This window comes from Tubulanus polymorphus, chromosome 7 (assembly GCF_964204645.1).
Source record: "Tubulanus polymorphus chromosome 7, tnTubPoly1.2, whole genome shotgun sequence".
Classification (NCBI taxonomy): domain Eukaryota; kingdom Metazoa; phylum Nemertea; class Palaeonemertea; order Tubulaniformes; family Tubulanidae; genus Tubulanus; species Tubulanus polymorphus.
Genome location: NC_134031.1, coordinates 904,765 through 1,013,043, shown reverse-complemented (window position 1 = coordinate 1,013,043; position 108,279 = coordinate 904,765). Strand labels below are relative to the sequence as shown.

General features: G+C 39.0%; 9 protein-coding genes, 1 long non-coding RNA gene, 2 other non-coding genes and 1 pseudogene across 14 annotated transcripts; 6 read left to right on the top strand and 7 right to left on the bottom strand.

Moving 5' to 3' along the window:
• The first annotated feature begins 18,702 nt into the window (after nucleotides 1-18,702).
• Nucleotides 18,703-18,774, top strand: Trnad-guc (transfer RNA aspartic acid (anticodon GUC)). Its single transcript has one exon. It is a non-coding gene; the product is annotated as a tRNA-Asp (tRNA).
• Nucleotides 18,775-33,672: 14,898 nt separating this feature from the next.
• LOC141908500 (target of rapamycin complex 2 subunit MAPKAP1-like) lies at nucleotides 33,673-39,801 on the bottom strand. Its single transcript, XM_074798586.1, has 10 exons — nucleotides 39,269-39,801; nucleotides 38,760-38,873; nucleotides 38,397-38,560; nucleotides 36,829-37,007; nucleotides 36,152-36,325; nucleotides 35,893-35,999; nucleotides 35,593-35,706; nucleotides 34,983-35,120; nucleotides 34,671-34,799; nucleotides 33,673-34,320 (listed from the first exon to the last, which is right to left on the bottom strand). Exons 1-10 carry the CDS (start codon nucleotides 39,501-39,503, stop codon nucleotides 34,127-34,129), a joined length of 1,548 nt encoding a protein of 515 aa, XP_074654687.1. The 5' UTR covers nucleotides 39,504-39,801; the 3' UTR covers nucleotides 33,673-34,126.
• On the top strand, nucleotides 37,058-37,596 carry LOC141908362 (uncharacterized; annotated as a pseudogene).
• Nucleotides 39,802-43,760: 3,959 nt separating the features above from the next.
• On the bottom strand, nucleotides 43,761-46,316 carry LOC141908977 (uncharacterized). Of its 2 annotated transcripts, none has more exons than XR_012619652.1 (4): nucleotides 46,215-46,316; nucleotides 45,953-46,058; nucleotides 44,011-44,084; nucleotides 43,761-43,945 (listed from the first exon to the last, which is right to left on the bottom strand). It is a non-coding gene; the product is annotated as an uncharacterized LOC141908977 (long non-coding RNA). The 2 variants fall into 2 exon arrangements; XR_012619653.1 differs by having other exon boundaries at nucleotides 45,953-46,074; nucleotides 46,215-46,308.
• A 6,594-nt stretch (nucleotides 46,317-52,910) lies between these two features.
• LOC141909111 (tubulin alpha-2/alpha-4 chain) lies at nucleotides 52,911-54,895 on the bottom strand. The gene is made up of 4 exons (XM_074799481.1): nucleotides 54,670-54,895; nucleotides 54,414-54,562; nucleotides 54,170-54,322; nucleotides 52,911-53,779 (listed from the first exon to the last, which is right to left on the bottom strand). The coding sequence occupies exons 1-4, from the start codon at nucleotides 54,788-54,790 to the stop codon at nucleotides 52,949-52,951; spliced, it is 1,254 nt and encodes a 417-aa protein (XP_074655582.1). The 5' UTR covers nucleotides 54,791-54,895; the 3' UTR covers nucleotides 52,911-52,948.
• Nucleotides 54,896-58,078: 3,183 nt separating this feature from the next.
• LOC141909118 (large ribosomal subunit protein uL29m-like) lies at nucleotides 58,079-59,745 on the bottom strand. Its single transcript, XM_074799499.1, has 5 exons — nucleotides 59,600-59,745; nucleotides 59,215-59,306; nucleotides 59,060-59,120; nucleotides 58,740-58,836; nucleotides 58,079-58,464 (listed from the first exon to the last, which is right to left on the bottom strand). Exons 1-5 carry the CDS (start codon nucleotides 59,737-59,739, stop codon nucleotides 58,132-58,134), a joined length of 723 nt encoding a protein of 240 aa, XP_074655600.1. The 5' UTR covers nucleotides 59,740-59,745; the 3' UTR covers nucleotides 58,079-58,131.
• LOC141909119 (uncharacterized) lies at nucleotides 59,693-61,178 on the top strand. Its single transcript, XM_074799500.1, has 3 exons — nucleotides 59,693-59,817; nucleotides 60,027-60,184; nucleotides 60,443-61,178. The coding sequence occupies exons 1-3, from the start codon at nucleotides 59,738-59,740 to the stop codon at nucleotides 60,709-60,711; spliced, it is 507 nt and encodes a 168-aa protein (XP_074655601.1). The 5' UTR covers nucleotides 59,693-59,737; the 3' UTR covers nucleotides 60,712-61,178.
• Nucleotides 61,179-61,949: 771 nt separating this feature from the next.
• LOC141909117 (uncharacterized) lies at nucleotides 61,950-81,606 on the bottom strand. 2 transcript variants are annotated; one of them, XM_074799496.1, is made up of 26 exons: nucleotides 81,511-81,606; nucleotides 81,190-81,400; nucleotides 80,682-80,871; nucleotides 80,411-80,534; nucleotides 79,732-79,885; nucleotides 79,004-79,345; nucleotides 78,129-78,449; nucleotides 77,626-77,745; nucleotides 76,859-77,054; nucleotides 75,670-75,784; nucleotides 75,103-75,316; nucleotides 73,652-74,692; nucleotides 72,546-73,248; nucleotides 70,818-70,930; nucleotides 69,662-70,421; nucleotides 68,994-69,120; nucleotides 68,676-68,750; nucleotides 68,391-68,547; nucleotides 67,846-67,956; nucleotides 67,492-67,623; nucleotides 66,906-67,145; nucleotides 66,726-66,827; nucleotides 66,077-66,310; nucleotides 64,813-65,102; nucleotides 64,531-64,606; nucleotides 61,950-64,197 (listed from the first exon to the last, which is right to left on the bottom strand). In XM_074799496.1, the coding sequence occupies exons 1-26, from the start codon at nucleotides 81,568-81,570 to the stop codon at nucleotides 64,058-64,060; spliced, it is 6,348 nt and encodes a 2,115-aa protein (XP_074655597.1). In that variant the 5' UTR covers nucleotides 81,571-81,606; the 3' UTR covers nucleotides 61,950-64,057. The 2 variants fall into 2 exon arrangements, with proteins under 2 accessions (XP_074655597.1, XP_074655599.1); XM_074799498.1 differs by lacking the exon at nucleotides 66,077-66,310.
• A 219-nt stretch (nucleotides 81,607-81,825) lies between these two features.
• On the bottom strand, nucleotides 81,826-90,695 carry LOC141908418 (protein crumbs-like). The gene is made up of 6 exons (XM_074798464.1): nucleotides 90,539-90,695; nucleotides 86,772-87,341; nucleotides 86,194-86,325; nucleotides 85,587-85,613; nucleotides 81,938-82,054; nucleotides 81,826-81,842 (listed from the first exon to the last, which is right to left on the bottom strand). The coding sequence occupies exons 2-6, from the start codon at nucleotides 87,334-87,336 to the stop codon at nucleotides 81,826-81,828; spliced, it is 858 nt and encodes a 285-aa protein (XP_074654565.1). The 5' UTR covers nucleotides 87,337-87,341; nucleotides 90,539-90,695.
• Nucleotides 90,696-91,360: 665 nt separating this feature from the next.
• Nucleotides 91,361-94,359, top strand: LOC141908417 (glycerophosphocholine cholinephosphodiesterase ENPP6-like). Its single transcript, XM_074798463.1, has 7 exons — nucleotides 91,361-91,802; nucleotides 92,029-92,183; nucleotides 92,421-92,604; nucleotides 92,898-93,250; nucleotides 93,345-93,518; nucleotides 93,988-94,144; nucleotides 94,220-94,359. Exons 1-7 carry the CDS (start codon nucleotides 91,550-91,552, stop codon nucleotides 94,357-94,359), a joined length of 1,416 nt encoding a protein of 471 aa, XP_074654564.1. The 5' UTR covers nucleotides 91,361-91,549.
• A 2,370-nt stretch (nucleotides 94,360-96,729) lies between these two features.
• On the top strand, nucleotides 96,730-99,421 carry LOC141908415 (uncharacterized). Its single transcript, XM_074798460.1, has 5 exons — nucleotides 96,730-96,919; nucleotides 97,246-97,479; nucleotides 97,860-98,096; nucleotides 98,598-98,840; nucleotides 99,183-99,421. The coding sequence occupies exons 1-5, from the start codon at nucleotides 96,730-96,732 to the stop codon at nucleotides 99,419-99,421; spliced, it is 1,143 nt and encodes a 380-aa protein (XP_074654561.1).
• Nucleotides 98,946-99,018, bottom strand: Trnaf-gaa (transfer RNA phenylalanine (anticodon GAA)). The gene has a single exon. It is a non-coding gene; the product is annotated as a tRNA-Phe (tRNA).
• Nucleotides 99,422-106,245: 6,824 nt separating the features above from the next.
• LOC141909010 (uncharacterized) lies at nucleotides 106,246-107,467 on the top strand. The gene is made up of 2 exons (XM_074799335.1): nucleotides 106,246-106,477; nucleotides 106,988-107,467. Exons 1-2 carry the CDS (start codon nucleotides 106,264-106,266, stop codon nucleotides 107,266-107,268), a joined length of 495 nt encoding a protein of 164 aa, XP_074655436.1. The 5' UTR covers nucleotides 106,246-106,263; the 3' UTR covers nucleotides 107,269-107,467.
• Nucleotides 107,468-108,279: the final 812 nt, after the last annotated feature.

The window sequence follows — 108,279 nt, the reverse complement described above, 5'->3', positions numbered from 1 at the left end:
GCAATTTTGAATGAAATTTCTAAAGAGCTCTAGAGAAATGGATGCTTTATATCGGAACACGACTTCGCCTCTTCCTGTACTCAATAAATACCCTCATTACGCCGCGCGACGTCTTTCAGCGCGTTTGCGCGTGAAAAGAGTGCTAAGGCCTTAGAAGATAATTCAGGGACTCGAATCCTATTCGATGCAATAACATGTCTGAGCAAACATAAAAATCTAATTTACTGATAAAAAGAGAGAGGTAGAGAGAGGTTGCGCGACAGGTGCTCGAGAAGTATCGAGCTGGATTGAGAATGATGACAGCGGTAGCGGTGGCTGCTGTTGTATTCGTCATTAGACCTGAATTCACATTATCACATTTAAAGTGATTATTGACTGCTGGGTTATGGTCAACACCAGTCTAGATATGAGTCAACTTTTTGATTTAAAACACGTCTGCGCAACTGTGGACCCGGGTATATTTGAATATTCCGAATTTATTTGAACCTATATAAATCCTTGGTTTATGAAAGAATCGGATATTACTCATAAGCATTTGAAAATGAATTGAGTTGAACCTGTCTGTAGAACTGGGTCCAGAAGCTATTGGCCTCATTCTTTATGATACCCGAAGCCAGATGCTTGTTTTCACCACGGCATTCTGTGGTCGATAATCGCGCCCTCTCTCCCTCTCTCCCCTCTCTCTCAAACATATCTGGTTGTCTAATACTACGTTGTTATCCGCGGATTTCAGATTGAACTGAACATGTTTTAAAAAGAAAAATCCGTCGATTACCGATATCTATCGAAGTGTCTGGTGCATGACCGATTGAGAAAACGATCGAATGGAAAATTAGCGGATTTATTTTGTGACCGATCTAATTTATAAGACTTACACATAATCTATATATCAGTTTTAGTAATTACACCGCGCTAACGCCCCTTGTGGATCCTCCATTGCCACAGTAACCTCTCGGTTTATTGATCTCATATCGCTGCGGGTGTGAAGCATTTACGGGAGTTCCAGAAGTCGGATTTTTTGGGAATGCAGCCGGTTGGTTAACTCTGATCTAAGGCTGGCCGGTGCAAGTGTGCAGCCCGCAGACGGCTGTTATCTCCGCTAAATACTGGCACGAGTCCAATAACACGTAAGAGAAAGTTAAGAAGGAACTTTGAATGAACATGAATATGAATGCATTAATCGAAAATAAAAATGAAAAACCAATACACAAAGAACGTGAGCTTGTCCGATTATTCAAGTTCGCTGCGTACCGGCCTCCCTACAACTGATGGATTCTGCAACAGAAGCTTAAAATGCGTCGCCAATTCGAGGTATAGACAATATTATAACTCGTTGCGAGCGTATTTGCACACGCTATAAAAAGTCGATAAGTTTGTCATTTCGTTTCTGGTTTGAAATCGAATCTAAAATCAACTTTTCGCACGAGGCTAAAATAAAAGATCATCCGTCGATCGTGTGTTGCACTGTTTTTAACCCGTGACGTCACGCCTATAAATCAATTTGTATAACGGGCGAAACACGATGCTATCGTCTGCGACATGCGATTGCGCAATCAACGACGGAAATTGTTTAATTCATCAACTGTAAAACATGCGCGAAATTCGCGAAAAAATTCGAATTTGAATTTAGAACCGGAAAAAATAACGTAATTTGAAATATCAAGATTCGTTACTAATTACTGTGACGTAAGCAATCGTTTTCGAAGCGGATTTCAATGAGATTTTCTTCAGCTGAGAATTTCAAAATTTTTGACCATTTATTAGTATTTTCAGTTACGCATTTCCTTAAATATATTTTTCATCAATATATAAACCACGCACCATGAATGAAGTTTCAGAATGTAACGCATCGACTCATGTTCGTTTGCAAAGTCACTTTCAAATTCGCGATCGTTTTTAATCTTACCTCTGAAAAGCAGGGTTTAATGCCTCTTTTGCAGAGACCTTATCATTTTAAGAAAAGATTGCTAGAATGAACCGGAACCGAAATTGCCAATCATGTACTTCGATTTGAACGAACAAATTCTGTAAATTTTACCACCGATCACACATATCTATTATTCGATTTCCGATTTCAAAATCGAACCCCCTGATCCCGGCAGGTGTGGTGGGTTTGTAAAAAGGGACACCAAATCGGAAAGAAAAATTCAAACGTAATCTACCAATCAAATGAATAACCGCATCAATCTCCATTAAAAATATTCTTCGTCAATTCAACCAGGTGACTTATTTTTATTCATACATTCATTGATACATTCATTAGATCGTGCATTAATTTCACAGATTGTAATTTCGAAGTCGATAAGTTACTCAACATTACAACACTTACGGACGAATCTTCTACGTAATTACGACGAACAAATTGAATTGAATTAATTTGAATTTATTTCGCGCTTGCCTTACCTTATATCAAACACAATAAGCCGCTAATAATGGACTTTCGACACTACGCATTTTACTGTTATCCTATAGTGGTGGTCGTATAATCCTAAAATGAGAATTGTACAGCGGTTAACACTAGAGGCTGGCAGCTTGCTGAAAGTGACAAAATCATTTTCCAATTTTGAATTTGATTGTGAATTCCATGGGCGGATATAGAAAACATGGAAGGTTGGGGTTTAACAATAACAATGATAATGATAATCTATTTTCTTATATATCAAGCACTCCTACAAATAGTAATCAGTGCACTTTACATCAGTGTAAAATAACTATGAGCTGATGAATGAAAAGGAACAACAAAGGAAGGTCAAAATCACCGGAAAACATGCAATTTTCGAGTGGAAGAGGGGGTCAAATTTGGAGGGCCCGGTTTCATAGACTTGGTATCAAGGTTACCACTGGGGGTAAACCGTCATAAAGTCACGAGCTGTTTCAACTGTCTTCTCACCAGAAACCACGATAATAACCGACAAATTTTAAAATAATCACAAAGATTATTTTTCCCTGCACACTCGTATGAAATTGAGCTCGGGTTTTGGTGGTTTCTCTATAGACACGCGGTTGAATGAGATGAAGTACACATCACACTTTCTTGTGTCTTGTATTTGCGCGGTGAAGCAAATCACATCAACTCTCGCGATATTACAAGTCTTATCATCGTCGTATCACTACCGGTAATTACCGAGTGTAATGAGCTCAAATGGCTACAAACTAAAACATGATGCGCGCAAAAGTGTTTTCTGGTGAAAATAGTTTAATGATAAGAGACTAAGTAGCGCGGTAGTCACGTGACAGCCTGTAGGCTCTTATTTTACTATCATCAACCAGATTTCTAGCACGTCATCGAAGCGAATTGAGTATTATCATGTGTATATGGGCTTCGTTCTCTCAATCTTTCTCCTTGCGAAGCACTTTGTTTAAGAGCACTCGAAGCTGATTAAGAAGCCGGTAAACATATAGAATATTACAGCCAACCCTGTTCGAATGTGTTTATGTGAACGATCGATCAAAACACGTTATAAAACGCGCTTTAACGGGTTGTAAATTCTCTCCATTCTCTTCACATTCTCTAAGCGAAAAATACACGAATCGGACTTTCACGTGTAAACAACACGCGTTCGATGTAATTCTCTGCGCAAAAAATATCCGATTGAAAATGTGTATAATAGAGGCGGCAAATTGGTGGCGGCATATTTTGCGGATAACTTGTCAAGTTCAGGTGGCAGACAGCCGCGGTCATGCTTCAAATATAATAATCCGTTCATAAGTTATTCAAATACCGATATCTGTGAACAACCGTCGCTGCCATAGGCTTAATTAAACATAGTATTACCATATCACAGAGCTGACAGCGAGGGCAAATCTGGCACCACGCGAAGACGGTAGAGAGATGTGAGAGAGATGGAGAGAAAGAGAGGAGAGAGTGAGACAGAGAGAAAATGAGGGGGGAGTGTGAGAGGGGGGAGAGGGGGAGAGAGAGCAAGAATGAATGAAGACTATGAGAGAGTAAAAATGAGGAGAGTGTGTAAGAGAGAGGGAGAGGGAGGGAGAGGGGAGGTAGTGAGAGAGGGAACGAAAGGGAAAGAGGTAAGACATGGAAGAGAGAGTGAGAGTGCAAGAGAGGGTGCGAGGGAGAATGAATGAGAGAACTGCTCGCCCTTGAGAATCAGTGGAACATGATTACATAAACCATACATTTGTCCATTAATGCAAACATAACGGAATTAACGGATGAGCTGACATGCGCATCTCCAGCACCGACTTCAAGAAGACTCTTCCATTTCTGCTGACTATATGACGATCAACGGGGCATCAATCATATTCATTCGTGAAATTCTCGAGAAAGACAATACGCTTCCTGTATCCACACAAACACAGTCGTTATTGAGGATTTTTATGACGCTGTTTGATGTCGTGTAGAAAAATATACATTTCACTATATATTTCATACGCATTCTTATCAAGTTTAGTTGAACGAACTGTAAATTATTCACATCATCAGCTGCGATCACGGGTTTAGTATAGAGTACCGGTCACTCGTTAATAACCCGGGGATCATGGCTTCAAGTCCTGGCGTAGCGCCCAGGGTTTGGAGGAACCCTGAGTAGCGCCCAGTGGGTTGGGGGAACCCTGAGCAGCACTCAACGCAGTGGGTTGGGAGGAACCCTGAGCAGCACTCAGCGCAGTGGGTTGGGGGCACCCTGAGTAGCACTCAGCGCAGTGGGTTGGGGGAACCCTGAGCCGCACTCAGCGCTGTGGGTTGGGGGAACCCTAAGTAGCACCCAGCGCAGTGGGTTGGGGGAACCCTGAGCAGCACTCAGCGCAGTGGGTTGGGGGAACCCTGAGTAGCACTCAGCGCAGTGGGTTGGGGGAACCCTGAGTAGCACTCAGCGCAGTGGGTTGGGGGATCCCTGAGCAGCACTCAGCGCTGTGGGTTGGGGGATCCCTGAGCAGCACTCAGCGCAGTGGTTTGGGGGAACCCTGAGCAGCACTCAGCGCTGTGGGCTGAACCCACTAATAGTGAAGCTCAGTTGGTTAAAAGAATAACTATATAGGAGTTTTCTGGAATTCTGCAAGGTATAAATAACTACGGATGGGACCGATACTACCAAAATCTCAACCATTTTTATCGCAGTCACCCGCGGCAGGTATGCCCTATGGGCAGGTGTTGTTTGTGCCCCGGGGTACAGGTGTTTACGTACGGCTATACCCATCGAGAGTAAGCGATCTGCCGACATTATCTACTTCCGGCAAGACCAAGGGCCACTTCCGGTAACGACGCGAACCAGAAATAATAAATCAGACGCTCGAGAGAGCTGACGACTTTTTCTTCAGCGGCTACGATAGATTATTGTTTCCTGGTATCGAGGATAAGAGGTCTATTAGCTCATCACTGTATATTGATAATTCATTAAGGACAGTGTTGGCGCCGTGTACGTCTTTAGACATCGCTGACTACGTTCAGTCCACGTACGGTAAATGATCCATGCTCTGCGCCTGTTCGATCAATCATATTCCGCAATCGCGGCCGTATATTAACAAAAACTGTTCGCTAAATAGGTTTATCATCTTTAGTTTCTATATCATCGCCGCTTTATTCGTGTAAATATAGTATCATCATTCTTACTGAGGTACGTGATGTATGCGTTCAGAACACAAGCAGGAGGACAGGAAAATTGAAATATGTATCCATTTTCTCCTGGTGCAGGGACAACTACAAGCGCGGATCAGTATTCGGCTTAAGAAAAAGGTTTAGTCGGATAAAACGCTCTAATCCGTATAAACTGTAGCCGAATGAAGAAATCCAACAACAGAATTTCACGCGATGATAGAATCTATCAAAAGAAACCACAGTTTCGACTGTTGACATCATCAGGTGGAATGATGGATTCTTTATAAAAAGAATCCCACAAAAATAACGACAATTAAAGCCCGAAAATGTTTCCTAAAGCTGCTAGTTTATCTAAGTTTCGACTATATCCTAATAGTCATCTTCAGGAATACTCTCAGTTTTTCTCATTTTCTACATTATCGCCACCTGGATTGAATGTATTCAGGCGAAAGTATTCCACCTGATGATGGCTGTTAGTCAACAGCTGAAACTTTATTCATTTTTTTCAAATTATACCCGACGCGCTCCACGAACTCCGCTTAACTCGTCCTAGCAGATATCGAAATCTATCATATCGTTCTTCCCATATCTATCGTCTCGCAATCACTGTATATGGTTCAAGGCCGTGTGGTCCAACTGAGACGCTACGATAAGTGAATTCTAATGCTCTCTGATGTAACGTATGGACGAATGACTAATCTCTAACTGCTAATGGCCGACTGGAAGCAATCTCCTCAACAACAATTAGTTCCTGTCAATCGCGCTAATCCGCGTTCGACGATCTTGGCCCCTGTCACGTGATTCGTTCTAAACGGTTTTTTTATTTTTTTTCAAACATTCCGCCATAGAAATCAACGGATATTGCGCCATACGTAAACTCTATAGTAAAAAATGGCCAAAATAGAATAAAAATGTTCATCTCGTTTGAATTGAGGTGTATTTAGTTTTCTATACATTCGATAATTATAATAATAATAAATAAATAATGATAAATCTATTTCCACAATAAAATTACAACATGTCATAAAGAGATATACAAATATGAAATGTTTTATTATAATGTGGAATAATATAACTATTATGCAATAGTTAAATCAAAAGTCCGGTCACATTGTTTAGAAAACATAAACAAAAATATGGAAAAAATAATGTCGTATATATATGCATTAGGGATCTGAAAATAAATTGCATATTAATGTAATATGTCGAGCTATTTTCCCCTGCACACCTCCCGCTGGTTATCTTGACGATATATTGAAAAAACCGTATACTGTGTAATGAATAACTGCAACGATAGGCCAATATATATCCAAAGGGCGAATGGGGTTAGCATTCGGATAGAAATATTTCATTAACTAGCAAAGCGCTCAAGGATTCGTAGACGATTTTGTGATTTTTAAGACGTGGATAAAACGTACGATATATTGATGACAAAAGCGGGGAGACGATTTGGCCGAGGTCAAATTGTGACCAGAGTCAAATTTGGTCGATGCTTGATAAGACTAGAGCGCGTTCACACGTAAACCACTTACTCGTTACTATCATGCTATGAAAACGATGCCCTGGCAAGCGAGGTGAATCGCATCCGTAACCAGCTAGCATTCTTCGGAATAGATTGACCCGCGCCAAACAGGTACGGGCCCATCTAGCACCAGTGTGAACGGTTGGGGCCTTATCTGGTACGGGTAAGATTTGGGCGGGAGTGATCGCAGCTGCTAATCTGTAGCTGCGCGACTGTTGAACAGTGTGTCTAGTGTGTTCACACTCGCAGCCGCTTCACGGGATGAAGAATTGTCATCATTTCGCTGTAAAAGTCGAATTACGAATTCTTATCTACCTATAATTATACTAATATACCCCGTAGACACAAAGAATTTATGCTAATATCATTTTCTGCTCGTAAATATGACTTTTCCTGTTCATCCGCAGGATATCGGTCTATTTACGCTATTTCCTTTGAAGACCTCGCACCGGCGGCCGGGCGACCACGATTTTCTATTATTTTCTTCAGTGCCAAGTTATTGCTTTTCTGGCCGCGGCGCCGGCGGTGCCTCGAGGAGCAACCGATTAAAAATGGCGGCGCTAGTGTTCGGACTATCGCGGTAATGATTGAGCACTAACCTAACGACGGAGCGTTTCTAAGGCATGCCAGTTAATATTAACGACGCCAGAAGAACGTGCAAAATCTGGCCGATAAAATTTGTTTTATGCGATATTTCCATTATTACGGCTTGAGAAGTCGTTTGAGAATCAATATAAATCAACATGCTTATCAATTTCACAGTCTATTAAATATGTCTATACATACAACAAACCCAGACTATCCGGATTACACACAGACTATCCGGATACCCACATGATTTGTATCTGTAGCTGTTTCTTTAGTAACGTATATGATTTTTGAATATTCAAATTAAGCACACGTTTGGGAGAAATCCATCGCGGAAAAATTAATACTAGAAATAATTGAATCGAAAGGAAATTAGAGTAAAATTCATAAATTCTAATGAACGACCAATAACGACTGGCGCATCAGTGACAGTTATTCTATTTATGTTCGCAGTTTTTACCAACGTTTGATGAATAAATAAAAACAGATTTGATTAAATAGATTTGATATTATTACTTAAATTTGTTAGACTTTTATAAGGGGCATGCATGAACGTACTAGTGTTTGAGTACGGCCTTCATGGTTCCATTCAGTTCCCTATCTCTTATATACTAATTCTATCGTGTTCTTTGCATTTCTATAATCAATTGATGATGAAATAAATATTATAATTATTATAATTATAGAAATTGAAGAGTTAATAATGGTATTCAACAGAGATATGGCATGTGAGTTTAGCTTCGAATTATGTTCGACTCAAATGTGGAAAATATCACAGGGGTCAATTCCATAGTAATTCACTGGGCTATTTCTTCTTACTAGACATTCTTGTCAATCAGTTAACTGTAGTGTGATATGTGGTGTGAAACTCTGGTGTGAAACTGTGGTGTCTCACCGCTGTCGAACTGGGTACAAATGAATATTTAGTCGTTCTTTTATTTGTTTATCGTTGTGTTCGGTCACACATAGTAATACCTTCGTACCGCATAAAACAACAACGCACTCCAGTAACCAGGTCCTAATCATCGAATATGGTATTTATCGGCGTAAAAACAGCTCGTTCATCTCTACCAGTGACATTTAAGGTGCCAGTGATAATACCTCGTCTGTAGAAAAAACTAATTGCGATAAAATTAGCCGTCATTACCGAGAATTTCTACGTGACTTCGCAGAAAATAAGACGGTTTTCGGACGGAGGCATAATCTTTGTGTTCTGGCATTTTTTCCTATGGTTGCTTGCTTAAAGACGTGGATTTGCCATTACAGCCAGCTATACTGTATGATAATACACGGGGCATGATCATCGTACATGGTTTTACTATGGTTTCGAAAAACGCGTTGATACTAATGGTATTTTCAGAGAGAGGAAGAGAGAGGGAGAGAGAGAGGGAGGGAGAGAGGTAGGGAGAGAGGAGGAGGGAGGGAGGGAGGGAGGGAGGGAGGGAGGGAGGGAGGGAGGGAGGGAGGGAGGGAGGGAGGGAGGGAGGGAGGGAGGGAGGGAGGGAGAGAGAGAGAGAGAGAGAGAGAGAGAGAGAGAGAGAGAGAGAGAGAGAGAGAGAGAGAGAGAGAGAGAGAGAGAGAGAGAGAGAGAGAGAGAGAGAGAGAGAGAGAGAGAGAGGGTGGAAGGGAGGAAGGGGGATAAAGAGCATCGCCTGGGAACAAGGCGGAAGTACTCGTCTTAAAGCGAACGGGCGTGGTTATAATCTATAGACGCGAGGGAATGCACGTGTGGTGCTCATTCAACAAATCGCTATTGCCGCTAAATTCACTCGATTTGATGCCTTCGAAGCAGCAGAATCAGCAGCAATTATTACGTGCATTATATTCAACTGTCGTATTGCCGAGCGCTAATAATCAGCTTCACTGATCGAAGACAAAAAACAATAACGCAATTTAACGCGTAGATTTAAACAACGGGTATATATATATATCATTATAAACCCATTTGTTCATCAAAGCTTTTGATTAAAATCGCTTTAAATTTCTCTGTACTCTTATTCACATCTAAAGTCAATGATTATATACCTTCGTTTGATTTTCAGCTAATCGTTTATTATCATTGTGATTATTTGAATCATTAAATGCGACAAAAACCTGTTTTAAACCTGTTACTTTTCTTATTCTATATGTATTTAGCACATGATTACTTGAGAAGAAATGGATTCGATTTTACAATATGTATACAAGCAATTATGCTTTATAAATTAATGCGACTACACGGTATCTACACATGCCTGACACATGAAAGGACATCCCCGAAACTAGCAGCAGGGGCAGATCCAGAAATTCGAGCAGAGGTGAGGGGGGGGGGAGGTAGGGGGGCAGGGGCAAGAGCAGTGTTTTCCCATGCAATTTCTATTCGATGAAAAATGCAATCATAAAAACTTGTGCATTATTTACAGTAATTTCTGACAGATGCCGAAATTGAAATGGTTAAAGATTTGAATTGTGGCTAGTTGTGATAACGCTAGCAGAAAATTTTCGAAAACGGGTTTGGTTGAGACCCCTCAAACCCCTTGGATCCGCCCAGAGAAGGCCGCACCAAAATAGGAGAAACCCCGACTGCTGAATACAACATAATTACCAAGAACCAGACGATTATCATTAGAAACCAAATGGACAATATTTACGTTGACTTTTTTCATCGTTTTCCCGCTACTTTTATACCATTTTATAGAAGGTGGACGATATCGCCTTATCGCACAAACAGTAAGCATCCAAAGCGACTACAAACATAATTGTCCGTCGCTAATTAATTGGTGGTATACAATCTGGGGATTTGTGATAGGTATTACTGTGAGCGCTGTACCGCTGGGTGTGGCTGGTCGTCGTGCTAACACGGTCATTGTGGCCGCACAAATAGTTCATTAGCGCGCGATTGTGACGATAGAATATCCTTGCAAATTCCAAGAAACGCACATTGTAACCAAATTATTTTGCCAAGTCTGTTGATTATATATCTGTATGTTGCAGTATCGCGAACTCTGAAACATCAGCGAACGCGAGTAAGGTGAATAGATATATCTACTTCAAAATGTCAACCAACGACGTTTATCTAAGCGCTCCTGACCTTCGAACTTATATTCCCAGCTCGCTGAAAAGGCGGTAAAGAGTTTTGTTTCGTGACAACCTTCATAATATACACAGAAAAAAACGACGGAACGACGTTTAAAGATATAGTATATGCAGTGTATAGGAACAAACACCCACACTCTGACATTTTGATGATTTTAGATGAATTTTCGCAAATGATATAATAGACGTCTGTCAACAATGTATACAGGATTAGCCTGGTTTCAATTACATGGTTGAGTACGAAAGGTTCAATTTTTAACGGTTAAGTTTGAATTGTTGTCGGTTAAGACCGATCTCTAAGACCGACTTAGTTCTATAGTCGTAAGGTTTAAAACTACTTTTGGTCTTAAATGTCGACTATAGAACTGGCCCCTGGACTCAGCGAAGAATTTCATAATCATGGCTTAGATTTAATATGACCAGTGTTCTATTAATTACACCAATCTAACAATCTAAAACCAGGGGCTGCAATTGGTCTAAAGTTGGTCAAAGATACCGGCTAATATATATTTCAACTATCCATTGGTTAAAACAAGCTGTCAGCCACTGGCTCTATTCTAGTATCTAGATTTAAGACCATATTTGCACTAAGGAACCGAGTTTAGGTGTGGGGAAATTAGTGTTATGTTTTTGTTACTAGAACTGACGAGATTCTTAATTAGAGAGAGAGAGAGAGAGAGAGAGAGAGAGAGAGAGAGAGAGAGGGAGAGAGGGAGAGAGGGAGAGAGGGAGAGAGGGAGAGAGGGAGAGAGGGAGAGAGGGAGAGAGGGAGAGAGGGAGAGAGGGAGAGAGGGAGAGAGGGAGAGAGGGAGAGAGGGAGAGAGGGAGAGAGGGAGAGAGGGAGAGAGGGAGAGAGGGAGAGAGGGAGAGAGGGAGAGAGGGAGAGAGGGAGAGAGGGAGAGAGGGAGAGAGGGAGAGAGGGAGAGAGGGAGAGAGGGAGAGAGGGAGAGAGGGAGAGAGGGAGAGAGGGAGAGAGGGAGAGAGGGAGAGAGGGAGAGAGGGAGAGAGGGAGAGAGGGAGAGAGGGAGAGAGGGAGAGAGGGAGAGAGGGAGAGAGGGAGAGAGAGGAGAGAGGGAGGGAGGGAGGGGAAAGAAGAAAAAGATGCACAGACATGGTTTTATCTTTATATGCCGAGTAGTGGATTATTACGATTTTATCGTTTAAACTCGTAGCGATGATGTATTTACTACCGTGTTGTAAATTGTGACGATTTATAGCCGTCTTACGAGTAATTTATAGCGTTGACGGGTCACTCCGGCGGCACTAGTCTGCGTGTACTCCGCCGAGGTACGTTTTAGTTCGTTAGTGTTTACAAACAGACAACGTACCGGCTGTCTGGCAATACGATTTAAAACCGCTATAAACACATTTAAAAGATCAATAGGAAATTAATTCGTCAGAATAAGAAAATCAAAATACACGTCGTTTCAGACCCACTCAAGAGACCATTATCATCAGGGCTGGGTCTCATAGACGTGGAAGAAAAACAGTCCCTGGGAATATTTTGAAATTCGTCAGTTATAACCATGGTTTCTCATTGTTACTATGGTGGTTGACGATTTACCCCTAGGAATAACTTTGATACTCAGTCTATGAAACCGGGCCCAGGAGTGAAGAAAATGTAGGCCTCGTTTTATCTATTTCTTCTAAACGAGGGGAAGTTTTTTGAGTAGATATCTTATTGGTTAGGTATATTAGGATAAGGTCTTGTTTCACGAGTAAATTTTCATCGACAGTAGGAAGAAACTAGCCGTGAAAATCAGCTATAAGGGATTGTCGTATTATAGATACGTATCAAAATGTTTTCCGTATTAAAAGTAAATTTGTTTAGTATATAATTTGATAAAGCCTTTTCATCGACAGGAGGATTCGACACAAACCCCTGAGCCCCGAGAATGCTGAGTATCGATCGATCTTCTGTGTTTCCGCACAATTTTCATCTTCATATCTATACAAATATATCTATATATCTATATATCTATCTATATATATATATATATATATATATATATATATATATATATATATATATATATATATATATATATATATATATATATATATATATATATATATATATATATATATATATATTCGTTTGTGAGACTGCATTTGAAAACAATTCACCGAATTCGACAACTCAATCATACCCCAACGCGCCTCGGTCATGAAATGTCAATATGCAACGCGTAAATTTCTCTGGGGTGTTGAAATTTTATCCGGTAACCGTCGCAGGCACCGTCGCCGCTTCGAGTCGCGATGGACGGACGCAGACAGAGCGACAGCAACGGGAAACAAAATGAAGAATTGATCAGCACGTATTGGACGTCATAATTTTTGAATGAAACAGCATTTACCGCGGATCGATAACGCGTAGGCGGGTTCATCATTCCGAAAAAAGAAATGCTTTAACATTTGGAATAAGAGTTCGAACGCAGAGGCGTCTGTCGTTCGTTCTCAATGGTTTCAAGCGTTTTTATAGTATTTTTTAATCATCTAATAAACAGAACATCGACGGTAACTACTAGATAAAGATAAATACAGCCCCGGGCAACACGTGACTATAGTGTCGTCTGCTTTCAGATCATTCGCTCGGTAAAGATCAATCGCAGCTTTAACGCGTATACATTTCATTTACAGCCATCAATTCCGATTACATGTTTAAAATAACAAATAATCAGACTATGTAAACTGTAAACAGGGTTCGATATAAGGGATAAAAGCCACTTGCCCGTATATCTGAAATAGCATATCTGAAATTTCGCTTGACCCCTCAGAAATCAACTTACCCTACACGGGCAGTCTGATCGGCGGCACAATCTGTCATTTATTGTATCGAATAGGAAAAAAAGCTTTGAGACATAATATTGCACTAGCCCGGTGGACGAGTGATAACGACAGCCTACTTGCCTTAATGAAAATAAACTTGTTCCGGGCGATCGGACGAGTGCTAAGATAACAACCTGTACATGACGTCACAGAACGTCATATTGGCTGTTTAAACTCTGTTAAACTCTGTAAAACTCTGTTAAACTCTGTTTCAAACCGCGCGAGGTTTCATTCTCCCCTAATCCGCGATGGTCATATCTGATCGCGCGTGCTCGAGAGAGAACACAGAGAAAAAAGAAAATAGAAAATAAAAAGTGCCATCGGTCATCGAGGTAAAAGTGCCATAACTGTTTCCTGTCAGTTTTTTCTTGCTATTTCAGCGCAGCTCGGTATTTTATAACGATAGATCCCGTGAAAACGGAAATCACTAAGTCTACCGGAACTCGCTGAAAGAATGCAACTCAGCCAGTTGCGACGCAACCGCATCAGGAGGCTTTATAAATACGGTTACTTATCGGCGAGACCACCTTAACGATATAAAGTACCGTCACCGCCATCACCGCCACATTTTCCACGAGGCCAGGGAAATTACCTTCGTGGTAAAATTGCCCCTTGAAGGTATGATAATTTGAACTGCTAATGCGAATTGAGAATTGAGAATTGAAAGAGAGTTTAATTCATCGGCGGCAGTAAAATGCGTGTATGACAAATGACGTCATAAATTCTTCGACTTGTAAAGGGAAAATTACCGCAACATCGAAACGTATTAAACAGAGTCGAAAGTTCAATTTCAAACATTCGACTCAAACGTCAGGGCGTAGTTATATGAAAACGGTTTGAGTTTGAAACGGTTAATTAAATTGTTGGTCTCATTGAAACCGGGAACTAATAAACAGTAGCTATCAAACCAAATATTTGATATTAGCTTTTTCGCGAAATTGGACACAGTTTCACAAAAAAAGGATGAACTCATAAATCGATTAAGAATTAACTGAATTGACGAAGAAATTAATTCGATTCAAATGATTCATATTGTCGAGTTTGTGAAACTGAGTCTTGCTGCCGTAATCAACATGATTTCTAAAGAGTTGCGCGTGTGTTTTACTGTCTAAAGCCGAATGAACTAATTTCGACTCCATCAAATTAAACCGCTATATCTCTAACTATCACTCTCAACAGGACACGTCGTGGTTCCATTATTATCAATACGTTCAATTCCACGTAATCCAGGTCAGACAATCGAATTCGAAATTTGATTAATCGTCTCGCGTATAGACGAACGATTCCCCGGCCTGGCGTATATAGGTTAACACTGAAGTGAGAATGAACGGAATAGAATTATCCCGTTCAGTTTTCCATTCGTTTTGTTATTAGTAAGAGAAAAATAAACCCGGTCGCTCGTCGAGCTCGAAATTGAAAACCAACGCGCGGATTGATTGATGCGACGAGTCTGTATCGATTACTCCGCCGAATCGATTAATAGACAAGTCACATGATTAAAGACACCGCACGCGCGGCGCCGTGAGCTTCGAAAAATAGTTCTATGATTCAATTTGTAGAGAATAACCGTCGCGGTGCCTATTCAACAAAACAAATTGAAAAAATGCTGCCGTGTTAATCTAACTTTTAATTTCCAGAGAGGCTGTTCGTTCCAAAGTCTACCCACTTATCATTCCGATACATGCAAATTGTAACGTCTTTTCTAAGTTATTGGTTACTAATCCTTATATTTCTTATTTTTTCATAAAATCACCTGGAATTTAGTCACATAAGGTTTATAGGCCTACTCCCACTAGAAGGTGATCACATCTTTTGTTTTAGCTGCAGTCAGTTGCTATATTGCGCGCAGTTTATCTATGACCTTGAGAAATGCTGACCTTTACCTTCGTAGTAATTCAGTCTTCAGGGCTCCGCGAAGCATAAAATCACTCAAAACCCGTTAATTTACCGATGAGAAAACAATTGAAAAAGCGATCGATTCTTCTTCGGTTCATTGTAAGTTCAATTAAAGGTTGCGCATTTTTGTCACTACAGACTGATGGGTGAAATAAAAAACAACTTCAAAGCTTGAAAAACAAATTCAACGCTATTATATTTCAGTCGCTTTTGGCTTCGTTTTCTTCAAAACGTTCGTTTTACTTTCCTTATCGTATTATGTTAGATTCGAATGTTCAAGATTTTTTCAATATTTCGACGCCGTAAGCAAAGATCATCGTACTTCCTGTTTCATCACGTGTTACTGGGAAAACACCTTGTTGACTTATCCACCGATACGCCCGGTAATAAACAGAATTTGATTGGGATGCTATGGTATCTAATTCTGGTACAATATCCAATTTCAATCTGATCTATTATTTCAGCAGTCTCCAAAATTTGGTGAGCAGTGTGACATTTTACTTTCGCTTCCGTAAATAGTCATCTTTAATAGACTCTGCGACCAGGAGATAATATGACAACAGCGGAACATTTCACACGACTGAATGCGAGGTCAAATTCTTCCAACAATCGCCGACGTTAACCGGTTGCCGAGGTTACGTGATTAATTTCATTCGAGGCGCTCAGAAACTCCTTCAATTCTGAATTGGATAATATTTCTTTCAACCTTAAACTCGGTAGATGGCATTTTAATTTCCCTCTGGCACCAAATTAAAGTTGGGTCTCGTTTGCTCAGAACTCTTTCAGTGCACTCGAGAACGCGAGTGGGGCTGAATTCTTTTTGAAATGATTTCAGAATTCACTGCTACAACGAAACCGTGCGGAGAGGGGCTGCAAAAGGCTCTTAAATTATGTGGATCAGCCGCGGTAGGAATCAGAACTCACAGCCATCCTCCCGTATAAATCATCATTATAGATCATTATTTATGATGATCCTACCTATAAATTGTCGCCAGCAATAATTGCCGATAATTTCTTATCAAGACGTTATGAAAAATAGGATTAGCGCTGATTTTATGATTTTATTATGCAGTCTCCTGTCAGCGGTAGGATCATCGAAGGCCGCGTCTACCACGAGTTAAACTACTGCAAGTCTACACCAAATAATGCGATACGCAAGCATAATCATAACCGCAAACTCCACGTGACCTTGACATTAGCGACGTATTCAAAAATGATGGATTCCGCCGACTATCATCTGGTTTTGTCGTCGAGTGACTGGCTGCAGTGTTATTCATGTTTGTCCGGTTAGTCGGAGTCTAATTGGCTAAGCATCCGGATCAACATGGTGCTGTTTACACAAGCCGTAATCAATGACGGAAAACTGAATCGTATTTGGAAGAACTGCATCTATATACCCGAGCGACAGGCGTTATTAATTAGAAATCTGGGATCCACACTTCGTTTACAAAATCACAAATTGCACTAAATAATATTCAATTAAATGAACGTGACAACTGTTTAACTTTTGAGTGACAGCAGACGACATTACTATCGATACGACCAGACCGAATAAGTCAGTTACGATGAATAATTTCACTGAGCTTGTGCACAGAGATTTGGCGTCGGAGACTGCTGAACAGCGCACCTAGCGGAACCTCGATTGCCACAGTAGTAGCGTCGACGGCTGTCGGCGGTCCGGACGGCTGAGAAAAGGCCGGAAGTGAAGGAAAAATAATGATCACATATTCCCTGCTGCTTTATACGCAGTTGATGACAATGAGAGATGACATTTAAAAATCCGCAGTCTTCCATCACATCGACTTGTGTTACCTGGTCTGCCGTATTTCCCTATAGTAACAGGCGTGCGTGCGCACTCGGGGCGATCGTAACCGATTATGGTCGACATGGCATGGGGCAGCCCGAGACTGACTCGCGGCCGCTTCGGGACTGGCTGGGGAACGACTCGGGGCTGAGTCGAAACCAAATCGGGGCCAATTCAGGACCGTAACCGACTCGGGACCGACTCGGGGCTTGGAACTGCTTCAGGCATGGCTCGGGTCCATAGACAGCCGCGTTTATTACTTGCTGAAATCTCAGGTGGATCGATACTCACACCGATCAAGTCGCACGTATACAAACCTTCTTCTTTCGTTCGTGGCTGCGCCGGATAAAAGCGATAATTGTCATTTTGCATCACTTGTACAAACGATCGGCAATTATCAGCAGCTTCACAGCGCGTGGTTTTATCATGATTCAGTGAAGTAGAGATAATCTTACACACACCAGACACATCTATACCTCCTCCCGTAATCACCTACATTCATCTAATTATCTTTATCGTTTATTAACAAACAAGATGACCATAGTTCATCAAAGGGTTAACTAATGAGCTGATATACACCTTACTACACAGGAAAAATGGCGTATATATATAGAGCTTATCTCTGTGACAGAGCCGCGGCGCTGGAACGTATTACAATAGGGGGCTTGCTGTATAATAACTTCTGATAATGTTTTGAATTATTTTCATTTTCAGTTTTTTTTTGAAAATAGATACTGCTTTTTCCTCTATTTGGCAACTACTCAATTCTATGGGAAAGACATCCGGTCTTCACCAACGCCACAACCGACTGAAAAACGAACCGATTGATGAGATGGCGCCTAGAGTTCCCGAATGCTATTTAAGATCTCTCGATTGCAAAACAACTTCAAAAATGAATCTTAATCTTGTATTCGACGAATTATTCGGAAGAAAATCGCGACCTGTCGCAGGAGATTTCTTTTAGGAACTAGCTCGTCAGAAATCCATATATACACAACACATCGAAAGGGATCTGGACCCCGTCTGAAATCGATGTTATGCAAACCCGATTCATGTGGAAAATCAAGTCATTAATCTTTACCAAAAATAGCTGCACAAATTAATCTATTTCAGATTCATCAAATGTCACCGAGAGGTTTTGACCTTGTAAAAGTCGGTGAATCGCGTAAAAATATACGTTGCGTGACGTCAACGATAGCCTACATCACATCGTGAGAACGAATGCTACGATTTACAGGAAATTCGATAACTATCAAGGCATGATATCAACATATACGATAGTAGAGATTCAAAAATAGTCGAGAATAAGACGCTGGAAGCAACGACAAGGATTTCTATTGCAGTTTAAAGCAATTTATCTAATCATGGAACAGTTTAATGGAACAGAATATTCTACATAATGTAACAATTTTGTTCTCTTCAACATGTCATCAATCCTCGGTAGTATAGTGGTGAGTATCCGCGCCTGTCACGTGCGAGACCCGGGTTCGATTCCCGGCCGGGGAGATCTTTTTTTTTGAGAACGAACTTTTTAAATTGCACGCAAAGTAAATCACATTTACGGCAACGAGTGCAACATTCTTCGATGAGAACTCACACCGGTAGAACACGCTCGTGAACCTAGTGCGACAAGTCCACATTGCTGTCGGAGTGTGCTGTACGCCTCGAGGGCACTTGGCAGTTCGATCATGTTTCAGCGTAGGAACAAAGTCGAAATGCTTATTTCAGACAAAAACAATTATTTGCTTTCGTTCGTTTAATATCCGTTCAAGCGTTGTTACGGATTGAAATTGAGGAACAGCCAGATGAACAGTCAGCACAAATCGGCAAGATTAATTTAATTGAAAGCCCGAAAGTGCGGAATTTCTCAGATCACAACACGATACATACTAAATACTACTGCTGCCGCTGCTGCTGCTGCTGTTGTTGTTACAGATGCTACTGTTGTTTCGGGAACTGCTGCTGCTGCTGTTTTTTTCTTATCTCTTGAAGAGGATAGATTGAATATTCTGCTGTGAAATAATGAACCTTTTTGATAAGGTTTAAAGTCAATGCTGTAAATATTTTATATCCCTCTAACGCAAGTTTATTTTCCGTGTGGAAAGATGCTGCCTGTATAGTTGTCGTCTATCGGGTTTGGTGGGTATCATGTCAGCGGAAGAATAAAAAGCTTAAAGTATTGAACAATCCTTAACTGTTTAGAATGCCCCTACTGATAATTCAAAACTCGTTGAAATCGTTGACGTCACGTCGCGTCTCTGCGCTCTCCCTCTCTCGGCCTCCCGTGCTCCCTCCCCGTGTAAACTTGTTTACGTCGCGCCCTTCTCCCTCTTCCACCCCTGTACTCTCCCTCCCCGCACCCCTCTACCCCCTCCCCAAGTAAACTCGCCGACATCTCAATCGCTTCTGCGTTGGTTTGACTTTGGCAAAACGCCACGAACAAGAATCTGTGAAATCAACAACAGACAAGAGAAGATATTCTACGAATATTGAAATACGATCACTATTTACTGATACGGAAATGTCGTCGCTAGTGAATAGAACTAACAAGAAAATCAGTTTGGTGCAGCCTTATTGACAGGAACCATCCCGACACTTATATATAATTCATCAACACGTTATACTATTTCACAAGAAGCGTAGGTAGACCCGTCCTCTGACAGATCTTCAGACTCCGGCTACTCTAGTTACTATTCGCTTAGCACCGTATAAACGCGGCAGAACTCCAAATATGGAATTGGATCGGTGAGAGAACGGGATTTATATTCTTCCAAGAAAACCGCTATATCTGAACCTGAAATGCATCCGTCGTAGGGAGGAAGGGGGGGGGGGGCGTTGAATAACACGCTTTACCGCGTGATTACCGAAAAAGGCTTCGCGCACCACTCGTAGAAAATTCGACAATTCTTCCTAAAAAAACCCTCAAACCCTACAAAAACCATTCATTCAGATTAACGAAACCGTACGATATCGAAGAGGAAAAAAATCGAATTGGTAGATAATTCTAGAGTTTTAAACGAGAATCAGGAACTGTCAACAGATTCAGCTCCGGGTGGCGGGGGCGGTGGATTTGGATAAACAGGAACTGATTCTGGCTTTAGTCGATAACTCTGAAACTGGGTCCTAATCTCTGCTTTCATCCATTCAGTGATGTATTATAGGTACTAGGTCTACACCTTCTAATAAAAACCTAACGATGTTCATTATTTACGATATAATATAATCTTCGTGTAGTAGAAAAAACCGCTTTGTTTCATAATGAAATTCGTCGATAGAAATGATGATGAATTTCTGATGAAAATCGCGTGTGTGTATGAAGAAGTTATGAAGTTATGAAGGTAGGAGCGAGAGAGAGAGAGAGAGCGCTCGTTGTATAGACGGCACTATTAACCATCCAGGTATAATATCCTCGCTATGGCAGACGACAGATAATCGATAGATTTTTCTGTCGGTTAAGTTAAATTAACGTTCGGAAATCGAGTGTATAAATCACGTGATTAAGCGGGCTACTGTTGAGTTCAGGTTTTTTTTTTGATGTGTCGTGGCGGCGTGTGGATGTTGGATCTAGTTAATGGCGGTCGCCGCTGTCGTGAGAAGTCACAATTCCGGCGCCACACGATAACACGCGCACTAACACACGTAACCAGATCCACATCTAAATCAAATTTTTTTCGTGTATATTTTGATATGAAAAGGAACACAAAAATTAAGCCCTAACATAGTTTTCATGTTAAGCAAATTAACAAACAATCAAACAATGTTTTTGTAGAAAATGCTCCGAAGTTCAAAGAGTAGAAGCTTCTGGAACCAGTTAATATTCACGCGTTATGATTTGGGCCTGGTCCGATATGCCCGGACCCATTTGGCACTCGTTTGAACGGGGCCTGATCTAGCACTGGCCAAATTGAGCCCTAGTCAAAAACGGCCGTGTGATCTTAATGATATTTCTGATGAGCATGAGAGCTGGATCTGAAACAGATATTCCACAAACGGATATAGATTTACAGGTCCCAGTCTCACAAAAAGGTTTAACTCTTAAATCGATTTAATTTCTTCATTAATTCAGTTTATCTTAAATCGATTTAGGCCTTAATCCTTTTTGTGAAACTGGGCCCTGGAGATACTCAGCACACACGTTGCCCTCAGATTAATCTTTATATTCTAATCTATTTTCTTACGCATTGCTGTACTAATTGAAATAAATCACAAATAACGAAATATAATCCAACGTTTTAGTAGAATGAATAGTTTTTGTCGATACACCGTACTCTCAACAGACGGCTTTAAACCCACTGACGTGAATCGATAAATGATTGGATAGCGCTTTTGATGATTATTGACTAGCAATTCGTCTGATGATCTGTCGGTTAGTTTATACGTTCGACCAATATTTGTTTATTTCTGCTATGAAACAGGTTTATGAGAGGTTGATGGCGAACGGTGAATAAAATACTGAATGCGCGCAAATAAAACAGCGCACGAAGTCTCGAATATGACTTACTACTGTAAAGATAGTAGATGCACCGAGCATCGATAGATCTGAAATACAATAGTTGTACCAAATGTCCTCTATTTTACGATCTGGACCGAGTTTCGCAGTTCTTTTCAGCTAAGATTCAACTCGTCTGAGTTTACTATAACTCAGAACCATGAAACCGGCTCCTCAGTGCCATCCGGGGTTCCATAAACACAATCAGGCGGGTTGATAGTTGATTTCGAAAGTCAGAAATCGACTGTGGTCCGAAAACGTATAAAATCCTTGGCTTTGATCGAATGAATATACTCCAAGTTAGAAAAGAGTAATTTCTAAAAGAGAAATCCTGCGACAGGTCGCGATTTGCTTTCGAATAATTTGTCATCGATTTTTCATCATATAATTCTATATTTTCTAAGTTGTTTTGTAATCGAGAAAACTAAGATAGCATTGAACATTCGGGGGAACTCAAGGCGTCGTTTCAGAGATTGATTATTTTTAAAGTCAGTCAACCAGTCAGGTGGCAGCGTTGATCGAGATTCAAGTGATGTTAGCCATGTCTTTCCCTTAAATTAGATTGCTCCAGCGTCTGGTGATGTCACAAAAACTATCGAGTCCATACGTAATAAACGTGGCCATATAACCTGAAACTATCGAATCAAATCCTTCCATCGATCCGAGACAGAAAGTGAACTAATCTGAGTTCAACAGCTCACTGTCAGAGCAGATCTAGTCGTTAGGAAACACCTATATCAGCTCACGGCGGCGCGGTTTGATCATTAAGAAAAAGATTATAGATCATTAAGGAGATCATAGACGAAATGTAATCTTTTTCCCGCGCAGAAATCTGATAGTAATCGCTGTTTACGCCAAACGGAAAAGCGATTTCGAAAACGACGTAGTCGACTAATTAATATGGTTTCAATGAAACCAATTAGAACATTGGTTTATGACAAAATCTACTGCCGAACAAACACCGGCAAGCGAATATTGAAAAGTTCGTGCTAATTATAGACAGAAACAGTCACGTTTACGTCGCGCATTTTCCTGCCGGAAGCGAACATTGAAAATGTCAACTCATCACGTGACTGGAAAAGAGATGAGAGTGGTCTTGAATATTCATGTAAATAAACCGATTTTACGTGTAAACGAAGAGATTACGGATTCAAATTCGTATTGACGGATAGTTTGGAAGGACGACACGATACAACGCTTTGAAACGCCAAGCGTGGGTTGAGCCGGGTTGCGATTACATAACCTTGCTAAATTATAATGCGTCTAAATATATCTTGAAAGAGCTAAGTTCAAAGTTACTAATTTACAATAGGAAGCGCCTGGCGTTCAGCTGAAAGCTTAAGAGGCTATTGTACTTATACTACTAAACGCGGTAAATCGGATACTTAAAGAGGCTTAATGTTCTGGGTGGGGTTTTAATTTCGCGGGGAACCTGTCTGTGGTTGTGAACTCTTAAATATCGGGGTAACCTTTGATAATTGATCAAGCACACCTCGATTGACATCGCTACAGTCACTCAGTGCGAAAAGGAAACTCTCTGCTTCCCTCGACCGGATAGCTGGTCTTAGGTAGGATTGCTATTAGCAGTCGTTACGTTACGAGTTTTGAGAATTGGATTTTGAATTATATTAGATTTCTTTTTATTAAAGTTTTTCCTAATTTTAAAACGGTTACGTACGAGTTTTTAAGAATTGGATTTTGAATTTGATCAAACATTTCGTATTCCGATGATGTGATCGAGGACATTGAAGTCCGCTATAAACATTGACATCGCTGATGTTTCTCTACTCACAGATGTAACTCCTCTTTCTCCCGTGAATCCCGTTTTTAATAAGATAATACTTTTTATCATCCGGATCTTTCTCCTACGTCGGCTTTTACTATCAGTTACCAAGGCAACTTCAAGGTATAATTCCCATTCAACGATGATGAGCTTTCCTTTTTAAAGATGGCGACGACGTGGAGAGAAGAGAGCTGATACGAAAACCCTTTTATAATAACACAGATCTGATACTAGTGGAACAAAAGGCTCGTTGACGACTGGCTACTGATGGTCTTTTGTGATTCAATATCATTTTCTTGGAAGTTTTGCCATATTGTCGGTAATGGTGTAAACGTACAGTCTGATCACTCCGAGGATGCAACGAACGGTGATATCAACTCCTAACTTACTAGTAATAATTGCGGCCCAATTCTAACCGGAACCACTTGAACTATCTGTGAGTCCGATTATGGGCTTTCAAAGATCTTCGGCATCAATTCGAATTTAAGATTCCGATCTTTAAGATAACATTTTTATGACAATATAGATTTTATTATATTTGCTGCTTTCATCCAATTTTGTTGCTTCGTACTTTTTTCCAATGCCATGTAATTTGGTGCAGACACAAGTCTGGATGACAGCTACCCTAACTTCTTACATTTTGTTATGGCGGAATAAAATGGATAATATTTCTAATTAATCTAAGGAAATGATAATAGATTGGTCTCGCAGAAAATGCAATAACAATCAAACTAAGTGGTTTTCATTAGTTTCGAAGATGACTTTTTAATTAATTACATCAAGTAGGAAGGGCACCTTACAAGGCTTCTGGGTGGATTTGCACTCACAACTGCGGTTCAGTCAGTTGTGTGGAAATCAAGTTTTCCATTAAAACGATTTCGATGAAACTGTTGTCCGGGATCCCGATGAGTATTGACATTCGGCTTTAGATGAATTAACGATAAAAAAAGATAATTCCTTTTTTAGTCTCAAACTCACATTGAAAAGTAAATCCGATTCGGGGATCCAATTCCACAGTTGCCGAACTTAGATTTGACGAAGAGTCAAGTGATTAAAAATTAACTAATTCTATCATCACAAACTGATGATATAGATCATTGACGTTAGACCAAATGCATACTATTCAAAATACATACCGGTTCACATGTCTCCAGTAACGGCGTGTACTCTGAAAGATATAAGCTAGACGTTTATCTGGTTGATCCCGTCACAGGTGAGTGGGAGGGAATATTCGATAAACCAATACTCTCTCATCAGTCACTGCACTTCACTATTAAGGATCTTCCTGTGGACCCGAGCAAGTAAGTACCATAGAGCTACACAATCCTGATTCCAAATACCGGTGCACATTGTATCCACTTACGTATATACAACTCGCTGGCATAATGCGCCTCTTTGACGAAGTCATCCTCGGGTTGGGAATTAGTTAAATAACCTAAGATTTAGCGCGCTGAAAGCTTCAATTGATGACTTGCTGTTGCCCGAGGAGAAAGTGTCCACATTTACGTAAATTTTACGCGCCTGAGTCGACGATATTCGTTCAACCCAAATCTCTAGTACAAACAAACCCCCCTATCCACGTCTATTAGATATACATATATTCCATTTGCATCGCATAATCATTTAACCAAATGCTTTTAGTAAATTAATTCAAATTGAGATGAATAAGTGACGTAATAACGGAACAGAATGACTGTCCGATCGACTCACTCGATTTATAAATCAATTGCGGGCGGCGGCGAGCGGAAGATTTAAACTTTCGTCAATTTAAAGATAGCGTTCATTCATTTATAGATTTCAATTCATTATACGGGAATATATGAAAATATTGAGTACTGTATTCAGATATTATAGCGATATTTCTATGCTTAAGCTATCATTTTAATTCGATTCCCGCAAGCAAAAAATCTAATGGAAAAAGCTAAAATTTATTTATATAGATGCTAGAAGACAAACAAAAAAAATTATGCGCAGTCGTGATTTAAAGTCCAAAGGTGGTCTTAAATCTTAGATATTAGATTGGCTATGGAACTAAGATGGTCATAGACTGACCTTAGTTGTCGGATTGGTTTTAGAACCAAAAAGAGTTAGACTGGTTGTTTAGACGATTGGCTATAGAACGAAGATAACCTCATAGACTGGTCTACAATCTAAGCCTTTACGACTGTACTGTTCATACCTGACGTGGTGAATATCAAGAAAAACATTATCAGAGAGAACAGATGCGATCGAAAAAAATTAGCCTTTATTGTCGTAAGCTGCACTTCTAATACAATACAGTAAGTGGTGAACACGTGACCCGCTATCTTATTACTAGTTTTCTTTCTCTATCTACGCGTGGTGACGAGCAAACGGAGAAATTTTCAACGACGGTAGACAAACAACTAGTTCCACAATCACTCAGATTCCAAATCTACTCCCTAGATTGATCAAACTATTGTTTTACCTTTCACACCGCAATCCGTGCCATCAACTCATACAAAATTGATGCATATTCTTTCGCACTGATCTGTTTATCAGCGGTTAGAATTCAGTCCCATGCGCGGTAAGATTGAGGCTCGATGGCGCTCATCAAAGCAAAACTACAGACAGAATCAGTGATCTGTATCATGTGATACAGGTGTAGAATCGGTAATCGGAGGGGGTGGGGAGGGCATAGAAGGGGAGGGGGGGGGGGGGGTAGAAGGGACTAAATACTAATCGAGGACAAGAATAATAGATAACGATTCAAATCAGAAAATCATCACCTCTAGGTGCAATGCGCCAGACGTTATAACGCGTCATAATGGACGACAAGAAGTGAAATGTTCGGTAAAATGTCACTGCGCCTATGGCGTCCATTATGACGTGCGCGTGACGTGGTGCATTGCCTCTATACGAATAGTATTTCATGAATATGTTTTTTCCTGTTTTTAGATTGATATCCTCGGGATGATTATTCGGTAGTAGTTCTGTTCATTTTCGTTTACGATGTGTTTAGATACGTGGAATATAAAAACGTCAAATATAAAAATCTTTTTTTTTAGATTTTAGCACTTACGATCCTCCTACGTTTCCGGGTTGCACAGTTAAACCTTCAGAGTCAGCGTGAACCCGTTCAAAAACTGACTTTGATTTTTTTGTCAAACTAATTTCATATTCTATTCCATATATCGTCGTTAAGCAATCGGCAAAATGAAACGGAATGTTTTAGAAATAAAACCATTCATGAATTAACAATCATAAAGTTATCAGGATCCACTTCGACAGTTGATCGAAAAAATAACGGTTAAAAAAGCATCGAAAATGAACGAATTTAAACTCTCGAGTCAAATCTGTGACGTCATTCTGAAAATTGAAACAAACTTTACAACTTTATGACGTACCGGCAGCAAGTGAGAAACTTCTTCGAGTGAAATCGGCGCAGGAATCATCGCCGCAACATCATTCATATAATATTCCTTCGAAAAGTCGTCTAATCCATGGTTGAATTATAGAATCAAGCGGTTAAAATTCAGGAAAAAGTCTCGCAATAATTAAATCGACGAATCGCATCTAAAACACATATTCTCAACTATCCTGGAAAAACTCGGCGGTCTAATATATATATATATATACTATATTTCTGTGATTACGCTACTAACTGAAGCTCCTCCGCGGATACAATCAGGCGACGATGCGCATGACGTCACGCTACGGCGACGAAGGTAAGCTGGTACGCCGGTGGTAGGAAAGTGCGCGTCGTGGAAAAATCGTAGACGTTTTTCTCAGTAAAATCACGAACAATATCAAAATATAACGCACTTTATGCGAAAGCTTTTTATTTTGATTTCTGATACACAACGCGAGTATAGGCATGGCCTTGATTTAACAACTATCCGTTCAATTTAGGAAATTAGGCTGATTCGATCGAGTAAAACTTGCTCCCTGGCACTCTTAGAATAAAATCATGTTTAATCATACGAGAATTGGAAAAAGAAATGTGAGATCCAAGATGTAAAGATGTAAAGATATTTTCTTGTTTTTCTTATAAAAGCCAGCTGTAAGTGATACCTGGTATTTGTATTCAAAGGGCGTTCATTCCCTTTTAGGTAATGGGGTGCGAGGTGGGGGGGGGGGGGGGGGCGGGGGTGTTGGCGTGGGTTCATCGTCACATTTTATCCAGGTGTTTTCCCCCAAACACCGCCTACGCGCACACCTACACACTCACACAGACACAGACTGAGAGAAACCAACGCCTAAAATCCTAAATCTAGATAACAATTACGTGTCTTGAAATCGGTACCACTTGTTCACAGAGAACAAGAATGAAAACAGGATCCAGTTCCACAGCTGCAAATTAAATAGAGTTACCTCTGAGTTAATGAGTTAACTGAGTTAAAGCTTAACTCACAATGGCGGAACGCGATCCTGTGGCGTTCAATGCCAATAATTTAGCGAATGAATTTTCCCGCAGCGAAACTTCTTATGTTTAACTCACAATCTCGATCATCGCTATATCGCTGCTGCAATCAACTGAACTGGTGCCGATACTCGGCAGCAGGTGATTTGAAAGTGATTACTCGGCGTGTTCGAACAAAGCGCGTTTTTGTGTTGCTGCCATTAATATTTCAATGGGACTTTGTTTCAGGCGATTAAAAATCAGCGGCGGCCGCGCCTGCTATATTTAACTATCTCGTTTGATATGACACAAAGCGACTGATTAGTTTCTACATCGATAAACAACAGAAACGTCTTTTATATCAAATATTAACGCTATGAATCGGCGCAAATGCGTTACTGTTATCATCGTCGCGGTGGAAATCCGGGGTGAATGGGCTAGACCTCATCCAGTCCTGGAACTTGTTGTATCCACTGTGCTCCGCGCTCAACCACTCAAACAGTTCTGTGGTACCAGCGGCGCATTCGGACGATCTACGTGGGGGCCCGGACACCAGCCCCTAAAATTGTGTGGTCCATTAAAAATTTGTATCCGAAATATTCAGGAGAAATCAAAATCAAGTTCGAAGAACTAAAAAAGATATCAATTATTCGTTGTGGCAATGAGTGGTTTGCCATGATTCTTAACTTTCTACAGCATCATTTAGTTTTTGACCACCGAGCTTGGAGAAAGGCCCTGAATGCGTGAAGCAGACGCGCCCTACCGGTCGGCACACTGACATGTACTGAGTAAAGGTTACTAGTGAAGAGGACAACCACAGGATGAAATCCGGAACATGCACCAAGAACGGAGACGAGATTGGGGTAGATGGAGATGAGACGAGGCGAGGAGGGGGAGGGGGGGTAGAACGGAGACGAGACGGGGGTAGATGGAGATGAGACGAGGCGGGGAGGGGGAGGGGGGGGGGGTTGGTAGAACAGAGACGAGACGGGTGTATTGGGTTATTCTCAGAATTATTCAACTGAATCCTCCTCCGCGTCGCGACGTCTTAATTCGGCGAACACCAGAGAAAACACGTTGTAAATTTCAATCGTTCCCCATCAAAGGGGCCGTTTTTTTTGCATCGTCGATTTATCCAGAGGATAAGGAGAATTAAATAGCAGCAAAGATGAAAACGAGAATGAAAACCTATTTGACATTTCGTCGATGGTTCCCTCAGTATACGAACTATACGACCATCCGGCGCGGGGGTATGTTTACATCGCCGCGCTTAATCCGCGACGTAGATTTGAGAAAAGCTGATCAAAATGTCGTCTGATACTTGATTCTAATGGTGTTTGTTATACACGTGATCGGGATAAAAAACATTGACCGCGCAGCATCAGCTCTCGGTACATTTATACACCGCATCACGACTGAAATAACCGGCGCTCAGACTCGAGCACTATCTCAAAAACTAGTTTTAGAAAAGCTGTGTTAACCCGGTCCCAGTTAACCCTACTTCCCGTGTCCTCGCTTTTACTAAAAAAGTAGGGCATTTGAAACATCATAACATAGAAATGTATTCAATCAGAATTATGAAGCTACACTGAGAAGATTCGTACAGTAGCCTGGTGTTAACCGGGTTTAGAAAGAAAAATAAGACGAGTTGTAACTGTATATAGGTAAACTATTTATAATACGCACAATGTCAACATTTTGATCACCTGAAATCGTTAAAAATGACGAGAGTCAAAGGGAAGAAATTAGAATCTCGTTTTCGCCGGTAACAAAGACCGTATACTTATAAATTCACGTCATTCCTATATTCAAGTTAATCCTATATTGTCGATAATCCAGTAAAACTTTCTAATTCTATAAAGATTTTTACGGATTATGTGCCAGCTAGCTCGAGGATATCACGTTTTATCCAACGTAACTATGACGCATGTGACTTGGAGACTGAAACGACTGAATTGTCGTCTGTCCTTTGGCATTTGATTTGCTCTCTGAGTAAAGATCTCAGATCCGGAAACATATATTCAAAGCGATGTATCATCGTTCAGCCCCATGTATAAAACATGATACAGTTATGTATTCTACCTCGATGTCATCCAGTAGTGTATGATACCTGATTGTATGTAGGGAGTTTTGTGTGTGTGTTATTTTATGACCAATGTCACAGTTCTGAAGGAAGCATAAGTAATATTGACAGCTCTTTGACGATGAGACAAATAAGTTATTTTTTTCAGTCACGAGCAGTCGTTCTTCCTGGTATTAGCAGATTCATAAACACCGGTTTCAGCGCAGAATCGGCACACCTCATCCGCAGCGTCAAACGCGACGAATCCTACACGACACATTGCGCTATGTTGCACTTGAAACATAAGGAAAATAATAATACCACAAAAATTCCACGGTAATAAATTATCGGTCTTTTTTCTCTTGTTTTTTTTTTTCAACGGAATGCTATCGGAGTATTGTATCATTTCACCTAGTCAATCCATCAACTGAGACCGCATCACCATGGTAATATTCTCGGATCACTGGCTCCCATCGAGCCGAGAAGTTATTAAGACGTTTATACCTTGAATATCTCTTTCACGTCACCATCGCCCGAATTCATGAAACGTACAATTCGCAGCTACAACTTTGTTGTGTTTTTTCGCGCATGGACATACTTCGTTAGTTGGTGCAGATTTGGTGCAGATCGCAGGAAAACTTTAACAATTTTATGAAGATTATTGATACATATATATATATATATATATATATATATATATATATATATATATATATATATATATATATATATATATATATATATATATATATATATATATATATATATATATATATATATATATATATATATATATATATATATATATATATATTTGTATCAATAATCTTCTCTTCATAAAGTTGTTAATGTTGTTATTATATATATAAATTACCTGTAAACCACACGTCGATGCCTTAGCGCTACTAACTAGATTTCTGTCTGTGCCGTAGATTGGTACAGGTTTCTTGGCAGTTCTAAAAGTTCATTCGACTTTACAATAAAAAGGGTGGTATAAAATTGGTTGCTCTAAAATTGTTGAACGTTCAGCTTTTAGCCTGATGGATGGGTCAGTTCAGTGCTACGCGTAGTTTGGATGAAAACTTGGTCGATTTTTCGACCTTCTCGTCTGTTGACTTAAGCGACCACTGTCAATGTTAGAATTGTATGTACATCGCTGTCTCACATCCCCGCGAGCCCCCGCGATGCGGTATCCGAGTACTTTCGACCGCTCCGTTTGAAATTCGGTCACCCTCGTGTCCTGTGCGGCCAAAATAAACATCAAACACTAGTGTCTTGTACACAACACGTGGAAATTGTGCAGCGACGTGGAGAATCGAGCAGCGAGTCGACTGGTGGCCACCTCCGCCTCCAACACCACACTACGAGACGGCCCTGATGTATGTTTAGATGCCGCACCGGGTCGATCAGGGCCCACAGTTGAAGAGTCGTCGTGACGTCCAAAAATGTCTTAAATCTTTCAGGCCTGTCTTTAAATTGTTAGGTTGGATTAGAATTACGTTCCTTATAGACTTGTCTTAACGCCACCCCAAGTTTCGAACAAGGTTTAGGATTCAAACGGGGGTCCATGTCGTCAGTCGGACTGGCACTAGGTGTCGTCACCTGTTCACAACGCAAATTCGTGAAATACTAATTATTTCACTGCGCACCGTTCAATTCCATTACAATCTTTCCAACACGAGGAGGTGACAGAAATAGATATTTAAAAAAACGATATATTTCAATTTGACGATCATCCCCCGCAGAGATTAGAACCCATAGCAATCGACACGATATCGTATCGTATTGCGATATAGCGTCGATTATAATTTCACCCGTGTGAAATGTTTTCTTATTTTCACGATTTTCGCGCTTTTAGAAATCACAGTAATTTCCTATCAGTTGACAACAATCTTAAATCTTAACTAACAACTGTGGAACTGGGTACAGATTAACGAACTCATGTGCGTTTTAGGTTCGGATATTCTGCGCCAATATCGGTGTCATCGAGTGGATCTAATTTTCGCTAGATCTCATCTGGTCTGAGGAGGTCTGATGGCAGATTAATTCGATGAAACGTTTTGAAAAATTTATCCGCAGTTGTTCCGTGGATAGCAATTCTTCCGTTTTGTCCTCTGTCTCTATGGTAACTGGCAGTAGATATTGTTTGTTTTTTCATAAAGTCACCTTTACGGCAATATTCTCTATACTTCAACAGATCACAGTCCTCTTGTGTACCGACGACGAAAAGGAAATACTGCCGCAGCCGATCACCGACCAGGTTGTTCGGTGTGTGCTTCTGTTTTCGTTCTAATGTCGACGAACTTCGTCGTGACTCGCTCTTACAACCTATATTTGCTCGAGTCTCGTAAAACAACGAAGTTTGTAAACAGAAATTCATAATTCGACTCGGAGCTGGACGAGGTCACGTGGTCCGAATTCATCTCGTATTTATTCATATTCTAAAACCAAATTCATTTAATAAAAAGCAGAAATCATTAACTTAAAAAAGACATTCCATTTTTATTCAAATATTAAATGTTCATCATTTTTGCGTTATTGTTAGGAGAGACAGTAAATGTATATAGCTTCACGGTCGTAGAGTCAGGAAACGTGAACCACACCGAATCATCATCAACCATCCTCGTCGATAAATTTACTTGTTTCCATGGTAATTATTCAACAAGATGAGAGCTGAGGAAAGTAAGTCGGTAATGACAGGTTTTATTGTCAATGTCCTTCTTTTCAACTCGTTCTGTGTTTACAATACGCACTTCCCATATCTCCGCTGTGGACGGCGACAAACTTTATCCACGCAATCATAATAGACTACATCGATCGTAACTTGTTGATACTCAAACTCTGGGGCTGCTATCGTGTTTTATCAAATGGAAATATCTTTGATATTCCATTTTTTTTCTGATTCAATGACCGCAAAACTTGAATAAGGACAAAAAGAGACGACTGTAAGACTGTGATACGTTGAGGAATGTTGGTCCGTTTATATTTCATATCGTATACATTTATCATAACAAATATTCATAATATATTAAATTACACTTAAACAAAACATAGATTAGCACCATTCAATAAATAGAGGTATTCCACTGACGTCATATTGGCCGTCTACTGGTCTGTCACCGTTTACTTCAGTTGGTTCAGTGGACTCACGTGAACAACCTGTCCCGATTCCCTATTGGCCAATCAACTGTGACAATAACTTCAGTTGCAAGGTATTAACACACTGACGTGTTGTGACAAATTCAATTTGGGATTGACGTCACCATACACAAATACAGCCTATAGACATGTTGCGGTCATGTGCTTTTAACACGTGACCGATGCCACACTGCCGGTCAAAGCAAAGATTTTGACAGATCCTCAAAATTTGTAAATGACCATATCATCTACTGTCGTTATGTATGGCAAGTGTCAAACACTGATGGGCGAACAAACTATGACGTCACGTGCAACATGTCTATAAGCATCGATGAAAACTCAGTCCTCGTTGTGACGATTATATAAAAATCATATAGTCTGAAATGGTTCCTAGAGCGTTTGTTCGACGTGTCGACTATATCCAAATCGTCAACTTCAGGAATACTGTATTCCTCGAGCTAGTGTAGTTTATTCAACGTTTCGACTATATCCTAATAGTCATCTTCAGGAATCTTCATCTTCCTGAAGATGACTATTAGGATATAGTCGAAACGTTGAAATAAACTACACTAGCTCAAGGAATACAGTATTCCTGAAGATGTCTATTAGGATATAGTCGAAACGTTGAATAAACTACACTAGCTCAAGGAATACAGTATTCCTGAAGATGACTATTAGGATATAGTCGAAACGTTGAAATAAACTACTATCTCGAAGTTTCATTTTCGGACTTATTATTATCATTGTGGGATTCTCTCTACATACTGTATTTCTGAAGATGACTTTTAGGATATGGTTTAAACATAGAATGAAATTAGCAGTTCGTGGAAACATTCGGAGGGACTCTTTCTATTATTAGTGTGGGATTTTTATAACAGGGTTTACAATTCTTATGATTTGTAAGAAATACATTTCTTATACTGGAATTCATAGCATTATACATTAATTACAATTGGTTAATTACGAGAGTTGATTATATAGATATAACATTTGATTCGGAAATCTATTGCAAATTATTTGTTTTGGTTAATTGACAAAAAAGCGGCCGCTATTTCGTCTGCTTTTGTCGTCTAAATAATACTTCCGTATCGGGCTTCCACGCATTTCTAAAATCTGATTGATTTTCTGAACGATTTCTTTAATTATCGCGATGTCGGCTTCGAAATCATAGCAAACTTCTTCGATTTCAACGAGAACGTGAAGACGAAAAGCGGCTTTACCTGAAAATAAATAAACATTTTACACATTCAATACATTCGGCTAAAAAAGAATGAAACCTTGTTTCTCATTTCTGCTGTGCTTAAAAGTCGATACAGCCGCCTATCTACTCTGTACATAACTTTTTTCAAAATCATGATCAAGCTAACAATAACAGAACCAGCAGTCATAGAAATGAACTGATTACAAATATCATTGCACTTAACAAAATGATCCAGCTGATTAGGGAGAAAGGCATCATTTTATTTTTGCCTTGCGATTACTTAAAATTCCAACTAAACCGACTTTTAAAAAATTTCCCGTTTTTTCCCGATAGTTCCCTAAAGATTTGTATCATTCACAAAACAATTACCGGCAGATTTGGCTTCGAGCATTTCACAGTGGGCCACGCAATCAAACTCATAACTGACGGCTTTCTGTTTGATGTATTTCGTGATTCCTTTCGATACCGGATCAATTTCAATCTTCTCACCAGAAATTCCTGATCAGAACAAATAATCATAGATTAGATTAATTTCAACTAATTTTAATTAATCTTGATAGTTTTTTTTTCATCACTTATAAACTGCATGTAATCATTTACAAGAGATCATTCATTTCATCATCTCCTTCCCCTAATGAGTATGGAATAAATGTATGACCCGTATACGAACAATATAGATACCTAAATGAACTTCTTTATTTCCGAAAAACTTCTGAGGCATTGAAACGCGATAAGACTTGTACTGTTGTGCGTACGTCACATCCGTTGAATCTCTTTTCCCTGCTTTTTCAAATACCCCATTCTGACCGACCGGACGAGCTGAAAAAATACAATTCAAAATTTCAGTGAGAAAACTGGAAAGATGGCTTTTTCTTCCATAGTACCCTCGATACCCTCAGTGAGGTGGAACAAATCACTGAACATCTTGGCCCGGTTTCATAGACTGAGTATCAAAGTTATCCCTAGGGTTAAATCCTCAATCTGGGTGACAACTACCATAGTGATAATGAGAAACCATGGATATAACTGACAAAATTTCAAAATGTTCCCAGGGACTATTTTTCTTCCACAAATATGAAACCGTGCCCTTGGTAATATAATAGATAGTTGCTTTTAAGGTTTTTTCCGCCATCAACTCATTGAGCACCACTCGGGGTATCACCAGATTTGAGGTTTTCTTTTCCGCATTAAGAGGAGAGACCAGAATAGGACGAGAGAAGAAAACAGTGACCACAACAGTGACCACTCGGTCGCACTACATTTCTAAATAATGATCATAAGATGTTTTTACGTTGGCTATTTTCTCTGAATAGGTAGAAATCAGTAGTATCCATATCACTGAGACATTTCTCTAGATCGACAGGGATTCCGGGTTCATCGTCTTTCTCCAAGTTATAAACAGCACCTGAATGAATAATTCAGAAATCAGTTAAAATCGTAGCTTCTATAATCAAATCAAATAGAAAGTCATTATTCCTGAAGATGACTATTAGGATATAGTCGAAACGTTGAAATAAACTACTATCTCGAAGTTTCATTTTCGGACTTTTTATTATCATTGTGGGATTCTCTCCTCATCAGAAAGTTTTACCTCTTCGCCTCATGTTGCGTTTCTTTATAACCTGCGCGTGAATATCTTTCATCAACACTGATTTGTTATCAAATGCGAGCGTCGTTTTGCCTCGACCCTGAATGGTTCTTCAGAAAAAATAATGCAAAATCTTCAATAAATTACTGATAATAAATACATAAAACTCGTATTTTCACCAGGATGATATTTTCACTAAGATGATATTTTCACTAAGATGATATTTTCACTAAGATGATATTTTTGCTAAGACGATATTTACATGTTCACGAATACTTTAACTTGTTCGTTCGTTTGTTGTTTTTCTCGTCTCGTTTCGACCAGACACAGTTTATCGAACATGAACTTCGCGAACGGTTCGTTGGAATCGATTTTAAATTCTAGATCCGGTTCTCCGTCATCTTCAGCGATATATAAATCATACATACTCACATCGCTACAAATATAAACATTCTCACAATAATCTGTTCACAGTCTTGAAATATTCCACGATCCCTACAGATCGGTCATTCCTGGATATAAGGAGCGTCTGCATCACTTTCATATCCCGATTACTGTAGACTCCTCCTAAATTGGTACTGTTGTCTATCTTGGTAAAATAAACAGTGGTTTGTAAGCAAATTATCCTTCACATTGAACTTGGTAACTTGTTTGGTAACCACCTTAGGCCTATAGAGTAAAAACAAATCCATCTAAATGAATTGAGTTGGCACCCTACTGTACAGCTACAAATTAGACTAAATTTTCTGATTGCCTATTTCTCAAAATTGAGTTTTTGGCAATTTTTAAAAGTATTTTCTCTGTTTTGAAGGAGTTTTTAAAGAATCAAGGAGTCGTAGGGACCCTGTATTCAGATCATTTTGAGGGATAAGAGTATCTTGGTTTATCAGAATCCCTGGCCTGTGCAGTGACACGGCGAAACTGGATTCAGATACGAACCCTGATAGCTTTGGTTGACGACCTTCATTGAAATACTGCCAACAAATCAGTCCGATAAAATCTCGAATCTTCGGCGTTGAAGCAAGCGCAGTGACAGTCATCGGATAACAACGTTCTTCTTCTGATTGCATCGTCAAATAAATATCAATAGTTTTAACAGGTATTTGACCAACTCCGGGCTGAAATACGAATAGATACAAGTGACATTTCACATGATCAGTCTAGGTCAACCGATGAACCTAGATCGACCGATGAACCTAGATCGACTGATCAGCCTAGGTCAACCGATGAACCTAGATCGACTGATCAGCCTAGGTCAACCGATGAACCTAGATCGACTGATCAGCCTAGGTCAACCGATGAACCTAGATCGACTGATCAGCCTAGGTCAACCAATGAGCCTAGATCGACTGATCAGCCTAGGTCAACCGATGAACCTAGATTGACCGATCAACCGATGAACCTAGGTTGACCGATGAGCCTAGATCAACCGATCAGCCTAGGTCAACCGACGAACCTAGATCGACTGATCAGCCTTGGTCAACCGATGAACCTAGATCGACTGATCAGCCTAGGTCAACCGATGAACCTAGATCGACTGATCAGCCTAGGTCAACCGATGAACCTAGATCGACTGATCAGCCTAGGTCAACCGATGAACCTAGATCGACTGATCAGCCTAGGTCAACCAATGAGCCTAGATCGACTGATCAGCCTAGGTCAACCGATGAACCTAGATTGACCGATCAACCGATGAACCTAGGTTGACCGATGAGCCTAGATCAACCGATCAGCCTAGGTCAACCGACGAACCTAGATCGACTGATCAGCCTTGGTCAACCGATGAACCTAGATCGACTGATCAGCCTAGGTCAACCGATGAACCTAGATCGACTGATCAGCCTAGGTCAACCGATGAACCTAGATCGACTGATCAGCCTAGGTCAACCAATGAGCCTAGATCGACTGATCAGCCTAGGTCAACCGATGAACCTAGATTGACCGATCAACCGATGAACCTAGGTTGACCGATGAGCCTAGATCAACCGATCAGCCTAGGTCAACCGACGAACCTAGATCGACTGATCAGCCTTGGTCAACCGATGAACCTAGATTGACCGATCAACCGATGAACCTAGGTTGACCGATGAGCCTAGATCAACCGATCAGCCTAGGTCAACCGATGAATCTAGATCGACCGATCAGGCTAGATCGACCGATCAGCCTAGATTGACCGATCAGCCTAGGTCGACCAATGAGCCTAGATCGACTGATCAGCCTAGGTCAACCGATGAATCTAGATTGACCGATCAACCGATGAACCTAGGTTGACCGATGAGCCTAGATCAACCGATCAGCCTAGGTCAACCGATGAACCTAGATCGACTGATCAGCCTAGGTCAACCGATGAGCCTAGATTGACCGATCAACCGATGAACCTAGGTTGACCGATGAGCCTAGATCAACCGATGAGCCTAGGTCAACCGATGAATCTAGATCGACCGATCAGGCTAGATCGACCGATCAGCCTAGATCCAGCTATGAGTAGTGGTTAATATAACACTTACAGAGCAATCGTACTGTGAATATTCTTTGAATGGATTATCAATACCAGTAGTGTTTTCCAGTAAAGTAGACAGAGCAGATTTTACTGTCTTCGTTTTGTTCACAGTTTCATTGTCATCGTTCTTAATCAATGATTTCTTCGTGAACATGTCGGCCAAATCTTCATCTGGAAGCAGAAATATATCATCGTTATTGTCCTAGGGAAACAAGGTATCAATTTTTTAGCCTTATTAGTCGAATTTAGTTCAATTGCAATCAAGAACTATGGACTGGAGCCTGCATAATTCAAACCTAATCAATAACTGTGCCTGTATCTGAAGGTTTATAAGCAGCTCATGTCTCTCAGATTCCACGGCGTAACTTACCAGTAAATTCTGTAGTTTCCTTCCATTGAATGTGTTGAATAAGTTTCTGACGTTTGTTTTCTGTTTTCAGTTTATCTAAACGAGTTTGAGTTCGAGAACGACGACGTTGACGACCTGAAATCAATATACAACAAACGATTATGAATCTGTCGAGATCCTGTCTAACAGCTCGGTTAATATTTAGACTTTAAAGATATATCATTTTCAATGTTTTTTTTCCCCTGATTTTAACCTGAAAAAACTCAGGTTTCTGAGTTCTGTATATTCATTAAAACAACTCTGCACCTTATTGTCAATAGTGGACTCAAAGTTAAACTTGCTTTAGTCCTTGTAGCTGGGATGATCATTATGTTAATGACTTATTCAAATGAAGCCACTTAAACTTAGTTAATTGAATTAGAAATAGATACAAATTGTGACTTAGAAATAGAGATGACTTCAGTTATATGACAACATTTCTGATGACGTCTGAGTGGAAATAAATAAAGATCTTTTAAAAATAACTTTACTTGAGTCGAAACTTGGTAACACATCAGGTGAGTTCGCTAATATGATATCGGGATCTCGTGGATTTTTGTAGCCGTCATCGCAAACTCCCTTCCATCTCTGATTCAGCGGATCCCAATCGTCATCGGTGAGTTCCTCATTACGGATTATAATCTCACACATTTGAGTGTCGTCACTCGTTATAAATGATTTACGTAAATGTGATATTAGGAACGCGCGATTGTCTAACATTGCCATGACTATCACTCTCCTATTGTTTCTGCATCCCTCTTCTCTATAACATTTTAGTGTCACTCAATTCCAAAGTCGAGTAGTGATCCTTCTTGAATCAACAACAACGGACCTGAGTCGGACTCACTTACGTTGATGATTAATCTTTGACGTGGTTATTTAGGCAGTGCACATATTTATAGATGGCAGGATCAGGAGTACTGTTACCAGTGAGACAATCACGTAATCGTGTCCGGCGCAGTAAACCTACTCATATACTGATAAGTATGGCTAAGATAGGAAAATACACAAATTAGAAATTATTGAGTTCTCAGCTCAATGTCCTTGAGATTTATCGCGCGCCTCAATACACTCACTTGCCAATGTTAGGTTGAAAGAGATGGCAGCACCAGCTGGTACATCCTCACTTGCCAGGGTTCGGTTGCTCAGCTTCTCGAGGTGCGGGCGCGACAATCCGACATGCCGGATCCACACGATAAAGTCGGCTGGTGCCGGAACTCTTCTTCGGACAGATTCTCACATCGAGCCGGGCGACACGAACGATTCCACCAGTAAATTCGCGCAGTCGCGTTGAAGTGGTCCCCGGTCTTGCATTTCCTGTCGGGCGTAATACTGACTAATGATATAACTTATGGCAGATAATCCCCCATTGGTAACAAACTGATTTCAAATCATCTGGGCTGGGTTTCATAGATGTGGGAGAAAAATAATCCCTGGGAAGATTTTGAAATTCGTCAGTTTTAACCATGGTTTCTCATTGTTACTCATGGTGGTTGACACCGAGATTGAGGATTTACCCCTAGGGATAACTTTGATACTCAGTCTATGAAACCGGGCCCGGGTCTATTACGGGATTGCATTTAATTGAGAAACCTATCCAACTGACAACTCAATAAGATGCTGTTTGAGTGTGATTGGCATCACCTTCATGCGGCCTGGCATCGCCGTTTCAAGATTCTTTTGAATATCTGCCGAAATTTTGTATTGGCAGTGATGTAAACAAAAAAGTTTAAAAAGGAATCATTTACAGACATCATAAGAGAGAACTTCCTTATCATTGAAAGCCATTCTCTGCGGTCCCCGGCTAAATGCGCCAATCTATCGATACAGGGCGATATTTCACATATTACAAACAACAAAACAATGATTAAAACTGTAGTTGTCGCTTGTGATGACGATTTAGATTCTTTTTTTTCAGAAGCACCAATTTTATTTGATCTGAGTCTAATGGCTTTTGCAAAAATAAGACAATTGAAAATTATAAGGGCTAACATCGGACCGAATGATACCGCGATGTAGTACCTAGCTCGACTGGCTCGGTAAGTTTTTACTCTATGAAGTTCAAGCGATCCATCGCATATATTGGGCTTATATCCATAATTCAAATGCAAGACGTCCTCGTTTCTCCAGATGAGTGAAATAATGAACAGAAGAATAAACGCAACAGTACATTTAGTTTTAGTGATCCAACGTCGAGCAACAAATGGAAAATAAAGATGCATTACTCGATCGGCAGATACCGCAGGAATGAACATATTCCTGAATTGTACTGATGTTCCATAGGCGTTTAAAGATGGTTTGTAGAATTCGGGAAAGACATGCGACCCTTCAAGCCTAAATACCATTCCTCCCTTCAAGAAATAGTACGATGCAAACCGTAATGTAAAATAGAAAAACGAGCAGATCAAATATAACATATCAGCAACAGCTAACAGAAGAAGCAAGAAGAATGAAGTGATCAAAGATTGAAATGAACGTAAAATAACTATATTCATTATATTCAGAACTATTCCTACGATACAAATTGGCCCGATGTAAAATATATTCATCAAATAGATTACTTCACGAACTGTATTTTCTGGGCAACTCCAGTTTTCAACAGACGTTCTATTGTTCATGGTACGAAATTATCTGATGGTTCGTAATAATCATGAAACGTAATAAAACTAGAGTTTGTACATCCGCGATACAATTTAACTTGTTTGATGCTAATTGTATTTTCTATTCGCTTCAAAATTAATTCACCACGAGACGACGGCTGACACAGGTTTATCTCATCGAGTTAACGTTATAAGATAAGATAAGATAAGATATTTATTTCACTCCAACCATAAGAATGGTACGTGGAGGCAAGATTGAATACAAAATATGGAATATAAAAATTTACAAAACATGAACAGAATTATATACATATATACAAAACAAAATAGGAATTAACAAAATTTAAAATCAAACTTTCAGTAATAAAACTATTTACAAACAAAGCAAGTACAGAGATTGAATTATATACAGCAAGATATATCACACGTATATACACAATTCACTGGAGGGATTTGTATAAACTTAAACCTAACTGGATAAATTTAGCTAGTTGTGGGGTAGGATTCCTTAATATTTCCAAGTTTCTGGACATACTTAAATGGATGGAATTATCACGCAGATCGCTTAGCAAAGTGCAGTCATAAATGAAGTGAAGCTCATCTCCTACGGTGTTACAGGCAGGGCACAGTCTTTCACTTCGGTCTATATGAGCGTTCGATCGATTATTTACCGGTAATAAATAGGAACCAATTCTGAATTCGAATAAGCTATGCACAAGACTTCCGTCAAGTTGAGTTATATATTTTTCAAGCCTAACATCGTTCTTATATAGTTTGAAATTAACATACTGCTGATCGTCATTCACTTTTTGAAGCATTTCTTGTACGTGTTGGTCACGGAGGACTTGTTTCACGTACTTGGAGAGCGTTTTATAATTTTCCGTGTATTGCTGTAACCATATGTAAGATAAGCCAATGTCGTCAAATATTTTCTTTACATACAATAACCAAGGGGATTTGTGTTTTTCGCGTACATACAGATTGAGGGATATACGGTACAGGATTGCATTAAGTTTTGATTCTTTGCCGGTAACAGTTTTAAGCCAAAAGTTTACCATCCTCCGTTTTACCTCGATACTCATGGGGTAGCGCCCAAGTTCAGCTAATACCTGCAGGTTGTGCGAATATTTTGACACTTTCATAATAATTTTGCAAAACGTACAGTGCAGACTCTCTAATAAATCGAGGCTTTCAAAGCCCCATATCTCACAACCATATAACGCAACGGGTGCGACGCACATATCGAATAGTTTCAGCAAAACATCTATCGGGAGCTTCAAGCGTCTGCCTTTTTGTATTACCGAGAACATTGCTCTCATTGCCTTGTCATATAGATATTTTTTTGCTTTGGCGAAGCTGCCATTCCAATTGAACTTAACTCCCAGGTATAGATAGTCCTCAACGATCTCAATCTCATCTGTGCCAAACATAAACTTTGTATCTATCTTGATCCTACATTTACTTCTTGCAAAAATTAAAACTTTAGTTTTATCGATATTAACCGTTAAATCGTTTTCTAAACAATATGCATACAAAGTATCCAGCTGCGACTGCAGTGAATTTTCATCCTCAGCTAAGATAACTGTGTCATCTGCATACAGAATAATAAATAGATTTAACAGGGTGTCAAGATCATGATCGCAGTCCGAATTCAGCTTTTCTATAAATGACCCTACGCCGTCTGACGGACTTCATCAAAACTATCAAGGCGCCGATATATGCCATACGGCGTTAAGGGTATCAGGTCGACAAGATAATTTTGTTACCCTCCTACCATTTCCATCGTATGTGGAGGGGAAAATAATTTTGTTCACAAATATTTTTAGAGAAAAATTAAGACATTTTCTTAAAACATAACATTAAGGTAATTGTTAGAACAATCAGGTGCTGCAGTGAATCCCGGTGTTATTTTACGACGGAAACGTTGATGAGTCGTTCCCAAGCTGGCAGCCAGAAGTCCGCAAGCGATTCGTGAAAGGAATACCAATTCAAGGACGAATAATGCCATTAAGAAATTATATACTTTTTCGTTTTTCTCTTTCGTACTCCGAAGTCAGAATTGATTTTTCAGTAGTTTGAGGCCTTTTGTAGAAGGTCTATTTTGAAGTCGGCAACCATGCATCTTCCATATAACGACTGCCTTCATCAGTTCGAAGATTCATACAAGTTAAGGGTTCCAAATTCATAGTCCATTAAGCAAGTATAGGAAGTAAAGCACGGCTAACGCAAATGATGTTTTCTTCTCGACTCATTGAGTTACAAACTATAGAACCACTACAGGCGGACGGAAGAAAAGTGGACTCGATGGCCCGCTGTGTTAATGCCCCAAATGGGCTGAAAAAATGCAAAACTTTAGAAAAGTGGTCTTACACTACATCTGTATCTGTTTTCTATTTGACTAGAATACTGATTGATTTACATCAAATGCGAAATATCAGAAACCAAATCTTAATTAATACAACACTTTCCCATGAAGGCAGGAAAACAATCCGGATTTATAACTCGCAAACCAACATGTAGCCGTTCGCCCATGACACACACACGACTTCCTCTTTGCAATATGAATTACTGTAAATAGATAAAACGCCTTAGAAAAAAAATAGAATCTCAGTGTTACAAACCTAACAAAATACCTTTTTCAGTTGCCGCGACAGCTCCAACCACCATAAACAAGGCCAAGGCGATGAACAGAGTTTTGGTTAACATCCTGAAAGCGAATTAGAAGTTTTAGCCGCTGTATTATAAACATAACTGTAGCAGTATCAAACTATTGTTGATTTAATCCTTGCACTATATTTTCTTTCGTAAAAAATACGAATAGTATAAAATGGTAAAGTAACAACATATTTGGAGAAAAAGTTATTAGGAGTGTTATGTTATGAATAGGTAACGCCAGCTAGAAATGATGGACGGGAATCGAAGATGGTGAAATGTTCAGAGCCATCATGTAGCCATCATGTAGTGGTCGGAACTAATAAACGAATGTGCTTGATTTTCGAACTATTTCCGGAAGATAGTTCCGTCGGTTTCGTTTAGTTCGACTAATTTAGAAAACCGAAGGACGTGGCCTAAGCGATGCAATCAGGTTCGAATCCCAATCGAGGGCGGATGTCATGTTACACGCATTTCATACACTTTATATATACTCATTCCTTGAAAACGGCTTTTAAAATGAAGACCGACAATTTGAAAACATCTTAAAATTGACAGCTTCTATTCCTTACCTCTTATCGTAGAAATTTGATTTGATCAACGACGAGTTTTTCTATCTGTTCACCTAAAGCTTATGCCCTTACCTGAGTTTGTTATTAGCTTTAGAACAATAATCTACCCATAAAACTCTATCAGTTATAGTCGGTTGGTCCGTAAATCATTAGCGGTTTTCAGAATGAAATATTAATGAAGCAAGTTTAAATCCCCAGAACCCCCTAAATACTGGCCTGGGAACCAGCAAAACAGTTCCCTTAAAATCCATTTTACTGGTGTGGTGACAAGTGCATTCAAAATCCTTTACCTATAAAGGTGCAGTAGTTGATACCAGTAGTTGATATCGTATAAATTCGACCTGGGTTGGCCGGGTTGACATTGTGCCAGCGTGTTTGGGGAGTTTGAGGATGGACCAGTCAACAACCGATATGGAGAACTTAAAAAACACTTTTCCATTTCTGTTTACGGTTTTTTGGTCGTACTGACGCTTTTACCTAATTATTTTGACGGCAATGGCATAGGACTAAAGTCTAAACGACTTTTTGGCAAATCCTTTAGTAATAGATATAAGAACGATGGTTTTTTTTCCAGACTGTGCAGTTTCGGTCTTATTAACTAATTTGAGACAATGTCGCACGAAATATCTAAAAACATCGATCCCGGACAAAAAATAGACTATAAATGTAGATCATATCGACCATAAGACAAAAACGACATCTCTGTACATTCAGGAATATTTTTCGATGGAACTTTTTTCTATAATACCAGAATTATTTTGTCAGAGCATGAATTATTTTAATGGTGACTCAATCCAAAAAAGGAACTGTCTGGTAATATTTTCATGGCGCTTATCGGCCATCTGTTACCGTATATATACCCCTCGTAATCAGAATACCATGATGTGGTACGTATATAAAAATGGTAACTAATAGTCAACGTATATGTTTTAGTATGTCTTATGTTTTCGCTGAATAATTTGAAGGAAGCGTCCAGCAGTCGATGATGCCAATTAATTACCAGCTTAACGCTGGCACCATCCGCGCATGCGTGCTTCGATTCAGAAGTGTTTCAACAGTAACACATGATACGATACGTAACTTTTTCATCCTACGAAAAAAATGCGTCTGATGCATATTCTACGTATGATCAATATTTATTAGTCTACAACTTATAAGCCCACATTTTCCGATTGAAAAACAATTTCTTTGTTTCATAGAATTGGAGAGTAGCAAAAGCGTACATATTCTATATTCTAGATTATACTACCGATATGACAAACAATTTTCCGCCAAAAACCCATCAAATAGATGGCAAACGCTTTCTTAATTCATATTCTACATTTTGATTTAATTTTTGCGATAATCTCACCTGAACCTAGATCGACCGATGAGCCTAGCAGCAGCAATCAGTGAGACCCTGACAGTCTTTTAACAAATACTCCTCAATTATCAGTGACTGTCAACACGAGTCACGTCTAATTAACAAACTGTCTAATTAATATCACAGGGACTTGTCACGATTGATAATGGATGAGACCAATGATGGGGGTACCAGTATCCCTGCAACTGTATGTTTTTAGATTATACAGGGATAGTGGACCTGGTCATTGATATTGGTTTTATTCATTCACTATCAATTGTGACAAGTCCCTGTGATTAATATAGCCAGCTCTGCGCGCTAATTAAGATCCAGTGTGGAAAGCTGTCTGATAGTGCCTGACTGAATCACTCGCATGCCACAGTAAGAATGTCGAGCTGTATCAGATTTTGCCTAGCACGTGCTGCCCCTCTGCTAAGGATTGGCGGCAAATCTCTGAACTAATTATTGAAATATTACCAGCGGCCCGGCAGACCGGTCGGGCCGGAGAAAGTTCTAAAGTCATCGAAACAATATTAAGACTATGCAGGCATTTTCATTTGTACAATTTACTTGAAAAAATCTAAACAGTGAATTTGTTACGCAAATACATTGTATTGTATGAAAAAGATTTCATGGCCCTAATCAAGTTTTTTTCCGGTCCGATTCACAGCCCAGGCCTAACTGTTAATATGTGAAATTGTTATTTTTCATCTTTTTGTTGGCAGCAACGGAACATAGTTTTAAGTTTCACCCTGAACCGACGTCTCGTAACGCAGTAAATGAAAAAGTTAGTCGATGCTACGATCATTTTCAGCAATTTCTCAAATGAATTCATCAATACTAGGTAACTTTTACTGCTAATTCTACCGACAGTTCCATTGATAGCTCGAGTTAAATTAAGTACAATAGCTCTCAAATAAAATGTCTGTTTTGATAAATAAAAACACGAAATGATTATCAAAGTTAGTGTTAAGCCACGTTCGGTACTGTTGCTGCTGCTGCTACTGATGGTGGTTTGATTATTTGCAGACATGGTTTTTCTCGCTGCTCCTGCGCGTCTCAACGTGAAAATCAATCGAATAGTTATCAAAATCACTAACACTGTCGGGATGACTACAACTAGTGGAGCACGCAACAAAGTCTCGTAATATCTGTAATAAACATTTTTTGCAAATGGAGTCAATTTTTGGGCCCAGCTCTCATATCCAGTACAGGGATTTATGGATTTTCTTGTCCAATATTTGAAGAAACTTTTTATTCCATCACAGAAAAAGCCAAATGAAATGATCGTTACATAGATATAACCCCTCTTTAAGGTAATGATTCGAGCCGCTTTCAGAGGCCAACAAACGACGATATATCTGTCTATAGCTATCAGAAACGTTATCATATCTCCAATTGTAGAAATTATTGGTTGAAAACCTCTCGTGTATGAGTACATACGCTTCAGAAAATGGTTTATCTCAGCAGTCATGTCCAATAACATCGTATTGTAATACAATTGATAGTGAAAGTCTACAAGAACATACGATAAACAAAGACTTGTGTCAGCAACAGCCAAACATCTCAAGTAGAATATACTCGTATTTGTTGAACGTTCTTTACTGAGAATAATAAAAGACAGTACATTTCCGAATACACCAAAAACAGAAAAACTAAAACAAGTGTAAATCATGATTCGTAAAAACAGATTAATATGAAACGGTTTAAAGTCGGAATGGGTCACAAATTTACAGCCAGGACGCGGTTTAAACCCTCCTTCCGTAGTGGTCGTCACAGAGTACGATTGATTCAAACTGCCCGTTACTGTTACATCGAATGATACTGTGGCATTTTCCATTTCGTCACAAACAACTGTAGTTCGTACACAAACACACAACTTGCCATAAGAAGATGATCCAACATTTGAAAAAGCGCTCTTCAATTACATAAGTCTGCGTGCGGTAGATGCAATAACGTCACTGCGTGCGTGACTTTCTACCAAGTTGCATAATAAATTCACTCTGAAATTTGCACAAACCACGGGGCCGGGGTTTTGGATTACTGCAACATTGAGTTTAATATCTCCTAACTTTTCTCATGTGAGTGTCTTACAAGAATCGTCGCAAGTATATACCTTGGCCTTGATTCTAAAACCACGGAATGGGAATATCATTATTTCTGAAATGTGTTTTTTTTATAAAAGCCGTATTGAGGTTAACCGTAACTTGTGTTGCTGAAATGGCACAAGAAATAGTTATACTGTCAAATTGAAATATATATCTTATCTAGCTATGAAAATCTACCCGTCAAAACGGGCGGATCTAGGAAAATTGGAAAGCTGGAGTCCAGAAGACAATAATAAGGCTTTTCAAGGATAAAGCAGTCATGTTAAAGACGCGTCAAATATGATGTTTTGACATTTTATATAAAATTGAAGCATCGATTTGATGTTTAGTTGATAGTTTGAAGGGTCACTTGGTAAATATGATGTTTTGACTTTCATCCATGATAACGATATCAGTTCTGATAGGAACGAGAAAGCGGCTGTTATTATGGATTCCGATCTTTCAGTTCTGACGGGTTAAATATGAAACGTTGACGGATATACATTCGATGTTTCATTAAATTGATAGTCTATGCCATGGCATAAAAGTATAGTGGTTAAAATTAAAGTATATTTACATCATTATTTACCAAGTGACCCTTCAAACTATCAACTAAACATCAAATTGATGTTTGAATTCAACATAAAATGCCAAATGTCAAAACATCATATTTGACCTAAGTATTGTAAGATGATAGAATCTGACCTGGAATCGAGGGTTCGAATCCAGCTTATTCTCATAAATAGAACAATCATAGGGTTGCTATAAACAACCAGAGAGGCCACACCTAGAGTTAGCATTTTTCACCGTGTAACGACGGCCCATTCCCTGCAGCCATCTTTATTCTCAGTTTTGAAGGGTGACAGTAGAACATAGTTTTCATTCTAATTCTTAAACGGGGTCTTGAAGCGCAATGAATCAAGATTATTTAGTCGATGCTTTTATCATTATTTTCACCAATTTCTGAAATCCGAATTAATCACCAAAACTGGCGAACGTTGGTCGTCACCGCGATTCCGAGACATTTTCCATATCGTAAAATATAAAAGTATCTTTTCTTGTCCCACTTTCCACAAAAAATATCTATTTATATTGGAAGCAGCTTCACCAGCAGTGCCCAGAGTACCAGTTACATCTGCGTGCAGCAAATTCTCAAACGTTGTGCGTGACTTGTAAGGGAAAGCGCGCGCGGTACCCGGCCGCAAATCCGCGGTGATGAAATTGAATCGTTGTGCGAACGCGGCGCTTCACCGTGTGACTCTTTGTTATCGACATGAAACATATCGTGATTTGAACGATTTCGACTTTAATTTACTACATTAGAAAAGGGGGTTATTTTGAGTAATTGAAACAAACAATATAGTCCCAAGAAGTGGAAATAATGATCAACTTGACTGAAGGTACTGAAGTATAGAAGAAACCTCCTAGGGTTGGCCTGGTTGTGTTAATGCCCCAAATGGCCTGAAAAAAATGCAAAACTTTAGAAAAGTGGTCTTACATTACATCTGTATCTGTTTTCTATTTGACTAGAATACTGATTGATTTACATCAAATTGCGAAATATCAGAAACCAAATCTTAATTAATACAACATTTTCCCATGAAGGCAGGACAACAATCCGGATTAAAACTCGCAAACCAATATGTAGCCATTCGCCCATGACACACACACGACTTCCTCTTTGCAATATGAATTTCTGTAAATAGATAAAACGCCTTAGAAAAAAAGAAAAAAATAGAATCTCAGTGTTACAAACCTAACAAAATACCTTTTTCAGTTGCCGCGACAGCTCCAACCACCATAAACAAGGCCAAAGCGATGAACAGAGTTTTGGTAAACATCCTGAAAGCAAATTAGAAGTTTTAGCTGCTGTATTATAAACGTAACTGTAGCAGTATCAAACTATTGTTGATTTAATCCTTGCACTATATTTTCTTTCGTAAAATACGAATAGTGTAAAATGGTAAAGTTACAACATATTTGGAGAAAAAGTTATTAGGAGTGTTATGTTATGAATAGGTAGTAACGCCATCTAGAAATGATGGAAGGGAATCGAAGTTGGAAATATTCAAGGCGGGATACCACGAAGGGGCATCTGAAGTTGGTTAACTTATACAATTAAGTGAGGTGAGTTTTTAAAAGGATTTATTAATCTTGTGATTATTTGGATAGTGTGGTCTCCACAAGTAAGACTTGCCTCATGTATAACCTACTTCATCCTCCCTCTGCAGGGACTCGAACCTGATGGCATCGCTACACCCATCCACGGCACGTGCCGTGGCAATCTCGATGCCATCAGGTTCGAATCCCTGCCGGGGGAGGATGAACCTACTTCGGGCCAGTTTGACCCGGTTCGAATCGTGTGATCGCGGCGATGTCAGATTTCTTTTCGGTTCTCGAGTCAATTTTACTTACAGCGTTAAGAGCCATCATGTAACCATCCCCCGGCAGGGATTCGAACCTGATGGCATCGAGATTGCCATGGTACAGAACCCTGCCACACTAAACCGAGTGCGCAGCTACAGGCGCAGCTTAGATGATGTCATTATTAGCCTATCAGATATGCCGTTTCATTTAGGCTCGGGTTTTCCCATTCATAGTTCTTCCGTGGAATTTACCTCAGCGGTTATACAACGAGCAATCTGATTGGTGCCGCAGGTTTTCGTGCGGTCAGGGCCAAATTCGGTTTTCGTATCTAGTCGACTATTGGTCGGAACTAATAAACGAATGTGCTTGATTTTCGAACTATTTCCAGAATATAGTTCCGACTATCGGACATTCGGTTTCGTTTAGTTCGACTAATTTAGAAAACCGAAGGACGTGGCCTAAGCGATGCCATCAGGTTCGAATCCCTGTCGAGGGCGGATGTCATGTTACACAAATTTCATACACTTTATACTCATTCCTCGAAAACGGCTTTTAAAATGAAGACCGCGCCGACAATTTGGAAACATCTTAAAATTGACAGCTTCTATTCCTTACCTCTTATCGTAGAAATTTGATTTGATCAACGACGAGTTTTTTTATCTTTTCACATAAAGCTTATGCCCTTACCTGAGTTTGTTATTAGCTTCAGAACAATTAATATCTACCCATAAAACTCTATCAGTTATAGTCGGTTGGTCCGTAAATCATAAGCGGTTTTCAGAATGAAATATTAATGAAGCAAGTTTAAATCCCCTGAACCCCCTAAATGCTTACCTGGGAAAAAAAAAGTAAAAAAAAGTTCCCATAAAAATATCGGTCTATTTTACTGGTGTGGTGACAAGTGCATTCAATATTGAACACCTATCAAATCACCAAAATCCATTACCTATAAACGTGCAATAAGGAATCATTCTGGAACCATTGAGTGGTCTCCATTCAAAAAGGTTACCAGTAGTAGTTGATATCGTATAAATTCAACCTGGGTTGGCCGGGTTGACATTGTGCCAGCGCGTTTGGGGAGTTTGAGGATGGCCAGTCAACAACCTTACGGTCTGCGGCGGAGACCTCAAGAAACACTTTGCCATTTCTGTTTACGGTTTTTTTGGTGGTACTGACGCTTTTACCTAATTACTTTGACGGTAATGGCATAGGACTAAAGTCTAAACGACTTTTTGGCAAATCCTTTAGTAATAGATATAAGAACGATGGTTTTTTTCCAGACTGTGCAGTTTCGGTCCTATTAACTAATTTGAGACAATGTCGCACGAAATATCTAAAACATCGATCCCGGACAAAAAATAGACTATAAATGTAGATCATATCGACCATAAGACAAAAACGACATCCGTACTTTAAGCACAACTATTTTTCAGGATTATTTTTCGATGGAAATTTTTTCTATAATACCTGAATTATTTTGTCAGAACATGAATTATTTAAATGGTGACTCAATCCAAAAAAGGAACTGTCTGGTAATATTTTCATGGCGCTTATCGGCCATCTGTTACCGTATATATACCCCTCGTAATCAATGAATACCACGATGTGGTACGTGTACCAAAATGGTGTAATAGTCAACGTATATGTTTTAGTATGTCTTATGTTTTCGCTGAATAATTTGAAGGAAGCGTCCAGCAGTCGATGATGCCAAATAATTACCAGCTTAACGCTGGCACCATCCGCACATGCGGGCTTCGATTCAGAAGTGTTTCAACAGTAACACATGATACGATAACTTTTTCATCCTACGAAAAAAATGCGTCTGATGCATATTCTACGTATGATCAATATTTATCTCATTCTACAACTTATTGGCCCACATTTTCCGATTGTAAAACATAGGGAACAATTTCTTTGTTTCATAGAATTGGAGAGTAGCAAAAGCGAACGAACAATATTCTAGATTATACTACCGACATGACACACAATTTTCCTACAAAAACCCATCAAATAGATGGCAAACGCTTTCTTAATTCATATTCTACATTTGGGATTTAATTTTTGCGATAATCTCAAATATCTTTGGTATGTTTATTTGGTTAAGAGCCAGCCACATAAAATATTTAAGATGGCGGCTCCACACAATGAGCGCCAAACAATAACCAGTTCTACAATAGGAACGCTCCATCCGTAAGTATCTCCAGCAACCCTTATGACCGGGGTTGATGCTGTGGTGCCAATCACCTCATCAGGCTCGTGTATCCCTACCTTAATGGTTCAAACGTATTTTTAAACACGACCTATAAGATTTGAGACATAGGGATATGAAATACGTTGTCACAAGGCATCAATCTAAAGGGCCCGCAAGTCCCCTCTCTCTCGTGGACGATCCGGCTAGACGTGTCGCGTGCAGAAAACGGCTGTAAAAGATTTCCTCGTCCTCTCTTGGTTTATCGTCAGATAGATACAAACAACAACGATCGATATTAATTTTAATCAATAATAATCACGTGTGTTGATTTTATTCATCAATCTACTACAATAAATTAGTTTAATATTCATCACCGCCTTCATCTTCACCTTCTCCTTCAACCGAATCGATTCCAACTTCTTCGTAATCTTTCTCTAAAGCGGCTAAATCCTCACGAGCCTCGGAGAACTCTCCTTCCTCCATACCCTCACCGACATACCAGTGAACGAACGCGCGTTTAGCGTACATCAGATCGAACTTGTGATCGAGACGAGCCCAGGCTTCAGCGATAGCGGTCGTGTTACTCAACATACACACAGCACGCTGTACCTTGGCCAGATCACCTCCCGGGACGACAGTCGGAGGCTGGTAGTTGATACCCACTTTAAACCCGGTCGGGCACCAGTCGACGAATTGGATGGTTCTCTTGGTTTTGATGGTAGCGATCGCTGCGTTGACGTCTTTAGGGACGACATCTCCTCGGTACAACATACAACAGGCCATGTATTTACCGTGACGCGGGTCGCATTTCACCATCTGATTGGCCGGTTCGAAACAGGCGTTAGTGATTTCAGCTACCGATAACTGCTCGTGGTAAGCCTTCTCAGCGGAGATAACCGGCGCATATGTCACCAGAGGGAAGTGAATACGCGGATATGGAACCAGATTGGTTTGAAACTCGGTTAAATCGACGTTCAGGGCGCCGTCGAACCTGAGTGAAGCGGTGATAGAGCTGACAATCTGACCGATCAGACGGTTCAGATTGGTGTAGGTAGGACGCTCGATATCGAGGTTACGGCGACAGATATCGTAGATGGCTTCGTTATCGACCATGAAAGCGCAGTCCGAGTGTTCTAGAGTTGTGTGAGTTGTGAGGATTGAGTTGTAAGGTTCAACTACAGCCGTCGACACCTACAACAATTATACATCATTAAAACACTCTCAGATTTATATCAGACAATTAATTAACAAAACCCCGCATTGAAAAACTAAATATTATAAAAACTATTTTCATACATAACCCTTATTTTCATTCGAATTCCTGGCTAATTTTTCCAGGTTTTTCTTTTATTTAATTTTTCAAAACTAAAGTTTCCACGATAATTTCTAGATAGTTCAGATTCCTCGAGTTTTCCAGGCGAGTATCCTCCCTCCCTCCCTCCCTCCCTCCCTCCCTCCCTCCCTCCCTCCCTCCCTCCCTCCCTCCCTCCCTCCCTCCCTCCCTCCCTCCCTCCCTCCCTCCCTCCCTCCCTCCCTCCCTCCCTCCCCTCTTCCTGCTGCTGGTATTGTGTACACACTTACCTGCGGAGCGGGATAAATAGCGAATTCCAGTTTAGATTTCTTGCCGTAATCGACTGAAAGTCGTTCCATGAGGAGAGAAGCGAAACCGGATCCGGTTCCTCCGCCGAAACTGTGGAAGATCAGGAATCCTTGTAAACCGGTGCATTGATCAGCCTGTTTTAAATAACAACAAACAACTCTTTAATATTTCTACTTTCAAAGACGACACACACATTTTACCGGTTGTTTTTTTTTTCATACTTACAAGTTTTCGAATTCGATCCAAAACCAAATCGACGATTTCTTTACCGATCGTGTAGTGACCGCGAGCGTAGTTATTGGCGGCGTCTTCTTTACCGGTGATCAGCTGTTCGGGATGGAACAGTTGACGGTAAGTTCCAGTACGGACCTCATCTATCAAAATCAGACACAGAAAACATTTCGTCGTTTTTAGATCATGATTATTTCTTTTCCTTTTTAAAATTCGGGTTTTACACTGTTTTTGTCTCAGTTTTAATTACCGACTACAGTTGGCTCGAGATCGACGAACACGGCTCTGGGCACGTGTTTACCGGCGCCCGTCTCGCTGAAGAAAGTGTTGAAACTGTCGTCGCCGCCTCCGATAGTTTTATCGCTGGGCATCTGACCGTCGGGCTGGATACCGTGCTCCAGGCAGTACAGTTCCCAACAGGCGTTACCGATCTGTACACCGGCCTGGCCGACATGGATGGAGATACATTCACGCTGAAATAGAAATTGAAAATATATTGGTTGCGCGATCTCGATGGACGATCAGTCAAATCTTCAGGAAATTGCTAAAAAAAAAACTAGGAATCAATTGATTATTGTACGTGATAAACGATTCAGATTCTCAATCAACAATTTTGAATAGATTCTAACGAATTATTAAACCGTATTCGACTGATTTACCATGATTAAAAGTTATTTGATACTCGATACGAGCGGTGTGCGACGAAAAGAAGTGTAACGATCCCTTTTTCACAAACTCTCTGAAACTGAATGAAACAATATTTGACCGTTACTATTTATAGACAACGGTCGTTAACGAGCGACCAATCAACCGCGATCGGTCGTTAAACGTGCGTCCAATCAACCGTGACGACGTTCGAACCTCACCTGCCAGGGTCTAGCAATATCAAGCGGACACCCGTCCGATCTATTTTAACCCTTTTCATCGATATTTTGCTTAAAGGACTGATCGGCAATATATGTTTCCATAAAGATATTTACCATAAGGCAAATCTATCACGTCAAATTAAATTTGATTTTAAGTAAAATCGTATAATTCATCCTGGCAAAATCAAATTTGATTTGGTCTAATCTTTGAATTTAACACGGTATCAAATTCAAATCGATTCATAAAATAATCAAATCACAAGTCGGAGGTGATTTTATACGATTTGAATGAAGATGGTGGACTCGCATATTTTTTTCGAAAAACTGATAAAAACTGGTCACAACTTAAAGAAAAACTGAAACTCATTCATAGGAAATAATATTTCAATAACCGGGGTAGTATTTTCTTGTCAGCCGTTTTGAACAAGTCGTCAAATTCATCCTGTTGTGCAAATCTTAGGCGAATTTATCACGTCAAATCAATTTGATTTTAAGTAAAATCGTTTTTATCCTGTCATGATCAAATTTTATTTGGTCTAATTTTTTGAATTTAACACGGCATCAAATTCAAATTGATTCAAATCACCCGCGGAGGCGATTTGATACGATTTGAAGATGGTGGACTCACAGATTTTCTGTCGAAAAACTGATATTAATGTCAAAAGTGAAAGAGAAACCTGAAACCCATTCATGGGAAATAATATTTAAACAAGTGGGACAGTATTTTCTTGTCAGCTGTTTGGAACAAGGCGTCAAATTCATCATGTTGTGCAAATCTTATTTGATTAGATTACACGTGACTAGCAAATTATGATTAGGAAAATCAAATCTGATTTGACAAGATAAATTCGCCTCTTATTTGATAAGATTGCACGTGACTAGCAAATTATAATTAGACAAATCAAATCTGATTTGACCAGATAAATTCGCAAACAATAATATCAACGCGGGTCGGTGTCGGGCTCGGGTTCAGACGGGCTTGTCACAATTTGATGAAGGAGTGGATGATACCAGTATCCCTATTTAAAAAAGATTCTTGTTTATATAGGGATATTGGCCTATCATCCATCCTCCATAAAAATCAAACGTGACAAATTGTGGCAGTCCGGCATTGTATCAACGGTGGTCGTGATTTTATTGCTGTCATCCACTAGGTTCTGTAAAACTCCCCACCTACAAGTAGCCCTGTTGTGACACATGGTCCGGTACTACAAGGTGGGATTCTGGTCGTGCCTCGCGGTAATGAATAACAAAAGGTATATACCGAGGTGGCGCTAGCGGGCGGAGAACAATTATCAAATGGTATTTGGCAACTAGCAACCAGCAACTGGCATGTCCCTCCAGGTCTTCCATATAATTCACCATGCGCGATATCATCACTGCTTTTATCTACCCTCTATCTATCGGCCACAAAAACAGGCGGCGCTAAATTCGGAGAGGAGTTGTTGAGGAGAATCAAGTAATTTATCTCAAGTGGCCTTATTAAAGTTCTACGATATTGTCCAGCTGGCTACTGGCGCGTGCTCTACTCGTCGACGTCGGCCCTAGTAGTATTATAAGCTCTCGCTCAAGTCAATGACAATAATGTAAACCCATTCAACAATGTCAATAGAGTCAAAGAGACACAATAGCGGTATATTCACACGCTCTATTGAATACGTCACCGGCTGACCACAGTATGTATTAAGCATAGGAAACCATTCATTCACCTCCGCTCTCTCACACTGTGCAGACATGCTTCCGTGGATTCTCCTGGCGATCATGATCCTGGCGATCTTCGCTGCGCTCCTGTTCCTGCTTCCTGAGGAACGACGTCTTTATGTTTTATGTGTTACTGTTCGTCTCTGTACTGTCCTGTACTGTTCTGTGTTAATTAATCCGTTCTATTATTCAGCGATTAACTCGTTCTATTTTTCAGCAATTAATCCGTTCTATATTTCAGGGCCGATTTCTCTCTTTATAATTGTTGTATGAGAGTAAATGTAATTATTTGAAACTCTGTTTGTTTAGTTAATTAGCTACTCTGAACTTAATCAGTTCACCAGTCAGTCAGTGGTTGTGATGCTATGTTCTGCCGATTCTTAAGATTCACTATGCTTGGATTTGCATTAACTAACACGAACTGACTCTGGCAGTTCTCTGGCTCCACGGTACATCCTTTATTCAGCATCTGGACCACTCTGAAGAATCAGTATCAGTAATTACTGGGTTCGAACCCTGGACACCCCTGTACATCCTTTAATCAGCATCAGGACCACTCTGAATCAGTGTCAGTAATTACTAGGTTTCAAACCTGGGACACCCCTGTACATCCTCTATTCAGCAGTAAATCACCCATAGCCCGACCCTACCAGTAAATCACCCATAGCCCGACCTACCATTAAATCACCCCATAGCCCGACCCTACCAGTCGCCCCTGACCTGCAAATTTTGCTCTCCTAAGCTCAGAATACGTTCATTTGATATACAAGTCAAATTCTATACACTATTTAACACTTGTTTGCCTAAGATATGTCATTGTATCAACAAAAGAGCTTTACTTAAGGAAAATATGTTTTCAAAAATGATTATCAAGCCACTTGTAATAGAACTCTGTGCTCAGCGAATGTATCAGCATTCGGTAAAACAGCAGCGTAGTAATGCCTCACGTGCCACAGGTAGCGTCTATAACAGTTTGTAATGGCGTGTGTCCGGGTTCGAAGTAGATTTGTGGTCCTGCGGTAACCAGCCTGGGGAGGGAGATGGTACGTAATGATGGGGGTTAAATTTAAATACTTCTAATTTTTCATCGACTATTACATACTTTATTCTACACAAAAATTGTCCATTATTTAATACAAAATAAACTATAATTCTTCAACATCCAGATGCGGAAACTTTTCCATCATTCTCTTTTTATAACGGTGTTTATTAACGTCTTTACTTCGCGATTCTTTCATCAGTTTCTCGCGTTCTAACCGTCGGAATTCGTTGATCCACGGACCGATCAATCGACGCGAGAATTTCGAATTCATCCATCGCGGAAGATGATGTTCGGAAGGGGTTCGTTTAACCATACGACCCATTCTATTCATGTGAATATACGGCTCTCGTTCTCCGCTCTCTCCCGTCTCCAGGTAATTATACGCTCGATCGCGTTCTGCCATTATCTCCTGAAGATTTTCCATACTTTCCTCGACCTAGAAAAATATTCAAAATTCAGAAATGGAACCACAACAGCGACAGCAATCCCGCTGTGTCACGTTTACTTGTCCTAAATCCATACATTTTCACAAGTGCCACCAAATTGAATGTTTTACTCCGTGTTTATAGTAACAAGAGACACCTAGTGGATCCTAGTGACACCTGGTGGAATCCTAACATGCTAAAGGTGGAATCTTCAATTGCCACAGTATTCCACATTCTTGTAAATCTAGTACATCCACCAGAGTCGGGTTTAAAATGTTTCAAATACCTTGAAGATGCGTTCTGGGGCTGGAAATAGTTCGTGTAACCTTTTATATTCAGCTTCCATAGTTAAAAGAACGTTCCTCTCTTTTAACAGAACATACCTGAAAATATATACATCGAATCAACTTTTTAACCATAGAACAATGTTTCACTGTTAGCACAGATCAGGAAATAATTAATTCAAACAAAGTTTCACTGATTTTGATGAAAAGAATCAGAATTCCCAGACATTTTTGGCTGTGTCTACTCAATGAGGATAAGAAGAGTCAGAATTCCCTGGTATATATGAACTCTCTCTCCCGGATAAAGATTGAGGCAGCTCACCATAGTTTGTGCAGGTCAACCGTACTTTTGATTCGGAGCTCTTCGTGAGTCCAAGGGCGACCTATAAAAGCGTGATGCAAAAATATTTGAAAAACTAAATAAATAAAGTTCTACCAGTAATAACTAGACCTGGCTATGTATTATTATATACATACCACATTGAATCGCTTCTTTTTCCCAGTTTTTCTTGTCATCAAAAAATTCCATTAAATCAAGCTGGTTTCGACTCGTTGAAAATGAACGGCAGCTAAAAACAAAGTTAAATACGATTAAAATGCAGCTACTGATAACAACTCCCGATTCCTCACTTGCCAGGACAGGGTTTGATTGCCTCATGCACGCCAACACAAACTGTGGCCACAACACTTTTATAAACACCGTACACTGTCCAACATTTCTTTTCTAATTTCTTTTCGTTTTTTCTATTCTTATTTCATCTTCATTGACAATCTCTGTATGTACGGATTATGTGATGAATAAATGTAAATTGAATTGAATTGATAGACGTGATGATTATATTAATTTCGGCACGAAACTCACAGTATTTCATTTTGATAATTGTCGCCGGTGTGGTTTTTATGAAGAACTGACCGATACTGATTGAATATAGAATAACAGCCGCCGGTGCTCGATAAATTACTGCGAAATATTTTTAGGGCCCAAAGAAATCGACTCGACATGGGCGCCGCCATTTTGAATTCAATTCAATATAATATATTGAACAAGGAAGTAGAATCTTTGATCGGGAGCTGCTCAGCGTGAGTGCAATTTATATAACATATGATACATTAAGATGCCTTATTAGTTTAATAGATTAAAGATCTAATTGTGTGCGTGTTTGATTCAGTTTGTTTTGAGCAAAATTCCTTCTTTTTTTCTCATTTTCTTCAATGTTCATAGATAGACGTGTCACAAAAGTTAAATCTAAATTGTATTTTTTATTGATGGAATTCGTGATTGTTTTCAGAAATATGTCGAAGAATAAAAAGAAACAGGTTCCACTTCCACCGAGACCAGCGATACCTTACGTGAATCAGATAGTTGAAGATATACGCAACGCAGATATAAATGACGTGGCTTTTTGTAACCCAAATAAAACACATATTAAACGCACTGTCTCGGCGGGTTAGTAAGTCTCTGCAGGGATTCATTTTCTCTATCATCAATCATATAGAAAGTTTTCCTCAAAGATCATCTTCAACTTCTATCTACCTGTCACCAATCAAATGTTGACGTGAACCTGTTATCTGATGACATTAACTTTTAATGAAGACCCTATTTCCATTTTTTTTGAAAATTCAAAAACCACCCATGAAATACATTGAATTTCTTGTAACCATGTGAACAATGATTATAACAATGACTACTGTTTGTGTATTTCAGCGGGGTCAAACAGCGGTGATGATTTAAACAGTTTAATGATCGAATCGTTTGAAGACCCAACGATGGACGCGGAAAGTTGTCGAAACTATGCCGAGGTTGACGTATTGTTTCAGAAAGTCGAACAATTCATCAGTTCAAATAAACAATTAGAAAACGCTCCGGAGACGTTGAAACAACAGAACGAACATTTAACGAAAGTCAGTCAACAATTATCAGAGACAGTTGAGGAATTACGTAATCAAGCAACAATATCTCTATCTCAGTCGTGATACACCAGGTCCCTGTCACCAGCTACACCACTAGATGGCGTGTGCATCAATAGGACAGCTCAAGTGAAGACTAGTGCATTTTCAATTAACTTTAATCTAAATGTTTTGCCTCCTAAACTCGTTTAATCTTTACAGTTCAAATATAGCGTAAATTTCATTCATTTGAAAACGAGAAATTATGGATAGACTTCGATTATATCTTAGAGAGAAATCTGGTGGAATTGTCTGAATAATTATTAGCGACACCTGGTGAATTCGTGCTGGCCATAAGCGGCCAGCTTGCTTGTCGCAGTCATTATTCCATGATTTCTGAGATCTGCAGATCAGATGGGTGTCATGTATATTATTTTGTGGTTGCTTCCCTTGCTACTGGTATAACGCATTTCGACCATTTACAGAAATAGAATTCCTTCAAATTGAAAAATACTTCATTTTGATAAAAATTGATGAAATTTTATTGCATAATACCGAACAAATACACAATACTGTTCATGATTAAACTAGAGCGAGCTTAAATTCATTAATAACATCATAATCCACGATTAAATTAACGGTAGATCTTAATCTTTCAATTGATTACAGTCAAACCAGTCTTCACTGGAGAGAGGAGCAGTTTGGAACTTGCTCAATACGTGAGCTGGAAAATTTTACGATTTGAAAATGGAATGTTACAATCTTTAACAGACTTTCGCTGGAATCGAACACAGAGTTTGACTGAAATCAATAATTAATTATCAGATCTAATTAACGAATGATAATTGACTGCTCGCGTTGTGTTTGGCAGTTTAATGATTATAAATGATAACTGTTAACATTGATATGTTTGAATACATTATTGAGTGTGAGTAATTAATGAACAGATGGACCTCATTCTTTTAGATGACATATACGTATACCGACGTATACCGGTATTTACAAGGGCAGATCCAGGCAGGAATACAAGGAGTCAATGCTACCATCGCAATTTTTCCTTTTGAAAAACAAAATAGCAATTTTCAAATTTCTTCAAGATTCACCTAAGTGTCACTGGAAATTGCATTAGAATTAGAAATATTCCAGACGTCTGTTTAAACTTTGTGGATACTTTCCCTCCTCACGCCTTTTTGCATTTCCTTGCGCTTCATTTAAAGTCTGCCCCTGATAGAGGTTTCACTGTATGAGGAAGGAATATAGACCCATAGAAGCGGACGCAATATTAGAGCATTTAGGGACGCAATATAAGATACACATGTACTTAGCTGACGGATTCATGGAATAAAAATATAAATATTATCTATTATATTAGATTAGTTTGGAGGGAATAATATAATATTGTAAATTATTCATGTTATATACAAAATATATAAAAGATATGTAAATAAGATTTACATGCAATATTTAATATATTCTTCATTATTCTTCAAACAATACGTTTATCTCTTGTATTTTTTTGTCGTGAGGATTTCGGTTTGTTTCACTCATTTCTCTTAACACTTCGCAGTTGATCAAACGCTCAAAAAGGAGGGACACAAAATTTTACGTTACAAAAATACCCGATTATTTTATGGCACGTTTTTTCGTAATTTTGGAATGTAATTATTTACAAATGGAATTCGCATCGTTTAAACAACAGTCCCTGCTACAGCCATCCTCACTACAGCCTTTTCAAATATAGCAAAATATTAATGTACAAAGCCTTCGTTTTTAATATAAGAATAAATAAATAATAAATAAAACATTTTATCATTACACATTATTGAAAATCTTACAACACATGATTAATTCATACACGAAATATTTTGATTGTATATATTAAACGTAGCTTGGGGTGATTCAGATCCTATCAATTCTAATACAGTTATCAACCTGCAGCCTGTGAGTTTAGTGGACGATCAGTTTTAGAAAGTCTGCTGATAGTATGGTGTTCACTTTCAACTAAAAATGTCTTGGGTGAAGTTCGGAACTCGCGTGAAACCCGAGCGATCAAAAATTGGAAGAACATCGAATTGAATATCCTGGCAAGGACGGTGCAGGATCTGTTGATTGATAACTGTTTAAGATTTTTATAGAATCTAACCATTTTTCATGTGTAAACTGAATGATCCCATTTCTACTAACATGATTAAATTGCATAGAACACACAATAACAAGAGATAACGACATCACTTCACAAAATATTCTCTTAATTTCCTTGATGAATGAATGCAGGCAGGCAGCAGTTTGTATGAAAGCGCTATAGAAAGTGTGAAGTGAAAAAATATATTCGTACATTTCTAGAAAAGTGGTACAGATTGTGTCCGTCTGTGGCAAATCTTTCATTCTTGGCAAAATTTCTAGTTTCAAAGGAAGCTATTTGAATATACTGTTTATCAGTTCTATAGCAGATGTAATACGTGGCTTTAATTTAGAACCACTGAAGCCATATTTACTGATTAATCTCTCTGCTGCTGTTAGCAACCTACATGTAAAAACTCCAGTGAGTTTCTATATATTTTACTGAAATTCCAAAAAGCAAAACCGTTGAGAATATTGGTTGATATTGATAATTCAAATGAATGAACCTTATTGTATGTTTATAAAGTCTGAATGCTTTCTGTATTTCTATGAAGTAAATGATGTAGAACGCTATCGTTGTCAATGTTTGTCAGGGTATAGAAGTCTCGGGGATCTGTCATGCAAATCACTTGTTGTGTAGCGTGGCTGCAAGACCTTAATACTCCTCATTCAACAGTCTGAATATTCTCAGACTAATAGTAATTTACTAACAGTCCCTATGTGTGTATTAAATATCTATATGCAAAATCTATACATGCATTTTAAAGCACCACATACACAAAATGGCAGCTATTGAAGTCCCCCACCCCCTGGTAGTTATCCTTTCAATCATTTCAAAGCCTTTCATAAAATGAAGTTTAGAAATTTTATCTTTGAAGGAATAATAGCAATGATCATTAGAGAATACGTCAATATTCATATATGAATAATATTAAATGCAAAAATACTTAACAATTCATCGATAAATAACATCGTAAATCCATTCCATCAAAATCACTTAACTGTTATCACACCTGACATTATCTGCTATTTCGATTTGCAATAGTTTTCCACCAAAAATTAGAGCAATTTGAGATCGTCAAAAAGTACCAGTATTTTAATGGAAAATGAACTAAAAGCTGTTCCGATTGAGGAAGTATTTTGATATTTTTGGTCGTAATTGAGCTCTAGAAATAGTAGTAGTAACTACTCTCCAATAGTAGTAGTGGTTTGGAACATCGATGCCCCCTGGTGATTATTCCGAGAGACACTATTCTAGGACGGTTCTCTCTGACTGGTTGAGACTAGTTTGTCACACACACTGATGCCGTTTCTATATAAGTCGTTCTTCCGGCGGAACTTTTAGAATGTTATTCATTTGAACTCTTGATCCTTCGTTCTCCTGACGACTAGGACTGTACGTTCCGTGGGTCGCGCGTTTATTACGTAACGACACACAGAACACGATTAACGCTAGAAACAAATAAATACTACTTATTACTCATCACAAAATTGAAAAGTTCTAGATTCAAAATTACACATGTCATTCATTTCCAATGTTCCAAGTCAAATACTAAGATAAGTGTGATATCCAGCATTTAAGGAGGGTTTTTTGGATGGATGTCAAGAGGGATTTCCGTAAAAGTGCTTAAATATTCATCAGCCAGGACAGGGGAGGAAAAAATAATTTTGGCCCAGTGTTCAGGAAATTGCCGGAAAAGCAATTCATCGGCCAGGAAAAATACTAATGGAGCCAACCACGAACTACAAGACCATTGAGCAACTGAACCAAGATTGTAAACTTACCTATGATTATGATTAAAGCCACTAAACACGCTATGATTGGTCCTACTATTAACCATATATTCTGTTGTGGCTGCGGCTAAAAATGGAAATGAAAATAGTCCAAGATTTCCGTAAAAACAGTGGCCGGTTGCTCAAAAGTTGGTTAGAGTTAACCAGTAGATAGTTGACATAGTGACAGTTAAAAGTTCTTCGTTACTATGGAATTTATCGGCCGGTTATCTTTAACCAATTCTTGAGCAACTGGCTGCTGAACGTCAATCTTCAGGCGTTGATTTTACTTACAGCTTTTTCACACCTGTATCCAGAGAAACCACTCGCACAATTACAGCCGTAAAACGTAGCATTCTTCGTCTGATCGTTAAATGTCGAATTACAGACTCCGTTATTTAGGCATATCGGTGCGGTACCACTATAACACGGGTCTTTCGAATGACAGTTCCCTCCGACATACAGCGGCTGGCACACGCAGGAATAGTTGCCCGGTCCGTTCGTACATGTACCATTATTTAAACACGGGTTCACTGTATTCTTACACTCATCTATATCTGTGTTACAGTTCTTTCCTTGCCAACCTATAATTATCAACAATACTCTATTATATACACAAACTTATGTTCAGTGGTCAGTTGTTCAAGAGGTGGTTTGAGTTTTGAGTTGACCGGTGAATAAATATCATTGTGACACTTATCATCTTGTCATTTAACAACTGATTAACTCTAACCAACTTTTGAACAATTCTTATCAGTGATTATTCGTGTAAATACTGGTACGTTCAATAGAATCTGTGCTGAAGTTGGTTCTGATTGTAAAACCATATTCTATTGCTCGGTGCTATATCAAAGTGTTTTAGTGCTGCATAGACCTTTATCAAATAACTCTACAGAAGTTGGCTATCTTTACTACGCTTTCCTCCCTACGCTTCTAGGACAAAAGAACCGTTCAAATGTTTGATTTTGAACTACTGTATCAACCTGGGGCCAGTTTCAGGAAAACAAATGAACCTGTGCATACTCTACACTCCGTGGAAAATAAGATATATAACCCACTATATACAAATATAAAGGACACCTGACGATTTCCAGAAAGGTGACCAAAATGTATGTTTTCTGTCACATACTTTAATTTCGCGATGGATTTCCTTTGCATACACAGGGTGCGATCTAAGCACTTGCCCGATTGCCCGGGACAAGTATATTCACATCAGGGCAAATAGGTTATCATTATCACTTGTCCCCAGGGCTAGCGCAATTTTATGACACAAAGCTTTTTTTCCCCACTCGATACAACGGTGAATTGTGCCACAAATCGGTATGCCTGTGTAGGGCAAGTAGCTTTTGGAGGGGGCAAGCAAAATTTCAGATATGCTTGCCCCCCGGGCAAGTGGCTTTCATTAATTAGATCGGACCCTGCATACAGTAGGCTTTTAATCTCATTATCTATGATTTAATAGGCTGTAGGCTGGAACGATTTCACGAAACTGGATGATGAATGCTGAATGTTTTGATGAAGGTCTATGATATGATTAGTGATTCATTCTATTTCTCACCAGATGAACACGTGCACTGATATGAGTTGATCAGATCGGTGCACTGTGCCCCGTTCTGACACGGATTCAACGAACATTCGTTGAAATTCGTGCCACAGTTTTTTCCGATGAATCCCGGTACGCAGGTACAGTTATAACTGCCAGGTGTGTTTGTACAGTTGCCGTTGTTTAGGCATATTCCCGGTTGTCGGGTGCATTCGTCAATATCGGCGCTACAGTTCTGGTTTTCCCAGCCTGTAAAATAGACCCACCGTCCGTGGATTAGTCTAGAAAGATGTGCTCAGTGTAGAACCCAGTTCCATAATTGTCGGTTTGATTTGAAGTAAGAATTAGTTAATTAGAATTAGAACTGCGGAACTGGGTCAAAGATATCCATCATTGTGCGGTTGTTAATTGTAAAATCACACTAAGAACATTTGCTTCACAGAGGCTTGTGTCACATTGTCGGCCCGAGTCTATGTCTTCACGACCAGTAGAGCTATCTACTGCTGAATGTATGTTTAGTAACAGTTATTGAGTCAAGCCTCTGAGATGTGACACACATAATTTCATTGAGTCGTGATTGACGAATATTGATTAAGAGGATTTGTGAAAAGTCTCTACACACTATATACAGAGAGATACTGATGATTGTAGAGATAGTGTTTACCTGTAGGACATGTACAGGTATACGTCTGCTGATTCTGAACGCATGGAGCGTTATTCTGACACGGAGAATTCACGCATGGTCCGGCAGTTTCACAACGCTGACCTGAAATATTAAAATGCATCATTTAAAATATAGCTGCAAAGCTGGCTCCGTAGATAGACTACTTATAAATAGACTTACCGTAATAGTATTTCGGGCATTGGCATTGCCAGGTGTTTTGATTAGTGATGATACAAGTTGAATTATTCATACAATTCACTGCAGTACAGTTCGGCTGATCACAATTCCGACCCTCATAGCCGACAGTACATTTACATTGATACAACGGATCAGGAGCATTTGATATACACTGGGCTCCGTTTTTACAAGGATTCACACCTGTTGGTGGACAATACTTTATCATATTCTCACATTTAGCACCTGAAATAGAAAAACAAGAGATTTTACATTAGATTAGGGTATGGTAGCTTTATAGAGCAAAACTCAGTCAATTTAGTGGATTCGTAATTATTTAGAGTCCCAATTTTCATTTGCAATTCATTTTACTAAGTGTAAGTCATCACATTACTAAAATCGTGTCCCTATTCTTAGGTCCCAATTTGTATTTCCTATTCAATTCACTAATTCAAAGAGATGGAAGTTATAAAACAATGATGTTACCAGCATTAAAGTCGTAGTTGACAAGAGGAAAAATCAGGAAGTTTCAAGAGTAAATTCATTAGAATTTTGAGATTGAGTTTGTTCCCACAAACTCAACACTAGTTACCTTCAAATCCAGTGTCAGTGCAGTTACAGATATAAGATCCTGGTTTATTGATACATTGACCATTAGTACAAGCTGTAGTAGGATTGACTTTACATTCATCAATATCCTTAGAACAATTCACTCCTTCCCAACCTGAAAACAAAATATCAATTTAATGCGATGTTTGGGGGATTCTAGCCAGCGCGACATCATCAACATCTAACTAATACTGATAATCCAGTTCCACAGATGTCAGTTAAGCTTGATTCTACATTATATACCGGTAGTTAGTCTATTTCCAATGATTCAACCGTAAAGTCAATTTATAACGCTCAACTGCGGAACTGACTTCTGGATGATTTTTGAAATCCTGACCTGAGTCACAAGAGCACGTGTACTTCGCTATTCCATCAGTACAATTACCATTCACGCAAGGATCTGGTAAACATTCATTGATATTATTCCCGCAGTCGTAACCATCGTATCCTGCAAAAATCAAAATGTTTTTACTCATAGTTCATACATGAAGGTCTAGTCGCAGTCATGATTTAAATAGGTTCAACAGTGGTCATAAATCTGTTAAAAGTTGTTACATAGATTGGTTAGAGAACCAAAATGAGTTTAGACTGGTCTGAAGTTGTTAGATTGGTTAGAGAACCAAAATGAGTTTAGACTGGTCTTGCTCATTTTGGTTCCCTAACCAATCTAACAACTTAAGTTGGAGAACCAAAATCAGCTTAGACTGGTCTGAAGTTGTTAGATTGGTTACAGAACCAAAATAGAGTTTAGACTGGTCTAACGTAAGTTATTAGATTGGTTATAGAACAAAGATGGTCCTAGACTTAAGCCATGACTGTGCAACTGACCCCAGTATCTATGCAATGAATAATTGTCGCAACAATCTTTGTTTCTAAACGTACCTGGTTTACAGCTACACGTATAGTTATATATCGTGTAATCGTTGTTACAAGTGGCTCCATTCTTACACGGCGCTGTTTTACAATAGTTGATTTTAGTGTCACAAATTCGTCCCTCCCAACCAGGATTACATTGACATTCATACGTTGCGTACGTTATCTATATATCAATAAAAAACATCGAATATTATCGTGATCTATAACTGTGATCTGTAACTGTGATCTGTAACTGTGATGTAACTGATGATTTGCATGAATTTCTCAAACGGGAAGTGAATTTTTGCTTACGTTACTCGGAGATGTGGCGTTCTTATCGAAACAGACGCCATTTTTACAAGGTTGAGCGTCACATTTCTCATCCATCTGAAATACATTTCATCAAGATATATAACAAATACATCTTCAAAAAATTAAAAATTCATCAAAAATCTGAATTTTTGGTTTTTCACTAAAACCATTATCAAGGAATATCAAGACTTTTCGATCTCGTAATTGTGCAATTTATATTTTACTTGTCTTTCGCACAGAGTCATTGCGAAGTTTTACCGCATTGATAAGCGTATGACATCTTCATTTGATGAGCGTATATGAATATTGTGAACTTACCGGAGTATCGCACACTTTACCAGTGAAATTAGCTGAACAATTACAGAAGAAATCATTGACTTTATCAACGCAGACAGATCCATTTTTACAAGGGTTCGAATCGCATTCATTTATATCAATTTCACACCTAAAAATACATGGATGTTAATAACAATGATATCTATTATGGCCAATTAAAGCTGTTTACAAAAAATACATAATAGAATTTGAGAAAATCTCGTTTAAAATGGTATCAGACCAGAAATAGTTTATATCTGTATCAAATAGACAGTTCAGGGTGAATTTTCCCGACACCTATGGAGGCCTGGGAACAGTACACTGCCAATTACTCTTATAAAAGTAACCCATCACTTATATACGTCAGCCGAGCTAGATCTAGTACATCAGCCTCGTTACCACGGTAAAGGATCATAGCTACAGGTTTCATACAAATCAAAAATCTATCCATCTTTGACAGATATAAAACATCTCCCACAGTGGGATTCAGAATTCCAGCAGCGCTTCCCTGATTCGCCGATACTGCCCGAACTATGTTTCGATTGTGAATATTTATTTTTGCTCCTATTTTGAATATATATTGATGATAAAGAGATTTTAATGACGAGGTATTTCCCGGTCTCTCTTGAGAGAAGTACGAATCAGTATTTATGATAAAGAGATGAACGTACCAGGTACCGGTATAACCCGGTTTACAGCTACAGTTGTAACTATTAACACCGTCCACGCATTGATTAGTTCCGATTGTTGAACAGTTATTGCCGGGACAATCATCGATATTATTCCCGCAGTTCGTTCCGTTAAATCCCAGCACGCATTTACACTCGTATTTATTCCAGATGTCGCTGCAGTTGCCGCCGTTCTTACACGGTTTCGGGCCGCACACGTCGTCTCCGTGGCAACCGATTATAAACGCCGGTTTCGAGACGATTTCGAATTTCTCGACGCTCGAATCGTTGACGAGTTTCGATTGGAGGAAAAACGGTAAATTAAACGAGCCGATATTCGCGTCGCGGATACAACCTTTAAACTTACTCAGTCCGTCTCCGCCTACGAATATACCGTTATCCGATAACGCCGTAGTAACACTATTAGCCGGTTGCGTCAGCGGACTGGTCGTTATAGTTCCGTTCACGTCTAATTTCACCAGTGAACCGGTGAATGTTAAAACGGTAGTGTACCACTGAGCGTCGTTGATGGTTTGATTCGATTCTATAAAACCGTTGACGCCCAGCGAGAATTCAACCTTCAATCGTCCATTGTTAAGTAAGAATTTAACAGAATTCCCGGCGTTCGACGTATAGAGTAGAGTTCCGACGAGTTCGCGAGTTCTGAAACTCAGCGATATCGTTGAAATCGTCCGTGTCGCATTGACAGTTGTTTTATACGTAACTAGGGTGGTTTTACCGTCGAATGTTCCCGCAGCGATACCTGAAATCACAAACACAAATATACAATTTCAAATCATATCTCTTTATGTTTAGGGTTCTTGATATTTCCCTGATTTTTCCAGCTCTTGACTGAATCATAAGATATCCACAATATGGGTCAGATTCATATCATTGAGTTTATTATTGCCACTGGTCACTAGTCAGAACAACTAGGCATCAACAATTTGAATTCCCTGACTTTTTCATTATCATCAAAAGCGTTAGATTTTCCCTATCTGTTAGAACCTTTAAGTGCTTGGATTTTTGAGGAAACAGCCAGAATTCCCTTATTATACTTGCAGGGATAAATAAATTCAGATTCCGTGATCTGTAAGGAGATTGTAAGAGTTCTCTCTGATTCTAGTGTGATAGATCTCAGTGAGGGGGCGTTACTTACATTCATAACCATCGATCTTATTACGACAAACGCCACCTTGAGGACAAGTCGAGTAATAACAGAATTCCATCGCGCTGCAGTTTTTACCAGTAAATCCTGCCGGACAATTACATCTGAAAAATAGGAGTAGATTCAATATCGAAGTACGGGTTTAGATATCGAGGACAGCAGGGGGCGCTGTGGTTTACTTACTGTACGAGCACTGAAAGAATAGCGATAGATACTAGACACTGTAACAAGAGCGCCATCTCTTAACAGTTCATAGAACTAACATAGATAACACAAGATTCCTAGATTAACATCCTTCATGCGTATGAAACATTCCAGAAATCACTTAATTTAAAGTTGTTTTCACTATAAATGACGTATAGTTCAACCACATGAATATCTGAATCAGACAACACTATGTGATCGATCAGATTATATTTCAGGTGAAAGTTGAATTGTTTGATCTATTACTGTCGAGCAAATATCACTTCAAATCAAACACACACAATCTGTGTACATAAATCTGTACTAGCGAAATATATGTAGAGAATCTCCTCATATTGTGTCTTAGACTGAGTGAAGACAAACTGTGTGATTATTGATATATAATCCGGAATCAGAATGAAGATTGACCACGGTCACTGTCACTGTTTGTGCGGTATATCAGCACAACTGATAGTTGATAAGCACTGCGCGATCCACTAGCTCAGTCTAATCTAATTAACACCGATATCAATCAATTATTGATTTTATACCGTATTGAATGGTTTGATCCGAATATAGGATTCATAATCACGTACGTAATATAACACATGCAGCCAATAACGCATACATTCCATTAGTGTGATTACCAGCTACCTAATATAGCTACCTAGCTAAATCAATCATAGAATGACTTAGCTACCAGGAGCTTTATCAAGTAGATATAGCTACCTTGCTAAAACAGTCATAGCTATTTATGTACCAGTAGTTTATCCAAGTAGATATAGCTAATACAATATAGTTTGACTATAGCTAGCTAAAGTCTACCCCATGCTGTATGTACAAATACCGGTATTGTATTCTAAACATGCATTTTTGTACTTTTTTCAACGTCATGAACTCAGGCGAAATTACATAGAAATAGAATTTCTAATTTGCCTGAGACACAATGGATATTGACTGACAGGTATGAAGTAAACCTATTTATATAAGTAGTCATTTATAGGAACTTTTCCTACATTTTGGACACAGTTAAGTGTGCAAAAATACACAGCTTGTCCTAGCACACATTTAAAACAATTCTAAGAAAAAATCTCATTGACAAATCAGGAGCTATTAGCGATGTATAGGTGTATCTACCAGACTTCTACGAGAACTACAAGGCTGCCACCTTCTGGTAGAAATACATAATACAGTAGACTTAGATTGTTTCGGATTATCGCAGACAGAATGTTTAAAATGTTCCTACTCTAATTCATGCTGTGACTAACCCGGAATTCACTTGCTGCCTGGGAGACAATCTATTGTATATCTATAAAGTGACATCGCATCTTTTACATATCCCACAAACTAAAGTTCAACTTCAAAGAGTAAACCTTACCAAACAGACTTTTCAAAAACTGGAGCAAAAATTCAAAACATTTTCTGATATTCTGGTATCAATGTTTCCAATTTCTAATTTGAATTAATTTTCCAGTCCCAGTGTTTACGGGTTTGCTGAGGTTTAGCATCAAATGAAATGAAATGTAAAATACTCACTTGAAATCATTGTAGAATACATCAGTACAGGTGGCGTTGCGTTCACAGGGTTTTGAAGCACAGATCGGAGCAGTAACTTCGCCCGGTTTTATATTCGCAGATGTTTTAGCGTTAAGCGCCGGCACAGCCGCTCCCGGCGTATTCGGTAACATTTCTAAATGAATATTGTTTAACATTCCGTTCTGTACGGTACCGACGTAAGACGGTTGATTCATTAACGAGTTCGTCTGCTGTAACAGTCTACGTCTGCCGGTCGTCGGCGGCGACGAGGTCACCGGGATACTACCGACGTAGATATCGGTAGCCGGTAATTCCGGACTGGAATACGGATTAATCGTAACGTCTAATACCGGATTACCGTTACTCGTTAATCTCAGTTTATCCTTCGATCGATCGACGACTACCAGGTATTGTTGCCCGTCGCTAACGACGGTCGTCGAGGTGAATTGTTGCTCGGTCTGTGATAATTTCACTCGTAGATTCAGACGGGAGTTAACCACTTCGAGGATCGTGTATTGTTGATTAGTTGCGGTTGCCGGGTCGGACCCGTAATAGAATACGAAGCCGTTTTGTTGTCGGGTTCTAATCAGAAATGAAAGCGATGCTTTGCCGGAATCGGCGATTTTTTGAGCGCGAACCGAGGGAACGATGAAATGTACGAATCCAGCCGTTGAGTTCAAACCAAACGTAGCAGCGTTATACTCTACAAAACATTCACATTACAAACACCAGGTTAATTCTTCATTCAGGAAAACTAAAGGAAAAATTCTGAATACTCTTCATTTCAGATGAAGTCAAATTCGCTTTTAAGTTATCATAGTTATTTTGAAGACGACTAAATCGCAAAATTGGGTCCAGTTCCACAGTTCGGGGTTAAGATTTGACCCTGAGTTAACTCATTGAAAATGAACTAATTTTAACTCAGAGTTAACTCTAACTCACAACTGTGGAACTGGGTCTTGAAGAAATAGAAATTAGAATTGAAAAATGATGACTACTATTTAGTAAACTAATTTGCAAATACAAATTGAAACTCAGAAAGAGAGATGTCTTCAGCAATTTGACGACTTATGCGATGATGACTTGAATATAATTTAAAAACTTACGTAAAGAGCAGTTAGTTCCGTAGTACGGGCGATTACAAACACACTGGAACTGATTCCATTTATCGATACACGACCCTTTTCCATTACACGGGTTAGGTACGCATTGAGGAGTTCGAGGACATCCTTCAACTAGATTCTTAGAGCTCGTCAGCTGGTCCGCCGGTCGTACGGTAACGCCATCTACCACTATATCCTGTAAACAACCGACGAAGTTCGTATCGGAAGCTCCTATCGAGACGTTCGGACTGCGGCTACCGAAGTAGAGCGCCGTCGTCGCGATGGTTTTTCCCAGCGAGAAACTGATCGGTGAAAGCGGACATCGCGATTGAGCGCACGATTTATCGTAAACAAACAGTCGGATTCCGCTGGATTCGATGATTATCTCAACTCGGTGCCAACTCGCGTCATTCAGCGTTAAATCATGAGTCAATGATTGATGATTCGCGTCGTTGATGAGTTTATACGATAATTTCAGTTTTCCGGCTAAAAGCTCGAGAATTACGTAACTAGTAACGACGTCGCCCGCGTAGAGGATTATTCCGTTCGGAAGAGTCGTGCGTAAACTGAGCTGTATCCGCAGCGATGTATTACCGCTCGTCTGTACGAGCATGTACGTATTACCGGCGTATGACGAAATAGTCGTATGATTACAGTAATACCCGGTATATCCGTGCGGACACGTGCACGTATAATTATGAGTCATCGTTTGTTCGTTAACAAGGTAAGGCGTACACGTGGCTGCGTTCTGACACTGATTACCGACGCAGCCCGTTAGTTCGGTCGTGCAGTTCTTACCTCCGTATAAAACGCCGTTAAACACGCGACACTTACACCGGTAATCGTTTATCAGATCGATACAGATGGCGCCGTTCTGCGAACACGGGTTATACGTCGTACACTCGTTTATTTCGACGGAACAGTTGCGACCCTCGTAACCGGGGTTACAGTTACACGTGTAATTGTTGACGCGATCGACACACGTTCCATTCACGCACGGAGTCCAAAGATTACATTCGTTTATATCTGTTTTACATTGAACCCCTTAAAATAAATACATAAATCTATCATTAATAATACTTATATACAGCAGATTCTACCTTACTCGGTATTCAGGGTTCTTACAGATCAGGAATCCAAAATTCCCCGATATTTCCCTGACTCTTGACCGAAATTCCCAGATTAAATAACTAGATATCCTCAGTGGGTTATTTGAGGTTCCTCGTGCCATTCGTCACCAGCCAGAACAACAAGACAACAAAGATTCAAATTCCCTGATTTTTTAAGAAAATGGTCAGAATTCACTGATATTGTCTGATTTCCCCGATCTGCAAGAAACTTATTGGTACAGGTCAGGTTTTTGAGTGAACTGCTCTCAAATCTAAGGAGAATTCTACTTTCTAAGCGCAGAAATCATTGAGAAGGAAATTCAGAATTGTGAATGAAAATCTTACCCTCATATCCGGCAGCACATTGACAGACGAATCCTGCAGCTTTATCATAACTGAAACTACCTTCAAACCCGGGGATATTACTACCATATAGGGATTGATTAGAACGTTGTAGACAGACCCCTCCGTGAGAACAAGGGTTAACGGGTAAACACTCATCTATATCAATCTGACACGTTTTACCCTCGTAACCGGCCGGACAACGGCAGTTGAAATCCTACAATCAAAACATAATTATAAACAATCAACTCATTCTTACATAGAACAGAATTCAAGGGTAAATTGTGGCTCATCCAAATTCAGTTTTTCGCTATTTTTCATCTGTATTGAGACAGAGACTCTCTACGGCTAAATTACGTATATTCCTGACTTATTTGGCTACCGTGATGTGGGAGCCCTGGATTCGGAGACATAGCATTCCGAAGGTACATTTAATGAATGATTTGGTTTTCACTCTCCTCTTTCCGTTTTAAAAGCCCTTCTTTAAATTACATTGCTGTTCACTATGATCAGTGGATATAACAGAGGGCATGGCGAGTTTGGTGTTACTGAAATTCCTGGAACACGTACCTTGATCAGATCAGTACAGGTCGCGTTATTTTGACACGGATCCGGCATGCAGTCGTTGACGTTCAGTTCACATGTAGCACCAATAAAACCAGTACCAGTGCAGTCACATTTATAGCTTAAAAATAAAACCACACACACATACAGATAGATAATAGTAGATTTCTCACGATGAAATCAATATCTAACACATGTCTACTGAATGGAATTTTTGTTTTCATGACCAGATTTTGGTGGATGCAAAAAGAATCAAGCAATAATAACACAATGCATTCTGCACAACCTACGTGTATAACTTATGTCCTTATTCTTTAAGTTTTGAATAATGCATTCATTTTAATAAAGAACTTGTCTTTTTAACGAGAAATGAATAAAACAGCTGAAATTTGTAACATCGTGTACAGGTTTGGGGGTTAGATTCGAACCATGCTTCAGTTTGTGAAACTTTATCTTCTTTTGATTCTAGTTTTAGTTAGTAGTGAATGATTAGTAAATAAATGAATAATTGATGAAAACATGCCTTGAACTGTAGTAAACTGTAGTCAAAACTTCGAATCAACAAGATTTGTAACTGAATCAAAATGATCTTGATGATCGAACATGTTGTGAATTCATGCTTTATAAAATGTGGTTTTAATGATTACCGTTGATCATCAGGTATAGGCCTACTAGTCGTGACTGTATGTCCTCGAAACCTATATACAGTACACATATATATACATATTCATAACCTTCATAATGTTTGATGAACGAGGGTCATGAATGATTGACTCCTCAGACTTCAATGAGCAAAACTTTCTTTGAAATTCTACGTGCAGGGAACTCAAGTTTTTGGCTTTCTTTTAGCAGAGATACATGCACATTTCCAAACGGGACCAAGTTTCACAGTTCAGAGTTTGATTTGATTCTCTTATTCAAAACGAACAGATTTAACTGCATTTGTATCTACCATCAACGTCAACCACTTGTTGAAAAAAACCCACAATTTTTAATTGAGTATTTGATGTTTTGACTAATTTCTATGAACAGTTTTCCTGACAGTTTTGAAAATGGCTCGTAGAATTGAGTCGGAACATGATTTTGCGTTCATAATTGAGTTTTTTCTTTAATTAAATCATTTCCAGTCTTTTGTCTGTGGAATCCGACCCTAACCTGAACCATGTAACAGGATGCTATGCGTACGATACAGTACCTGCCGAGAGTGTCGATACATCGAGCGTTGTTCTTACACGGGTTCGTCAAACATTCATTGATGTTATTTTCGCATTGTTTTCCGTTGAATCCGGAAGGACAATTACACGTGAATCCGTTCACTTCATCGACGCAGGTACCGTTATTAAAACACGGGTTTAATTCGCAATCATTGATATTCACTCCGCAATCATCACCTAAAAAACAGAACAAAATAAACTTATGAACCGATGATCCAGTTCTATATTTCTCCTTAGGGAGGAAATCAGTTCATCTTCAATGTTTTTTAATTCTGAAGTTGAAGTTTAACTGAGATCTGTGAAAATGGCTTCAGAATTTGACTCTGAATCCAGTTCAACAGTATTGAGTTAGAATGAATCCTGATATTGAACTAACTAGTAGTTCATTTTTTTGTGAGTTTCAATGACTTAAATCTTGAGTCAAATCTTAACTCACAACTGTGGAACTGACCCTGAGTATTAACTCAATTCAATTCACCAGGTGAAAGTTATTATCAATCCATAAACCTGCCTGTGAAAATGAACTACTTGGACTGGCTTTATAGATCAGTTTTAACCTTAACCCAAGGGCTTACTCAAGTCTAAGCCATGACTATGCAACTGGGCCCTGGTTATTTCAGCTATGATAGTTTGGTGGTTGGACCGTGGTCTCAACACAGTGAAGCCATCATCTTAGTTCAATTTATTATTGACTGAAAATTGATAATTTAGCTGTATTTATAAACTGCACACACACACAGGTACGTACCAGTGAAACCAGGCAGACATCGACAATCAAATCCACCATCAACTCCTATACATGTTCCATTATTCTTACAAGATGGAGGATTCGTCTTACAGTAACCTTCAACTTTTTCACAAAATCGACCTGACAAAATAAAACGCATTGAAAATATCGCAAAGATCTCCTTAATCTAATTGAAGAGCTAAAGAGCTACTTAAATTTTTTATAAACACCCTCAACCCGCAAAGCCCCACGCAGGGCATTATAACCGGGTTTGATGTTTCTTTTTCCCAATGGGGGAGAGACCAGAGAAGAACTTTCGCCACACAGGGTTTGAACCCATAAACCCTGGATTGACGAGACCAGTGACCGGTGGCTTTAATTAACTAAACAACTGCTTAATTTAACCAAAGAACTAGACAAAGAACTGCTTAATTGATGAATCAACTGTTAAGATTGACGCAAGCTTAATGCGGAAATTCATTGAATCATTGGCAAGATTTCTTCATAAAGATTGTTCAACTTACCAGTTGCATAATATCCGACTTGTGGTGAAACGCAACCACATTCAAATTTAGTGAATCCAGAAAGTTCTATACAGCGACCACTGTTCAGACAGATAGGCGGTTTGTAAGCGCATTCGTTGATACTGGTCTGACAGTTTTTACCGGTCCAGCCAGTCGTATAGACACGGAACTCATTGACGTACGGGGTCAGGTCGATCGTTTCCTGAAGACATTCACACGTATAATCACCGATCCCATCTTTACACCGACCTCCGTTTAAACACGGGTTTCCATTCACTACACATTCCTGTATATTATTCAAACAATTCACTCCATCAAATCCTAAAAATACAATGGTTTTTTTTTTAAAGTACACTCTAGGGATATCTAAAGATTGTCTCATCTTCCAAAATATTCTTTATTTAAGCAGAAATTTCCTAAATCAATTGGACACGGCCCGAGTAGCTCAGTGAGATAAGGCGTGATGCTGATGCATCCGCTATCAGCGCTGAGTAACAAGCGGATACGAGTCCTGCTGGCTGCTTACAGTGTGCGGGCAACACTTCAAAGGCCGTGGTCACGTCATGAGGTTAAATGATTTAATCCAATAGTATATCAGGGCAGTTTAAACAGGTTACTCTTAATCCACTCAGCTTCTCATCTCAGGGTATTAGCAGGTTACTCTCAACCCACACAGCTTCGTTACTCAGGGTATTAGTAGGTTCAAGGTTTCATTTTCTCAATTGAAGGATGAGAGATCAGAGAAGAACTATTGGACAAGAAGCTTCACTAGGATTTAAACCGATGACTGATTTACGAGAGACCAGTTAGGGTTCAATGATTTAAACCACTCAATCTCTAAAACTCTCTACGATTGAATGAAAATGAATATTTACCTGTAGGACATGCGCATTTATAATTCTGTACGAGATCGAAGCACACTTGACCATTCGGACATTTCACTCCGATGCAATCATCGATGTTATTATCACAGTTAGTGCCGTTGAAACCAGGCGGACACTGACACGCGTACTGCGTCTGCGGTATCGTCGTCGTACAAGTGGCGCTGTTTGCGCATGGTTTGAACGAGCACGCGTCGTATGGTTGCGTACAGTTTTTACCCATCCATCCAGCTGCGCACGAACAGTTATAATCAGCTACTAAATGCGAGCACACTCCGTTATTCTGACAGGGATTCACCGGTTGACATTCATTGATATCGATCTCACAATGTTTACCTACAAAATTCATATAAATCAACCCTCATAAATCAGGGTTTACTTAACAGATCAGGGGATCCTAAATTGACGAAAAATTCCCTGATTAAACTATACATAAGATATTCTCAGCGGGGATTGCCTGAGGGAAAAATTAATCCGGAATCCCCTGATCCCCTAAAACTTTTCTCTGCAGATCATGGATCTGTTAAGGATCACACTCTCTTGGCACGGAGCCCATAGCATCAGATCATCACATGCCACACTACAAAATATCAGATAATTTCCTATCCCAATTCATGCCATGAGAACCCGTCATCACTCTCAACTGCCTCGCAATAATCTTCAGCTACCTCCTAGTAAATCTAATGGAGTAACAGTCTACTGATATAGATAAAGATATTTACCTTTGTAGCCAGGTTGACAATTGCATTGATAATCAGCGATTTTATTCACACAAGTCGCGTAATTCTTACACGGGTTCGGATAACAGGATTTATACAGACTCTGACAACGTAATCCAACAAATCCTTTATTACAAGTGCAGTTATAACCATCAATCTGAAATAGAACGATTACAATTTTACTCTCTCGCATCAAACTCGCAATACTGCACTCGCTTCCAGAGTGATGAGTGAGTTAAGATTTGATTCCAGAGTCAAACTTACTGAAAAAGTATGAATTCAACTCAAGCGTCAATATTCAAGCAATCTGGACCCAGTTCAAACAGTTATATTTGACTTCTTAACAGAAAAAAATAAACTAATCTAACAGAGAACTGCGGAACCAGGTGCTTCTATTATTGTAGACACTAAACCAAGTGAGAAAAAGTTACAGTCAAATTCGATTCAGTCATCTTCAAATAAGTCGACTGAAGTCATCCATATTTCTGAATCTCGATTTGTATTTCTAATACAATTGACAAAGTGTTAGTCGTCATCTGTATTTTAGAGTCCCGAATCAATTCACTGAGCCTAATTCATCATTTGGATGTTTCAAGTTGCAATAGATGATCCAGTTCATAATATGAGAACAGGAACAAGTTTGATTGTACCGGTATGTATAATGAAAATGAATATAACTTACGAGATCAGCGCAGACTCCATTTTGACACGGGTTTGGGTTGCAATTGTTGATGTTAGTAGAACATGTTTTGCCGCCCCAGCCGCGTAAACATTCACATTGAAAATCATTCAATAGATCTTTACATCTAAAACAGAAAGTACTCAACTGTCCATATGATCAAACAATATGTGATTCTAGGCAATATGTGATTCTTTGGCGTGTGTTCAGTGATTTACACAGGTTCTCCTGGTTAGCTGTCACCCTCAGATTACTGAAATATAATTGATCTTACCTCACACTGTTATTACACGGATTAGGAACACATTTGTTGATCTTTGTTTCACAATGATTACCGATGTAACCAGCCACACACGTGCAGTTATATCCACCAATCAGATTCGTACAATTAGCACCGTTTAAACAAGGATTTGAAGGTTGACATTCATCAATATCCTGACACGCACTTGTATCATTAGCTATACCTACAATTTAACCAACAGATTATTCCAGCGATAGTCATAGATATCATCCTGAATCCAGTTCTTCGGTAGTAAGTTATGAAACGACTCATCGGAGTTTACTCATTGAAAATTAACACGTCTTAGGAGTTAACTTTAACTCATAACTGTGGAACTGGATCCTGAGTTCAGAGTTAACTCAAATTCTCACAACTGTAAAGGACTACTGCATCCAGAGTTCAGAGTTAGCTCTAACTCACAACTGTGGAACTGGATCCTGAGTTCAGAGTTAACACTGACACAGTGACTGTCAGTTAGAAGGTGTCAGTTATAAGGACTTACCGGTGAAGTTTGTTTTACAGTTACAGGAATAAGTGTTATTCATATCGATGCATTCTCTATTAGCAGCACAAGTGACGCCCAAACAATCATTTACATCATTCTCACAGTTTCTACCCGTAAATCCATTAGGACATGTGCAGTTATAAGAGTTTCCACTGTCTGTACATACTCCTCCATTACGACATGGACTCGACATACATTTAGTCACATTCTACCGAATAAATAAAGCCTGCATCAGTTTTCATTTTATAGCAATGTCCTCGGGAAGTTAATATAATGAAAGATAAGTCTTGATGATGATTTTTTGGTAGAATGACGTACCATTTCACAATTCTGTCCTGTATATCCGGGAGGACAATTACATATATATGTACCAGGCATATCAACGCACGGTGCTTGATTCTGGCAGGGATTGTTCAAACATTCATTGATGTTATTAGTGCACTGCGATCCTCCGTATCCTGAAACGCAAACGCAATCATCAATAATTAAAACATGTACAAAGCTAAAACAGGAAATACATGAAAAAAATAACAGTCAAAAATGTTTCCTCGAGCTAAAGGTAGCTTACTAAACATTGACTATCCTAATAGTCATCTTCAGGAATACCAGGTACTGAGGTTACAACTGAATTATCTAACCGAAGACGACAACTATAATTGAAATAATATAATTGAAACACTGAACTCAAGAAGACATTTCAGACTCTTTTTATTCACAGTGCGAAGGGATTGATGTTTGACTGTACCTGTTCCAGCACAGCTACACGTATAGTTACTCGGTTGATCGGAACAGATTCCTCTGTTCTTACACGGCGACGAACCGCAATAGTTGATTTTTGTTTGACAATTTCTGCCGCTGTAAGCTGCAAAACAATTCATTAACATTATCTTCAACTGAAACCAGCGAAATTCGAGGTATTTCATAGTTAAGGTTGTATCCAAGACAACCGAGATATAATAAAACAATGTCATGAAAGTTTAAAATCAAATCCAAAATTTTTTTGAGCATCTCATTCACTAGTAGATATTCAGGCGGGCTTTACATGAAGTATGTATGGAAAATTTTGGAGACTCCTGCAAGTACTTAGTTATAAGTATTCATTTAGGTATCCCATTGTTTATCCCTCTCCTCCCATGGATTCCTATGTACTTGAAATGAACGGCTCCTGAAGTCATTTAAATTTCATAAGACGTTACATATTGTTTGAGAAGATTGATTTCTCTCGAGAGGCGGAATATTTAATCAATATTTGACTCAAGATTGGAAAGAATTCGCACAGATTATATTTCATAGCGAATGTAACATTACCTGCAGTGCATTGACATACATAGTCTACATTAGTGTCAGGTTTACAGGTTCCGCCGTTCAGACACGGTTTTATCGAACAACCAAGTTGACCTGCAAACACAATATATATATATATATATATACCATCATATTCCAGTGACATTTTGAACAGGAAAAAATATCAGAGAAAAATGTCTCATTTCAGAACACTCGAAACTGTTAAAAAGAAGTTGATAGATATTTTGTGATATGATGTAATTTTGCAGACCGAACTTCCTGATATCTCTAATATAGACCGGACTACTATAAGATTTTGGGGAATTATGAATATTACAAAATATATCGTAGATATCAAAATGTTTCAAACGACGTCATTTCCAGTTATTTTGTTCGAGAATATTATGTCGTTCATGCATGATCTTGACACTAAGTACAAATATAGCGAGACGACACATATTTCAATGAACAGCCACTTAACAGCTTTATTCTCACACAAACGTGTCTATTCTATACATAGTCTCTCGTAGAAGTATGTACGTATTTATGAAACAGCTTTTTAGGTTGGAATTTCATGAACCATTCACCGGGTACTTTACAGTTTAATAACACAACAATCAGAGCGGTTAGAAATGGTCGATTATGAAAATAACTGTGTCCGATTTTATTAGTTGCCTAATCATGATTTGTTACTACTGAAGTTTGATTTTGAACTTCTGCAGTTTGATTCATTATTTCTATACATCAGGTGACCAGCTCGAGACCAATTAGAACTAGGGTTAGTAAACCATGCTAACCCTAGCTTTGGCCTGTTTATTCAAATTAGATGATCGCAGACCGATCAAAACCCTAGGGTCAATCAACCATACTAACCCCAGGTGTGGCCAGTTTGTTAACATCAGGTGACCAGTCCTAGACCAATAACAGCTAGGGTTATTTAACGTACTAACCCTAGCTTTGGCCTCATTATTCAAATTAGACGATAACAGACCAATCAAAACCCTAGGGTCAATGGTTTGTTGACATCAGGTGACCAGTTCTAGCCAATCACAGCTAGGGTTAGAGTGAGGGCTGTTTGTTTACATCAGGTGACCAACTCTAGACCAATAACAGCTAGGGTTTGTAAACATACTTACCCTAGCGTTGGCCTGATTATTCAAGACAGCTTTAGACCAAACAGATCATTCTATGACCAGTCATGTGACTGTTTGTTTACTTCAACTGACCAGAAATCATAGCTTTAATCAGTTTGAAACTGGTCTTATAAAACATGCCCCTGATGCTTTCATAACAAACAACTCATAGTGAAAAATCATCAGTAGTATATATCAGTATTTATTTCATTGCACTGAATATAAACATGAGAAGCAAATTATTTGACAATATACAATGATTATTTGAGGGTCATTTTTACAGATTTATATCCTGTGACTGGGAAAGAATTGATTCTTGTTATCAAATTGAAACCTGTGTATGGTCATTGGAAATAAAATCACGAAAGCACTTTCATAGAAATCAAACAAAAGAGGGGGGATTAGTGGGTTAGCTAGGGAGGATGAGGTTTAAGAACATACACCAAAGCTATACATTTCTACAGGACTCAAACCCCTGATAGCTTATTAATTATCACAGAATTGGTAAGAAAAGACCTGAAAGACTTTTACCGAAAAATCACACAGAAAACAGAATCAATTAATGAGCTGAATTAATTTAGATGTTAATTAGTGAAACACGATACCTACAAACAACATAATACATGTACGTGTACATAATGGCAGCTTGATATAGAGTCAAACGAATTAAAGCACATGTGAATATATACATTAAATAAAAATCAGCCAAACATAAAACACGAAGTAGATATGAAATAGGAAATCAGCATTAGCTTTCTAAGATGACAGGAATTATCAGCGGGTAGTAGGGTCAGTCAGTTTCTAATCTATACACGGCATAATGAAAATAAAATGAATCAATTCCCTGAGGTAAAGAAAACCACTGAGTTAGTTATTGAAATATGGCAGTAGTGTTTCTAATAGTGATTGTATTTACTCAAGTATGGATTTTATCTACTGAGGAATGTGTCAGTTTGTTTACTAAGACCACTAATAATTTCAACTGACTGCTCACTTTAATGTATAGAGTTAGTGCTATTTCTATAATCAAAATAAAACCATTTCAAATACAATTTTTGCTCAATTACTTGTCAAGTGTAAAGGCTATATCATAAAACTGATTTCTATGCAATTTTCTTACTCGACACTAGGAATAAAATAACATGTTCAAAATCAAGTGTCAAATGCATGATATTCAAGTCAGTTGAACTGTAGAGGTGAATGCATGTGTGAGTAGAATGATACATCAATCGAAGTCTATATACAATCATCCTCCCCCGGCAGGGATTCGAACCTGATGGCATCGAGATTGCCACGGCACGAAACCCTGCCATAATCGACCGTGTGCGCAGATACATGCGCAGTTCAGGTGATGTGATTTTTAGCCAATCAGAAGTCCCAATTTATTTTAGCCCGGGTTTTCCCATTTATAGTTCTTCCTTGAAATTTGCCTCAACGATTATACAACGAGCAATCTGATTGGTGCCGCAAGTTTTCGTTGGGAAAGCTGCCCATGTACCTGCGCACCCGGTCTACTGATGCAGGGGTTCGTGCCGTGGCTGAGTGTAGCGATGCCATCAGGTTCGAGTCCCTGCAGAGGGAGGATGATATACAATGAATACTGATATCTACCCTCTACAAACATTAGACTGCGCTGGCTAAAGGAGTCTCAGATTATCACGTGCCCCTCTGAACAAAATATAAATGACCCATCACCACTCGCCCCCCGGATTGATTAACTGCCTCAGGGAATTGCTTTAGTTGCGAGAGACAGCGTAGCCAACTGTAGTTCCTAGTCATTTGGGTCCCGAGATTATATAATCAACAAAAAAAAACTCACAAGAATTGAGTTTTTCATATAAGATATTTGACCCGATTTGAGCAGAATAGATGATTAGAACACACACAAAAAAACAAATTGATTGTTAGATGAAAATATCTAGGAGGAATTGAGGTATATAACACTGCCCCCTAATGGTTGCAGTGAGTAATAATTACCGTTAGGTCCACTGATTGGATTCGAGCCTACATGCATATATAATACATATTCAGTTAATTTAATGAATAAAGACAATTATTAAATTGAAACAATGACTCTATCAGCAGTTGTATGATATATCAACAGTTGTATGATATATCAACAGTTGTATGATATATCAACAGTTTTATGATATATCAGCAGTTGTATGATATATCAGCAGTTTTATGATATATCAGCAGTTTTATGATATATCAGCAGTTGTATGATATATCAGCAGTTTTATGAAAACATTATGCAGATCGCCAGCCATGCGCTTACGTTTAAAAATATTAATCATTATAATATTTAATAATCTAGCAAGATGCAATTTTAAAAATAGCAGTTCAGACCTGTTGCACAGGCAGTTGCTGATAACAGTCAAACTCGGTGAAGTCGCCATAAGTCGTCACATATTTCTAATTTGAGTCCCAAAGTGTAAGTCGTTTTTATGTCAAGTCTCAATTTGTAATTCCAATTCGATTTATTTAGCATCATTTTGATCAGTCGACAATCAGGTGATCAGACTACAGCGATTAAACCGAGTTTGATTGTTTAATAGTTTAGATCGCGACCGCTGTCTCTTACCGATATAAGTCTCACACGTCGTGCCGTTATACGACGGTAAACATTTACACGTAAACGACCTGAAACGATCGATACAAGTACCGCCGAACTTACAGGGGGCGCTCCAGCAGTCGTTTACTATATCCAAATTCGCTGCAATTAAAATACAAGATTGAACGTTCAGTGTATCGTATGTATTGAAATAAAAAATCGATGAATTTAATTTCTTGAGATACTGGCGACGCCCGCTAGATGGCGTTACAATACACAGGGTTTCGGTTTTGCAGACAGCTGGGACTAACTTAATTGAAAATGAATCGACTAAGCCCCCGGGTTAAAGATAATACCAGTCTATAAAACCAGCCCCGGGATATTTGCATAGAAAATTGGTCGATTTTCGTTGAAATTTGGACTGTTTTTTTTAGAAATCCGACAAACAGGTCGTGATTGAAGCTTTTCACTTTTCCACTGAATGTTATACTGATTTTACTCATTGGAAGAGTCAGCTTGAAAGTAACCAAAATGTAGTTGAAATTGAGTAACCACTAGCGACACCTGGTGGATCGTACCGGTACCTCAAGGAAAATAAAGATACTCACGACAACTGATTTGATTCTCGAGCGGACATTGATTCATCTGTACGCCATTATTTGCGGTAAATGAACTGATCGGAACACCGGGGCCCTCTATTAGACAACCGACGAACCCGTTACCTACAATCATCGGTCCACCGGATAGATTTATATTCCATAGATACCGACGCAGCGTACCCGTAGCTAAAACAGCGCTACCTAGCGACACGGAACCGGAACTAACGCTCGCCGTAATATTCCCCAGCGACGATTCCATCCGAAACACGTACCAGTTATTATCATTAAACCCGCGCCCGAGGTTTACGCTAGAGACGCTAGCGCCACCTCGTGAGTCAAACGTTAAACCACCGACGGGCGTCAGGTAAACGTGAAAGTAATCACCGCTCGTTCCGGTCTGACTGAGAATCAGTCCAGACGTGCTGCATGTACGGAAACTAAACGACGTCAGAGTTTGTAAATCCAGAGTCGACGACGAGATTTGTAAATTAGATGAGTTCGAAGGGAAATAAACAGGAACGGAGGTGGCGCTCATCGACTGAATCAGTACGAATAATACCGCTAACATCAGCATCTTATCTGAAATAGAAAAAAAAACATCCATCGAGACTTCATTGAAAAAAGTGTTTTTAAATCTTAACGCTTTTCTTACGTTGTTACATCGGCTGATGGTAGAACTACGATTGTCTTTCTTTCTTAGACTGGTCTTAAGTCTAAATTGAGACAATGGAACTCATACAATATCCTACGTATCCATAATTTCAGAGTACTGATCCTCAATACAAACACTAGCTCAGCTTGTATTGTCAATAATTCAGTAATAATGCATTTATCATCTAATTCAAAATCTATTTTGAAAGTAACAACTGCAAAACTACAAAGTCATGATAGACCGCGATAAAACATTCCCGTAATGACATAAAAGCAAGCATCGAGGCCTTTTCCTAAATCCTTTCCAGAAATAGCACTTTTCATCAGAATCCGTCGCGACGCCCAAACTCTACGTTGATAAGCTATGAGTGTGGAACTCAGTTTCGCTCAATGGTCTAGAACTATATACCCTGATCACTGCACGATCGCTACCAGTGAAATTAGATTTAGAACAACTTGACATCAGAGATGTATTTTTTTTAAATTGATCGCTTTAAGCGATGATCACTCGAATACAAGTGTTCAGAACATCCTCCTCTCAGTGTTATCAATATAAAACATACTAACATTACACTTCAATTACTAACATGTATATTAACAAGTTATCATTGATAGATATTGGGAGAGAGAGAGGAGAGAGAAAGAGGAGATATATAATACATATATATGAATACAGGAAGAGGGGGGAGAGGTCTCAAGGGACATAACGAAATAGAGGGAAGATGTTTAAAAAGTGCTTGATGAAATAGCTTCAAACGACTCAGTATATAGTTGACCTAGGGTGTCAATCTATTAATCATAAATGAACATTAATTCAAGAGGGAAGGGGAAAGTTTAAAACTGTAAAATAACTGTAAGGACGACTGGAGGAAGTACTTAAGGAAAAGTTATGGATCCTTTCGAATATACATAGACCTGTACATAAGTCTGTACATACACCAAAAAATGTCAGACATCTTGACATCAGACACCTGTCATTAACTACAGCAAGGAACAACGACAGCAGCAATTAGAGAAACATTTTAAACTTCCAATAATACACGTATCAAACATACCAATTGACCGAAATCACCATGACAACACGGAACAATGCTACCCTCTTGTCTGACAGTTTGAAAATACTCCAATAAATGTAGTCACCTCTGAGTACGCAGAGGGAGGTGCTTAAAATTGAAAGGAGAGAGGAGAGGAGAGAGAGAGAGAGGAGAGAGGAGAGAGAGAGAGAGAGAGAGAGAGAGAGTGAGAGAGAGGAGAGAGGAGAGAGAGAGAGAGAGGGGGAGAGACTGTGAGAGATGCTCATAGTCAGATGTAAAATACTAACATTTAACAACTAAAACCATTTAACAAATTCAGGAAATTTTCATCAAATATTTTCAACAGGTTCCGAAACAGGAATTAATAATTGATATAAATTCTAGCGGATATTTGCTAACGCTGCATTCATTCAACGCCGAAGAGGCTTTTTCTGTGACTCCGCGATAGATTTATTTAGATCTTCATTTCTGACATTCTAAACAGATTGATATAGAAATCAAAGGTGTGGTTTACATAATAAGCCTCGGAGAATGATCTGTAACCAGTTCAACAGTTCCGAGTCGAAACCCGAGCCAACTGGTCAGGCAGGTACCAAATGGGACACAAACCAAATTTGGCCCAACTAAAAACGCCAGAGGAGGTCCATCATGCCAAATTATAGCACAGGTCCTCCAATCATTCTGTGTGAAGCATTTCAGTAACGAGCGAGTGATTTCTCAGTGAATCTAATTTGACCCAGATTTGATTTTGATAAAAATTCCAAAAAAAACTATTATTGAAATATGAAATATCAGTGTAAATGAAATAAAACTGTAAATTGACTGTTAAAGTCAATAAAATATGTAGAAATTATTGAAATATAAAACCTACATTCACATATTGAATAAATACTCGCTTTGCGTTTTTATTTTTGATCTATAATTTAACCAGCTGGAAGAACTGATGTAAAATTGATATCTAACCATATAGAAACTAGTAACACACATATATAGGTCTGTCAAACCCTGCACAACAATACGTCAGATGGTATAGTATCAAATTCATTATTCACTCAACTTATATAATACAGCAAATGTAATTTTTTTCTATGAATATTTATCATTCAAGTTACTTTGAAATATGATTTTCAAAATATTAAGGTTGCTATAAAATTTATGGCGTTCATTGAAAATAATGATGATCTTGTAGCGATTATAACTGAAGACTCAGTAAAACTGACTATACTGGCAGCGGTCGGTGGTAAGCATTTCTGTTTGATAACACTGGAATGTTGACAGGTGTACAAATAACTTATCAATTTATCATTACTTTGAAATAATACAGCGCAATAAGACCCTACCCTACAACAGCCTACAAAACAATTCATACACTAAACTACAAACTCGAATGACTTAAAAATTAAAACTATACAATTTCAACAGTTCTTAATAAACAGATGGTGGACAATAAATAATAGACCGTTCATTAGAAATAAGTTGAAGTAGTTTCAATAATCAATACATAAAGATTCAATACACCAAGACTTAGGACAGGACTCACAGTTCACAGTCATTGGTTTAAATAGGCCTAATTGACTCTGAAGTCAAGCCTAGTGAAACTACCACCTACAGGCTTCTACTGAATTATTGAAATAGTTTGACATTTTACCAGCACCAGCAGGACTCGGTTGTGGGTCACCCCCCTCCCCGCACTCATTTCAGGAAGGGACTCCGCCCTACCAAACCAATACCAACACATGTTAGCCAAGATTTAGGGACACGTATCCTGCCGAGTCACATAACTAAAACAAACTTAGTTCAACCAGCAGACCTGAGCGAATCTGCCCCTGCCTGCCTGATGAGTGGAGGGCCTAAAGCCAAGGCTGAAGTGTGAAGGGCCCCGGCCCAGTCATGCCTGTAGTTTATCCACTTTCAACTGTCAACTGCATAGCCCAAATAAATCAAAAATTTTCAGCAGCACAAATACTACATATACTATATGCTTCCTATATTCTTATATTACCGAGGAGTCATAGTTTAGTTGTTTGATAAGCGTAAATAAACAATTAATTGAATTCAATTAATCAACCGGTTGTTGTTTCTCGTGATTACCTTTCTTTTTTCCTCAGTCGTTAAATACACGAATTCAGCCGTGTTTGTAATAAATACTGTCTGTAATAAACAGCTATCTTCTCGCTGTTAATATTCCTATAGTTTACTACGCGTGTTCCAGTTATGAATCATGATTAAAAAACGCCGTTTATCCAAACATCGCTTCTCGCTGAACCGAAAGTGTTTACTACATTCTCCATACGGCGCACTCTACTAACGCTGACTACCAGGAGTCGGTCGCCGGCTCGACCATGTTCTCGCTATCGCTGACTGTGTTAACATAAATCTCAAACTTACTCAGCAAATCCGAAACGACGAACGTTTCAGTAGGGTATTTTTATCTAGGGTGATAAAATTACGATCTTTTTCCTAGGACAGAAAGAGCCATAACATCTCCCGGCGCAATATTCACCAATTACAAAATTTTTTCGGCACATTTTTCGCACGCGTACTATACCATATTGGTTTTATAAATCAGTATAGACCATCTAATGATACGAATTCACTTTTACAACCAAAAAAGCTGTATTTAGATTTTCGCCGATTTTCTTTTTGCTGGATCAACACTCGGAACAAAAAATTCATGTTTTAGATCATTGATTGTACCTGAAGGGCAGGAATATTATTTGATTTCATAATTTCAATCAATTTTGAGTAGATGAAACTTGTGCTGCAATCTAAAATGAATTCGAGAAAGTGTCAGCTTTATCGGGCACCAGCTGACGCTGAGGGTAAATCTTTATTTTTTGTATGTATTAACAGTTAGGGATTATTGAAAACGTGTACCACATACCTAATGTCTATTGTCATACTATCACTGCGTTCACTGACACCAGCTGCAGTGCATCATGCAGTGCACCTGCGGCGGAATAATAGCTCCGATAAATACTGGACACTGCAACTCTATCGTTAACAATAGACAAACTGCTAGTTGCGTTAAAATTCACATTTGTTTTCCTCTTGACCCGTATTTCATGCAGTGACCTGAACAACAAATCCTGACATTTAAAAATGCTGCCTAGATTTAGTTTACTGGGAACAATATGGATGGTATTTTTTGGATTTAGATACGACGGGATTCGAGCTAGCGGCGGTAAATTACTGACTATAGTTTTAGATGGAATACCACACTATGCGATCAACAATCCATCGATTTCACTCTCTCAGGGTTTCGATAGAATAAGAGCGAACGGTGTTTGGGCGAAATATGTAACTCCTGATTTTCCTACTTTATCGTTGCCGAATTTTTACAGTATGATGACAGGTAAGTGTAATGTCTATTCAAACTTAATTGAATGGACATAGGTTGCCATAACCCAGTCAGTAAGGTGTCAAAATGACCAGTACAGATGGGTAGTTGAACTAAAATATCAATTTTGTACTGCACTGTGTTGCATGATTGCTAAAAAAGTCTTCTTTACATTATACACTTTACGAAATATCTGATTACACCAAAATGTTTTATTTCAATGCATTCTGTTTCATTCTAGGAAACCATGTTGATAAACATGGAATTGTCGGTAACTTTTTTGTCGATCCAAACCATTGCAACAAGTCCTCATGTCCGATGTTTAATGAAAAATCAGCGCCTGAATCGTTCTGGTGGGAGGATTCAGAACCAGTGTGGATTACTGCTGAAAAACAGGTATTTCTGGGTTAAACTGACCGTTGCCTATAGAACTATAACACCTAACGTCTAAGAGTGCTGTGCGGCTAGTAGTAAAAAGTCGGCGGTCACTACCATTTTACGTCCAATATGACACCGCTGAATATTACGTGTGATACAGGAAATTTTTTTTCTGAATCAAAAGCAAGTATATGAACAATACTATCAGTCTAACCGAATCTAGATGGCTGAAGCAATTGTGAATTATATATTCAGGGTAAACGATCGTATATGTATTATTGGCCTGGTTGTGAAGCTAAGATATTCGGTGTAAGACCAACGTTTTGTCGTCCTTACAGCAGTTTAAACAACGCAAATCGATCGATAGCTGAAGGACAGTTTATCGAAGCCGCCGATGAGGCTGTTGATAATTTGGCTACAGGACGGGCTGACTTTGCGGGTAAGTAAGTTCCACCACAAGGCACATCAAGTAACAAGGATCATCTTCGCCTAGTCCTGAAAATGGCTGGGTTTCGCATTACACCGTACCTTCATGCAGTTGAACCCAGTTCCACAATTGTGAGTGAAGACTTGACCGAAATGAACTGATTTTCATTCAGAGTTCACTTTCACTCACGACTTTTTGGGACTTGGTGTTAGCCAAGGGTCACGATTAAACAATGATTCTTAGGTCCCATTTCGATCGAGGCGTTGAATAAGTTTAAATATTTATGAAGAATTGATATTTTGTAGTTGTTTATACGGTTCAAACTGATAACGACGGCCACCACGATGGAAGTCACACCAGCAAATATGCCGAACATCTAGAATCATTCGACAAAATAATCGGCAACGTTTTAACCAAAATCGAAAGCAACACGAATTTGACGGACAGTTTGAATGTGATGGTTGTTTCTGATCATGGTATGACGAATCTATTGTATGCTAATGATATCAGCAAAATCATCAACGCGTACATCAATGTTAGCGCCCTCTATCCGCCGCTTGTGGAAGAATGCGATTTCATACTCGGCTCGCTGGAGAATCAAGTACCGGGAGTCGGGTCGGTCCTTTTAGTTTGGCCGAAAGATGGAAACGAACAGCGGGTTTGTATTATTATTCTCAACATACAGACACAAAGAAAATCCACGAAATAAGTAGTTCATTTACACTTTAACACTCGTTAAACATTTATTAAAGGTTTACAGGGGTTTGGTCGCAGGGAAGGAGCAAGCAGTTCTGGGGGCGGACCACATGAAAATATACTCCAAAAACCGCATTCCGAAACGATGGCACTTCAGAAATAATCTTCGCGTTCCACCGATACTGTTAGTCGCCGATCCTGGTTATATTCTCATTAAAGGCGTTTGGCCAGTAAGTATAAATAAAGGTTAAGCCTTGAGAATGTAATTGCCAAGTGACCCCACTTGCAACTAGTCGCAGCCGACCTAGACGCTGCTCTTTCAACTGACATAGACTAGTCGCATACTGATTTTCGTCAATGTCACTATGTGTCACTCTGTAATCTCCATCCCCTTCTACTCTACTTAGTTACTTCCTATCTACGTAATCATTCAGTGTATAGAAGAATTTTATGAGTTTATACGCATTGTCACTTCTGTTTCTGGTCATTCTATCTGATGATGGCTGTAGTTCGTCAACAGCCGAAACGTTGTGGTTGAATTGTGAGACTTCTTCATTCATCTATGCGGTCGACCTTAGCGCCAATTTGCGACAAATCGCAGCCGATTTAGAGAACTGTTAAATAGCAGCGAAAGAATCTTTTTTTTAAATGCAAACAAAATCTCGACCGACTATTATCAACATCTTTCATTCATTCTAGGTCGTAGATACGATATTGAATAGTGGTTTTGTAGGTTCGAATACAATCATGAAACTTACTGTATCAGTTCTGGAGTTAGCAGCTTCGTACATCGGTAACCATGGATATGACAACAATCTACCCGATATGGGAGGCATCTTTCTCGCGATGGGTCCCGGTATATCATCAACTCGTGACCAATTCGATGAAGAATAAACGTTGCTTTCTATTAACGACATCATTCAAATTTCAGCTTTCGAAAAAGGAAAAGTGGTCGATGGTTTTCCTATCACAGCAGATTACCAGGCAATGGCACACGTATTGGGGATAACATCTAAAGCAACGGATTCAAATTTCAAACAAGTCGAAACATGTTTCAAATCTGAGCATTGAATAAATCAATGTATTTTCAACGTAATACATGGTTCTACATTTAACTAGATTTAGTTCATTTCTATTGTGTTGATCCCTGAGCTATTTCACAACTGGAAAGCGTGCAAATTCCTGGTCTCGATTTTATGAAAATGAACTCTTCTTACCGAGTGGAACTGAATCCTGCACTTTTCAACCAACAACCAGCAGCACAGGATATAGACCTTGACACCAGTTTCAATAATTACAGCTACCAGTAGCTTTCTTCGTTAAACATTACGGGAATGTCAGGGATTGTAAATAGTTAGTTGAGACTATTTAATGATGAATATTGACTATTGATTATGACTAGTCATGATGAATATCATTAGGAGACACCCATGATATCAATATCTAAACAACTGTAATTTGATATATCTATTAGTGTTTAGCTGACTTTTGGACGTAGGTTTTAGAGAGTGTATATATTTGGTTCCTCGTCGAAAATGATAATTTTTATAATATACAGCCCACAATACATGCATTTATTTGAATAAAGATCTCACCTCGGGGAGGATCAGCAGTAAAGAGATAAGAACATGCTCGTGGAGGCCATCGGCAAGTTTAAAAATACGTAAGAATAATTTTTCCTGTTATCAATTTTCCCACAGTCAATGTTCGACCGGTATTCCAATAAAGGAACTGCGCAGTTGTCCTAGCGATATAAGATCGACACATTTGTTTTTTTTTGGTATTTTGCTATGTGAAGTTCTGCCACCAAGGATCACGAAGATTTCTTTATGAAAAATGAACAACTTATTATTCGCGATTCATTCGTTCATAGCTTTAATCATCGTGGAAAATGGAGTCAGTTTAGATTGTAAGTTGTCTTACTGTCGAATATTTCGATTATATAGTAGTGGTATATGTATATCTTATGTTCGTAAGCCATACATACAGTATAATGAATCGATACATAAATAAAGTTTGTTTGTTTATAGTTGATTATTTAATTGATGATATACGTATGGAAGTGTAATTGTGTAAAATGTAGGCCACAATGTCACAAAAACGTCTAATTCGTAACTCGATTGAACATTTATTAATCAGTTTTATAGATCTCGACAAAACTGTGTTGATTTCTTTAAAATCGAACTGAATGAATTTCGTGTATTTCTATTTAGCTAACTATTTTGCTGGATACTCGCGACTTGTTAAAGGTGACTGCTTCGCGAAAGATTTATATAGGAAAATAGTTGATACTCCAGATCAATGTCGTTATTATTGCGATATTGAAAGTCGATGCGATCTATTTCTTACTTTCGACACGAAATGTTTGATTAAAAGCGCGCCGAGATGCAGCAATCCCCATCTACGAAATCATCTAAAGCTGTTTAATAAAAGAGGTAATTACAATCAAGTCAGTTCCGTTTCACTCGGGGTAAAGATCCTTTGCCCATTTTTACTATACATTCTCTTCTATTTAGAGCTAAGATCACACTACACCGCACATCGCAGGCACACTAACTCGCGACATCTAGGGAAATATAACTCTTTGACGTTCGATAAGTGTGAACTGAAATGTAATGAGGTTCCAAGGTGTAAAGCATTTCTGTCTGCAATTAGAAATGATGCAAGAACTGGTTCTTGTTTGTTATACCCATCCATTCCTATCGCATTTCCTGATTCACGAAACTGGTGGAACTGGATCTATACATTGAAATGTAAGCGGAAAGGAAAATCGCATTCATTTTTACTCGTAAAATGGAATTAATTCTTGTTTTTCTCAATTCCTTCGTGTGCCATCTATTTCAGCACCGCAGCTCAATTCAAAACAAACTGGAGGTAATTTATTCAACGATCAACAGACAATTGAATAGTTAGAAATTTAAATCTAATCAATAAGCGAGCAGACAGGTAGAACTGTGTAGGTTATAAGTAGCTATATTAACGAAAAAACAATTTTATATACAGTATAAAAATATGCTTAAGTCTTTTGACATTATTAGCAAGTACATAAACAGTTTATTTGCTACTAAAAATAATTTACAAAATGTTACTTAAGAAATAGTACAAAGTTGAATGTAATATTAAACTATGAATCTATATTAATAATTTGCGTTAATGATAAACAACAGATAATAAGGATTGAAAAAAAGATAACTGTGTAGGTTAACTGACCTTATTAGAAATACGAGCTTCTTTCGTTCATCAAAATCCCATCATTTACCCGATAAAGCTACTCTGTGCACTAGCACACGAAAACTATATGTTTTCAGTAAACTTACAAAATACTACTAGTTTTCACGTTTACTGTTACACCGGGTTATCACGATTCCTTTAAATATATCTATACTTATTGAAATGTATTGAATTATTTCAGAAAACATAAATTTGTTTACAAAAGCGTACATGGCGCCTGTATCCACATCGAACATGGGACCGGAACTAGCAATCGATGGTCGCCACGAACCGGAAGCGTTCTCGAAACCGTACTCGTGTTCTGAGGCTAAACCTGATTGGTGGGATTGGGCCTGGTGGTATCTGGATCTAGGTGAATCGTATGATATCAGAGAAGTGCTCGTTTTAGCTCGTCAGAATGGTAAGTTCTTGACCCTGTATGCACGTGATGCAATAGTGTTGTCACAATGGCCTTAAGTACGAGTGACTGATTCAAGTAATAAGTGACGGCCAATATTACGTTTGACTGCGGTGATTCATGTCACAATTATTGTTTTGCCCACTGACTTGTTGATTTTTCTAAAAGCTCAACGCACACGATGCATGGAAACATGGAAACAGAAACATGTTTCCGAGGGTTTCCCTGCGTCACGTGCGGTGGAATTAGTTGAGTGACGTCCAATATGACGCGCTGTGCGACAGATCAACTGGTAAGTAATAATTATAATTTCCGCACGTTTGTTTCAGCGTTCAGTAACGAATACGTCGAGGTGATTGTTACGGATCTATTTCAAAACGCAGCAGAAGCGAATCCGGATAATTACACGTTGTGTGACGTCGGTGAACTAGTGACGGGACGAGTCACGAGGTTTATCTGTACATCTGAAGCTTCCGGTCGTTACGTCATCATTCGACGAATAACGAAACGAAAATACGGATTTTCAATCTGTGAAGTTGAAGTTTATTCGCGAAATAGTTTCGGTAAATCAGCGCCATGTTTATTTTCTACTGAGCCAAGCGACTTCGTTTCATCACGGAATAATCGAATTTTTGCTTTTTTTTCAATTTTCGCTTTTTGAATTTCTATAAAGCAATATTCATTACTGTTTTCTCTGAAGATTTCTGTGAAAATGGGATTTAATAAATCTCGAAACTGTCGGACAAAAATGAACTTCAGATTGTGTTCGTTCATTATCTTCCATGCCGTTTTTGCACGACCTCCCTCACAACTGTGCTCATTGCAATCATTTCGCAAATTCTTTCAATGATGGAAAACATAGTCATCAGTATACATTAAACCTATTTTCAGTGGAAGGTTAAGAATCAGATAACTGAACCAGTGATTTTTTCTTCATTTTCAGAAAACTTAGCGGCTCGAAAGTCTGCACAATTCCGAGTCGGTGGCAATGAATCGAATTTAGTGCCTGCATTAGCCGTCGATTCGAGTCGACAAACTGAACCTGATTCGTATTATAACAGTTTCTACTCAATCTGTGCAGTTTCTGATAACGCGAAACAGAATTGGTGGCACGTTGACTTAGCGAAACTACATCACATTCGTAAAGTAATCGTCGTCGCAAGCGCCACTCCACTCGCAGGTTTAGTTGTTTTTCGTTTAGTAGATTTTCTGGAGTTAATTTGGACATATCCAAATACGTAACGAAATCGTTTAGATTACGTACGACGGGAATATATCTATTTTTCAATTAGTTTTAGGTTTCATCTAAAGGGTTTCGTGCGTCCCTTGGCTGTGTTTCATTCACATGGGAGGGAGGAGTGGAAGGCGTTATGTTAATGAGTGGGAAATTTGGAAATTCGTCTCAATTACTACAATAGCTTCTCATTGTTACTATATTGGTTGTCACCCTGGTTGAGGATGTATCCCTCGGGGTAACTTTGGTATCCTGTCTATGAAACCGTGCCCAGGTTGAGGTCAGGGGTGTATTTAGGGTAACTTTAATGTCTATGATACCGAGTCGATGAAATTTACAAGTGTGTTGCCATTTTTGAGTATATAGAACGATACGCATTTCTATGAAATAGAATTCTATCAGATTATCACATGAAATGAATGTATCTATGTCGATTTTTATCTGCAGACTACAGAATGTCGTACCTAGAGGGTTATTTGACTACTGAGTTTCACGGACAGCTAATAAAACCAACAGACTTCGGTGTGAAATTCCTATTCCGAAAAACTGGTCTCATAGGATTCGGCGAACATTTTCTGATATTAACCAATGAAATCGGTCGACACGTAGTCATCCAACAGGGTCTGGATCAGCCGTCGATTCGACTAGCTCTATGTGAAGTAGAGGTATATGGGAACCCGTTAATCGGCGGTAAGAGAATACCGACATTTGACAGTATTTCGATTCAGAAAAAAATTTGAAACACGATTTACATGTATCAAAAGAGAAGGCAACATGACAAAAAATATGCGCACCTGCCGAAACCCGGGATCGAACCAGGGACCTTTAGATCTTCAGTCTAACGCTCTCCCAACTGAGCTATTTCGGCTGGTGATTAAATATATTTGAATTGAATTGCTATGTCGTATCGTTGTGAGTAATCGCTGACCACTACACACATATAATATTCATTCAATAAATCATACAATGATCGTGACGAGAAGTTATTGAAATTAGAATGGTTATAACATTGCTTTATGTTGCTTGTTCCAGAAAACCTTGCGTTAGGTCGTAGAATAATGGTCGGTGGTGATCAATGGTACGGACCAGAATCGGGAACAGTTGTCAGTCCGATGCTGGACGGCCGGAGGGATACGGAATATACAGGGTCCAGCAGCAGCAACGTGGATTTCATTGTAGTCGATCTTTCTGGCTGGTTCAATATCAAAACTGTTGTTCTGATTACAGGATCGAATGGTATTGGAAAACTAATGTCGGGTGGAACAGGTTAACTATCTAGATAATCAGATATTCCAAAATAAAACCATTGATTCCATTTCAAATCATTTAAACGTGAAAACAGGTAGTACTTTGTGGTTAAACTGATTTTATTCGAAATTACAAGATTTGGCTATTAGTAAATATAATACAGCTCCATCAAGGACTCATTTGCCTTCGGAGCAAGCTGAGACCTAAAGCCGTGATGTGCATGGCCCACTGGCACTGGACAGCATGCCCTGGCACTCACCTTTGATCAGTCTGATTATTCCAATCACTCACCAATCTTGTCCCCAGCTATGGGCCAACTAATGTTGCATGTTAGTTGCCAACAGTGGATGAAAAAGTGATGGATAGTGATCAACGCCTGACCCTTACCTCAATCACAGGGAAGAATACCAAATAAAGGTATGGGAGTTTCAACTACTCATTCAGGAGTAAACATATAGTCTCCAAGGTCAGAAGAGCGGTAAAACATGCCAGGGTTAGGAACAGGATAAAGCACGCTGATAGGATGACAGTTGAGGTGAGAGAACTTAAGGCCAGTAAAGCTAACACGCTCTCGAAGAAGGCTAAGTGGAAGTAATTGCCAAGCGTGAAGCGTTCAATGAAACAGCGCACGTATACAGTAAGGTACAGAGACAAGGCAGAGTGCATGGTACAACTATGTGGAGTGATGATGTAGTGACCACCAATAACTTCTCAGGAAACTGGGCCAAGAGTATGTATGACGATCACAGACCATCGGGTGAGTGCCCACAACAGAAATACGCTTTTCCACAAATCATGCGTAGGAAAACATCTAACACGTTTGTCAATGGAATGCCGTGAACTTTGGGATTCACGGCGGTCGTAGGAATCGAGGAGCTCCAGACAGTTTTCCCTGGTATCAGGAAGGACACTGCCCTAGCTCGTTATATCCAACAACATTAAGTAGTCTACATAGTATTACCTGCTTTGGCGTTTTGTACGATTGTTTACCTGATATGAATGTACTATCTTTTTTTCCGTATTTATTCAATATACATCAAACCCCCTCGTTTTTTTATTGTAGCTGGAAGTATTCATCTAAAAGTTGCAGTTTGCTATCGACATCCGGATCTCTACTTTGTTGACTTCAATCACTGTAGAATGTGCTACCAGAATAAAAAAGCGACAGTAATTGCTAAAAATCACGCTTTAATCCTGCACTGTACGCGTGGAAATCTTGGAAGATATGTATATGTTTATATAGAGGATAACAGTGGTCCTACTGCAGCACTGAATCTAGCTGAGCTTGAGGTATATGGCCTCCCATTTGATGGTTGGTATTTATTTAGTTACATTCTTTAGTTTTATATGTAGGAGAAAACATTACAACTTTTCTTATACAGAGATCAACGTTAATGATGTCGCATCAATCAAAATGCGTCATCTTTTTATTTCCAAGTCCTCATTGTACTCGATACATTTCGAATCATTATAATCTTTGTCGGTAAATTTTCATCAGCATCCCATGGTTCATTTTCCCAAAGGTAATTTGGCGGTAACCGGAAAAGCATCTCAATTCACGACTTACTCGCATTATCAGGCTGATAATGCTATCGATGGTGATGCGTATCCAGACTTTCTATCACGATTTTCGATGACGTTACGAACGGTCAAAATACGTCCTAATTGGTGGAAAGTTGAATTGGCATTTACAATAGATGTCGCATGGGTCTCTATACAGATGCCTGTATGTACAAACAATGGTGAGATATCTGATGGTGATTAAATCCATAGTAGCTGCTTCTGGTTGTTTTCTTGTTCACAGAATTTCTACCTTTAAAATCTTTAAGATATTTATTACGTTGAACGCTAAGAGTACTTCCGACTTCTAAACTAGATTTACAGTCAACCTCACCTAACTCATCCAACGAATGGAAACCGATTAAATTGGGTCTGAGATAAGCGACTATCCGACGATCCAATCGGAAGTCAGAATATGATTCAATTTTTGTCCGAATCACTAAAAGTTCAGCTTTACTGTATTCTACTGTTCGGCAAATCATAGTGAATAAGGCAGAAAACACACGAACATCGCAATAATTAAAAGCTTTACATTATATCGACCATTTCCATACAGAATTGAATAACTATCCATGTGGTAAAGGTCCGGACTGGAAACTAGATCCTGGTAATAGAAAGTGTTTGGTTTCTATTCTGAAGAGGGCGCTGAATGGTAATAAGGCCAGGGCTGAATGTGAGAAGAAAGGAAACCAACTTATAACAATTAGAAACTGGGAGACGTGGAAATGGCTTCAGGGTATGTTGTACATGTAGATGTGGTACTTATGATTTAAATGACTCGCTATTTGATTTTTACTGTATTTATGATATTTGCTTTCCGTGAAATAAACATGAAATTTCGAAGGTTCAACAAGGCGTCGTCTTAAATCCAGTATCGAATTCAACACAAATATTGGGGCGTCATAGATAAAGTGGCGCCCGCTGTAGGTAAACAATTTCACCGACCAGCATCCACTGAGTATTCCATGTTTGACCCACGATGTATAATTTTTTCATTGCAGCCGAAAATTCGAGAAGCTATCTCATAGGATTAAATGATATCAAGGATGAAAATAAGTTTGTTTGGAATTCCGAAACAAAACCGGTACAATATGAACGATACATATATAATCTTTACTAAGCTGATAGGAATAGTTTTGCTTAGATTCACATTACAGGCACGATTCATTAACTGGAACAACGGTGAACCGAACGATAAAAATAATGAAGATTGTGTGACGAATTTTCAAGGAGGCAGTTGGAACGATATTCCATGTACAGGCAGCGATCATGTATATTACTGTGAAAAACCAATACGTAAGTCATTAATAATAACATACTGCAGACAGTGAAATTAATGCCTCGCAAAAACATTCATATCTTTAACATATATTTGGCCACCTTCTTGGATTTTGATGAATGTATGCAATGATATAGCGAAATGATTTGGACTTTAACTACTGATATTTTGCCATAATGATCAGAAGCCAAGCTTGAATCAACATGGCCGCATTTGTTCATGAACCCAAAATGGCCGCCTAACATGCGCATGGACCAGGATGGCCATCTTGGATTTCGGATTTGGATTAAAACTGGCATCTTGGATTTTTGAGAATAGACGCAATAACTCGGCAAAATCATTTGAGCCTTAGCCACTGATACATTGCCGAATTCTTGCATGATGTGATTAAAACCAACATCGCCGCATACGTGAATGAACCCAAGATGGCCAAGTGCAAGATGGTCGAGATGACCCAATTCATTTTGTATAGAACTAGCGCCGTGTATGTCATGGGAATGGACAATCGATGTATCAGAAGATAATTCAAACTACGAGTTATGTTTCGATGACAAGGGAAATAATGCTGTGAAGTCACTTGAAACTAGGAAGGTACCCTGTAACCCGATACGTCGAGGTAAATTCGTCAAAATCACACAACCAAGAACTCGTGCACTCGTCTTTAGAGAAGTAAAGATATACAGCGCAAAACATACAGGTAATTCATCAGTAGAACTGTAGCTCTGATACACATGCATGCGACTCATCTTGCGGGAAGACGGTGCAACTGACGTCATATGTCATATTTGACGTCAAAGCACGCGGATAACTGAAGTAAAACGTCACAATTTGGGAACCATTTCACGTCTATTCCAGGAAGCCATTGGTCGAGCCACAAACTCACTCTACTGGGGTTCCGCACTATCGCAACGAAGCCTCTTCATTTAAATGCTTACATCATGTCCCTCTAGCCACGGACTCTTTTACGTCCATGCTCTTGCTTAAGTTCCTTTTAATTCTGTAGTTAAAAAAATAATGAAAGTTCGACATGTGCTTTCTTGATTTAGGTAATATAGCCGTTCAGCCGTTCAGAGCAGTTGGAAATGGCGGACATCTCGCGCTGGATGGAATAGTACCACGTAAAGAACGCGCTACAACCGTAGAATTAACTAAAGCTCCTCCGCCTGTCTCTTGTTATACTAGCCATGATAGATTTTGGTTTATAGATCTGTACCACGCGGTTTATTTTGTACGAAAAATCCGATTCTTCGGTCCTGAAAACTGTTGTAGTGAGTATCAATCATTATGTGCGGCGTTTACATCCTGAAGTGATTTGAACGCATCGTATTTTAACCTATATTCGATGAAACGTTCTGTGTCGATGTTTTAATGATGATATAACGACTCCGAAATGTTTCCTGGTAGACATATTTGCTCAAAGAAACATTTCGGACCTCACTACTTGTTTTTGTGGTCGAATGTTTTCTTTTCGCTTTAAGCCCAAGAAGATATTCATATTTACACTTCGGTCGATTTCGTTGACTTGGCGCCTGCAAAGGTGTCGTCCAGTCGAGCATCCGGCAAGCTGAAATTATGCGCAGATGACGTAACAATCTCTACAGACTCGGTTACGGAGGTGAAATGCATAAAACCAGTGATGGCATCGCATGTTTACGTCTACAAACCAGTTCATCCCAGTCCACTGGTTATCTGTGAAATAGACATCTACGGAACAGAAGCATTCGGTAAAATCTTTTGTCGTATCATTTACTATCAATGGGAATATGCGCCATGTTGGTTCCTAATTCTTCACTGATTGGAGCATTGTACTAACACCTAATACCATCCCAGAAGCTTTGACATACAACCTAAAGCCATCTTAGGTGCTTTTAGATACAGCCTTCCAGGCATCCTTCCCATCAACGAGTGACAAAATAGACTCTGCCAATCACATTTGGGGTTGGAGGGCTTTGATGTACAGAAAATTGAAATGGAAACATCATATTAAACTTGAAACATTTTATAATATCTATCTGGTAACAGGGGAAGAATGTGTATGGACATCAGAAGGCGTCGAATATCACGGAACACAAAGCCATACAGAAAAAGGAAACAAATGTCAACGTTGGAATAAACAGAAACCGCAATCGCATCCATTCGATACAAAATCAAAAGATTTTCCTGAACAGTCACACATAGCTGCAAAGAATTACTGCCGACGTTTGGATGAAAATTTCCCCTGGTGTTATCAAACTACGGGATCTAGCTGGGAATTCTGTATTATTGATAAATGCTCTAAAGGTATGAGGTCTTTAATGTTTTCTAAAGATGAAATGCAGTTCAATCGTAGCATAACTGAAAATGACCACGAAGAATTTGAAAAAGAAATTGTGACAAAACTTTCATTACAGATGTCGTACTGAACGCTGCAGTTGGTAAAAACTGTAAACAATCTGACCACGCTGAGGACGGAGAACTATCAAACCTGGCAGCCGATGGCGTTTACGATATGTCACGCTGCACCATGATAACCGTTAACGAGGGCGAACAGACGATATGGTGGAGCATCGACCTTGAGATTGAATATAAAGTCAAACAAGTTGTTATAATAAATACGGATGGCATTGGAAGTAAGTTTGAATGTCTGTTCTTAAGAAAAGCTTCATACTTTGTCTGCATAAGTTCCTTTTATTTTCTACAGATGTATGGCTAACGGATTATGAGATATGGTTGTCTCCGAAATGGCACGACTCCGACACAGACCGAACTTCTCGCTTTTACTGTACACAGGATACCGCGACTAACTATGTAACAACTGAGGTTCAGGAAACAAGATGCCAACCGAATATCTGGGGCCGATATTTATCAATAGTAAAACGGAGTCAAATTATTGATCCTATCGTATTGTGTGAAGTGGAAGTAGCGGGATATGTGTACAATGCCACAAAAGGTATTGCTTTTTTCGGTGGTTCCATCCAAGGGATCTTCAAGAGCAGTTCTTAGTTCACGACTGGAGAGGCCAGGGGATTTCTCTCAAAAGATTTTCACAAAAGAACCCTAGCTTATTAAGATAGCAGTACTAGTCAAAAGTAGATTATCTATCAAATTTTCTTCATTTCCAGAGAATACTGTAGAAAATTTGGCATTGAATAAATCGACATCTCAAAGTTCAACAACGTCGAATTTAACAAGTGATTTGGCCACTGATGGAAATATCGAATCCAAATATACCAAATGTTCTCGCACTGCTGGTGTCCACAGAACTGAATGGTGGGCCGTGTTTCTGGTGAATGTTTATCAAGTTGAGAAAGTCGTCGTTACAAATGTCGCAGATAATTATGGTACACATATCAAAAATTAAATCAAATGTGCCTCCGTAAGATCGTTATGGCTCTTCGTAGTTCAGTTATTTGAATATCGAATATTTGTAGAATTTAGATTTCGAATATTTGTACATTTTTTTAGGATCGGATTTTTTCAATGTTACTATTTCTGTCGTGGATGTATTTCTACCAAGTGATCTGTACGACTTGTACCCAATAGACGAAGAGACCACTTCAACATCTACTGGTAGGTCCTCCCGAGGAGGACAATGTCATCCTGCTTTTTTTTCTTTTTTTTCTGACTATTTTTTCTTCACACCAATATTGACCTGCACTTTACGCAAACAAATTCCTTATGGAAATAATCCACTTAAAAATCAGTTATGTTTGTATAAGGTTAAGCTGCAACAAACTTTGACGCAAAATACAAAACTGATGTTTTTTTATAGATAGCTCGAGTTCAATAAAAGATGCAACATTGTCAGAAGCATCAACATCATCATCAGCATCAGATCTAACCTCGACAGTAAGTTCAAGTTCATCTGTCACAACGTCTACTGATCCAAACACCGGTCAAGCGTCTGGAACTTCTAGCGCAACATCTACTGTTAACGATGCTGATACCACGACAACAGATGGATCAACTGTTGCACCAACAACACCTAGAAAACCTGGAAATTTTACAACTTGCGGCTCTATTTCACAATTAAAAGAAGGTCAGATTATGCTGATAGAATGTCCACCTGGTGCTGTAGGTCGGTATGTCGTGTTGATGAAACAGAACGCTATCGGGAGCCCTCTTACAGTCTGTGAGGTTCAGGTTTACGGGACACTGAAGCAACTTATGCCAACTACGACATTATCAACAACCACGAGACTAAAGAAAATTGTGCCAACTACGACATTATCAGCGACCGCATCAGAATCAACCTTCACAGGTAAATCTAAAAAGATTATATGAAAAGACTATCAAAAAGACTTCATTAATTCAGTGTAGGATTAGGACTCATTAGAACGCTGAGTGTAGAACTGGGACTCATTAGAACGCTGAGTGTAGAACTGGGACTCATTAGAACGCTGAGTGTAGAACTGGGACTCATTAGAACGCTGAGTGTAGAACTGGGACTCATTAGAACGCTGAGTGTAGAACTGGGACTCATTAGAACGCTGAGAGTAGAACTGGGACTCATTAGAACGCTGAGTGTAGAACTGGGACTCATTAGAACGCTGAGTGTAGAACCAGGACTCATTAGAATGCTGAATCTTCGCGCTTTCTTAAAATTAGATTCACCAAAATAATAAATAATAATTTAGATATACGCTTGAGTACGAATGAAATGATCATTAATAAAATCTTCATGGTGCTTTTCAAACTGGAAACATTGAATGATGCAAGGCTAATGAAGCCTCCTCATCTAGGTATAAGCTATGTTATAATCATATTTCAGTGATCACCACACTCGCCGCTACTGATGCACCAGTAGATGCATTCCCTGTAATAGCAGTTGCAGTTGGTTCTGCTATGGGTGCTCTAGTTCTTCTGATCGGACTGATATTTCTGATACTCAGATTGCTGAAAAAACCTCCGTTCCAACAAACTAAAGTACACGAATTCACAACAGAAGACAATTCAGAAGACTGGTCCGATTCTGAATCGGATTTTGGTTCAGCCACTCCACGATCGATTACTTCAATAACAGCCGTTCATCCTAACATCGTTTCCGGATAGAAAAAAAACCAAAATCACGTCTAGCACTAGCAACTGTAAAAGTGTTTATAAGACTCACATTTGTATTCGCACACATACAATACGGCAGGTTTCTACCGATCTCCTCTCGTACGTTCGTTTCGACCAGAATAAGCTCTATCTTTTCTAGAACAGTGCACTGATTGAAATTCGTTCGGAGTTTTTGTATTGATTGCCCTTAGAGAATGAATAATTATAATAACAATTATTATAATTATTATTATCATCATTATTATCGTTATAGTTTATTAACCTGATATAAGCGGTAGTTAAAGAGTTATCTGGAATCGGTTATCGCGACCTGCCTTGGTCTGGCTTCAATTTGTACTAAGATACTTCCATCAAAACATGTTTTTGAGTTTTGAAATATACGAGTTGTGTATGAACAACTATAATTTTGTAAATGATGTACGATGGATTAAAAGAGATGAAATATAATCACGACTTACTACAAAATATACGTTACTTTTTTTTACACCAATTAAAAGGTAAAAGTTGAGGATTGGTTTCATAGATCTGTGATGTATTGGTTACTAATTACATGAATTACGAGTCTCGAACAGTTTGCGCAACTCTTCTTGTTGCTATCGTTTTTACTCGTGGACATAAAGAAACTAGCATGAAATGAAGATTGAAAGAATAGAATGTTCACCCTTGTAATATGAAACGGGAAGATTATAGAACTATTTACCATTAGAATTCAATAGTAGTATGCATTTGATAATCTTTCAGAAGTGTTTATGGGAGGAAAAAAGACTATTATTGAAGAGACTATTAGTGATTGGTAGACTTTTTAACGTAGGTTTTAGAAAATGTATTTGGTTCCTCGTCGAAAATGATAATTTGCTTTATACAGCCCGCAATACATGCATTTATTTGAATAAAGATCTCACCTCGGGGAGGATCAGCAGTAAAGAGATTAGAATATGCTCGTGGAGGCCATCGGCAAGTTTAAAAATACGTAAGAATAATTTTTCCTGTTATCAATTTTCG

What these genes read in the sequence shown, in the direction of transcription:
- LOC141909118 (XM_074799499.1), bottom strand. Translation starts at nt 59,739, where the DNA reads ATGTCGAGTCGATTTCTTTGGGCCCTAAAAATATTTCGCAGTAATTTA. An exon ending in AAAAGAAGCGATTCAATGTG is followed by an intron (nt 59,121 to 59,214) that starts GTATGTATATAA and finishes ACGCTTTTATAG; the next exon opens with GTCGCCCTTGGACTCACGAA. An exon ending in CCCCAGAACGCATCTTCAAG is followed by an intron (nt 58,465 to 58,739) that starts GTATTTGAAACA and finishes ATATTTTTCTAG; the next exon opens with GTCGAGGAAAGTATGGAAAA.
- LOC141908418 (XM_074798464.1), bottom strand. Translation starts at nt 87,336, where the DNA reads ATGCTGATGTTAGCGGTATTATTCGTACTGATTCAGTCGATGAGCGCC. An exon ending in GACGTGTGAGACTTATATCG is followed by an intron (nt 85,614 to 86,193) that starts GTAAGAGACAGC and finishes ATATGCATGTAG; the next exon opens with GCTCGAATCCAATCAGTGGA. An exon ending in TCCAATCAGTGGACCTAACG is followed by an intron (nt 82,055 to 85,586) that starts GTAATTATTACT and finishes ATTGTTTTGCAG; the next exon opens with CTTACAGCGGCAGAAATTGT.
- LOC141909010 (XM_074799335.1), top strand. Translation starts at nt 106,264, where the DNA reads ATGCTGATAGAATGTCCACCTGGTGCTGTAGGTCGGTATGTCGTGTTG. An exon ending in ATCAGAATCAACCTTCACAG is followed by an intron (nt 106,478 to 106,987) that starts GTAAATCTAAAA and finishes ATCATATTTCAG; the next exon opens with TGATCACCACACTCGCCGCT.
- LOC141909111 (XM_074799481.1), bottom strand. Translation starts at nt 54,790, where the DNA reads ATGCCCAGCGATAAAACTATCGGAGGCGGCGACGACAGTTTCAACACT. An exon ending in TCTCGAGCCAACTGTAGTCG is followed by an intron (nt 54,563 to 54,669) that starts GTAATTAAAACT and finishes TGATTTTGATAG; the next exon opens with ATGAGGTCCGTACTGGAACT. An exon ending in TGGATCGAATTCGAAAACTT is followed by an intron (nt 54,323 to 54,413) that starts GTAAGTATGAAA and finishes TATTTAAAACAG; the next exon opens with GCTGATCAATGCACCGGTTT.
- LOC141908500 (XM_074798586.1), bottom strand. Translation starts at nt 39,503, where the DNA reads ATGGCAATGTTAGACAATCGCGCGTTCCTAATATCACATTTACGTAAA. An exon ending in ACGCAACATGAGGCGAAGAG is followed by an intron (nt 35,707 to 35,892) that starts GTAAAACTTTCT and finishes TTATTCATTCAG; the next exon opens with GTGCTGTTTATAACTTGGAG. An exon ending in GCTCGAAGCCAAATCTGCCG is followed by an intron (nt 34,321 to 34,670) that starts GTAATTGTTTTG and finishes ATTTATTTTCAG; the next exon opens with GTAAAGCCGCTTTTCGTCTT.
- LOC141908417 (XM_074798463.1), top strand. Translation starts at nt 91,550, where the DNA reads ATGCTGCCTAGATTTAGTTTACTGGGAACAATATGGATGGTATTTTTT. An exon ending in GGATTACTGCTGAAAAACAG is followed by an intron (nt 92,184 to 92,420) that starts GTATTTCTGGGT and finishes TTATATATTCAG; the next exon opens with GGTAAACGATCGTATATGTA. An exon ending in TCATTAAAGGCGTTTGGCCA is followed by an intron (nt 93,519 to 93,987) that starts GTAAGTATAAAT and finishes CATTCATTCTAG; the next exon opens with GTCGTAGATACGATATTGAA.
- LOC141908415 (XM_074798460.1), top strand. Translation starts at nt 96,730, where the DNA reads ATGGCGCCTGTATCCACATCGAACATGGGACCGGAACTAGCAATCGAT. An exon ending in CGTTTTAGCTCGTCAGAATG is followed by an intron (nt 96,920 to 97,245) that starts GTAAGTTCTTGA and finishes CGTTTGTTTCAG; the next exon opens with CGTTCAGTAACGAATACGTC. An exon ending in TGGGAACCCGTTAATCGGCG is followed by an intron (nt 98,841 to 99,182) that starts GTAAGAGAATAC and finishes TGCTTGTTCCAG; the next exon opens with AAAACCTTGCGTTAGGTCGT.
- LOC141909119 (XM_074799500.1), top strand. Translation starts at nt 59,738, where the DNA reads ATGGGCGCCGCCATTTTGAATTCAATTCAATATAATATATTGAACAAG. An exon ending in TTGATCGGGAGCTGCTCAGC is followed by an intron (nt 59,818 to 60,026) that starts GTGAGTGCAATT and finishes GATTGTTTTCAG; the next exon opens with AAATATGTCGAAGAATAAAA. An exon ending in TAAACGCACTGTCTCGGCGG is followed by an intron (nt 60,185 to 60,442) that starts GTTAGTAAGTCT and finishes TGTGTATTTCAG; the next exon opens with CGGGGTCAAACAGCGGTGAT.
- LOC141909117 (XM_074799496.1), bottom strand. Translation starts at nt 81,570, where the DNA reads ATGCCTGGTACATATATATGTAATTGTCCTCCCGGATATACAGGACAG. An exon ending in TGTATCGACACTCTCGGCAG is followed by an intron (nt 75,785 to 76,858) that starts GTACTGTATCGT and finishes TTTATTTTTAAG; the next exon opens with CTATAAATGTGACTGCACTG. An exon ending in GGCTTTAATCATAATCATAG is followed by an intron (nt 64,198 to 64,530) that starts GTAAGTTTACAA and finishes ATTTGTTTCTAG; the next exon opens with CGTTAATCGTGTTCTGTGTG.